At 30.7% G+C, this 144,179-nt stretch overlaps 14 protein-coding genes, 1 long non-coding RNA gene and 3 other non-coding genes across 37 annotated transcripts; 5 read left to right on the top strand and 13 right to left on the bottom strand.

Moving 5' to 3' along the window:
* Positions 1-11,034: 11,034 nt before the first annotated feature.
* Positions 11,035-14,279, top strand: LOC103483905 (alkaline/neutral invertase A, mitochondrial). Its single transcript, XM_008440750.3, has 6 exons — positions 11,035-12,071; positions 12,388-12,553; positions 12,697-12,908; positions 13,034-13,527; positions 13,613-13,661; positions 13,756-14,279. The coding sequence occupies exons 1-6, from the start codon at positions 11,358-11,360 to the stop codon at positions 14,089-14,091; spliced, it is 1,971 nt and encodes a 656-aa protein (XP_008438972.1). The 5' UTR covers positions 11,035-11,357; the 3' UTR covers positions 14,092-14,279.
* Positions 14,280-18,849: 4,570 nt separating this feature from the next.
* Positions 18,850-24,739, bottom strand: LOC103483903 (galactokinase). The gene is given in 13 exon segments (NM_001297546.1): positions 18,850-19,233; positions 19,325-19,466; positions 19,716-19,793; positions 20,120-20,190; positions 20,475-20,609; positions 21,034-21,168; positions 21,356-21,541; positions 22,108-22,176; positions 22,981-23,063; positions 23,270-23,364; positions 23,652-23,698; positions 24,169-24,353; positions 24,503-24,739. Coding segments are annotated over 13 exon segments (1,503 nt in total). The 5' UTR covers positions 24,666-24,739; the 3' UTR covers positions 18,850-19,119.
* A 5,846-nt stretch (positions 24,740-30,585) lies between these two features.
* Positions 30,586-33,350, bottom strand: LOC127150008 (uncharacterized). The gene is made up of 3 exons (XR_007821915.1): positions 31,629-33,350; positions 31,226-31,303; positions 30,586-30,695 (listed from the first exon to the last, which is right to left on the bottom strand). It is a non-coding gene; the product is annotated as an uncharacterized LOC127150008 (long non-coding RNA).
* Positions 33,351-37,743: 4,393 nt separating this feature from the next.
* Positions 37,744-40,308, bottom strand: LOC107990312 (probable WRKY transcription factor 48). 2 transcript variants are annotated; one of them, XM_051086309.1, is made up of 4 exons: positions 39,739-40,281; positions 39,207-39,350; positions 38,634-39,097; positions 37,744-37,869 (listed from the first exon to the last, which is right to left on the bottom strand). In XM_051086309.1, exons 1-3 carry the CDS (start codon positions 40,143-40,145, stop codon positions 38,662-38,664), a joined length of 987 nt encoding a protein of 328 aa, XP_050942266.1. In that variant the 5' UTR covers positions 40,146-40,281; the 3' UTR covers positions 37,744-37,869; positions 38,634-38,661. The 2 variants fall into 2 exon arrangements, with proteins under 2 accessions (XP_050942266.1, XP_016898926.2); XM_017043437.2 differs by lacking the exon at positions 37,744-37,869 and having other exon boundaries at positions 38,207-39,097; positions 39,739-40,308.
* Positions 40,309-52,088: 11,780 nt separating this feature from the next.
* Positions 52,089-58,874, bottom strand: LOC103483902 (prefoldin subunit 3). Its single transcript, XM_008440746.3, has 6 exons — positions 58,663-58,874; positions 57,926-57,983; positions 54,961-55,038; positions 53,674-53,793; positions 53,464-53,565; positions 52,089-52,702 (listed from the first exon to the last, which is right to left on the bottom strand). The coding sequence occupies exons 1-6, from the start codon at positions 58,806-58,808 to the stop codon at positions 52,622-52,624; spliced, it is 585 nt and encodes a 194-aa protein (XP_008438968.1). The 5' UTR covers positions 58,809-58,874; the 3' UTR covers positions 52,089-52,621.
* Positions 58,875-69,870: 10,996 nt separating this feature from the next.
* Positions 69,871-83,398, bottom strand: LOC103483900 (transcription factor bHLH147-like). Of its 17 annotated transcripts, none has more exons than XM_051086196.1 (10): positions 83,291-83,360; positions 83,073-83,129; positions 82,729-82,833; positions 82,213-82,455; positions 80,788-80,895; positions 78,542-78,644; positions 77,453-77,518; positions 77,171-77,243; positions 71,261-71,369; positions 69,871-70,948 (listed from the first exon to the last, which is right to left on the bottom strand). In XM_051086196.1, the coding sequence occupies exon 10, from the start codon at positions 70,803-70,805 to the stop codon at positions 70,167-70,169; it is 639 nt and encodes a 212-aa protein (XP_050942153.1). In that variant the 5' UTR covers positions 70,806-70,948; positions 71,261-71,369; positions 77,171-77,243; positions 77,453-77,518; positions 78,542-78,644; positions 80,788-80,895; positions 82,213-82,455; positions 82,729-82,833; positions 83,073-83,129; positions 83,291-83,360; the 3' UTR covers positions 69,871-70,166. The 17 variants fall into 17 exon arrangements, 16 of the variants coding, with proteins under 16 accessions (XP_050942153.1, XP_050942155.1, XP_050942157.1 ...); XM_051086198.1 differs by having other exon boundaries at positions 82,773-82,833; XM_051086200.1 differs by having other exon boundaries at positions 82,213-82,431; positions 82,773-82,833.
* Positions 83,399-90,519: 7,121 nt separating this feature from the next.
* On the bottom strand, positions 90,520-91,324 carry LOC103483899 (calcium-binding protein CP1). Its single transcript, XM_008440742.3, has one exon. It carries the CDS (start codon positions 91,184-91,186, stop codon positions 90,722-90,724), a length of 465 nt encoding a protein of 154 aa, XP_008438964.1. The 5' UTR covers positions 91,187-91,324; the 3' UTR covers positions 90,520-90,721.
* A 2,474-nt stretch (positions 91,325-93,798) lies between these two features.
* TRNAR-UCU (transfer RNA arginine (anticodon UCU)) lies at positions 93,799-93,871 on the bottom strand. Its single transcript has one exon. It is a non-coding gene; the product is annotated as a tRNA-Arg (tRNA).
* A 560-nt stretch (positions 93,872-94,431) lies between these two features.
* LOC127150109 (small nucleolar RNA R66) lies at positions 94,432-94,505 on the top strand. The gene has a single exon (XR_007822126.1). It is a non-coding gene; the product is annotated as a small nucleolar RNA R66 (small nucleolar RNA).
* Positions 94,506-94,591: 86 nt separating this feature from the next.
* Positions 94,592-94,680, top strand: LOC127150122 (small nucleolar RNA snoR118). Its single transcript, XR_007822139.1, has one exon. It is a non-coding gene; the product is annotated as a small nucleolar RNA snoR118 (small nucleolar RNA).
* A 2,908-nt stretch (positions 94,681-97,588) lies between these two features.
* On the bottom strand, positions 97,589-105,750 carry LOC103483898 (uncharacterized). Its single transcript, XM_008440741.3, has 16 exons — positions 105,284-105,750; positions 104,513-104,707; positions 104,035-104,109; positions 103,755-103,919; positions 102,982-103,145; positions 102,039-102,257; positions 101,753-101,879; positions 101,379-101,567; positions 101,095-101,181; positions 100,842-100,996; positions 100,337-100,456; positions 98,900-99,125; positions 98,482-98,541; positions 98,236-98,409; positions 98,046-98,155; positions 97,589-97,937 (listed from the first exon to the last, which is right to left on the bottom strand). The coding sequence occupies exons 1-16, from the start codon at positions 105,482-105,484 to the stop codon at positions 97,772-97,774; spliced, it is 2,433 nt and encodes an 810-aa protein (XP_008438963.2). The 5' UTR covers positions 105,485-105,750; the 3' UTR covers positions 97,589-97,771.
* Positions 105,751-106,595: 845 nt separating this feature from the next.
* On the bottom strand, positions 106,596-108,240 carry LOC103483897 (GDSL esterase/lipase At4g16230-like). Its single transcript, XM_008440740.3, has 5 exons — positions 107,994-108,240; positions 107,769-107,899; positions 107,384-107,629; positions 107,031-107,286; positions 106,596-106,947 (listed from the first exon to the last, which is right to left on the bottom strand). Exons 1-5 carry the CDS (start codon positions 108,238-108,240, stop codon positions 106,721-106,723), a joined length of 1,107 nt encoding a protein of 368 aa, XP_008438962.2. The 3' UTR covers positions 106,596-106,720.
* Positions 108,241-111,627: 3,387 nt separating this feature from the next.
* LOC103483896 (probable pectinesterase 67) lies at positions 111,628-114,499 on the top strand. Its single transcript, XM_008440739.3, has 5 exons — positions 111,628-112,055; positions 112,184-112,346; positions 112,481-112,687; positions 113,486-113,733; positions 113,841-114,499. Exons 1-5 carry the CDS (start codon positions 111,775-111,777, stop codon positions 113,992-113,994), a joined length of 1,053 nt encoding a protein of 350 aa, XP_008438961.1. The 5' UTR covers positions 111,628-111,774; the 3' UTR covers positions 113,995-114,499.
* On the bottom strand, positions 114,464-115,324 carry LOC127149989 (glycine-rich cell wall structural protein-like). Its single transcript, XM_051086586.1, has one exon. The coding sequence runs from the start codon at positions 115,322-115,324 to the stop codon at positions 114,464-114,466; it is 861 nt and encodes a 286-aa protein (XP_050942543.1).
* A 2,950-nt stretch (positions 115,325-118,274) lies between these two features.
* LOC103483895 (phytochrome B) lies at positions 118,275-124,297 on the bottom strand. The gene is made up of 4 exons (XM_008440738.3): positions 121,779-124,297; positions 120,298-121,108; positions 119,282-119,575; positions 118,275-118,927 (listed from the first exon to the last, which is right to left on the bottom strand). Exons 1-4 carry the CDS (start codon positions 123,850-123,852, stop codon positions 118,708-118,710), a joined length of 3,399 nt encoding a protein of 1,132 aa, XP_008438960.1. The 5' UTR covers positions 123,853-124,297; the 3' UTR covers positions 118,275-118,707.
* A 4,441-nt stretch (positions 124,298-128,738) lies between these two features.
* On the bottom strand, positions 128,739-129,342 carry LOC103483893 (dirigent protein 11-like). Its single transcript, XM_008440730.3, has one exon. The coding sequence runs from the start codon at positions 129,340-129,342 to the stop codon at positions 128,794-128,796; it is 549 nt and encodes a 182-aa protein (XP_008438952.2). The 3' UTR covers positions 128,739-128,793.
* Positions 129,224-138,850, top strand: LOC103483894 (protein high chlorophyll fluorescent 107). 3 transcript variants are annotated; one of them, XM_008440732.3, is made up of 11 exons: positions 129,224-129,372; positions 130,074-130,236; positions 131,620-131,764; positions 131,862-132,402; positions 134,549-134,692; positions 135,811-136,116; positions 136,229-136,288; positions 136,771-137,016; positions 137,187-137,297; positions 137,756-137,932; positions 138,137-138,850. In XM_008440732.3, the coding sequence occupies exons 4-11, from the start codon at positions 131,920-131,922 to the stop codon at positions 138,518-138,520; spliced, it is 1,911 nt and encodes a 636-aa protein (XP_008438954.2). In that variant the 5' UTR covers positions 129,224-129,372; positions 130,074-130,236; positions 131,620-131,764; positions 131,862-131,919; the 3' UTR covers positions 138,521-138,850. The 3 variants fall into 3 exon arrangements, with proteins under 3 accessions (XP_008438954.2, XP_008438959.2, XP_008438955.2); XM_008440737.3 differs by lacking the exon at positions 131,620-131,764; XM_008440733.3 differs by having other exon boundaries at positions 131,685-132,402.
* Positions 138,851-139,916: 1,066 nt separating this feature from the next.
* LOC103483892 (probable N-acetyltransferase HLS1-like) lies at positions 139,917-143,105 on the bottom strand. The gene is made up of 3 exons (XM_008440729.3): positions 142,764-143,105; positions 142,526-142,683; positions 139,917-140,839 (listed from the first exon to the last, which is right to left on the bottom strand). Exons 1-3 carry the CDS (start codon positions 142,947-142,949, stop codon positions 139,927-139,929), a joined length of 1,257 nt encoding a protein of 418 aa, XP_008438951.2. The 5' UTR covers positions 142,950-143,105; the 3' UTR covers positions 139,917-139,926.
* Between the last annotated feature and the right edge of the window lie 1,074 nt (positions 143,106-144,179).

Raw genomic sequence — 144,179 nt, 5'->3', positions numbered from 1 at the left:
ATTTGACTCAAAGTCAATAGAAATACAAACAATTAGTCAATCAAATTATATATTTTCAAATTATTCACCCCTATTAAAAAAATTACTTCACTTGCTTAACTAAAGTACCAAAATAAATTAAACAATTTAAACAGACCTAAATTAAGAGATGAAATACAAACAAAACTTTATATTTAAAAATTATTAAATTAACTTCGAAGAATAAATTATCCTAAATTTATTTTTAATTTAACGCAGTAGAAACTTAAATACATAATTATCGAATTGAACATAACTAAATTAACATATAATTGTATTAATACACACGAGCATGCAGTTCAAGATCTTCATACCTTCGATTATACTAAAAAATAATAATAATATATTTTGCAAAACAAAAGAACAAAACACATAAAACAATGAAGTAGTTAAAAAAGAAAGGAAAAGAAAAAAAAAAAAAAAGAAAGAAAAAGGTGTGGGCACGTGCGAAAGGAATGGTCGAAACGTGATGAAATGGAAGAACTAAAGAAAGGGGAGCGGGGGGGTGATTGGTTATGGCGGCGGGGTATGTTCCGTGAGCCACGTGCATCCAAACCAACCCATTTTCACAGTGGTCCTAAAATTCTAATATGTTCATCAACTGCCACGTGTAAGCAAAGACACACTGACGAATTAAAATGTAATTTAAAATTGGGCTTCCTCAATAGAAGCACTGACAGCCGCAACCCTTGAAACACCCCCCGTATTCTTCTCCACCTATGACGTGTAAATTTTTTAAATATATATTACAAAAATAGAACACATTAATCATTTTTCTATAAAAAATTAAAAATAGTACTCTACTTTACTTTTTTTTTTTTTTTTTGAAACTTGTTCTAAACTTTATACTTTAAAAAGAAAACATTCCTATTCCATCCATGTACGAATTCGTGTTCAGATATGATTTATTTTCCAGGTAAGTTCCTTTAATCCATCTAAAATCACATTTTAATAAGGAGTTTTTAAAAACAATAAAAATCTATTTTTTAATAATTTGTTCATTTTACTATTATAATAAATAGTTGAAAATATTTATGCATGCAAATAACTAAAGATTTCAAGTGTTTTTCTTTAGTTTTTTTTTTCTATTTTTAAAAAGGACAAAAAATTATATTAAAGAAATGAGGATTTTAAGAAATAGAAAGATATAAAAATTATTCATCAAATGTTGCAAAATCTTAAAAAAAAATTGAAAAATTTACCAAAAATTCGACGATGTTTTTTTTTTTTTTTTTTTTTTTTTTACTTTCAGAAATTAGAATAAAGGGGGACAAAAATAATACTTAAATAAGATTTTTTTTTTTGGAAGAAAGAAAAAAATAAATAGTGAGGAAATATGACAACTGGAGTCCAACGCTTTTACACGTGGCAAATGGGGTGAGCACACGTGGGGTCGGTTTCATTTCTTTTGAATGTCGTACGGGACCGTCTTAAAAAAAAAAAGAAAAGAAAAGAAAAGACTGACTTGTCAGTCAAGTAGATGGTGGGCCCCGCCCAGAAGGATCCCCAAACCCCTTTGTGCTGTCCCCATCCATCCCATCCACTATCTCACGTGTCTTATCTTAAACTCTCTCGTTCTCCATTTTTTCATTTTCTTTCGTCTCTCCGCCCTTACATTCCTTCTTATTTACCATTTAGCCACTCTCCATTTGAGATGCAATGTCCTTTTCCAATCCCCCTCTCCCAACATACAAACTTCTTCCCCACAATTTTAAGCTTTTCATTAAAAGTAAATTTCATTTAAATCATTGAATTTCTTTCTTTTATATAATTTAAATCATTAAAATATAAATTTTCTAATTAACTCTGTTGCTTAATTGTTTATTATGGTTAATTTTATATATCAATCACCTAGAAAAGTAATCAACTTTTTAGTAGAAAAAGTAAACAAAAATAAAATTATTCACCTATATAATTCAACAATCAAACTTGAAATTTAAATGTACGTCGTATTTATATCATAATAATAACATAATTACATTATTGTATCTAACGAGGAGGGAGTAGGGGTAGGGCCAAAGCTGAGGAATGCATTCTCTGTCTCCATTCTCGTTAGTTGATAACGTGAAACTCTTATTACTAACTCGTTGTCTAATTAAGAATACTCACCCGTTTGGATGGGTCTCCGTGGGAAAATTGAACATCTCTACTCCTACCATTATCTATTTAGTTTATTTATTTTTACAAATCGTGGATGAAAAATTAAACCTTTTAATTACGAGTTTGATAATACAATCCTCGTATCCCATAAGAAATATGCACAATAGACTACATGACCTTTCCACAAACAAGTATATTTCAACTTAAATAATATTATTAAGCTCGTATTTCAAAATTTACTCATCAACCACCGATTTAATTTTTATAATTTACTTTATAGGTAGGTAAGTAACTTTCGTTTTGAACTTAATTAATATAAAAATTCAAAACTTAGGGATATTTTATACAATTGAATTAATTTTCATTTCAATCTTAGTTATTTCTCTTCTTGGGTACCTTTTTGTAAAGCCTTCACATAGGTAATAGACTTTTCCTCTTGAAGTAAATTTCATGTAAACAATAAATTCTTCGGCACATTAATAATCTAACTTAATTTCCTCATTTTTACATCATTCCTTCTCTCCTTTTTGGTAGTTTAATTATGCATATAGGAAAACCCAATTTCTTAAACTATATGTTAAACTCTTTCATCCCTTTGGTAAGTATAAGAATTATTCTCTTAACATATTTTTTAGGCTAATTTTATTTTAACTCAACCAAAACAAATCAAACCCAAAAATAAAATTAGAATCATGAATATAAATGTATAATGAGTGTGGAATTAGATGGTCACATCACTTAGGACCATTATTACTATATATAAGTCTATATGTGGTTTTGTCTTTTTTTTTTTTTTTTAAAAAAAAAAACTTCATCCAGCAGAGATCATGTCAAGTCAACCCATGTTATTTCTTTTATTAAGCCAATAGAAAACTTTGGTCATATTTTCAACGTTAGGCTCTTGATCATTCTTTTTTGTTCTTCGGAATATATTCATCTAATTTATGTGAATCCACTCATCTCAATCGTTACACTACCAATTATAAAAAGACGTGTATCAAACTTAAAAAAATAGAGGTGGAAACCTCATTATAGGGTTTAGACATTAAAGAGGGACATGTTAAAGATTCCACTTTGAAAAAAATATAGATTTCAGGAGTACTATTTATAATATACATTGACTATTTTTTTCAATCCAAAAAGCGATAATAACGAATCGAACATGTACACACGCTAAGAATGTTTTTATTGTTGAATAGTTTTAAGATAAAACGTAACGTGTATTAATTAGTCAAAGGATTAAAACGACACGTGTTAAAGACTCAAAAGAGAGTTGACATCCACAAGGTGGTAAAATGAAAAGATTTGGAAAATATAAGGAGAAGTTAGAGAGATTTGAAAAAGAGAGAGATATGTGTAAAGAAGTAAAGGAAAGGAAAATTGGGAAGAAAGTAGATGAAGAGACGGCATATTTGTGGGCTTTGGACTTCCGTGGAAGGCTTTCCATTGAAAACGATATGTGTGTGTGTGTATATATATATAAAAGTTAGAAATAATTAAAAGAAAAAGGATGAAAATTAATTATAAAAAGAAGAAGAAGAAGAAGAAGAAGGAAAGAAATGAAAGAAAATGGTAAATTAATGGGAGTTTGTGAGCCATCAGTTTCAGAAAGGTGTGCATCAATGGCGGCCACACACAACCAAAGTTGAATATTTCATTTATGGCCAATGGCTGCAAAAAAATACAACAACAAAAAGTTGACGCTTGTTTTTCCCTTATTTGTTCCTTTCTTTTTTCTTCTTCATCACTACTATAGTATATATATAGGTAATATATTGTTTTTTCTCTCTAATGAATTTAAATCATACACATTACGTTTTCTTGTACTTTTGAAAAGTATACATCTTTCTCGACCTCTAAATTTCATTTGGTTCATAGGTTTTAAAACGTTGCGTTTAAAGGTGGATTGGATTAAATGTTAGTAGGAGAATCGAATCTCTAACCTCGAAGTTAATAATACAAACATTATATATGCATGTTGAACTATCATCTTTTTTGTTTAGTATTGAACTTTTGAATTTTGTTTAAATTTAATCTATATGTTTCGAGATTTATATCTTGAGCCTCGATTTTGCATTTGACACACTCATTTTCAATTATTGGTGGTAGTTAGTTAATGTCTATTAATTAATTAAAATTGGTTATGAAGTAAAATTTAAAATGTAATTTGGTTGTGAAAAAATGGTAAAACTTAAACTAATTACAATATAGGGCTAGAGTTGCGGCGGTATTTTTCTTCCATTTATACCCATGGTATACCCGATTATCTAGAGTCAGGTTATCTCAAGAAAATCACTGTTTTGATCTAGTTGCTGAATTTTTCGATTGTTTTTATCAACTACAACCACGGACTTTAAACAAATGCTTGCTAGTTTAAGGAATTAAAAAAGAGCCGTAAAATTAAAAATTAGATTAAAATATGTAATAGACACTTCTAAAATGATTTCATTAGCCTATTTTTTTAGGGTTTATAATTAAATAGATATATACAAATTGAAATGGTCGAAAACCGTAAGTATATGCAAATCAACTTCGTATATACATATACATGTATGAACTTTATTCGAAACTTCTCACCTTAAAGTCTATAGTACATAGGATTTATAGCAATGGAGGTAGGCTAATGTTGACTTTTATAACTTATAAACACATACATGGTAACTAATTAATATTAGGGTTGTTATATTGTATATACATATTATTAGTGCTCTTCCTATCATGTGTTGCCTTACTATCCTTTCTATACAGTGAGTCAACCGTCAATGCTTATCCTTTTCTTTTCTTTTTTGTTCATTGTGACTAAGGCGATTCCGTCATTCATATTGAATAATAATATTTAACATTTGTGTTAATAAAAAACAAATCCATCCAATGAGGTATGCACACTACATCTTCCATATTATATCCTCCTACCTCTAAAAATGACACCAAAAAGTTGTTCACTTTTACTCCATTCATTCATCTTGTTGATGTTTACAATTTTAAATTTATATTAGTTGAAAGACAAATACTACATCAATCTAAATATAATTATATCTTTTGTTAGAGTGTGTGAGTAAAACAACAGAAGAAAAACTCTTTTTTTAACTCATATAGTACGAATAGAAAATATTTGGTTTTCTCGACCGATCGTTAATGATAATGCTATATTTCTACTATTAACTTTTTATTGTCCCAAAAGTATAAGTTGATTAGTTATTAATTGAGGTAGATTTAAATATATTTGTTAGTTTTTCTTATTTGTAGTTATCTCACGTGACTATGGTTTTAATAATTATTAATTAGTTTGACTTTGGGTATGGTAAAGTTAGTTATAATAAAAGATATAAACTTATTTGGAAAAAGTCTAATTCGATAAACATGAAAAGCCTTGAACACGATACGGGTATAATGCAATAGAAATGAAAAAGAAGAACAATTGAGATTCGTTAAGATAAGTCGAAAGCAATAATAAACGAACAATCCCTTTTTGTTACGTAAATAAATTAAAAGAAAGAAAAAAGGAGTTGTAGAAAACAAAATTTGTTAAGTATTTGGAAGTTCCTTGTTTGGTTGCATTGATTTCGGGTGTCTGATTTACTTGATGTTAGGCGTTGGGTGGATTGTGATGGCCACAACCATTATTATTATTATTAGGTTATTGAGTTTGTTTGACAAACAATCCCTCCAATATTTGCTGTCCAAAAAAGAAAAAGAAATAAATAAACATATGACCATATCATCTATCAACACCAAACACTTCTTTCCTCCCTTCTTCCTTCCTTTCCCTCTCGTCTCCTCTTGTTTGATAACATTTTGTCATTGCTATTTTATGTTAGTTCTCAACATTCCAAGAAATAAGGGAAGTGTTTGGCATGTTGGGTTGAGTTAATAAGATTAGAATTAATGTATTGGAGTTACTAAGTTTATGTTTGGAGAGTAGCTAGAGTTATAATTAAGATGAATTTTTTTCATAATTTTGAAAAGTAGATTAAAAAGGAAAGGTAAAATTGTTCGATATATATGTGATGAGTAGAGGTAAAGAGTAAAATGTCGGAATTTTAGATAAATGTGAAAAGTAGAAAAAGAAACAATAAATAAACTTTAATAGAGTTTATATATTATCGAAGGTTTGAATTGTGTTTCCATCAACTTTTAATTAAGTTGATGTGTCAAACGATCCCTAAATTTGGTCCACCAAGTTTATGTCAACTCTATTTTTTTTATTTTTTTTGTCAACAAAATCAATAAGAAAAAAAGTTAGATCTTTTAAGCTCTAATCGGTAACCTTTAATTTTTTTCTTTTTAATATTAAGTCGATAAATACTATTTTCATCTCTAACTTTCTTCCTTTTTTATTTACTATCTTACCGATGGTTCAAAAAAACCAAATCAAAATTTGTAAACTAAAAGAAATGCATATTTGGCAATTCATTTGTTTTCCGTTTTTTGTTTTTTAAAATTAATTTTTAAAAAATAGGTTTGTTTGCAGTAACTAATTTACCTTTTCTTTTTTTTTTTTTTTTACCAAAAGCTTGTTTTTAAAATTATAAAGAAAAATTGAGAATGAAAACAGATGCTTTAAAAGAAAATACATTTTGTTTTCAAAAAACATTAAAAAAATCAATTACATGTATAGTTTTTGTTTTTAATAAACAAAAATTTAAAAAAACAAAAACAAAAGAAACTGAAAACAAAAACAAAAGAAACTGAAATAGTTATCCAAGGATGTCGTAATTTTTTTAAAAATTACCTTTTGTTTTTTGAATTTTACTAAAAAGTCAACCATATTATAGTAAAAAAAAAAAAGATGTAAATGGTAGAAAAGAGAAAATTTTAATTTTGAAAAACAAAAAAAAATTACCCAATAGTAGTTTGTTTCTTAAAATTGAAAAAAAAAGGTTTATATAACTATTTTTATTTGCTACCAGTATTTAAGTATTAAAAAATTAAAAATATAGAAACAAAAATAGTATTTCAACGTTAAAAAATCAAAATTCGACGACTAAAATTGAGCATTAACGATTAAATTCTTACTCAAACTATTAAAATCAACGAAATGAATATAAGAATGATAAACTATCCAAAACATTCATAAATATAAAAAAAGAAATTGATAGTGTACAATACAATTAATAGTCGATACAAATTTTGATATATTTATAAATGTTTTGGTTTATTTTAATAATATATATATATATATTTGAATATAATTAAAAAGGGAAAAGAAAAGGAGGCGCGTTGTTGGTTGGGTGAGGAGAGCACCCGTTTACTTGTTGTTGGATCATCAAACACGAAACACGGGTCAACCCGCTTTTTCCTTAATATATTCTTCTTCTCCCTCTTATTATTATTATTTTAGTTTAAACTTTAATTATTGGATTCTAAAAATATAGAGAGAAAATGATTTGATTTTGGAATAAGTGGTGGAGTGGGATTTTCTTTTTTAAATATATATTTTCTTATTCCTACTACCAAAGCCGAAAAATACACAGCACACAAAAACCTAAACCCATTCCACATTTTATTTCTCTTTTTTTGAACTTTAATTATAATACTTTTTTCCTTTTTCCCCTTTTTCTTTTCTTTTTTTCTTTTTAAAAAAATGTTTAATTTGTTTTAAATATTACTTCTTTTTTCTTTATGGTTATTCATATTTTATGTGATTCAAGCACCAACATTTCCGGCTATGATAACTCCTTAGTGTATGATAGTTTCATGTTTATGATCTACTTGAGTCACATTGATATATAAAAGAATACACTACTATCTTGTGTAACTACTATATTTGTAATGGATCAAAAGGGATATCGTGATGATCGAATTCATCAATTGTAATGTGTCAGACCCAAGATTTGCATTAGGTTTTGGAATTTGGATTTAACATACCAAATGAAACCCCTACATTCTCTAGAAGTTGAATATGTCGTCCTAGTTGCCTATTTTGAATTGCTTTTAAAAGTGAAAGTTCTTTTCCCACAAAATGACACATCTCCATAAGCTAACAGGGGTTCTTTAACATATTTTGTTCTCGCCCTCATGCAAATGAAAACTTTAATTGAATGTTGCTCCATGCTAAGCATGTTTAATTTTGAAGTTCTTATGATTGAGCCATTGAAAAAAAAATACACCTTGTTAGTATATATAAAAATTCTTTTAAGTCTTTTTTAATTAACCATATACTTTCATATCATCAAGAATCAAGAATTCCTCTCGTTCAAAAGTGATCTAGATTAATCATTCATGTATTTCTTCTAAACTCAAGATGTTACATCCATGAAAGAATACATCACTTGCATGTAACCTCTCCAACTCAAATACATGTACAGTATGACAAAAATTAAAATTTAAAACTACTTAAAGATGTAAGGGTAAAATGAGATGGAAAAATTCTTGTCTTATACCCTTATATATATATAGTATCGAATCATTCGTAGGCAAGGAGTACATACTTTTGTAGGTTAATTTCTTTTAATTGTATTATAAAGGGATGAATGCAAATATACCGACAAAACAAAAAATACTAGTAAATATAATACAATTTAAAATAATTTGCATATATGACAAAATTTAAATTCAACTCTTAAAGTCTATCAATAGTAAACTATATCAACAATATGAGTATCTGCATGACAGATAGTAAAGTCTATCAATAATAAAGATAGTAAAGTCTATCAATAATAAATGATATCACTTGCATGATTCTATCTTTGCTATACACTTAAAAAAATGTTGCTTATAAACTCATTGTTATACCTAGAACTTGCTACTAAGTGCACTTACCCAATTGTAAATCTAAAGCCTACAATTGAACGGCCCAGTAGTTTGTTGGGCCGAAAGGTATACGTAATTGGGCCTAAACATTCCATGATTAAAGATGACAAGTAAATCTAGTTTAGCCCAACCAATTAAAAAAAACCAAAGCCCCAATTCAAGCACGTGCCTGACGTGTGGACTTTGAATTTAATATCCTGCACCCAACTCACGAAACACGCTCCAGTTTCTGATTGGTCTCGTCAATATGATAGATAGTGACCAATTAATCAGAATCCGCCACGTTACGTGCAAACACAGAGCAATGCTGTGCCGAACTGTAGGTGGCTTTGGACGAACTTTGAACAAAAAGAGAGACAATAATTTAGAAAAAGAAATGTGGGGCCCAGTTTAGTATTCTCGATTTTCCCACATTTTTTTTTCTTTTACTAATTTCCACGTCACTGACAGACCCACCGACGAATCTTATCCAGTTCCATAATGTGATATGACTGTTATACCCTCCACTTCGCACGCCATTTTTTACCTGAAAAACCTGCCCGATCGGCCAATACATAATATCATATATTTTTTGTTTTTTTTTAAATAATGTTACATATTTTTTTATTTATATATATGTGATTGAATGATAACTAAAATGATACAATATTATATTGGTCATTAAGTTATTTAAAAAAGATTAGTATTTAGAAATTACTCAAAATAATTTTTTTTAATGTAATTTAAACAATTTTCACAAAAAATTGAGTTTAAACAAAAATGAGTTTCTTGAAAAATATTTTTTCTTAAATCAATTCAAACGAATTCTAGTTTGTTAAAATAAAATTTTTTAAATTAATCAAATAATAAATTTTCAGAAAACAAATTGCTATGTGATAACCTTTTTCAGCAAAAGAAAATAAAAACCTGTAAAGAACAAAGTAGTAAATTTAAAGTAAATGATATTTTATCGTATTCCTACAAGTGTATCTTTACAAGAACTGTGAGCTTGGTTTGCAGATTGAAAAACCAAACAATAGGTGATGACTTTATTAGTATATCCATTAGATGATCATTTGAAGGTACAGAGTGAACAATCAATTGATTTCGGGCAACATGTTCTTTGACGAAGCTGTGATGCATGTGATAGTTGTGAGGTATGAAATTGGTAGTAAAAATGTTGATGGACAATGAATTGAATTTTGAGAAAATCAACAATCATCCAATTATGTAAATTAAAATTATGATTTATTAAAACTTCAAAAAAAGTAAAATTGGATATTTGAGAATGTAGAGATTAAAATTCAACGAAAATGAAATTTCAAAACAGAAATACAAAATTGACGTAAGATTTTCAAATAATAGTTTTTCTTATTGACGGGATTCGATTTAAAAAATGGATAGAAAAAAAAAGATATTAGATAAATAAGAAAGAATTTGCTAATTTATGTGATGGAAAATAGTTTTGATATTATCTATTAAAGAAGTCCCTATCATCACATTACAAATGTCTCATTTTCTACCATCACCTTTTACCCTTTTTATAAATTATCTTGCTTCTCTCTCTCTCTCTCTCTCTCTGTATATATATATATATATATATATATATATTATGGCTATTTTATTTGGATGTATAAAATTTCCAACATTATTTTCCAAGCCATTAGTTTAACATAAATTCAATTTAAAAAAATTAATTGAATATATAAATAGTTCTTTAAAAGTGTTTTTTTTTCTCTCGAGTATTCAAACATAACATTATATTAACTATTTTTAATATTTTCAACTAGAGAAGTTCAAATTAGTCTTAAGCCTCTGTCGATTGCATTCACGATCTTTACCTTTAGGGTCATATCAAAAACTACTTTTTGGTGTCGAATGTAATAGTAATCTTGCCATACACTTAGATTTCGATTTCCATGATCGAGTTACGCCTTACAAGTACTAAAAAAATAGTTTTTTTTTTAATAAAAGAGTAATATAAATGAGAAAAAAAAAAAAAGAAAAAAATATTGTAGAGTACTCCTTCCCTTTTCCACATATATTTTTGTGACCAAAATTGAATTTGAAGGTAACATGAAAGGGGTACTATTGTAATTTCAGGATTAATTCAGATTTAAGGCTTTTACAAAGGCGCGTTAAATAGAAGGGTGTTAATGTAATTTCAGTTCCCCTCTTCCCTCCCCCAGCATCTATAAAAAGCGCTCCTATTCCCTATGGTTTCTTCCGTGTTTATTGGGATTTCTCGAAATTCAAAAACGGTCTATCTTTCGTTCAGACAATTTCAATCCGATCGTTCATCAATTTGTAAGTAAAAGCTCTGATTCATTTTTCAGTTCTTTAAATTCAATCTTTTCATCTGTATATCGTCTAAGAATAGGTTGGCTACTCTGTTTTTTTCGATTTTTGAGAACTAACAGAGTTGTATATAAGTACTCTAAACCCTAAATTTCTTCTCATTTTTAGCTGATTATTATTAGCTGAATCTAAAGAAGTTTGTTGTAAGCATGCATACTTGTAGTTCTCTGGGAATTTCTACCATCAAACCTTGTAGGATTCTTATTGGCTTCAAATCATCTTCGATGTTTGGAACAATCGCATCTCCCAAGCTAAAGTACAAGAGGATCGGTAGATTTTCGAAATTAGAGCCAAATGGGTGTAAAGTTATAGGGTCTGTACAGGTTGTCGATAAGTTAAGTAGGAGATGTTTTTGTTTTTCTAATGGTTATCGGTTGTATAAAGGTAGCAGTGATAGAAATAGGCATTTGATTGCAAATGTAGCTTCGGATTTTAGAAATCAGTCGACGTCGGCCGAGTCTTATGTCAAACAGAAGAGTTTTGACGCAATCTATATTAATGGAGGGTTTAAGGTTAAGCCATTGGAGATTGAGAGTATTGAGACGGGTCATGATATTGTTAAAGAAGATAAAAAGGTGTCTGAGGTTGAGGGATTGGGTAGTTTGAAGGGTTCTAATTACTCTAGAGTTGAGAGAGAGTTGTCCAAGATTGAAAAGGAGGCATGGGACTTGCTTCGAAACTCTGTTGTGTTCTATTGTGGACATCCTGTTGGAACTGTTGCTGCTAATGACCCAGCTGATGCTCAGCCACTGAATTACGACCAGGTCTTTGTTCGTGATTTTGTACCATCGGCCTTGGCCTTCTTGTTAAATGGAGAAGAGGAGATTGTCAAGAATTTCCTCCTTCACACCTTGCAATTACAGGTATATTCTGACACGTCGAGCTTTCTGTTTATGTCAATGGTGGTCCCTATCTTTTATATGGATACCTGATCTCCTTAATTTGATGTGATTAATAAGTAAATTTAGCTAATTATTAGATGCATCTTCTTTAGCATGACATGATCTGATCTACTGTACCTCAACTTCTAAATATCCTGAAGTGGAAGCACATTAAAATTTTGAGAGAACTTTTATTTAGAAGTCCTAATGATCCTGTTTCATTTCTAATTATGACGTATGAGTACTACAATTCCTCTTGTCCTTTGAATTGAAATCAACTGTTTCTGTTGTTGATTAGAGTTGGGAGAAAACTGTCGACTGTTACAGCCCTGGACAAGGGTTGATGCCAGCAAGTTTCAAAGTCAGAAGCCAACCTCTTGATGGAAGCGATGGAGCTTTCGAGGAAGTTCTTGATCCTGATTTTGGTGAATCTGCCATTGGTCGTGTTGCACCAGTCGACTCTGGTAACATATTTTTTGTTTTGTTTTGTTTTGTTTTTTCCTATTTCATTTCTGCAATAGATTCACTTGAAAGTTTTCTTCCACAAATATCCAACTTTATGCATGTCATAGTGTTTTAAACTTTGTTACTGTGTTTGTACTTCCAGGGTTGTGGTGGATTATTTTGTTAAGAGCTTATGGAAAGATCACAGGAGATTACACATTGCAGGAACGAGTTGACGTACAGACAGGCATAAGACTGATCCTTAATCTTTGCTTGACGAATGGGTTTGACATGTTTCCTACCCTGTTGGTCAGTGATGGTTCCTGCATGATTGATAGACGAATGGGCATTCATGGACACCCACTTGAAATTCAAGTATGAGCAATAACTGATTATCCTTTGTAGTTTTGCATCTTTAGTTCAGTAGCATTTACAAGCAATGCTTTATGGTTAAAGAGCATTTGGAGGCAATTACCTGATGTAGTTAATTCATTTTGCAGGCATTGTTCTATTCTGCCTTACGCTGCTCCAGAGAGATGCTGATTGTTAATGATTCAACCAAGAATTTGGTGGTTGAACTCAACAATAGACTTAGTGCACTCTCCTTCCATATCCGAGAATATTACTGGGTCGATAAGAACAAAATCAACGAAATTTATCGTTACAAAACAGAGGAATATTCTACTGATGCTGTAAATAAGTTCAATATATATCCTGAACAAATTCCTAGTTGGCTGGTTGACTGGATTCCTGAGGAGGGCGGTTATTTTATTGGCAATCTACAGCCTGCGCACATGGACTTCAGGTTTTTTACGCTCGGGAATCTTTGGTCTGTTGTGTCATCACTTGGGACTCCAAAACAAAATGAGGGCATTCTGAACTTGATCGAAGCCAAATGGGATGATCTTGTGGCTAACATGCCTCTCAAGATATGCTTCCCAGCTATGGAGTACGAGGAATGGCGCATAATAACTGGCAGTGACCCTAAGAACACGTGAATCTCTTTCTATTCTAAAAGTAGAAACATAAATGTTTGCAACCATATACTTAGCATTTCCTTTGTTTTTTCCTATTGGCAGTCCTTGGTCGTATCATAATGGAGGTTCTTGGCCAACACTCTTGTGGCAGGTGAGAGACTTCTTATTTAAATTTCCAACCTTTTACCTCAAAACTCTTCACAAAAGCTTTGATTGCTAACCAATTTTTGTGGGGATATTTACAGTTCACACTGGCTTGCATCAAGATGGGGAGGCCAGAGCTTGCAAGGAATGCCATTGCAGTCGCTGAGAAAAAGCTTTCAGTTGATCGTTGGCCCGAGTACTACGATATGCGCAGTGCAAGATTAATTGGGAAGCAATCACGACTCTTCCAAACATGGACCATCGCCGGTTTCTTGACATCCAAGTTGCTTTTGGAGAATCCAGAGAAGGCGTCTCTGTTGTTCTGGGAGGAGGATTACGAGATTCTTCAGAACTGCGTTTGTGCACTCGGCAAAGGCAATGGAAACAAGTGCTCTCGCCATCGCCAGCATCCGAAACCAAGTAATCCTAACCATTAAACCAATATATGTTTCTTGCTTCTAACGAATGATTCTTTGGAGGGGCTTTTTTTCCTTCTTCCTCTGATTCTGTGTGTATAGAAAAATACAATTCTTGAGGCTCAAAGTTTTTTGAAGAGTCTCTAATATTCCTTGTGGGAATTAATAATGTATGATTATTACCACTTCATTTATATGTAATCCAAAACGTAGTTTTAATCTTCTATTTCAATACATTTATATGTTCTTTCTTATATAAAAAATTCATATTTTATCGATGATATCAAGGATATAGATAAACTTCGATGACATTAATAAAAATAAATAGATCTCTATCCTCTTTGGTCGACTTTTCCTTGTCCCTTCGTTCGGGGGAGAGCTACCCGTTGGAAAGATAGCTACCCCTCCGGGGACGGCCTGAAACTACTTGCTATTTATTCGGAACTACAGGATATCCATAGCGTAGCCTTCTTCACTTGCGCTCGTTGTGTCATTGTATTTTATTGATAGAATCTAAAATTTTGATATATTTTGCTAGTATCTTTATCAGTTTTGTCATTTATAATAATTTTCTTGACTCCAACCAAATTGATATTCTATTTAATGATAAAAACACTTATAATCAACTACACCAATTGTCTAAAAATTTTATGTTATATAATCCTAAAAAAAATCTTAATACAAATGCCAAGACAAAGGTGACCGATGAACCAACAACGACGCGTTGAGGAATGTCGAAGCGATGGATGGGACGATCGTCGAGGAATTGAACACGCCTTAACGATACAGACTACATATTATTATTCTTTTGAAAAAGGAAGTGTTTGGTTTCCCATATTAGTAAGAAAAATGTACACAAAACATAAGAAAATATTTAAAATTTTGAGAATATTTAATTTAATATGTACAGAGGTGGGTCGATTCCGGGCTGGCGGAATATCTTTTCTAATTTTTTTTTTTTAATATTTAGCTGTTTAAAGTAAATATTAGAAAGTAAATCAAAACATAAAATTATAAAAGTAAGTCGATTCCGCCCGCCAACCTTAGATGGAAGGGAAAACGGCTCGGGCGGAAGGGGATCACGGCCCAGGGCTTGGGTGGAAGAGGCTCCGCTCAAGGCTCGGAAGAAGGCGCGACATACGGCTCCGCGGAAGGGCTCGGCTCACGGCTCGGAAAAGGGCGCGGTTTACGGCTCCGGGGAGGGGCGCGGCTTACGGCTTAAAAGGTTGGCGCACGGCGCGCGGCTCAAATGGAATGTGGCGGCTTACGGCTTGGCGGAATGGGCGCGGCGTGCGGCTCAAGAGGATTGCTCGCGGCGCGCGGCTCAAATGGAAGGTGGCGGCTCATGGCTTGGAAGAAGGGCGCGGCTTACGGCTCGCGGAAGGGGTGCGGCTCACGGCTCGGTGGAAGGGGCGCGGCTCACAGCTCGGCGGAAGGCGCGGCTTACGGCTCGGCGGAAAGCGCGGCTTATCCTAAATCCGAGCCATGAGCGATCCCCTTCTGTCGAGCCGTGAGCCGCCACCTAACGACTGAGCCGTGCGCCTTCTTTTGAGCCGTAAGCCGCCACCTTTCAGTTGAGCCGCGCGCCATCCTTTTGAGCCGTAAGCCGCCCCTTCCACCGAGCCGTGAGCCGCGCCCCTTCCGGCAGAGCCGTTAGCCGCACCCCTTCCTCCGAGCCGTAAGCCGCGAGCCGTGCGCCATCCTTTTGAGCCGTAAGCCGCGCCCCTCCAACTGAGCCGTAAGCCGAGCTCTTCTTCGAAGCCGTGAGCCGCCACCTTCCAGTTGAGCCGCGCGTCGCGTGCAATCCTATTGAGCCGTGAGCCGCGCCTCTTCCGCCGAGCCGTGAGCGGAGCCCCTTTCTCCGAGCCATGAGCCGCGCCCCTTCCGCCGAGCCGTAAGCTGCGCCCCTTCTGTCGGAGCCGTGAACCGCGCGCCCCTTCCGCCCGGGCCGTTTTTCCGTTGCCCAGCTCAGCTGCGTCTTTTTCCTCTTCGTGCAGCCGGGCCCAGCCGATCCTCCAGCAGCGCGGAGCCGTTTTCCTTTTCTTTCTTATTTTTAATAAATAAAACGACTATTTATTATAATTTATTTAAAATCATAAAGGGTAATAGATAGGGACAAAAATATGAAATTCAACCAATCTTTTGTGTCATTTTTATAATTTAGATCCCAAAATACCTAAAAGGTCATAATTGTAATTTAACTCAACGAATTATATATAAAATGGAACAAAAATCCGATTTCGTCCCGAAGATATCTTTGTTGTCAATTTCATGGTCTGAAGACGGAGAGATGAGCCAGAGATGGTACGCCCCAAGTTTCCGGTGGCCGGAATTCGGTTTGTGGCTGCGGTCGGCGTCGTTCAGTTGGCCGGATTTCAGTTTCTCGAACTTCAGCATCGAGTGGAACTCTCCGAACATCAGGTGGTTTAATTTTTCAATTCTCGATGATCTCTTATGGACCTTCATCGCTCTTCTCGAATCCCTAGTTCTTCTTACAATGTTGTGCTGTTTCTTCTTGTGCTGTGGATTCACGCTCTGATTTTCTCAATTACCGATTCAGTATGTTGTATATATATATAAATTTTCCTCTTCATCGATTTCAAAATCATCGCAATTAGTTACATATCCTCTGTAGTTTTACTGTTTTGCGTCAAGTATTTGATGGTTTCGTGCTTCATCTTCATCGATTTATGGCCGGAATCCCTAACTAGAATTAGAAGGATAATTGAATCTATGTGAACAGCTGTGAAAGATTATATATAGGAGAATTCTTCAGTGTTATTGTTGTGAATGATTTCGTTGTGTTCTTAATTCAATCAAAGATGTTTTTTCCCTTTTTGATTTGCTGTTCATCAAAGTGTTGTGCCCAAAGAATGTTAAGAGAATTTGCGAAGGAAATATATTGGAAAGTTTTGTCTGTATAAGAAAATATCTCAAATGGAATCTCTCTTTTCAAAATGATTCAAAAGTCTTTTAGAAAAAGAAAAAAAAAAAAAACTTTAAATCCTATTTTGATGAACTTTAAATATTGTTCTATTTTAGTCTTTTATGGATAAAATGTTAGTTAACTCTTTAACATAAATATGTAGTTTGTATTTTTTGGGTTTTAGATGTGCTTGAGCAAAATGGAGGTTGAAATAAAATGTTAACGCCCAATGTGTCGATGACAAAAATTCTTGGATTTTAGATGTGCTTTGCCACCTTTTTCAAAAGTGAAATTGTAAATTTTTCACCGAAGTTGATTTATTTAGTTACGTAATCCACCAAAAGTGTAAGTCACTTGATCATTTTGTTTGATATTAATAGCAAGGATTCAACAAGTACTTTTGGAACATTTTGGAAGTTCAAATGAATATCTTTCAAAGTTTGGAGACAGAAATAGAACAATATAGGGTCAATGGCTAAAATGGGATTTGGATTTGAATTTTGAAAGAACTAAGACTAAGAAAAAGGAGGAGGCAAATCCTTCCAATAAGTCGTGGAGATTTTTTATTATCCTATAATTTGTTTTCAACCTAATTCTTATCAATTTTTATGTCCTTTGGATAGGGAAATCTTGAGATGTGGTTTATAATTATGACGACTTCCCCTTCATCTCTCTCACTATTTTCCTAATCGAGATATTAATTAGATTACGACATGTCATATAATTCACATTAATGATTTCACTACTCGAGCACACGTTTCATAATATCTTTATGCATATTTAATTTTGATTTCCCTCTTGGAGGTAAATGACCTGATGAAAAAGAATGTAATTGAATGACAGAATGACTAATAAATGTAACCAAATTTTCATTGTTAAAAAAAAAAAAAGAGGTACTGAAAACCAAACAATCTTTAAAAATGCCTTTTTAGATTTTGAGAGACTCTTGGGTTTCATCAACTTCTCTTTTAATTAATGAAAGATAGATTAGTTTAATTTTAGCTAATGAAAGACAGACTTTTAATTTAGTGTTCTATTTTGTTAGTTTTAATGTTTTAGTTGAATGATTTATTCCATTTAAGTTATCTTTTTTTAAAAAAAAAAAAATTGTGATGGTTTAGTTTTAATCTTGTAACAATTTACTTTATATATTTACAATATTAGTTTATATATTTATAAACATATAATGATTTAGTCTTTATCGTAGAAAAACATAGTTAGGATTTAATAAAATATATTAAACTACTATAAATTTGAAATTAAATGAACTAAATTATTTCTTCTTATTTTTAATTCAAATTTTTAGTAATTAATTTGTAAAATTTTGGCTGGGTTCATTTTGATTCAACTTCTTGAACAAAAACTGACCCACTTGAGCTCTAACTATAAAATACATTTGGAGTTTGGAGTTGCATCGTAATTAATATTGTAATTATTGAGTTTTAAATGATTTTTATTTGTTATTATTATCACTATAATTTTCAACTTCAGATAAATATATAACAATCCTATTATGAAGGTTTCAATGACAACAAACTTTCGGGCTACTGATTTGTGCAATTTACACGTGTAGTTAATTGTGCTATCAAATATGAGTTTGAATTGCAACAATTTTTAAATTTTGGAGAGTGATTGATTAAATAGAAAAAGTTGTGATGATTATTATACCAACCCTTTCATATGTCAAACTTACGTCATTTTTCAACCTACACTATATAAATTTTTCAATGCCTAAACCCTCTAATAACTACACTATATAAATTCGAGGTCCTGAAAAAAACCTAAAAGAGAGTAAAAATGACAGCACAATAATTAAAATAAAAACATTGAACAAAGAATTGAACTAAAGGTCGTTTGATTCCACGATAAAGGCACAAATAATGATAAAAGAAACATTAAGCTAAAAATTAAAATTATTGGTCGTTTTCATTCCACAATAATAAGGCTGCTCATTTTTCCCAAGTTACACATTCCTTTATTCATTGGCAAAGAATAGGAGAACCAATTGGGTGTTATGAGCTGAATAATTGGGGTATGAAATGTCCACACAATTCTAAAACCAAATTTTGCAAAAATAATTATTATTACCTCCCCCTGGCCTTGAACCTCCCGAAGGATTTTGATTACTGAAACTGGAAGATGGCAGCTCCGCTCGATGGCTTGGAAGCAAACACGTAGAGACCGATATCATCCTTCTTGATGACCCCTCGTTCGATCCTCGATTTGTAGAAGCTTTCCTGGTGTGAGGAATCAAAATGGGCGGAAGTTGTAAACTAGCACTCAACACGACAAAGAAAGACATTCACTTTCCAGAGTCGGAAAACTAACCTTCAGATTATGAATGAACTGGGGAACAATGGCTTCTTTTACAAGAGCGACTGCACAGCCACCCCATCCTGCTCCAGTTAACCTGGCTCCGAGAGCGTCGTTGTCCCGGCATATCTTTACAAGTTCCTCCAACTCGGGACAGCTGGGAAAACAAATAAGAAGATGGTAGTCACTGGTCTGATTACCTATCAAACAATGTTAAGCAACACAATGCAGGCCGCACGGATGTCATTGATTGGAATTTTGAAGAAAATATACACTCAGAGGAATTTATGGAAGGATTTATAAACATGCATGAACCAAAATAAATTGTGCTCTTATCAATCAAGTTCAAAAATAGAAGAGAGTCCAAATTGCTCGAATTCATTAAAATTGTGAAAATGGTACGTACCTGCATTCATAAAGAACGCTACAGCTGTAGTGGCTATCATTCATAAGATCACCGAGCTTCTTAAGCTTGTCTTCCTCACTGCCAAAAGAAAATGCCTTCAACATTAAATGTGGAAAAAGAAGAATAATTTTCCTCTACCCCAACGTACCATGTTTATCCATAACTGATTTTTTTGTAAATTCACATTGGTGGAAAACAAGGACGATACATCTAAAATTCCCCCATTGAGAATCTCACATAGGAAGAGTCAAAAGATCTCATACTCTTTATAAGACAAATAGGCTACTCTTCTCAATGTCAATTAATTGTTAGATAATACCCATATCATCTAGTAACTCGAATGAAAATCACGTAAAGGTACTGTGAACAATAAAAAGCTGTTGGATAATTCTACAAACCATCACCTTAAACTTGATGAAACAGCATCCTTGAAAGCATACACTCGTCTGGCTTCAGAGTACACGTGGGATGCCCGCTGAAAACAACCACCAATTACGTTATAGAGAGAGATAGAGAGCATCAAGACATGGGACCATAGAGATCAACTGGCATGCCTACACTAACTAGAGAGAGAGAGTTAAAAAGACGGGACCATTGAGAGTAGTAAGCTTGCCTACACTAGCTTGAGAGAGTTAAAAAGAAGAGATCAATAAATATCCCTACCCTAACTTGAAATGGCAGGCTAGATTTAGGACCAGAAATAAAGTTAGAGAAACACGTAAAGAGATGAAAAATGGTAGCAATCCAAATATAATATACCTGATACAACTTGAAATGCTTGGCAGCTTTCAAAACGTCCAATGAAGTAGGAGAGTTGCCTAAAACGGATGGCAGATTGTCCACAGTGATTTGTTCGATTTCTTCAGCTGTATAGGGTTCCTCCTTCAACAGTTCCTTTAGTAGATAGAGACAGAGCAATAAGAAAATACTGATAACTTAATAAAGGTAAAAAAGAAGGTTCATAAGCCCAGAACGCCTGCCCCTGGGAATAGGAACGGATACCTCATTCCCATGCTGGAAAGACAATAGGCACCTGATGCCTATGGGGCCACGGGCATTCACAAAACCCCATCTTTTCATGGGTATCCAATACCCCAAAAATGGGAGATTTTGTGAAATCTTATCCCATGGTCGTCGAAAAAGACTTAAAAGAGCATGCACAAACCTCAAAAGGGAAACATCCAAAGATAAGAGCATGCACATAACATCACCCGTGTAACTATAGTCTCCACTACAACAATATATATTTGTGTTTTCCCCCTTTTTAACAAAGACTGATGATAACCTTTGTTGGTGTGAAAAATCAACAAAAGAATACCTTGACAGCAAGCACAGGATCTGAAGAGTTACGCTCCTTAGCAAATGAAAGACACAGCCCTTCCACATCAGATAAAGTCTTCACATTTTTTATCGCTTCTTCTGGTTTCATCCCAAGCTTTATGCCTAGAATAATCTGAAAAAGGAAAATGGATATAAAGAATTACTCATTTCCTTAGATGTTGGAATAATTTAAAGATAAATGTTAATTGGTCACACTGTAAAGAACCAAAAAAATCATACAACTCGTAATAAAAAGGCAGCTAGTGTCGTATTTAACAATAGATGAAAATACATCATGTTGAGAAAAAAGTAGAACTTACAGAAGCAAGTCGGCATTCAACAACTCTGTTATTATAATTTGTGGCAGCAGTAACTGCTTTCTGTGATTCAGCTAGAGAATGGGCTATAACAAAAGTCCCCCCATCAGGAAGCTGCACATCAGTAGCACGAATCGGGTTGAAGTCAATCAGCTCTGCAAACCCAGATTTGGCCATGACAGAGATCGCCTGCAAGGATAATAGGACAATGTTTACAATCACAAGAACACATTTGAAGCTAGAAAGATACTCATATTGACATAGAATTGAAATGTAGCAATAAATCACTATCTAAATAATTGAAAAAAATAGATCTATTCACACCACTGGTTTTTCAATTAAGTGATTTTAGTTAGAATCCATCTTAAGCGCTTGCAATAAAAATAACATAAAACAAAACCCACCAGTACCACAAGCCATTTAATGGGGAAAACGTTGGGCACTTCAGTTTGTATAATTGTTCCCAGTGACCATGATTAGGTGGCTAGCAAAATTAAGGTTATTATAATATTTATTAAGAAACACAAGATTTCGAAAAGAAAACTTCAATTATTCTCCTTTAAAAATTACTAATGGATGGCGAGAGTGCAATTAAAGAAAAGGAAATTTTAGACTAGAGTTCCCAAACATGTTCCTCCCTCTTTTTCAAAAGAATAGAATAGATGGTAGTGTTTAAGAACAACTTTTACACGACCTCTTTATTGCTCTGTTTCTTCATGTTAAGTCTATTGAAAGGGAAGTAAAGTTTAACTTACCTGATCCATTCCACCAGATTGCGTACCAATGTGTCGTTCACAATCACAGGTAAGTTGGGCAATCTCTTTCTGCAACCACAAGGAAATTTTTGTTAGATTACTTGAATTAAGCTAACTAAAATATGAAATAATTGAGCTTCATTGTTTGATGTGGCAACAACCAACATCACCAAATCAAATCAAGTTGAATCACACTAGTAGTAAGATGGCCAAGTTGTTCTTCATTTAACCAAAAAAGACAATGAACATGCAGTGATGTTCAGACAGTGGGCCTCAAAAGTCCTTAATGATGCTCACAACAGCACCTAGATTTATTTCAATGGCCCCAACAATTCACTTTATAAGTTCAAGTATTAAGCCATCAAGTCAGTCCACTGGAATTGAATCCAGATTTTGAACTAAAACAAAAGGGATCCAGAATCTACCACCATATATTGCCTCCTACTTTAAGTTCATGTATTAATAACAAATGAATTTGTGCAAGAATACATCTACCACATTTAAAGTCAAAACTTTGACTTTCCTTCAAGATGAAATAACCTGTTAGTAACCAGTTACACAATGCAAGTTTCTGTAGGTTTCAAAGTCCAATGACTTATAAAAACCAAACAAGTTACCTCCCTTGATCTGTGGACCAAATCTGAGATACTAATTAACAGCCAATCGTTGGGGAAGATCAAATCTCACCACAAAAATAAATATACAATTACAATAGTCGGGGATTTTCAATGCCTACCAGAATATATGGGCTGGGATTTGCGATACCATTGAACAATTACAATCTCAATATACGTAAATCATCAAGTCAAAATCCAAGACAGTCTTAGACCCAGTAATGCACAGTAATCAGAGCATGGGGGTAAGGTGTTACACCTTGGGAAAGTTGGCACCAAGAGCAGCCATGATAGCAATGGTAGAAGAGCAAACAAATGCAGCAGAGCTCGATAATCCAGATCCTGAATGAAAATAAAAATTATAGTGTTACTTTATCATGTGACAAATATTTGCTGCAACAAAATATCGAGCTACTGACTTTAGTTGTTTTTACAATTCTACTAAAAAATTCTAACCTCCAAAGATAAAATAGCAAGAAAACTTCTATACTGTAGTAACTAACAGCCCATCATTGCCATTTTGTATGAAAAGGTATACAAAACAAAACCTGTAGGCACTGTTCCATCAACAAGAACGTCAAGTCCAACTGGCACGCCTACATCCTGTCCTTTTGATTTAGCAAACTCGTAATAACCTTTGTACCTGAAAGGAGAAGAACTTTAGAATCTGAGGGGATTGATGTTGATATTGATTAAGAAAATTGTATAGGAAATAGATAATTGAAAAAGAAAAAGGAAGATTATACACCTCTCATGCTAAGATCATTACATTTTAAACATTATATTTGATCGTGCTAATATTAGCACTGTCTTGAAAATATTGATTAGGATAAAAATGAAACCTAAAACATAAATACCTTGCATTTGTATTATCTAGAAACAAGGTGCCTATATAGTGATAAAATCAGAAAAGAAATAATGTTTACTCACCCGCAGAGGAAATAATGTCCCCATTTGTGATTCTTCAAGTCAACTTCCTACAATACAAAATGCACAAGAGCGATTATTCACAGCTGAAGTTGGGAATATTTTGTGGTTCCAACTGGCAAGAACTCTCATTATAATTTTTCTTTTTCAGATAGTCATTTATGCAAAGAGTATAACATAAATATGTATCTTTACAAATTTAGCAAGAAGTTTAGAATTGTTCAAGACATTGTATAATCTAATACTAACATGATTTCAAATATAATATAAAATAAAGCACCGATGGGAATCCTTAACAATTTCTAAAATACAGTTTATACTAAGCAAGACCTTCGGGGGAAAAAGGGAGAAAGAAGCCAACACATCCACAGATCAACGATAGCAATGTCGAAGCATAAATTTTCTATATGAAAATAAGCTGTACAAATCCAAGATGGCCGAGGAAACTTAGGAAGAAGAGCGACTAGCAGATTAAAACGATGGCGCGTGAATTTTACCAAGCAATTAGGCTGATTCATACCTGATCAGGATCAGCAGGATAAGTACACATCGAGTATTTATCATTAACATTAGCAATTTTGAGAAGATGATTCCCCTCTCCCGCGTCATGCTTCCTAATTGCCACGATTGTATCCTGCCGAATAGCCATCGGCAACACCGAATATCCTTCATAATCAATATGCTCTCCAATCAAGTTCACTCTCCCTACACTCAGCCGTTTCATCCAAAACAAATTTCAAATTAAAACGAGATTATAATATCATAAATCAAACAAAACGAAGAACAAGCACAGAGAAACCGAACAAAGACAGAAAATACAAAAAAATAAAAATAAAAATAAAAATAAAAAAAACCTGGTGAACGAGCAAATACATCAGGAGGATGACCGAAAACTTGGAGAAACTTAGCCTTGAGATGATCAAATCGAAGGCGAGCTTCTTCAAGTTGAGATCCATCGCCGTAAACAGGGTCGAGTGAAGAGAAAACAGGGATCGGAAGGTCCTCGTGCTTCGCCATTACTTCTTAGTACAGAAATTAAGGAAGAAGAGGTACAAATTGAGAAGAAACGGGAAAGTAAGATGGATATAGAATCCAAATTTAAGAAGAAATGAAGAATCAAAAACTCATACAAAAACTTTTCCGATCTTCAATCCTGCCTAAAATTTCGGCTAACCCTTAAACAAATCCACAACAAAGAGAGAGTTTATATTATTATTAGTATTAGGATTGGTTCTATTGATGCCTTTATTATATGTATTCATATATATTCTTTTTTAATTTTTAGGAGTGAGAGAGTGTTAGGTGAGAACGAAATATTCAGTAAATATTCACAGAGGGAGAGCCTAAGATTAAAGCATCAGTCACAGTGTGATTTCATGGTTTGTTTAAAAAGGTTTTTCTTTTCTTTTCTTTTCTTTTCTTTTTAATTTTCTTTCATGTTTTTATCGACACGAACCACGAGAGTTGCACGTGCGTATGAGGACAAAAATGCCACGTCAGCTGACAAACAAAAAAAGTACGAAAATTAAATAAGGATAATTTCTTGGGAAATTGTCAGATGTATAGAAAATAATAATAATAATAATAATAATAATAATAATAATAATGATAATGATAACGATAGTAAAACTATTTATAAAATAAAGCAAAATGAAAAAATTTCAATAAATTTTAGGAGGTCGGATAAATTTTGCTATATTTAATATATAGTTTGTTATTTCTTAAAATGATTATAAAAAAAAATGTTAATCACTTAGAAATATATTTTTAACTTACCCTAAATATTGAAAGAATATATTTTGTAGGAGAATTGTTAAAGATTAAAATATTTGACAATATATTCTACACTCTACTCTTTGTGTTGATCATTTTTTTTCCTATTTTTGAAAAAATATTAATTTTATATGATTGAATTTTATTTTTAATTATCAAAATTTTAACTTAAATAACTTTTAAAAGGTGGAAAGTGATTTAATCATTTCAAATATCTTATAAAAGGTTGTAGTTAATTATAAAAGTAGGATAACAATTATGATTACATTTTTAAACTTCTAATAGTAATAATTGTATTCCTAAATTTTGAAGAATATTAAAATTGAACCGTAAAAATCGAAAACTAAAAACCTAAGGTTGATTTCACTTTTTGTAGAAAAAAGATGGTTGGATTTTTAAAAATTTTTGTTTGATCTATTTCTTTGTTTTCTGTTTATTTGTTGTGTGAGAGAGAAATGAGGAATCGAATTTATATTATTGTAAAGAGGCGTTGGGTTGGGTCCAAAAGTGTAAAAGGCAATTTGGCAAAAGAATCCAATTTTATTTTTTCTTTTTCCTTTTGACATTTAACACTTTTTAGTATAAAAATGGGATAGGTCGAAAAATAAATATTTGCAAAAGAAAAAGCAAGTTGTTATCGAAACCATTTGTATAATAAACACATGTATTTTCTGTCTCTCGTGAATGCTCAACTTTAAAGAAAAACAAGAGAAAGGTGGAGGGTTAATTTGTTTTTTTATTTGAGAAAGACTAATTGTTTTATTTTTCTTTTAAATTAAGCTTATTTCTAAAAACGAAATGAATTTTTAAAAGTTTAGTTTTTAAATTTTGGACTTAGTTTTATAAATCAAAAAATTTAAATGCTACTGTTTATATACTTAAAATTTAAAAAAAAAAAAAAAAAAAGAAGGAATAATTAGAAGGCATAAATATTTCGTCACAGCCTTAGTTTAGGAATATATTTTAATAACAGTTTAATATAGCTTTTAAAATTGAGATTCTATTTCTTTGGTAGTAATTTTAAGTTTGATTGAAATGGTATCAACTTCTCTGTATCGTTTGGAATCTTTTGGTCATTTTGAATTACAATTTTTTCCTCCGCACATTTCTAAGAAACATATTTCCTTTCATCAATTCAATTTTCTTTTTTTTTTCTATTATTATTTTGTTTTGAATGTGAAATTAAATGGGTCAATCTATTGATTCGTTAATAAGTATGTCAATGTTTGCTCGACAATTTAGAGAATCGTGTTTCATCGTATTGAACTTATGTATATGTTATGTTTGTGTTAATTTGACGTAGTTCGATCTCTAATACTTAATCCTATGATTCTTTAGTAAATGGATGCGTACGTTTGATTTGAGGATGCAAAGAACTTAGAGCTTCCGTCTTTCGATAGAACTTAGAGCTTCAATAGCTATTGAGTCTTCTTGTTATTGGAAAAATTCTTTATAGGCTTTCTAGAGTAAACGTTTCTAAACCCCACAAACCAAGAAAACTCCTCTGTTTATAGTTTTGATGAGCTTTGTGGGTCCGATGTTGGTTGATCCTCGTACCTTTTGCCTTCTAGACCAACCATATGGATTTGGGTCTTATTTAGTATTTAAGTCTTTTTTTTTTTACTCAATTTAACTTTAACCTAAATAAATAATATTTAATTATACTAAAATAATTAACTTATCCAACGGTCATGACGAAAACAATAGCAAATTAACCAATTTATGGTTTGACTTTCAATTTGTGACACATGTAACTTTTAATTAGTGATCTCGAATTTTGATTAATCCAAAATTTTTCGTTACCAAATTGATAAACAAAAAATATAGAAAAATGTAAAATATAGAGAATCAATACATAAATTTATATGATCAACTAACAATTTGTTTGTTCACATGATAGATGGAGAACAATTTTATTAGAGAAAATGTTACAAAATACAACGAACAAAGTATTTAAGATCAGAGAGTTCATAGAGTGCACCTATCTAAAACTCCAAAGTTACATTCGGCAATTATAACCATAAAATAAATAAATATGCTAAATATGAATTCAATTACAAAATTCTTGTACTTAATCGTTTGAAGTGATACACATAGTAGATTCAAGTCATTCCAACAAAGTAACGTCAAAATATTTATATACATAACTCACCGGCATGAAACATAAAAGCAAACTTCGAGTCAACTCATATAATAACTCTATTTAAATTTTAATCGTTGCAATTTAGGATATAATTATAATTTTTACTCTATTAGTTGAAATATAATTTTGATTTCAGTATTTTGAAATTTGTTTAATTTTAATTTTTGTATTTTTAAATATTCAATTTTAGTTTTTGTATTTTTAAGAAATTTTAAATTTAGTCTAACGAATTAATTTTTTTGTTGAAGTTGATTAAATAATTATAATAATTTTCATTAAAAAAAACACCATATGTGAATATATTTAAAAAAATTTATAGTGAAAATACTAATAAAGAAATAAAAAGTAAAGAAAAAACTAGTAATAGAGACTCAATTTAAAATTTATTGAAAGTACATACCCTAAAACGTTTTTAAAAGTAGGAATACCGAAATCGAAAAAGCTCTAAAATACAGAGTCTAAAATGATATTTTAATCTAAAAAGAAGTAAATTAATATTAATGTTTAATTCAATATATTTGGATTAAAAGTGTAATACTAAACTCATTTCATTTTGATAGTTTTCAAATAAATTCTATTTTCCATCGTTTTCACTTTTTACAATTTTACTTTTGTTCGGCTCTCAATTCGACACGCATTATATCTTATACTTTATATAATGGAATATATAAGGTAGACTAAATTACTAAAATTTGTTCTAACACTAGATAATTAATTAAAATTAGTTTATAATAATATAGTACTAAAAGCATATGCTTTTTGTTAAAACATAAGGGATATTGTTTGAAATTACATGTATGGTTATTGTACTTTGTTCTCATACACCAATATTGCAAGACAAAAGCAATTGCTCGCAATATAAATTTAGGTATCTCCATGAAAGTCATCCTCGAGCATCTAAATGTCGAGCATCAAAGATATTTCAAAATTATTTAGATTTTATCATCAAAACAAATGGATCCAAGAGTAGTGTGTGTTATTGATTGTGACTCCTCCACTTTCTTTCTCTCTTATCTTAATTATTTTGTGATCATATCATCTGATAACCTAACAAATCAATCCATACATGTAATATTACAACTAAAGGTATCAATTAATTTAAAGGTAATTCTCACATTTTCAATCCCATTAAATTAATTTTCATATGATGAACATGGGATATGAATGGAGACCATGATCTTAATTTATTCTTCATTTTACTATATTAACCTTATCTTCTTCTCTTTTTTACCTTTAATCTTTAGCCTATATATATATATATATATATATATATATATATATATATATATATTATAACAAAAGGGGATAGATCAAGTTGGCAAAAATGACAAAATTAACATCATAGAGGAGAGAGAACAGATGAGATAGGGAAAGAAAATATAAAATTATGAATCTTTTTTACTGTTTATATATATATATATATATATATATATATATATATATATATATATATATATATATATATATATATATATATATATATAGTGTTATTTTCCATGCAAGAACTTGTCTTACCTAATGAATTTAAAATAATTGTACTAAAAAAAATTCAACCATAATGAACCAAAATTCTCCACTATATTGAAAATTTTTCAAATATAAATTAATATTTACAAAATATTGCAAAATTTCATATTCTATCGATGTTTAGAATTGATTGTTATAAATCTATATTGCCATATGTTAATTTTGTGATTGGCTCGATGTTAGATTGTACAAGCATGGAGAATAGTCTAGGATTCTCTCGAATATATTTTTTTTTTATTGAATGCAAAAATGATGGTGTAACATCCATGTAACCGCACAAAGTTGTTAGAAAGGACTTTTTTCTCACGCTTTTTCTGTACAATCGGAAGATTTATTAGTTGACTTGACACAATTTCTTAGATAATCAATAATAAATGGATGAGGATGAGAACGAGAGAGAGAGAGAGAATGGAAAAGAAGAAAAAGATGATATAAAATGTTATTAAATTAATTAATTTTTCAAATCGATTAGAATTATTTTTCAAAACTCTAAACTAAAAGTATCTCTTTAAGACTTTAGAAATTAAATAGATATCATCTCCAAATTTCACACACAAAAAATATATTTTATTCTAGTACAAATTATCTTGTTGATTCGTAAAGGTAAAAGTAATTTAAAGAATTTATAATACATAGATATATATATGTGGTGGGGATGCCTAATATTTGACAACGGAATTTTGGTGTGGCTCCATGCTGTAATATGAGGTTCATTTGTGGGAGAATATGCATCATATACCCTAAATCAGATAAACTCATATGACCGTCACTACTACAGAAACTGACTCTCTTGACGGTTTTAAACTGTCAAGAATGATTATTCTTGACGGTTTTAAAACCGTCGTTGAATCCAGTGTCAAGAAAGGCAATTTTCTTGACAGTTGTAAAAAACGTCAAGAATTGTTAACGTTGACAGTTTATAACCGTCAAGTATTCAATTATTCATGACAGTTTAGAACCGTCAAGATTATAAGTTTTAATGTCAGTTTAGAACCGTCAAGAATGTCACTATGAATGACAAAAACCGTCAACAATACGAATATTCACGACATTTTAAAACCGTCAAGAATGATTTTTCATGACATTTAATAACCGTCAAGAAAGTGATTGTTTATGATATTTTGTAACCGTCAAAAGTATTATTTTTCATGACATTTGGGAACCGTCAAGAGTATGCTTTTTAATGACATTTTGGAACCGTCAAGAATTTCGTTGTTTATGATATTTGCAAACCGTCAAGAAATTTTCCATTTTTTTAATTGTAATTTATTTATATTATTGTTCCTATATTATGCTCCCATTGGTCCAAGAATTCAACTACATATAAACGATAAATATACATCAAATATAGTTTTAAAACTCAAACATAAATATGCACTAGAACAATTCCAAAACTTTAACATATATTAACATTTTACCATATATGTATTAACATTTTGAAAACTTTACATATTTGTTCAATATTGTCATATACAAAACATTACTTCTATCAAACCAACTCAATGACCTTGAATGAAACTTGGCTTCAAATAAACTTGCATTTTGCATCCTCTACTACCTCCAATTCATGAGCTAAAATAAGTACCACCAACAGTAGAGCCAATCTACAAGAAGTAGATAACATCACAACAACAAAGTATGTTCAAAACTTATTCAGTCAAAGAAATCAACTAACAACTATTAAGAGTAAGCTGATCATACTACACAAATAAAATCACAGTTTCTATTCTCCAACAACCATAATGAATGAACTTTGTAGAGTAATCTAGAGATTTTCAATGGTATTCAGAATCGAAGGTTGTAGAGTAATCTAGAGATTTTCAATGATAATTAAGAATCGAAGGTTGAAATTCATTATAATCAAAAGATTAAAAGGAAAAATAATGCCTTTAAATCACATCAATGGCTATACTCTCTGTGAATGAACTTTGTAGAGTAATCTAGAGATTTTCAATGGTATTTAGATGGAATCTAACTAATATCAACATTGCTTGTTTTTCAATTATTCATTTTCAACATAATCTCAAGTGGACACAACAAAAAAGTGATTCCAATTTTCAACATGCCTTATAGAGGTTTACTATACTACAACATGCCTTATATTGAACTAAAAAGGGTTGAATCACATTAGTACCTTGAAAAGTTGGCGGCAAGGACCCTAGTGTGAGTGTTTCAAATTCAACAGAATCGATCTTAAATCTGGGAATTTGCTCTGCATTTATAGGTTAGGTAATATTTCTTGTTGTTTTGCATATTGTCTGTGTCAAGAAAAAACAAAAAAAAAATTATAAACAAATGCATAAGAAATGGAGAAGCTACAAAAAGAGGGGGGAAATAAAAAAGGAAAGGGCAAATAAAATATGTGGCAGCATGACCGGTGGAATTAACATAGTTAACCAACAAAAAAGTTGATAGAATGACTTAAGAATGGATACTGCTGATGAAACAGATAAACCTTATCAAGATAGGGCCGCATATATTCAATAATCATAAGAAAGTCTAACACAAAAAAATTAAACAATATGGAAAGTACTTACATTATCAACGACCTATTTTTATGTTAGACACGTCCATCACTATCGATTCAAGCAGAAAAGAAGTTAGTTAAACTTTGAAACTACTCAAAGAAAACAAGTATTAAACAAAGAAGAGTCCTGGTAATATATGAAAGAGCAACAACGAACAAGGACGTCAAGTACAAACATGTGTCCATCTGATACTATTCAATATAATTCCCTGTGAAGAAGTAAATTGTACCATTTGATACTATTGAAGAGTGTGGAGCACAACGACAATAACCAAGTCTTGTTCTTCACTATTTTTCACCTTTTTCTCTATTCACACATTTTATCAAACACCTTCTAGGCCCTCTATCTCCATAAAATTAAATAAAAAATTTAAAAATAAATCTTTTATGACTAGTATTTCATCCTTTATTTGCCATGAAAAATAAAGTAAAAGATGGATAAAACATGGGCAGAGTAGTAATCAAACTCCATCACAATATATACTTTACAAAATGTAATACTATCAAAATAATCCAATTGTTCCAACTTCTTCACATCTATGTCAAAACCCTTCTAGTTCTGCTTCCAATTCCAAGTTAAAATAAAATGAAGTTGATATTAAACTTACACAGAACATAACTATGCATTTACCCCTGTACATTCTTTTAAATCAATATGAAACTTTATATTCCACTTATGACCATTAATAACTTAAGTAAATATTACCACATAGCAATAGAACGTGGTATTCTTGACTAATAGAATGTGGCAATGATGAGAAAATAAAATCTACCTAATTTGCAATGAACATTATTGTGTGAATTTGAAGAAAAATTCATACCACAAAAGTGGAAAAGAAGAACATAAGACAAGATGAAAAAAGAACATTTTCAATAATCATGTTTTCTACCTTCACTTTTATACACAAGAAAAAGTACATAACTTGAACTATGGAAATATCACCAACAAGTGAAAGTTGTTCTCTTGTAACATTACAATTTGAAATTTTGTAAAAGGAGAACATGTAAAAGAAAAATACCAACATTGCAGTGGCGGACTCTCTCAAATTGCCATGAATCTGGATATAGAAACTCGTTTGTGCAAACAAACTTGCAATTTCATTGAAGTCCAATAAGGATGGATCAAAAGTAGAAATAAACTCATTATAACCCAAACAATGGGTATAAAAAGAAAATCAACCATCAGTAGTGTAAAAAGATTTATGTCCAATCATACATACCCCTACCTCTCCTTGAATAGGCTCAAACAAAAACCCAGCTATTCAGTCACGGTGCTCTACATTCCATAAGAATGGCAAGTAATAAGTTAAACCAGATGCCAAGTATATAAATCCCTATTGCGAAGCAATAAACAAATATATAGGGCTATTTTATAGTGGAAATACACAAACAAGATGATTTTTTTTATGATTCTTTTAGTAACAGATTTCTTAACACATAAATTGCAAACACAAGAGTGACGATGTCTTTGAATAATATATTCTCCTAACCTTTAAAGATTTTCTAAAGGGCAACTGCATCACCAAAATCAACTTTAAGATGTCCAGGCAACAAGGGACCAAATTAGTCAAATGTAGATCTGTATCATTTCTACCATAGAAGTTTGAAACAAGCATCACCCATAAGCCAAAGAAACCGTAAATTAAAACAAATAGTAAATTTCCTAAGGCTTAAGTTGAGCTATTAGGTATTTAATACAAAAACTAAACCAGTCCATCAATGTAACAAACTTGAAGTTCATAGAGGAGAAGAGACATACCAGCAAAATGGTTGTGAGTTTGGGTTTTTTAGTGTTTGTGTGGTCGGCGTTTGGAGTGGCTATGCGTTTGAGTGGACCAAGAAGTTCTGTAGTTATCCTCAGCTGTGCGTGGTGGAGCGAAGTTGGGGCGGCCTAGATGTTTGAAAACCACCCGTGTGCGAACGTTTATGGTGGAACATTTGCTATCCGTGGTGCGAGAACGTTCGGTAACCGATCGTAGGGGAACGTTTGCGGTGCTCGAATGACTTTTGTCTGGAGCTTGGTGGAGCGAGGACTCGCATAGTGGTGGAGAATGGTGAGTGCGTGTGATTGGAAAAAATTGGGGAAGAGGAAGAAGATAGGGTTTGAGAGAAAAAATTGAGGAAGAGGAAGAAGGTATTTTTGTCTATTATGAGAGAAGAAAGGAAATTTAGGGGGAAAAAAAAGAGGGAAAAGATTTGTTTAGAAAAGGGGGAAAAGAAAAATATTTAGATAGGGAGAAAGTAGGAGATAATGATTTTTTTTTATTAATTATTTAATGAAAAGTCGTTGGAGGGAAATTAGGAATAAATGAGGAAATTTTGGATGTTTGGTTGTCGTCGGGAGGGAATATGAAATTTGGGTTGTGTGTGGAGGGAAAGGGAAAAAGTAAAAAGAGAAAGGGAAATGTAGGTTTATTTTTTAAAAAAAATAGGTTTTTTTTATAAAACATTCTTGACGTTTTTAAAACGTCAAGAAACGTCAATAAATTTGAAAATGAATCCCCTCCGCTTTTCATAAAAATTCTTGACGTTTTAAAACGTCAAGAGTTTATCGATATTTCTTGACAGTTTTAAAACGTCAAGGATAAATATATACATTTGACGTTTTAAAAAACGTCAAGAATATCGAACTCATAAAAATTCTTGACGTTTTAAAAATGTCAAGAATGTAGAATAAACAACTTGACGGTTTCAAAACGTCAAGAAAGAATTGTATATTACTTGACGTTTCAAAACCGTCAAGAATTCTGTAAATTGCCTCCCCTCCGCCTTTTAATCAAAATTCTTGATGGTTTTCCCATTAAACCACCCCTTTCTTGACGGTTTTTCAAGAAACCGTCAAGAAAAGAAAAAATCAACCGTCAAGAAAGGGTCTTTTTCTAGTAGTGCGTGTTTAACTCACCGATCCCTTATTCTTTTTGGCTTTTTTTTTTATGTTCATACTACCATTAGTTAATTCATGGTAATTGTACTTTGACATTATTAGGAACACTTTTAGTATATAACAAACTTATGTATAAATTCACTTTAAAAAAAAAAAAGAGAATTATATATAAAAAAGAAAAGGTAAAATGGATAAACTATCTACATTTTATGAAAAAAACAAATACAATGAATTTTTGTCTTTTAATGATTTTTTTACCGTAAATAGTTTGAATTTCTTTTATTATTCTTGAAAAAAAATCCCTTTAAAAAAATTGATGTTTGATAAACACTTTGTTTTTCTTATATGGTCAATCCAATCCTTACAATCTTTCTTCCCAAGTGTTTATTGAAACAAAAAGTAGCTAGTCTTAATTATAAAGAATGATATTGATATTGTAGTGCTCCACAAAGTTAAAATAGTTTCATAATTTAGAATACATTTTAAATGTCTATCAAAATCATGTATTTGTATAAATTTAAGGTTAAATTATTTAAATTTTTTAACTTTTTTTTTTTTTAAATTAAAATATAATTCATACATATTATTTAAAATCTTACGATTTTAATCTAAATCATAAAATTTATCAAAATGAGATAATTCAACTGATATAGTATTTACATATTAACTTGGATATCAAAAATTCGATCTTTCATTCTATGTATTATCAAAGCAAACATATAAAATTCATATCTATATCAAATCATCTCTAGAAAATTTTAATTTGGAATATTCACGCAAATAAAAACTACTTATAATTTAACTATGATATCAATTTTTGTGGTTATGTTTACAAGCCCATCAATATTGTACAACAAATGGGCTTTATCCCTCCAAAATAGACAAGATGTAAACTATACAAATCCCTCTTTATGGGCCTTGACAAGCTCCCATAGGCCCATGTTCTTCAATAATGTTTTTATTCAACTTTCCTTTTCTTTTAACTCTTAATTACTCAATTCTTTACTCTATGTATTTATTTATTTATTGTCTAAATATATATAATGATATTCTTATCAATCATGGTTTCAATTCTAAATAACCATCTTTACATTTATATTCACTTTTTTTTAGCCGATGGTAAAAGTTCTAAGTATAAAAATTGAATAATCTCTTTCGAGTACAGGCATGATCACTTAATTTTATTTATATTTTATTTATAGTGAATTAATATAAGAGAGTCGATAAACCTAAATAACGATACGAAATAATAAATAAATAATATATGGAGAAAAAAAAAAGTCATAAATTGAAGGGCTTGGATTTCACCGACTAAAATTGTAAATTAAATAACCAAATTATTATTCAAGATTGAATGAACTATTCCAAAATTCTCAACAATCTCTCTCAATGGGAAAGTTAAAATTAATATTTGTCATTTATAGGAGTATCAGTTTCAATAATAATTTAGAATATATTATAACTCTTTAATTTCCAATCTTAAAATGCATTCAAATCATGAGCATAAATTTGATATAATTAGTTAACACAAAACTTAGCTTATAAAAAACCAAACCAAGTTGTATATAATCCCCATAAAAGATTAAACATCGATCTAATCTTCCCCATGAGGTGGTCTTTAGTTCTATTGTTCACCTTAAGAAGACTTTATATGATTGGAGATAGTTCTCTTCACTGGTTTATTCGAGATCTTTTCATTATCTAATCATTTTCGGACTTTGATCGTATTTTCAACTATTCTCTCTCTTTAAACAAAATACTATCCGTAGTTATGGATCAAGTTGGATCAAATCTCCAACCATTGACTAAATATTCCAAAGCTTGCCAATCTTCTTTGTTAAGCACTTGAGGATATACTACCGACATGTTTAGTAAAAAAATATAATGCATGATACTCTAATATTACTTGATAGGGATAGATAATGAGACTCCACATATCTTCACAATTATATTACATGATATTGTCCACATTTTGGACATATATAACGTTCATATGATTTTGTTGTTAGTTTCACACCCAAAATGCCTCGTGTTTCATACGATCTTCCCTTAATATATATTTCCCAATCAAATATTTAACTTTGGTCGCATTTTCCTGCATATATAAAAATACCTTAAAAGGGTTTTTTTCTTCATGCTTAACCCAAACACAATCTTCATGGTGTATTAAAAATTTTACAAAAAAAAAAAAAAAAAAAAAAAAAAAAACAAAGAAAGGCTTATGCAATATTTTTATCACTATATGCTTTTTGTGTTTCATATTGGGTAGCATTATCCCAAAGTTTCAAGAGTCAACAAATCTGTGGCCTCAAAGTGTGAGTACACATCTTTAAATTTGCTGCACACAAAATCAACTTTCACATATGGCTAAGCTAACCCTTTTTCTTGTCAAAGGACATGCCCAAAAGTTCAATATTCTTCTTCTTATGCTTACACACATCAAAGCAGCAAAACCATAATTTTGTCAGTGAAAACATCTTTACTCGGTCAACCTTTTCACATTCTCGATCGAGTCTATACTTTGCCAACTTGATCGTATCGTATATATATTCTCTCAAGAAAATCTCTCTTCTTGCTTGATTTTTGCATTTTTTGAAAAAGAAAACAAAAAAAAACTAAAGAGAGTAAGTTTAGAGAATTAGTAAGCAAATTAAACCAACAACTCATCAAAATAATCATTAAATATTGGTTGGTTTTTTGTAATTTACACCTCAGTTTTGTTTAAATCACAACAGGTTGCCTTATTAAGCCTTGTCCCATGCAAATATAATATTACATTTTACACTATTATAAGGAAATCATTATAATTAGACATAATTATATTAACAATTATTAAAAAAAAATACACAAATTGCAATATTAAACCCTCTATAAAAATAATATAATAATAATAAAAAATAAACTTTAAATAACCCTTCGTTAAAATGTTTAAAAGAAAACCTTAGGTGAAATAACAAAATCATCAACTCAACTCATCGATCATTGACATGTACTTGAACGTTTGATCTTCATCTTAGTAATTGTTAAATAATTATAATAATAAACTAAGAACTATAATATTATTTGTTGACTTGACTATCCCTTTTATATATATACATCACCTAAAAGTACTATTAATATATAATAATCTATATTAAAATAATCATTAATATTATATATTATAATAAAATTGAAGCCCACAAATAGAAAAAACAAACGATATGGAATTTCATGAAAAATGTGAAACTTTTGTTGTAAAATCCTTTATTTATTTGTTTACACTACTATCATTATTTCTTCCTTTTGATTTCGTTAATCAAGTTCCCAAGTCGCAATCGATGAAGATTCGTATGAAGAAGTTGGCATCCATCACCATGAAAACTCCTGCCTTTTATTTTTTTCAGAAAAAAAAAAGTATAACTTATTTGAAATGGCTCAATCTATAAGCAAGAGCCATATTATATATATATATATATACACACACACATAAGCTTGCTTGCAATGGTAAACATGCTATAAAATACCCTCCAACTCTATCGAGTTGGATATTTCGATACTACGAATTACTTAGTAAAAATATGGGTAAGAGATCAAATGTAGACAAATATGAGAAAAAAGTTATATACTCTCCTTTTTCATATCTATACATTGTTGTTGGGTTATTTCCTTCAAGTATTTTCATACATAATTAAGTTTGATTTTTTGTTTTGGGGGAATATAGGAGAGAATAAAAAATAGAATCTTTTGACCCCTAAGAAGGAGGTACATGTCATATACGGTTAAGCTACAACTTATAATTCGAAATACGATTTATTAATATTACAATGAAAAAGAAAAACCCTAACCCTAAAGTTAAAAGAGAGAGATGGGATGATACGAAGAGAGGGATTGTGAAGGAGTATTGAGCTAAAACGATATGATCATATTGGTTTTCATGCTAATTAAGATTAGTTTATACAAAGAATAGAATATAATATAATAACTCATTAATATAAAACAGCTAATATACTAATGTAATCCATCTTAAAAACGCTTAAAGAGAGAAAAAAAAAAGCGTTTCATAATCATGAGAGGATGAGAAAGAAAATCTACTAAAGAAAAAAAAAAGATGGAGAATGGCTGATTTTTGAATTCCTTGCTTAAAAAACTTACCAAAAAGAGAGAATTTAATTCGAATACTTCATCCATTTTGCTCATCTTTTGGTTCATTTCTCATTTGCAATGGCACTAAGTCCTGTAAAAGCCCGTGGTCTCGAACGGAAGCTTGCGGCAACGACGGTGGCTGAAACGAAATAGGAGGAGGAGGATGGGGAGTACTCGTGGCCGCCACCGATGACGAGTTGATTGTTAGAAATGGTGGGGGTGGAGAGCTATACATGAAAGGTTGGGAACTAGTGTTGTGTTGGAATAAAAGTCCGGTGGTGGTGGTGTCGTGATCGACGGTGAGGCTGTTGTTGGTGGATTCTGGTAATACTCTGAGACTCCCTCGCGGCATTATCGGACTTTGGTGAGTGTGTTGGCCTTCGTACGTCGTAACGACTATCGTATGGTCGCCGGACGATCGCTCTACTCTCTTCTTCACACCACACCCTGCCGTTGTACAACGATAATAGCTTCTGTTTTACAAATATATAACATTTTCATTACTAGGGTATTCTCAGGATAAGAGCAGTTCAATGGGAAAAATATATATCATATCATTATAACTTGTAGGAATATACGAACCTGGGGTAAGGGCTATTCTTCACAGCTTTTTGACCGTACTTTCGCCACCGGTAACCGTCGTCGAGATGATCAATATCACTCTTTGTCATGAAAGCAAATCTGGGTTCTCTTTGCTTCTTTTGGTTCTTCTTTTTTGGTTTCAACCTAAACCCAAAACAACAACGATAATATTTAATTTTATTTATTCTTTTTTTATAAAAAAACCCACTTTTTCATTTTCATTTCTTTTTTGTCCAAAAAGAGAGAAAGAAGAAGAAGAAAAAAAAGGACAGAATCATGGAAGCTCAAATTTAAACCAATAATTCCAAATTAAACAAACAAAACCCATTAAAATCATATGCCTTTTTTCCCCATAATTTCCCCATCATCGACCAAACAAAGATCTATACTAAATAGAACAATAAGTACACTACACAGCCAATATCTATTAATCATTCCTCAAATCACGAACCAGATCCAAAACAGACTAATATCATACCATTGTAGAGCAAGACGAAAACACACCTCAATATATGAAAATTAAAAAACTTACACTTTAGAAGAAGAAGGCTTGTCATGAGTAGTAGTACTGTTGTTGACTTCTTCAATGGCGGCAGCTTCATTGGATGAAGAAGAAACAGAGGAAGAATTAGGAGTGGTTGGAGCATTAACAACCTCGGAAGATTCCGGCACGGTGGAGGCCGGTGAAGAAAGTGGGGGAGCCGCCGTAGAAAGCAAATCGAAGAAAGAAGAAGGATTATCACTGTTATTATTACTACTATTATTGTAATAATAAAAATCAAAATTAGAAGCTTTATGGGCATCACATGGCATGTCGAAAATACTGGAAAAAGAATCAAAATTAGAAGACGGAAAGTCATCGGAAAACACCGCCGGAGAGTAAAGCCCGGCGGAATCATCAAACCCCATCATTGATTCCTCTTCAAATTTCTTTTCCATTGGGATCGATCGATCGATCGGAAGATTTCTTTTCTGTTTTTTTTTTTTTTTTTTTTTTTTTTAAGACATGAGAAAATATATTCTTTGGTGTTGTTGAGAGTTGAGAGAGAGTGTAAGAGAAAAAGAAAAAAGAAAAAGAAAAAGAAAAAGAGAGGGTGATATTGAGGGATTTTGGAGAACAGCTTGGGGTGTAAGTTTTCCCACCTAGGAAGGATGAAGGACAGATGCCGGTAAACAATGGGCATAGAAACAAGAGTGACTGGATTGGTGTTCGCAATTAATGAAAGAGGACTGGCCAAAAGGGAGACTGATAAAACGCGGAGTTTTGACCGGTTAACCGGTTCCAGTGTAAACTAGATTCTTAATGGCCGTGTACACGTAGGCATAACAAATACATTTCATTTATATATTTATATATAATTTGTAATCATGTTATTTGTGTGGGTTTAATTTCTTAAATAATTATATGTATTTATCGATCCATGTATATTCTTTCTTTTCTTTTCTTCTAATTTTAGGAAAGTTTTGCTTCCATTAACTATTAAACTATTCTTATTATATATATATATGTTTATAAACTATATATTATTCAAGCAAGCAAAACCTATTAAAATATGTTTATAATGTTATATACAAAATCTATTAGAATTTTCTTTTTTATTAGTTAGCATCTTAATTGCAAGTTTTGAAAGAAAGTAAAAATTAATATCAATTTTTATATTTTAATATTAATTTTGAAGCATCAAATCATAATATATATTAAATAATATTTTATTTTAAATAAATTATGGTTGCCTCCCATTCTCATCACTGTCAGCTTCGAGTCTTGCTTAATGTGTTTATTATATAGTACATTCCATATAAAATTTATGGATCCACCATATTTATATATATATATTCTTGTATTTATTAATATTATATTTGTTGAAAATAAATTTTTTTATTATTTTAAAATATTTCGTGGGTCAATCTAACCCCAATTGAAAATAGTAATTTTTCCCTTGGTACTCTCATAAAATTTTGTTTTTGTTTAAAATTGATTTTGTTTTTCAAGCAAACCTTATTTAATGTAACGCAATAATGAAAAACGTGCATATTCACATAAATCTAATAAAAACATAATTTAATTGGGTTAAAAAAAATCATTTAAAAACATAATTTAATATTAATCAAGGTGGCTGATAGTATCACACTACCAAAAAAATAGGTTTAGGGTTTAGACTAAAGGGGTTTTTTATAGTTAAATTATGGGTATATTCTTTGTACAATATAATTATCGAGGAAGATGCATGTTGATCGAATTTTCGATTGTAAGATGGAATACTTTTTAATTATCACATAAAAAAACTAAATTAACCGTTACACTATATTTATGCTAATCTAATAATTTAGGGTTTTAAAATAATATGTCTAAACGATAAATAAATTATATAACGAGAGGTGATGTAAATGCTTCAATCAATTCTTTCTAACCTAATCATGTATTAGAAAGAGTACAAAATATACAAATGAAAGACACAATTAATTTGGTAATTAATAAACCAATAATGGGAAAAAAAATAGCATAATTAATAAAGTGTGATAATATTTTATTTATTTATCTTGGTTATAGGCTAAAATAATTGTAATAACCTAACAATATAGGATGATTATTTAAGTACTTTATTTTGAATAGTATTGTAGATTCTACCTAATCTATTTCAATCATTTTTATTCTTTACTCAACTTAAAAATGCTTTCCCATAGAATAAGCTTTTCTAAATGATGTATTTATTCTTTAATTAAAAGAATTAAATACACTCTCCAAGTTAAATAAGCAAACAATTACATGATATCAAAATTTTGATTCGTATTCTTAATTTATGTGAACCATACATATACTTAATGATTTAAGAATATAATAAGTTTATTTCTTAATAAATAAATAAAACAACTATTTACAAAAAAAAATGACAACATTTCATATTCTAATTAACATATAAACATTTACAAAATTTAATTTTTCTTTTTTATATTATTAATTTTATAGTTAATTATTAAAAAAAGATAATAATAATAATAATAAAAAAAAAAAAGAACTTTGGAGGGTCCTGATTGTATGGGGGGGGGGGGGGGAGTTTGGCACGTGCGGCTTAACGTAGGTGTTTGTTTCAGTGCCAATTGAGAAAGAAAATGTAAAAATAGGAAAAAGGAATTAATATATTTGGTAATTAATTAATTAAAGAGTGTTAAATTAGATGGTCCTGTTCCGAGGAAGTGGGCCTTTGCCTAAAAAATCCTGGCCCACTACTTTTCCACTAGGTATTACTGCTTCAAATTACATTTCTACCCCCCCATCAATTTGGTTTCTTTTTTCCTTTTTTTAGAAAATGAGTTTATTACATAATTGATAAATTGTGTTTTTTTTTTGAATTTTAGAGGTAGGAAAATATGATTAATATTCATTCTATTCAATAGAATTAATCAAATTGATGGAGTTTTTTGGTTTTAGATAAAATTTTGATTGTTCAACTTTTAATTCTATTTCATTTTGTTATTTGAACTTTCAAAGTGTATATATATGCATTTTTCCCATTTTTGGTTCCAAACTTAAAAAATAATAATAATAATCACATCACTTTCCTATACTACTTTTCTTGCATGACCCTTGCCTATAATAGCTTGAAACCATACGGATCATATTAACTTGTAAATGCATATTATAAGATGTGTTCGGAATATATTTTAAAACGTTTGATTTAAAAAATAATTTATTTAAAAGAAATTGTAGTATTGGACGACCACTCAATATGACTTTTGAATGATATTTATTATTAATTTTTTTGTCAAAAAAAAGTTTGAATAGAAATATTTTTTAAGTCGATCTAATTAGACCCTTAATATTATATTATTAATTTGTTAAAAAATAAAATAAAGATAAATGACTTAAAATTTATATTTTTTTCCTAAAAAATAGTTTGACTTAAAGTTAAATAACTTTGAAATCAACCTTTATTATCTAAAGAATTTAAAAGAAAGAACAATGATAATGTAAACTTTGTTTTGGTAACTACTTGGTCGATTTTAATTTTTAAAAATCGAGTTTTTTTTTTCTTTATATTCATCGTTATTAAGTAGTATTGAAATCAAAGTTAAATTCTAAAAACAAAATATAAGTTTTTTTAAATGTAAATGAAAAAATTATTGAAAATATTAACAAAATATAGTAAAAATTTAAATTCTTCAATGATATATACTTAATAGATTTATATCATATTATTGTTTATCAATTTATCGATATCTATTAGTGATAGATTTGAACATTTTACTATATTTTGTAAATGTTTTGATTACTTTTGTTATATTTGAAAATAACTTTTTTAAAGACTACATTTCTTTTAATTTTTTATTAACATAATTAAATAGTAGACGGTGAAAAAAAGTATTTATAGGTTCAATTTTTGAAAAATAAAAGTGATCATCAAACAAAACAAAAACAAAACAGTGGTTATTTGAAAACATTTTTGTAGCACATAGCAAGTGTAATGAACACTCCAACTTTTTTTGCTTAAAACACAACTTTGGCCAACCCAAGAAAAAAACAAACAAACAAAGTATAAAAGAACACAACTTTCCGCTCAAAACCAAAACACAAAAACAAAATTAAAAAAACTGGGAATTGTTTATCTCGTAAATTTTAATAAATTAAATAAAAGTTTGAAAAGAAATTTGGAGTCATATGGAAGATTTGAGTGAAAGATAGATTATCTAAAATGTTTTAATTTTTAGTGACAACTTCACATCATCCTTCTTTATCAAATCACTCCATTTCCAGAGTCAATGCCTTTTTCTTTTTTTAAAAAAATACTTATTATTATTATTATTATTATTATTATTATTATTACTATTTATTTATTTTGGTCCAATCTTAACCTCTTTATCTATTTTATGTGTTTCTAAAGAAAACCAAAGATGAACCAAACTTCTTTCACTTTATTATTTACAAAATTGTTAATTGGTTGACATTCTTAAAAGAAAAAGAAAAACATTCATTTGACAGAAAAATTATGGTCATTAGGTCATACTCAAATGACAAAAAAATAATGATCACTTTCTAATTTTTTTTTTTAAAGGACAAATTATATTTTGTAATTAAAATTATTGTTCATGTACAAAAAAAACGAATTAAAAATAAGATTTATAACTAAATAATCTAGAATTATATTATGACTTTAGGTCGTTGACATAATAGGGTAATTAAATAAGAAAAGTTATGCAATTACTTTTGTAAGAAACATCATCGCCTTAACTACATAATTTTTCTTTTATAAATAACATTAAAATTTGGAGAAAGTCCACAAAGTTATACCTTGAACGTTGATGTTTGTATCGGTTAAAGTTTTAAACTAATAGTTGTGTGGTTTAAACTCAATATCTTTGTAATTATGTATTGATTGGACTAAAAGTTAGTGATTTATTACTATATACTTGATTTCAATTGTTTTGTAAAATCGAAGTATGAAGAAGTTTATTGATTTTCAAAAGTTAACGTAACGATTAACTAGCTTATGAAAATCATGGAGTGCAATTGACTCAAATGATAAGTTTCACGCGATATTTATAAAATAGAATTTAAAGAATGATGTAAATTGATACATTTATGAAAGTTTAAAGTTTAAATCGATACAACAATTGTAGATAAAACTTGTACATTTAACGATTTCAAACACAAAATCTTTTTATAAATTCTAAGTTAATTCACTCGTGGAAAGGTTTAGAATTAGTTTGGTATTTATAAACGAAACAATTTCTAAAATTTAAGAGTATAAATTACTTTTCTTTTATAACATTTGGAACAAAATACAAAAACTACCCTTAAAACACGATTATGATTACGAACTTACAATTACACATCTAAAACGTATGGATTGTTATTATTGAAAGTTACTCTAAAATGATTTTTAGGGTTTGTCCTAATTTTTTTTTTTTATACATAAGATTGGTTTTGGATTAATAAGAGAATTTTGGTGTGAGGTTTGATATTATTGTTATTATTATTATTATTTGAAAAGAAAAAATGAGAAGGGGTTTATTTAAAACTCTTAGTTATGGAACTCTATATAATGGGTTAGTTGAGTAGTTATTTCATTTCAAATATTAATTAATATTTTTGTGGGAACCTAACCCGTTGACCCTAAACTCAATTTTCAGAAACCATATGTTCATTTATTAATTAAACAAATATTATATATATATATATATATGTGAAAAAAAACAGCGATAATTGCGGCATTTTGAAGCTATCCAAAATTATATTTATTTATTTATTTATCAATTTCAAGACCCCAACTTTCAATATTCATTTCAACACAAAAATTCTTTTTATTTCAAGAAAGTCAAAGTCAACAAAATTTAAATTTCTTTCTTTTTTCTTTATAAAAATTAGAAGGGTGAGTGGGCAGTGCTTAAAAAGTTAAAAACAAAAAACGCGTAATGAGGAGTTATGGAAACGACACCGTCTAATAATAACAAAAACGACAAGTAGGAATAGAGAGAAAGAGAGAGAGAGAGAGAAAGATTCGGCGAATGTGAAAGAGTGAAGACGACATCTCGTTTTCCTTTCGGGTTTTCCGACATCCCTAAATAATATTTTGTCCTTCTCATCAATCGCTTTTTTTTTTTCTTTTTTTTTTCTTTTTTTTTTTTTTTTATCTTTTTTGGTTTAAGCGTAATGTTTATGTTACTTTCCGATGAAAGTTTGTTTAGAGAAAAAAATAATATATTTACTGTTTTAGTTTTGGGGTTGATTTGATGTATTTAGTTTCTAAATCTAAAAATGTTATCGTTAAATTTTTTAAATTTGAGTTTTGTTTTAATTTGGTTCGAGTTTGATATTTTACGTTTTTAATTTCGATTTTTACCAAGTTGTTACTTTTGACCTAGTGTTAATGTTTATTACCTAATTTTAAACATTTTTTCGAAGTTCTATTGTTTTTTTATCACTATTAAATTAATTAGTGGATGCCAACACTAAAGATCGAAAGTAGATATTTACAACGAACTAAAATTGAAAGTGTAAAGTAATTTATAATTTAATTGGTGACTAAACTAAAATTTACTAAACATTTATAAAACGTTAAAATTAAATTTGGAAACAAATTCAAAATTTGAGTACGATTAGGTATAACATTCTAAAATATACGAACTAAATGAGAAATTAAGTTTAAAATCGAAGTACAAAAAATGTACTTGTCCTCAAGGTTTGACTTCGACTTTGATATTTTTCTAACCAAAATATTATAATAATAACTCAACTTTAACATTAATCCAACCTAACGTTCACTCATTTATTGTTAATACAAGTAGGTATTAGGTATATTTGTTAGGGGGAACTTCAATACATTCTAAAACACGTATATATATCTCTTATATCTATACCTTATATTGTATAATGATATTACTTTTTATTTTCGACCAAAATTGAATCCATCCATTGAACGATCGATTGAATTAACACGAAATGTCGTTTTTATATTGTATAGATTTTAAAGGTTGACACAATTCATTAGATTGTGTATAATCACAGTAATACGTGTACATGCTATTCAATTAAATTTAAATGATTAGAAGACTAAATAAGTTATTGTTGTATAGTGGTACAGAGATGTTGTAGTGAGTTTGAATTTTGACTCAAACATTGGTATTAAATAAAATTAATTTGTAAAACAAAATCCTTATTAATAAATTGAGAAGAGACTTGGTCAACTTAGAATTTAAAATCAATTGCAAATAAATTAATACAAATGAATTTTTTATTGTGCAACTTTGATAATTAAAATAATTGATATATTGAAAGGGAAGAATGAGTCAAAACTAAGCCTAATAGATATTTGAAGAATCCAAAAACATTAAGAAGAATCATACAGTCCAATTTTATATATAATTAAAATATGGCATTGAAAGATACAAATAACCCGTGACCTTAATATATATATAACTTAAATTGGATTCCAACCATTGAACCTAAGTCAATTGTAAACTATGTACTAAAAAAGTTATAAACTATATAATGTCTTTTATTTCTTCATATATATATATATATATATATATATATATATATATATATATATATTGATTGAGATTAGAGAGTGTCAACGTGGAGCAGGTAGCTTAAGGGCAACTAATGTTGTTTATTGTGTTTGGATGAGAGAGAGAGAAAAATTATTTCTAAAAATTATGGAAAAAATATGTCTAACTTGGAAGTTTTTCTAAGATTGTTGTCAACAAAAATTAGAATTGTTCACAAATTTATGTAACAACAAATAAAAATAAAAATAGAGAACCTCTTTGCATTATTGTAATGTAGTGTCTCAAATTTTAATATTTTTTTTGAAGACTAAATATACAATTGTATTGACACAAAAATACACGTATAAATGCATGCGATAATACCCTAATAATAATAAATAAATAAATAAAAAAGAGGTGTGTGAAAGACATGTGACAAAGAAAGAAGAAAAGGGTTGAAAGTGAAACTTTTCATTTACTTCAGAAACATAATGTCTTCTTCACAATGTCAATGAGAGAGAAGTCGGTTCCTATCTTCGGACTCAAAATTACTAATTAAGTTTGCCTCTTTTTCTATTTATTAGCACAGCAAAATTTCTCCACCTCATTCTAATATTCAAAATCAATTTTCTTTTCTATCCCCCACAGTCATTGTAATATTATCAGTTTCTTTTTTTCTTTTTATATAGCAAATCTATCTAAATCATGATACACCATTATCTACATCTATTTTGATCTATTGCTATATTTTGTTAGTATTCTTTTTTATATAGATTTTGTCATTTAAAATAATTTTTTGTATTAATATCAAAGAAAAAGAGTATTGAATTTTCATTCATTCACTTTGAAGTTTATTTAATTTTAGCTATAGTCTCGTTAATACTCCATTTTACAATTTTTTTTTGGTTATATTTGAGCATTATTTGGTTTAGACAAAAATTAAATTTATAGGTATAAATTTAAGATTTATTGTAAATAAAGAGATCAAAATTAGATATTTAAAAGTATACAGACAAAAATAGAACTAACAATAAAATATATAAGAATTAAAACGACACTTTAACATTTTTTAGGTGAAAATTTTCATTCAAATTAGAAAGCTCAACTGATAAAACACTAATTACCATATGAAAAACTAACCACCTTTCACTTTCACAATGGTTGCCCTAAATAAAAATAGTGAAATTACACTCTCAAGTAAATAATTGAGACTCTTACTTTGATCCTTTCATTTTTGTTGGTCCTTAATGCTTTTAATTGTTTTATAGTTATAATTGTCTTATGATTGTTGATTGAAAGTTCATATCAATTTTTCATTTCATAATTAGTGAGCCTACTAATAACTTTTTATTTATTTCTTTATGGAAAAGGAAACATAGAAATCAAATGGTACATTAAAAAAAAAAAATAGTATTAGGGTTATCTTTCTTCTATTTTCTTTCTTTTTCTTTTTTATGATAAATCATTACACCCTATGTGTTAATGAAATAAAATGTCCCATTGGTAGAGTTTATATTAAAAGTTTAATTAATAACTTAGTCGCATTGAATTTCAATTACTTTTTATTAACATACACCTTTAGTTAAAGAAAAGGGATTATGCTTAATTAAAACTTTTAAAAGTATAGGATTGAAATTTAATTTAATTATGTTAAAGTATAAGTATAAGGATGTATATATATATATATATATATATATATATATATATATATATATATATATATATATATATATATATATATATATATATAACTCCTCTTTTTGGTCTATTTAAAAAGAAATAGTGGGTAAAGTTTTTATAAATGTTGGACTTTGATAAAGGAAAAATTAATTATTTAAGTTAGACTATAAACAAAGAGTTCCTTTTCTATGCAAAAGTGTGAAATTTTTAATGTTCAATGGTCTAAGAAAAGGAAAATAATTATATATAATAATTATTTAGTATAAGAATCAACCATTAATAATACAAATTAGAATATCTCCAATTAACACTTTTGTAAGTTTCTTTCATCTTTTTTTCACTTTCTTTTTCCTTTTCTTTCTTTCTTGTCTTTTTTAAAAAAGAAATAAAGAAATAAAGATGTATGAATTCATAAGCTTTTTCTTTTTCTTACATAATCCAACAAGTAATCTTTCAAGAAAAAAAAAACTATATGTAAAAATAGGGAATCATGGAAGAAGATTAATACTGATCAATAAAACTTTACTAAGATACAAAACGTTTATTCAAATTTAATTTGAAACTAGTTTTTCAAATAGATTAATTTGATGTTATTCGAGTATAGTTTAATTGATTATTATATATACTACGATCAAAAGGTTCAAAGTTTAAATCTTAATTTGAGTTAATTAATTTTTTATAGCATCTAAATATGATGTACGTGTACTTAGTACTTAACATGAATGATTTTGCAAGCCACATAGTTTAGTCACAAGCATAAAATCGCTGTTGCTAAGAAAGTTCAAGGATGTAACGTAAATCTAACGTGACATAAAATCGCTGTTGCTAAGAAAGTTCAAGGATGTAACGTAAATCTAACGTGAAAATTTAAGGATATAAATAAATATTTTAAAATTTACGTACTAAAATGGAACAAAAGATAGAAGTTTAGATTAGTATGGAACAAAGTAAAAATCCTTGAGATCAAAAGTAAGGGTTTAAACCTAATTTTAATTTTATGTCCACATTAATAAAAAGAAATTACCGACACACGCTATCATATTTTTCATTTGATTCATATTACAATAGATCCATTGATCCCGATTTCAAATTCAAGAGTGCATAAAAGAATAATTAATACCACGACTAGTTCTAGAATTTTTTCTAAATCAACAATGAACATATGAAGATGATTCATGACGCCAACCTCTTATTGAAAAGTACGTGTATTAATTAGTTGAACTATGGTTAATTCGGTGTACCTAAAATTTTCCAATTTCATCTCTTTGAATTTAAGAATTGCATATCTCTTTGTGATCAATACACAATTTTCTAAAAACAAACTGTACCAAGAATACTCTCTTTTGTTGACTCTCACATAAGAGAACACTTTCCATATCTTTTAGAAGAAAAGATGAACTTAAAATTACTCTATTTCCCAAAAGGAGAAAGAAAAGAAAAACCTCTCTCTCTCTACCTGAAAAGAAAAAGTCCATTGGTTTATTTACAATTTGGGTCTCCACAGACCAAACACACAAGTAAAAGTAAATTTCAATGGTTTCAAAAAGTAACGTAATGTATTGAATAATCCCAAAAATCGATCTCAGTACAAGTCAAAAGCATTAAGGGAACATTATTGGAGATCCAAGCCTAGAATTGTGAAATCACCCACAAGATAGAGAAATAATAAGATATGAAATTGATATTCTTTTAGTTACGGTCAACCACTAACTTTCAAACCAAATAAGCAATAAAGTTAACCTTAGCTCTACTTATCACTATAAATTTTTTGACATATATCCCTTATGGATATTTTTAGTCCATAAGTAGTACGTGAAATGGTTAGCATCATTTCATTAGTGCATCACTTAAAATTACTCAAAAACAAACTTTACATCACTCGAAATCAATTTGATGATTAAATTTACACGTTTAAATATGTTTTTTTTTTATAATACTAAGACTGAATTTGAATGAATAAAAACGCTTTTCAAATAACAAAGGTAATTTCGACTATTTCAAGACTAAACAGTATTTCTTGCCCCAAACGTCGTCTTGGAAAAAGTAAGGCTAAGTTCCTTTTTATTAAGCTGCTTTGGATAATTCCAATCAAAATCCACTTTTAGTTCATCGTCTGAAAACAAACTCAGCCGAATTGCATATTCAATTTCACTGTTCAAACACGAAAATCATAATTACCCAAAAAGAAAAAAAAGGAAAAGAAAAAGAAACAACTAAAGACAGAATATAAATGTCAGCTTTGGATTTCAAAAGTGAAATGATTCTTCTTCTCCTTATTATTATTATTATTATTATTTGGTGTTGATGATTTTAAGATGATCTTAGAATTGTAAGGAGTCAAAAAGTAGAATAATTTTCACACTGCCCATCAACCATCATAATAATACATAGAAACACATAAACATTTTCATAAGCTTCCAGATCTTACAACCCTTTTTAGGAACTTCTAAATTAACTTTATATGACTTTGACATCATCAGACCACTTTTTGTTTTTCTTTTTATTACTTCTTTTTCTTCTCTACTTCAATTTCAATTTCAAATTTCAAAATTTCAAATTCCAATTCTTCGCTTACATCTTTTCACCACGTTAAAGGGTTATTTTACACCTTTTTTTTGTATTTAATAACTAATTAAATAGTGGATCATATGCAAAAGTCAACTAATTAAGATATGTTTTTTAAATCAACGAATCAAAAGTTCAAATCTCCCATTAAAAAAAGGATAAATGATAGCATATTTTGTAAGTAAAAATTTGGCTAATTTGGCAATTGGTAAAAGAAGAATAGCCGAAAGGAAAAACACAAATAGAGAAAGTGGGAAAAGGGGCCAGACAATTAGACAATGAAAGATCCACGAAAAGGAACTTCATTGCTTCTAAAACCGAGTACATATTACCGTTGATATATATATATACCAACTGTTTTAAGCCACATCAAAAGTTAAAAATACCTCAAATCACAATTTTAACATGAAAGGGAATATAAACATGAATAGAGCATTGTAAGATTTTAAAAACAAACACACAAATATCATAATTTCTCAAATAAAATTGCGTTTTAACCAAATAGAGGACTTTTCTTCATTTTAGAACAAAAATCAACCAAATAAAAACTTATTCAAAGGTCATTCTACCTCCTTTAACCCATTTCTCTAATGAACTTTTCTTCGAAAGAAAAAAAAAATGTTAGGTAATTTTCGATGAACAATCCAAGTCTTCTTAAAAGAAACAATGACATAGTTAAAATCACTTCTAAACATATCTTTTCTCAAGCCCAATCGCTTGAATATTCAATTTTACATTCTCGAAAATTTAGAACACAAAGGCAGAGAGTTATAAAACCCCTTAAATAACACAACCAAGACGCCCATCACCTTGAAAATTACAACAGAATCTAACAAATGTAAGAACAGGCAAGGCACAAAATGCTATCTAATATATATATATAAAAGGGGGGAAAACTCATCCTAGAAATAGGCATCAGTGCGCATCACTTCTCTTCTACAAATGATATTGCCTTTTTTTTTTTCTTTTTTTCTTTTTTTTTTTTTTGTGTTATGGGGAGTATTATGTGAAAGTGTAGGTGCGCTTAGAACCCACGAATGAAAAGGTTCATTTTCCATTGACAATGACAAGAAAGGGAAATTTTGAACGGCCTAAATTCAAAAGGTATGGATCAGGACGGAACTGCCAATCAGGAAATGGATTCTCTGCCAACAATGGAACTTTTTAGGGCTGCCCATGAAAACTTACGAGTCTTCTACACTGGCGCCAGCTAGCTGAACTCGACGCTGATGAACGTCCCAGTTGTAAACACGAGCTATTGTCACCTGCTTACAGAATTGTCACAATTAGTGATTCACTAAAAGTGGCACTTTGAAAGTTGTGTATTTATTATGGTTTGTATCCTGACGAGTCAGCAAAACATCACGCATAACAAATTAAACTAGACATAAAATTGAACTACGATCTAAAAGGATGGTGAATTTCACGTATATGTGTGTGCACACGCTGCAGTGGCCTATGAGATACAAGGTTGAAAATTTAGAGACTATAACACACATTTTAAAGCTTGTAAACCACAAAAATGAGCTTAGGTCGATAGTATTGACATGACATCTATCCCTGAAGGTTGGACATTCAATCCCTCACCTCGTAATTGTACTATAAACAAAACCCTTGAAAACCTTCCGACACAACATCAACACCTTGAAGATTAAACTAGTGGTTTAACCTTTTCACTTGATATGAATATAGTATATCTTAAAACTATTTAGTATCATTGGCTACCTACAACGAAACGCTAGGATTTGAGAGGCAACATTGAGTTTTGGATGATATGGCATCCAAATTAGAAAAAAACTTCTGAATTTGAATGTCTTCCTAATCCACATTCATTTCATGCAAATTCCAACAATTTTAGCGGCAGAGTTGTAACTTGTAAGTTAATGACTTTAAATCCTGTCGAGTTAAGAGTTTCTAAACAATGGTTTATAATGCCTATCTTTCAAAAGGAAGCTTTCACATTGTTATGATTTTTCGAGCAGAAAATTTTCACCAAGACTAGTTTGCAACCGAAAGAGTTGCTTACCTGAGTTATTGTCACCTGGTCCCTCAAAAACTGTAGATCGGCAACAAGAACTTCTAAACTCGCTTTAGCATTATCCAGATTCTTTTGTAGAAGGGTTATGGCCTGCACCAGCAAACGTGAAAACAGCCATAACTAGTGTCCTTTATTCCAAAATTGGATAAGAAATGGAGAAAATAATTCAAGGGAATTTTCTTTAAAAATATCTGTAACCTCTTCATATGAATAATCCAGCATGACATTTGCACCAAGCCACAGACAAACTGAGTCAGTTTCCTCGATACGCGCCCGAGAATATATGCCTTCAGAGATCTCAAAATCTGCTACAAGTGGCTGTGCATGATTGCAAAAGATAAACAGATCTTAAGAAAATTCTAATTTAAGCTGGTAAAAGAAAGGAAATCTCATAACTCGATGCTGCTTAGAACTTTAAAAGTAGAAGCTTACTCTGAGAGCATAACAACAATCCACAAGCCACCTGGCTAGCTAAGGCTACTCAACAGTAAGCGATAGTCATTACTATTATTTTACCAAATTAATAATCATTCAGTAAGCCCTATCAGATTCCTATGTTACAGCCTTTGATCTTCGATTTTATCATCTTAGATTATGAGAACTGTATATAAACTACAATTTCATTGAAAGAGATGGATGCACATACAGCGTGAAAATTTACTAAAATTAAATAATGGGTTATTTAGAGTAATAGATTAATGAAACTTGTGCAGCTCGGTGTTTTTTCCCTCTCTCTCCCTTCATCTTTTTCAGCAGAAAATCATAGAGGAGCAGTACTAAAAAGAGTTGCCTTTTTCAATAAAACAATAAGACTTTCATTTGCAAATCAAGATTCTCATCTAGAATTTCCTTTGAAACTGAAATCCTCCCGGGATCAATTCTAATTGTCTATTTTGTTAATCAGATATTTAAAAAAGTTCACAAGCACGAAAGAATTAATGCATTGATGATTTTCAATCATGATTTGATAATAGTCCGAATTGGTTTACTTATGACAATTTAGAGGTTTAATTAATATAATTATAAGTCCCACACAATGTTTTTCAAGGCAAATCTGATGGAGAGTGCAAACACTTACAAAAGTTCAATGCTGCAATTGGTACAACCCCAAAAGTTCAGGGGTTAAAATTGATTTTTTCCCAATATGTATAGGTTTTCAGCAATCATATTTATTTCTTTTAAAAATTAAGTTAAAAGGGAAAAAATTGACACATGCATCTCACTTCTGGAAAGCAAGCACCCATAGGAAATTATTTAAAATTGCTGCTTCAAAAATAAATTTCAATATGAGATAATGTTTTACTTTTTTTTTTTTGGAGACCACTATTCATTGAGGAAATGAAAAGAGACTAATGTTCAAGGGAGACAAAAAAGAAAAAGAAAAAAAAGAGATAATATTATAGTGCAATTCATTAACTCAATTTGACAGCCACAAATCTGTAACATGGTATAAATAACCAAAACTATGGAAGACAAAAAACGAACCTCACCAGTGGCTGCCTCCTTCTTTGCTTGTAAAGTAGCAACTATATCCAAACACTTCTTTATGTCTGGGATCTTTGCCTGACAAAAAAAGGAAGGAAGGATAACAACAATGGATATAGTTAGGCCACGAGAAATATTTACGATTACACAAGACTAAGTAGTTAGACATTAAATATTGCCTTCACCTATGAGAAAATGTTAACTATTGCATAGGCTATATAATAAAAAACAAGCTACACATTTTTTACGATTGTCAAAACCCAGTTTTTTTTATTGAAATAAACGGCTTTCATTGAGAAAAAAATGAAAGAGTACACAGGCGTACAAAAAACCAAGCCTACAAAAAACAGGGAACCCCACTCTAGGCAAAGGGCCCAAGCCCAACCATACAAAATCATGTCAAGAGGATAATTGCAAAGAGTCTTCAAAAACGAAGCCCAAAGAGAACCATGATACTGAATAACTGACCAAATCTCCCCGCTCCCCCTTCCAACTCACCTAAACACCCTCCTATTCCTCTCATCCCACAGAACCCACAAGATTGCACAAACACAACACAAGCACGCAAAAAATAACCGACCTCTTTCCCCACAAGGCGGATTGAGGAGGAACCCCTCGATCATCCCTCTAACATCTCTATGACAAGCATAGACAATCCAAAATGTTGAAAAACATCATCCCAAATGCGACTCGCCAACTCAAATGCCAAAGAAGGTGATCCAAGTTTTCCTCCGCCTTTCAGCACAAAATACAACAAAAAGGACCAACTAAAGAAGGCAAAATCCTAGATAGCCTATCCAACGTATTGAGGCGACCATGAAGAACCTGATCTTTCTAGAGACCTTAATCCTCCAAACCAAGGAAAAGACTGATTCATCCACGGGAGTAGGGTTAACAAGACAATGAAAGAAAGACTTACAGAAGAATCCCTCCAAAAGAGAAGGACTCCAAACCCTCACATCTCTCCTCCGAGACAGAAAGAATGACTCTCAAGAAGGGAAATGAGAACTGCCACGTCTGACGATTCCTTATCGAAAAGAGCATGACGGAACCCAAAGGAAAAAGAACAAGAGAACCCATTCGGAACCAAAAAGTCAACCACAAAATGATTTTCCAAAGAAGACAAGTGATATGAACGAGCAAATAACCCAAAAAGATGTCTTTCCCTACCCAAAGGTCTTCCTAGAAATACATCTCTCTTCCCTCCCCCACCACACACCGAACCCACAGAAGAAGATCAAGGAGCTCTTTCGAGATATCTTTCTACAGATTCCAGTAAGTGCCTTTAACGTCCTAATCCAGCCACTCAAAAGGGTGAGGACCATGTTTACTTCCAATAGTCCTACGCCATAAAGAACCGGGCTCACTGAAAAAACACCAAAGCAATTTGGCTAAAAGGGCTTTGTTACGATTTCTCAGGTTTCCAATTGCAAGACCCCCTAAAGACAAACCATTCTAATGAGATGAGAACCTTTGCCTTTTCCTTCATCCACACCCTTCCAAACCCTTACACGCCTCCCCCCAAGCTTTAAAAAGGGAAAAATACATAAACTAGAATGCCATTCAGCACATACTTAATCAAGGTGAGACAGCCCATCTTAGAAAATAACCCCTTTTTCCACGACGCCGGCATCTTGCAGACTTTATCCACCACCGGATCCCAAAATGCACTCTCCAGATTATTCCCAATGGGGAGGCCCAAATAAGAGAATGGGAGTTATTCTAAGGAATCTGCCTAACTATAATGCTAAAAGCCAAAGACATGTAACTTCTTCGTTGTATAAAACACATAACTGCTACACACACAAGACATGTACCTGACTTTTATCCTTGTATGATAGGGTTCTACTAATCTAACTTAAGGGCTCACAAATGTAAACATGTTCTCAGCCAATGATCAGAAGAGAAATTGTAATTTCTCAAAGTCCATCCTCCCTTTGTTTAGAACTTTAGAATAATCTTGATGCCTAATATCATCAATTGTTTAACTTATACCCTGATTAGATATAATATTGGGCTATGTTATAGAAAATGCCCATGAACTTTGAACTTCATTTCAAAAATACCCTTGAATTTTAGCATCAATACCTTTGACCTTCAAAAAAAAAATGATTAAAAAAATCTTACCATTAGTAGATGAACAAAAAACTTCTGTTCTTCCCCACCTGCGAATTCCTCTTTCATGTAACAAATGAAACTCCCGTCCTAGAACTAGAAGGGTTGGACACTTTAGTAGTATAGAAGTCAAAACAAACTGGAAATGCAGGGTATCAAACCCCTTGGACGTGTTAGTTGTTAAGCCCAATCGATAGACAATATGATACAAAAGGAACTCCTTAACCTATCCCACTCCCATCAACTTCATGGTTTGCTTCAAACTCTAGGGTTCTATTCATTTGGCTCCCTAACTCTCTTCCCTTCTGACAAAAATTTTCACACTTTTGACCTCCCTCATCCAAATTCCCAACTTTCACTAAAACTTCAGTCCAGATTTCCATTTCAATTACCATTAAAATATAATTAAGGAGACAAAAAAAAAAAGAAAAAGAAAGGAAACCTCCCCAGCACTAAAATCCATGTTGTCCTCAACCACTTCAAATCTCAACTCAGATTCTCAATAGTCAATCCTTCATCGTCTTCAATGGAGGTCCCCACCATTCAATTTCCCTCCAATAAGGAAAATCATCCATTGTTTTCCCAGAAACACTTCCCCTCAAATCCAACGAAAACTACCATTAGGATCCCGATTGAAATCAACAGATAACCAATTCTTTATGGGTATCATTGAAATGGTACAAAGTTCGAGGATATTTTTCATAATTTCAATTTTAGTAATATGATGAGCAGAAATAGCAGGAACAATAATTTAAAACTACAAAAAAGATGAACATACACAAGAAAATTCTATTAATACAGAAAGCAGATCTTTAAAAGTTAAAATATTAAAAAGAAATAAAATGAAAACCTGCAGGTCCCTTTGTTGAGCAAGGAGTTTCATCTCAACTAATTTGTATTGCTGAAGTCTGCATGAGACATTTGTAGAGGATCATAAAATGAAAAACTGTACCAAAAGGGGGGTTATAAGACAAACATGAATATCTTCCCCCACGCACCCTATTATTTAAAAGAATAAGAAATAGTTGAATAAACCAGCATTTATTCGGTAATAAAATACTAATAATTTTTCATCGTCAAGATTAAATCCCACTTTAAGCGCAGAGAGTGTTCCAAGATTCACATAAATCGCACAAAAACAAAAACAACTTGATACTAAATTGAGCAGCTCAAAAGGAGGGCTCTTAATTACGTAGCCTGAATCCAGAGGATAGCAACAAATATAAACTTCGAGAAAACAACAAATGAAGAGATTCTATAAAGTCCAATACAATCTCAGCCACTAGAAAATCGTAAAGCTCCATAGAAGTAAAGCTGCAATACTACGACTAGTATCGATAATCAAAAAGTTCGAGTTCACTAACACATATATCAACTCCTCAATACACCTTAGTTCCAATTTGCAACCTACAACTTAGAAAATGACTTCAAAGTACCAGAGAGCAATAATAAAAATCACATCAATAAATGCCAGCAAATCACTGCAAGTTATAGAAAGCGAAACACAGATTCAAAAGCCTCGAGCAGACGCCAACTACACCGCCATTTCGAGATTTGAATCAAGTAGAAAGAAAAAGAGGAGAGTACCGCTCTTGAAGAAAGGCAAGGGCGGATTGAACATCGAGTTGTAACTGAGAGAGATAGGTACGAACATCCTCCACGAACTGAGCCGCCGGAATTCCTCTTCTGTCAGTGACGACGGCGCCGGAAGAAGAAGACGATTCGGAGGCCATTGCCGATTGGGGGAAAAAACCCAAAACCTCCACAAAATTAAAAGTAATAATAATAACAAAAACCAATCGGTAAATTGCTCTTTTAATTTATTTTCAGGAAAATGAGATTCAACGCCACAGTTGAGCGAGCGAGACTTACGATGATAAAACGACGCCGTAGAGATATGTAGTTGCCCAGCCCAATATTTAAATATGGGCTAAAGTTCTTTGGGCTTGGGCTGCCAGTACAAGAAATAATATCTTTTGGGCTAAAGGCTGGATGAATAAAGGAATACATTACATTAATGTGTGAACTTTTTAGCTTTTGTTAAAAAGACCTATTGGAGTTTGTTTTTCAACTAATGTGGTTGTCTATTTACAATTTAAGACTTGGCCCTAAGTGCAAATATATATTGAAATATATTGTGTTTTATATTGTATTGTCATGTGGATATAATTATTTGTTACAATATACTTAAGTTTTGTGTAATGGTTGTTATATGAAATGTTCTAAGGTGTATTTAAATAAGGAAAATAAATTTAAATAAATAAAAAATATGGTATTCTTTTCAACAAAATAAATGTATTTATCTCGGTAAGGAGTGTATAGCATTGTATACTGTGACTATGAAACTACTAGAAAAAAAAAAAAAATTGTCTATCTGTAATATTAATTGCATTAGAGTACGTATCAAATAACGAAATTGTTATGTATAGTAAAATAATGAAATTATTTACAAGATATAGCAAAAATATATGAGATAGAAGATATGCAAATTTTGAGATTAATAGTACAAGTTATACCGCTGGATTTCATGTTTTTCTACTTAAAAAGATCGTTGTATATTTTCTTTAAATGTTAACCTAATTGTAAATACCATAAAAGCTAAAGGCTCAATATTAAATATATGAAATAGTTGAAGGAGAAGAAGAAGGGTGTCGAAAAGAGAGGAAAGACACCCGTGTTTTTGTCGAATTTGGGAGAGGGGAAGGGATCGATGGAGTGAAGAGGAGAGAAATAGATTTGTTATTACTATACTTTAAATTAAAAATACACATCTTCTCAATAAAACTTTATCAATAATTAGACGAAGACATCAATCTCAAGATTTTGAAACCTAAAAGCTGAATTTTCGTATTATTCTCACTCCGTCAATTAGTTTGTTAAATAAGTTCAAAAAATGAAGAGGAATGTAATGACGTAAGGATGAAAGGCAATTTAATTCAATAATTCCCAGTGTGGACTAACCAACCAACCAAAACCTAAAAATTGACTAGCACTAAATATTCAAAATATTTTTCGAAATTTAAACATGCTATTGGTCGACTTTAACTAATCAAATTGAATAAACCTACTTGGTTTTATTCCTTTTTACTTTCCCTTTTAATTATAATATTAGAATTTTCAACTTACTCGATATCTTTAAGATTTTTTTATTCATCCTATAAAAAAGTTTAGAGTTATATTAGTACATCGATTAATTTTAAAAAATATAAAACATAGAACTAAAAGTTTATTAGATATCTATTTAGTATTTTTAATTAATATTTAAATTTTAGTAGATACATAACTTAAAGTTTAATGACACATCCAGCTATACACTAAAAATTCGAAAAATTAAGTTTGTAAATTGTAATTCAGACAAAAAAAAAATTTAAAGCTCCCATCCTATGTATCGTAGTTTTGAAAATATTTTAATTAAATGATAAATTTGTTAAAAATATTTACAAATATTAATGTAACTAAATGTTACATGCAAATGAGGTACATATGTGTGTGTATAAATGGTCATTTTCAAAATCCACTCAAAATTTCAAAGGACAAAGAAAAGAGAGACCAAGATTCATTGCATTTATTGAAGTTTGGAAGTTGGGGAGTCATAATCACCATAGGTTAATGGCAAATTGGAAAAACAAGATAAGAAAGAAGCCCTCACAATTTTCAAAAACTAACCCTTTTTTCTTTTTCTTTTTTTAATTGTTATGGATAGCAACGGACAAAATATAGTTAAAGGATGGAAGTTAAGCTAATTTTTATTAAATAATTTTAATGTATTACTATTTATTTATTTTTTTCATCGTAAAAAAACATAAAATTTTATGATAATAGAGTTCGTATCACTATATTTTCTAAATTGCAAAAGTAGCAAATTTAAAAGCAGATATCCATATGACAGCCCTCTAATTACTTGTCATATTTGCTAAATAAAAAAAAGGTGTACTGTTTTTTCTAAACTTTTTTGTCATCGAGTGCAATTTTTTTTAATCAAATAAAAAATATATTGAAATAATTTATGCAAAACCACCTAACAACAATTTTTCCAAAAAGAAAGGAACAAAAGTCCCACCACAACCGCTTCGACAAATGTTCATTTTTTCTACAAACATAGGCATTGAAAAATATAACAAAGTTTCTTACTTAGACGAAAAACAAAAGAGAGTGAAAAAACAACTCTAAATGCTACATGGGGGACGAGAATAGAAAATGCATTTTTTGTTTTCATCCATGCCTCATTTGTTAGCGTTACGTTGTTGTTATTATTATTGTTATATAAATACAATTCTCCATGGTAATCTCCACCTCAATTCCTATGAAAAAGTTGTAAGGATGGAACTAAATGAGAAGAAAAAGACAAATATAGAAGTCATTTTTGGCCTTGCCTATGCCCCTATGGACATCTCTATCCACAACCCATTGATTTTTTTTTTTCTTTTGTTTTCTTAATTATAATCTTATTTTGAAGATAATAAGGAAAAGAAGTGAAGTGACAAAATAATTACTTAATCAACAAAAGAAAAATAAATAAATAAAGAGAGAGAGAGAGGATGCTTAAACCAAATCCCACTTCAAACTAGCCTAGATTAGGTAAGATGAAGATGTCTTGATTCAACATTTAATAATACTTTATTATAAAAGAAAGAAGAAAAATTAAGCTAATCACAATGTAGTTTTATTCATTAATGATGCCTAGTCTATTTTAATTAAGTAGGTGGCTCCTCCTACCCTTCATCACTCACATATATTATTTAATAATATCTCTATGATATATGGAACCACTAATTTAAATAATTAATTAAAGTAACTCTATTTTACTTTTAATTAAGATTGTGATTTATATTATCTAATCCCTAAACTCACTACTAGTGCATTTCTTTTTTCTTTTAATTTCTTTCTAAGATTTTTGGCTATTTGGCTCTATATGTTTTTTTAGTTGGATTTGATGTATTTTGAAAAAAAAATTATGTAATCAATCCAAATATTCACATGATTAGATTTTGATATTGTTTTGTCGTTAAGATAGACGATATCAACCATTGCCAACTTGTTTGACTAAAATGTTAAATTATAAAATTAATTTTGGATATTATATTCGCTTCTTAAAATTTTATAGAAAATAACGTCGTTTTAAAATTGACAAATAAATTATCATTTTCTTTTTTATTTTAAGCTTACTCCAAGCACTTTTGAATTTAGTTAGCATTCATTTGATATAATATTTATGTCTCACGTTATCTATTTCTTATTTCTTAATTATCAAACAAGAGAACAAAAATATTATCAACGGTCTCTTCCTACTTATTTGATTGGAAATGTAAGATATAAACTACATTACATGTTAATGTCATATATGAAACATTTTTGCATGAGTTAGGGGATACACAACGAAGAAGTTTAGTCGCATCTAAATAAAAAATTGGTGAACCAATGAACAATCGATTTACTTAAATATCAATAGCATCGGTTATGAAAAACCTAAAATTTATAACCTTTTTTATGTTAAAAACATTTAAAAGTCAATTCCAAAACCTACCGTTCTATAATGATATTTTCAAATAATTATAAATATAGCAAAATTTATCAATAATAGGCTCTATACTCCTATTAGTGGTGTGGTATTGTTTGATTCCTACTAATAATATGGTATTATTAGTAATAGACTTTCCAAATTCAATCCAAATTTGGATATATCTACAAATTCTTATACAATTTATTATTTCGGTCTAATCGCTATATTTGCAACTTCCAATCTTATAAACAATAATATTATTTTAGTTTTTTTATTTCTTTTCGTTTCTAGTCAATTGTAAATAAAAAAAAAAACAAAAACAAAAACAAAACAAGATTTTAAAACTTTCTCAAATTGGTTGAAGATTTTTGAGTTTACTCTCAATTGATTTGCTTTTTTTTTTTTTCTTTTTTTTTGACAAATTTGGTTACATAATCTTTCTTTATAAGACTTTATCACATGATTAAAAAGCAATATTGCTCCTAAAGGGACATTAAAGATAGGGCAACTAAAGAATGAGGTTTCTTAAACTTTATACCTAACTTAGCATACAAGCATATTTATTATTTAAAATGTTTTTTTTTTAAATGGAAAATTGAATGGTTTTTCTCTAAATAAAACAAAAGGTGTTAAACTATTTGGAGTTTGAATTTGTACTTTGTTCCAATTTTATTTCTATTTTTTATATGTACTTTTTAAATATGGAAAATTTGTCAACTAACATGATTAGTGTTAAGAAAATGTTTAGAGATTGAATTTGATATTATAATCATTGGTTATTAGATTGTGAGTTATGATAATTTGTATTGAAGGTGCAAACTATTTCAATATAAATATAAATATAAAATATTAAACACGATATAATAAAAAGAGAAAATGTTGATAATAAATAGTAAATATTATAACAAAAGAGCATTTAAATATTTGATATTGTAGATTATAATAATTGGACAATTATTATAACCAAATATCCAAAACATAAACGGTGAGCTATAATAGTCCACTATACTAACTTGAACTTGAAATGGCCCAAATAGCTATTTACATATATTTTTCGTTTTATTTTAATCAATATATTTTTAATAAATTAAGATTAATAGTTTAAAGTTGTTTTTCAAAATCAAAGTTGGTTCAATAAAAATAAAAACAAAAATGAAACCTGTACTAAAAAAATATATTTTACACACACATATATATAGAAAATCGTAATATATTTTTATTATTATTCTTTTGAAAATTAATAATATCTGTAAATACTACTTTCAATATCTACTCTAATTATTGTAATGACTAAAATTTACCATTTCAAAGTATAAATATCAACGTCTACTAATAAAATATTAAAAATATTTATAAAATATAACAAGATTTTAATTTCTGTTAACGATAGAAATTAATAAATACCAACATACTTCTGTCGATGTTGTCTTCGATAAAACTTTATCATTGTATATCTTTAATAGAATCTAAAATCATGCTATATTTTAAAAGAATATAAAATTGTGCTATATTTTGTAAACATTTTTATTTATTTTATTATTTTAAAAATATATAATCAAAATACTATTTTCATTTCTTTATTTCGAGAGTTATGAATAACATTAAAAAATATGGCAAATTTTTCAAATAGGATATATAGAATTTGATGAATTTTTCTATATTTTGTAAATAGTTTCAATATTTTATTATTTTTTCAAAAGTCCCTTTGAAATATGTATATAATTTCAATCATTCTTAGTTTAGGTTTATTTGGGTAATTATTTAATTTAATTTACAAACAATTTTTTCACCCTCGAATTTCTTGATTTGTTAATCATTTTTAGATCAATATTTTCAAAAACTAAGCTAAAATTTAAAAACTAACAAAAAAAAAAAAAGCTTTTATAATATTATTTTTATTTTTAGAATTTAACTCTTATATCTAAGAAAGATACCATTGAGGATGAATATCTAAAAGTAAATAGATTTAAATTTCTAAAATATAAAAACGAAAGACTTAATTATTAAAAACAATTTAATTTAAATTGATTGAGAAAAAACAATAGCAACAGATTTAATAGTATTATAATGTAAAAAATATTTACAAAAAAATTATAGTTAAAAAGGGTAATAGGTAAATAAAAAATAAATAAAACCCTAAAAAAGTAAAGAATAATTAATGAATAGTATAAGAAAAATTTTTTGTTTTACTTTTATTGGTTGGGTGGCCTCACATGGTGGCAAGCCAAGGGCAGCTCACCTCAGCTCTCACATGGACAAAAACAAAAACAAAACAAAACACAATTTTCAAGTTTCCAAATTAAATTACAAAAAATTAGAAAGGTGGGGATTTGCTTACGTGGCCAAAAAGGTGGAAACTATGGGTCCCACGTGTTTCCTTGTGCGATGACATGTCACATGGCCCTTCATCATTTCCCCTAATTACCATTTCTACAAAACCTTATTTCATTATTTGTATTATAAGAAAAAAGAAAAAAAAGTAAAAATATATGTTTATTTGAAAGCTTGAAAATATATATATATATATTATTTGAGGTAACACTAAGGTGGGGAAAAATATATTAAATTTATTTAATTTTTAGGCTGACTAGGCAAAAAGTGATATTCTTGGCAAAGAGGAGAGATAGGAAGAAGATGTGAGAGAGAAGGAGAAGATGATATAACCAATATTATGAATATTTAGGGTTTGTTTGGGGGAAGGAAAGGAATAAGGGGGAAAAAGAATAAGAAAAATGACGGACTATGAAAAGAAAAGATTATAATAATTCTTGTTTTGGGAAGGAATAAGTGGAAGAACTATTTATAATACTTGTTTGGGAAAAGAATAAGTGGGAAAGAATAGGGTCTCGGTATTTCATAATCCTTTCGTTCTATTTTTTTTAAGTTATGTTGTTTTATTATAACTTTTTTTATTTTTATCACGATTATTTTTCATCATTTTTAACTAAATATTTGAGTTTATGGTCAAAATTCAAAAGAAAAAAAATATAAGTTTTCAATTTTGTTTGTTAGTTCTAAGAAATTGGGACATGAATTTTTTAAATATAGATAACAAAATACATAGATGATCGTATGTTTACGATTGATTGATGAATTTAATTTTAAAAAATCAACAAACAATTTACAATCAGATAAAACTTAAAAAATAACTACAAATTGGACTGATATTAATTTACGTGTATTTTTTCTTAAAAAAATTAAGAATAATCACAAAACCCGTGTGTGTTTTTTTATACCATTTTTTATTGGAACGTTTTTAAACATGATAAAATAAACTAAATTATTAATAATATATAACAAATTTTTGGATTCTATCACTAATAGATACTGACAAACTTATCTTTCTATCTATCAATATGATTAATAGAAGCATATCAGTGTCTAATGTAATATTACTTTAACCCTTTTGATATAAATTGCAAATTAATCTAAACATAAATATAGTATAGGTTATTAATTAAAAGAAAAATCCCAATCTAAAAAATAAAAAGAAAAGAAAAGAAATAGAAAAGAAGTATATAATTACATAAAAGGCCAACATTTGAATGTACAAAGCTTCCAATCTCAAACAAACAAATTGAGAGTGACAACCATGGGCAACCGTCCGTGTGCTCTTTAATGCCCCTTCCCGCCCCCTCCCCCTTCCCTCACCCTTACGATTGCGATTGCGAGTTTATGGACTGTCACTTTTCATCACACATCGGTTTTGCTGTCTAGTTTAGACCATATGGTAAATTTTCTTTTTGAAATTTTGTTAATAAATTTGATACTGGAATGATGATGGTTCACAATCAAAAACAACCTCTTTTGAAAAATCATGTGACTATGATCACATGGTACATTGACATATATCTTTATCTAGTTGGGAGAAAATTGGTGTTTTACTTGGCTCCATTCTACCACCACATTTAGGCATGATTTTCTTTTGGTTTTACTATTCTTTCTTAGTCACTCTTCTCTCTTGTCATTTTCTAAGGTTGATAGAAAAAATGAGAATCCTACCATCATTCATTTCATATTTTATATCCACAACTTCCATAGTGTATATGTATATATACACATATATATATATATATGTAGATCTTATAATAATTAAACAAAACTCCAAAAGTAATTAAAGACTTATTTAATATGTAATCTAAAATAGATATGTGGAATTAAAGTTGCTTTTGGTAGTAGATTATAAAAAATGGATCGTAACTGACCATCATTAAACATGTATTCGATATAATACAATAGAATTTGTGTGTATATTATATATATATATATATATATACTATTTTAACAAAAGTTTACAACATAAAATACTATATTCTATGCCATTATTAATTTCATTTTCTAAGAGTGGTTTGACTGCTTCTGATTTTCGAACAAGCCATTAATGAACGACTTCATTGGTGCATGCAAAAACAAAACATATATCACTAAAAAAATACTAATGATGGAAAGCGTGCTAGATCCTTGATAGTTTCACGATACAGAGACCAAAAACTTTTAAAAGGTGGATAAACACCAAGTATAGAAATATTATGTTTAATGCGAGGGTGTGTTTTAGACGTTTTTCTTTTCTTAGGTTATATTTGGTTTTGGTAATGTGAACTTTTAGATTATTTGAAGTAAATTTCGATACGATATTGATTTAGAGAATAATATGAATTCAATAACTGTACATTATGGTTTGATATCAATAAGTTGTTGAAGATCCCAAAAGTATTATTTGGACAAAAGAAAATTATTACAAATCAAGAAATTAGAAAAAGGGAAGTAAAAATCAATAGCTTTAAAACTTTTGTTTTACTTGTGAAATGCCCACATTTATTCTCTATATTTGAAATTGGGGTTATCTTTTATATATATATATATATAGATAGATAGATATAGAGAGATATCACTTTAATTTTATTAAGCATGTGATGGGGTTTGAAAAATTAGAGAATCCCTTTGGATTTAACACCACCTTCAAGTAACAAAACAGTGATAAAGAAAGAGACTTTCATCATTCTCCACAACAACAACCCAACAACATTACAATTTACACACACATTTCTAATTATATATATATATATATATACACACATATGTTCACTCATTTTGTCTCATTGATTAAACTATGGTCCAATTGAATAGAAAATATCTAGAAATATTTTCCTAAATTTTTATAGAGCAAGATATTCAAACTTCTTGATTGAAAGAATTAGGTTCAAATTAGACTTAGATTCAAAGAAAAATATGTACTACGATATGTGATTTAAAAAAAAAAAAAAGAACTACAGAGGAATTTGAACTATGGGCTCTTTTAGTTATTTATAGTAAGTTTGCTTCTAGTTGAAAAGAAAACTAATATTACATTCTTAAATTCAATTTCTTTTTAATTTAATAATAGTATTACATTGAATTTAATAATGATGTTTTATCAACAATGTACTAGAGTGCTTGTTTAGAATACATTCTTAAATGTTTGATTAAAAAAAAAATCATTTTTTCTATATGGCTTGTATTTTAAACAATTTTATTTTATCAAAATAGGTTAAAGAAAAAATAGTTTTTTTAAAAAATATTTTTTTGTTTAAGTCAATCCAAAACAGAGGACTGAAAAATCACCAAATTGACATGTCCAATTAATGAGATAATGGGTGAAGATTTTTCTTCACGAAAAGTCGCAAAAAATTGTTTGATGCGTCGATGTATTGACAAAAATATCGTCAAAATATCGTGGATAGATTGGCCGAATATCATGTGGATTTTTGGTGAAAATTTTGAGAAATATAAAATTTCTTCCCTTTTTTGGAATATCATTTTTCACCTCAAAATCTTAATTAAAATTGTGTATTTATTTATTTTTTCAAACACCAACATATTCCAATTTATTAAATTGAAATTCTACCTTTACTAAAATTCCAAAATCCAGACAAAATATCAACATATTTAAAAATAAGCATTACCTTTAATTTCCAAAATCGATTGCCAATTTATTCCAAAATCTTCTCTCAATTTTAATCCAATGTTTGCCTTTATTAAATTGGATTAACATATATTAACCCTGATTTTTACTTTTCTCACTATCCAAATTCTCATTAAAAAAAAATAATAACAATTTGAAACAAAATAACATATATCAAGATATTCACCTCTTTCGAAATATTTCTATTGAATTTCGACGTAATTTTACTATCAAAGATTTCATTTCTAAGAAAAATAATTTAGAAATTTTTAAGAAAAACAATTTAAAATTAACATAGAGAACTTAATGACCACGTCTAGTTTGGACAATTATTATGAACATGATAATATATACCTATCACAATAGTAATTATGGTTACTCTTATGGTAGTTATATAGTTATTCAACCGATTAGGGTTTTTGCAATTATACTAGTGGATGATGTAGCACATAGTTTACACATGAAAACCACAAATTATTCATGAAATCGATAGAAAACTCATACTCATAACTTTTATATATTATCTACATTTCTTTGGACATCCTCATCAAGATGAAACATGAGTTAATCCAAGATATTCTTCTATATTGTAGCATTAGAGTTGATGTTGAGACTCACAGATTACACACCCTCCGATTATGTTAAAAACTTTAGCCATACTATTACTTAAGAAAAAATATTATCATTACCAAATAAATTATCTAATGTTGGACTAATAATTTGCTAAACCAAATCTTGTATTTTACTTTCATTTTGTATGACCTAAACTCTGCTAATTAACTAAGTTCATAATCATTTTAGGTCTTTACTATCATCTATAATCTCAATCTTTACTATTATCTACAATTTTATTATTGATCATATTTGTCTTCTAATTATCGATTCAAAAACTAAAAATAATTACTATTCTAAAAATATACATCTTTTATTTTAAGTTACAAATATTTATACCGATAATGATATTTCGATCCTTGGCATGTTTTAATAGTGCCTTTAAAAGCATCCGGTAAAATCGGAAGGATTCATAGACAAAGAATATTGCATTTCAATTAAAAACTAGCCGAAGTCTTCAATTACACACTCTATATTAGAAATAATAGTTAACATTTTATCTTCCAATGAGAAAAAATGGTATCTTTACTAAACTTAATCAATCTAAAATTCCATATAATTTTCATCCAAACTTTCACATAATAAAAAACAAAATAACCATTTGAATTAAAAACTTTTATTATAATATATATAGAGAGAGAGAGGGAGAATCATATGCAACAAAATAATATATTGTGCTTTTAAGGCAGATTAATAATGTAAACGAGAAAAGGGATTTTATGAGAATAAAAAATAGCCATAGTTTGATCAATAAAAAACTTTCTTCATCGGTAAGGAATCTAAAACATAAACAGACCTCAATTTCACCGGAGACTCATCTCTTTTTCTTGAACTTCATCTGAATTTACATTTTATCCAGATTCCCATACTAAAATTGTAATTGCATGCAGCAAATACAAGAAATCGATATAATATATATAGATCATATATATATATATATATATTTGACAAGAAATTACTGGCAGAAGAGAAGCAGAGAGGGGGAAGAAAATGGATTTCTTCTTGGGAAGAAATTGATCAGAAAAAGTGTGTGTTTAATCAGGTAGAAGATGGAGAGATAGAAGAATCGATACCAGAAGAAGATGAAGAGGAGCTTGAAACCAAGTTGACTATGGCACTCATGACTCGGATCTGCATCTCCAGAGCTGGAATATAATCGGTTACTTCATCTAGAATCACCGGCAGCGGTTGTTTCCGGCAGCCGGGAACTAGCCGGCCGAGAAGCCGGACTTTTCTCTGTACAGTTGGTAATCCTTTTCCTCTCAACCGTAAAACGCTAACGCTCGGCTTCTTCGTACGGCTGTTTCCCATCACACGCGCTTTCTGTTTATTGTGTTTTCGAAACTTGAGCTTGAGACGGTTCGTTAAGATTGCTCTGCTCCACCTACTTCTTCCTTTCGCCGTCATGGCTAAAACCGTATCGGAAGCCTCCCGCACCGCTCGGCCACGCCGAGGCGTTTCGTTTGGTGTTGGCTCGGGAGAACTGATCCTGACCTGACTCAAGGCGCGTAACAGCTTCGAAGAGTAAACTTGATGTTGAGCTTGTGATTTCCACTTGATTTGATCCTGATCTTGACGATCATCTTCTCTTGTCGCTTTCTTCTTCTTCTTCTTTCTTGAAGAATCACGCGATCGTTCAGAACTCGTCACAGGATTCAGAATCAGAGACGACGCCATTAAAAAATCACCACACACGACACACCCAATTCCAATTCAAGATATTCTCACTGCCGTAACTACCAAAACCTTTTTACTAAATTATTCCACAACGAATCCCGTACGGACTGCCTTCTTCACCTCACAGATCAAATCCAATCCTCCTAAAAAAAGAAGCAAAAAGAAAAAAGACACAAAAAACGTAAATTCATCGATTCAACAAAACAAACGAAGAACAACAGAAAGCAATTCCGTTTCATTGAAAACAACAATTAATCAAACACAAACTTCATACAAAGAATCAACGGAAACAAGAGCAAACAAACAGAGGAGAAGAAGCAATGGAATCAACATCGTGAGAGTAAAACCAAAGAGAGAAAGCAGTAGATGAACCAAAAATCAATCACAATGAAGCGCAAAAGGAACAAAACAGTAATAGAAAAAGGGAATTAAAATCCGATGAGAATTAAAGATACCTGTGACGGCGAGAGAAGAGAGAAATGAAACGGAGTATTAGAGAAGAACGGTGGCAGAGAGGGAGAGAGAGAGAGAGAGAACGGAACGGAGTTTGTTGAGAGGAGCCGACTGTGAAATGGGGAGAGAAAGCGGGAAGGGAGAGAAGAGAGGTTATAAAGGGAATTAAAAAGATAAGAGAACGGTTTTGATTTTTCCTTACAATAATAATAATAATAACAAATAATTATTAATGTACAAATGAAAATGAATTAAATTAAGAATGCATTAATAATCAATCTAATTTATTTAACTTCAAAACTTTGAATTGACTTATAGGGGTTTGGCTAATTGTGGGTGCCCAAGGTGAGCGGGCAGTTAGTAGTTACGGTGGAAAACTTTTTAGGGAGTACGCCCGGGGTTGGGTTGCATGTGGCCTCATGCCCCACTCCCACTCCCACTCCCACTCCCACTCCCCTGCCACACCCCCCGCCCCCCATCAAACTTCCACTTTACATACAATCTCTCTTTATTTTCTTCTTCTCTCTTTTTTACAACCAAATTACTTTCCTATTAATTTTCCAAACCACAATTCTGCTTATTCATTCACTCTATCATCATATAATTCTTAAAAAAATTTCTGTATATTTTGATTGGTAGTGTTATTTTTTAAAATATCTCAATTATAAATTTAGTTTCTAATCATATATTTACTTCTATTAAATATTTAGTTTTTAAATTTGTGTCGGTTTAATTTTGCATTTTCTTGAAATGTTATTTTCAAACATAGCAAAACGAACCAAAATAATTACAAAATATTGTAAAATCTCACTGTTTATGTACAATAGATAAAATAATAGTATATCACATTCTAGATGAATTGTGATTTTTTTCTATATTTGTAAATATTTTCAAATGTTTGACCATTTAAAATAAATTTTTTATCTAGAAAATGATTTATTCTAATAGAACATTGAAATTTCAATTAGATTTCTAAGTATGGGAATTTAAAAAAAAAAGGATAACTAATCTATTAAATCTATCAAATAGATAGGCCAAATTTAAAAGTGAAAATTTAGAAAAAAAAAAAAAGCTAATAATTTAAAATTTATTGGATACGAAATTAAAAATGATAAAAAGACATAAGTTTTTTTTTTGTCAAATTAAATATAAATTTGAAAATTCAAATACTGAAATAGATTCCATATTAAGACACCATAGAACGTGTAATCTAAACAGAGTTTAAGAGGCTCTATAATCCTATTTCATTCTTTCTTCATATTTGTTATTTTAATGGATTCCGATATATTTTAATCTTCTAAATTCAAGTTTTGTTTTGATTTATCAATCTACAAACCTAATTTAACAAGAATTTTGTTTTTTTAGAATTGACCAAAAAAATCACTAAACTAATTAGTAAGTTAATTAGGAGATTGAAAGCAAAAATTTTTAATACAAGTTCAAAAACTATACAAGTTCGAACAAACAAAATTTTGCGACTTCACAATCTATTAAGAACTTAAATGCAAAATAAAATATCTCACAAAAGTTAAAGAATAGAATATTAACTTCAAATCTTATTTGATCTCGAAAGAGATGTGAAAGAAGAAGGGAAAAAAAAAAGATCAAGCACAATTTATAAAACTTGGTTATTAAAATCCTAAATTAGCACCATTTTAACTAACGTATTAATGGTCTTGAGAATTCCTATTCATTAGTTCAAAAACCTAGGTAGAAACATACTATACAATTGCAAAAATTGACATTATACTCAATAAATAAGACATTAATTATTATTCAATTCAATACTTCAACTCAACAATCCTCTAACTAAAAGAAAGACTATCATCAAATATATCCAAATTAAGTACTTTTTCATTCAAGACTAGCGTAGAACACTTGTTAATCAATTCAAAAATTGTTCTACACCTGAAACAAACTCCTAGAGTATCTCATTTATATCTTCTGTACAACTACGAACTTTCAAGAAAAGAAAAAACAACAGAAATTCGTAAAGCATTGTATACCCTTTAAAAAAGAAAAGAGATTAAAAGGGAAAAAAAAAGGCCCAAAAGAATGAGAATAATGTGAAGAGAAAAAAAAAAAAAGGTGAGTATTACATACCCTCATATCTTTAAATACATGTTTAGAAAAAAAAATAAAGTCAATGAAAATTGAATGTTGGGTAATGTAACACTCAATAATTTGTCACAGATTAAACATTGATTTCAATCACAATATATATTTCACCCATGTGTAATAGAGGTTTAATCATTGAAGAAAATCATCTCTCTAGGCAACAATAAAGCCATGAAAAGTGGGATCTTTTTAATTAATTATTTAGAATTAATATCAAGGTACTTTTCAACTACATTATTGTAAAAAAAAATAATGTGGGACAATTTTATGCATTTAATTTCAAACATTAAAATCCGTTTAAAAACAAGTGATATCATGTCAAATGGGTTAAATTAACGATACTAAAGACTTGTCGATTTACTATCTTTTGAATCAATATATATTTTATATTTGCCAAAATAAAATTGTCGTTAAAAATGAAACAACGAAATACTTCGATTGAGTGAAATTTTTAAGCGCTTAAAAAGTATTTTTAAAATCTTAAAAAATCATTTCAAACCCCTCCTAAAACTAAACTCAATCAATCAAATGTAAGAATCTAAATCAATAATTATTCGATTAAAGATAAGTATAACACGTAGTTAATCTCGAATCTAGATGCATTTTCAATACGAATTATTACATTTTTGTTTAATTTAGGCTACTTTACTCATTTCCAACAATCTACTTTCTCCTAGCATGTGCTAAATCAACCAATATTTGTTAATGTCATGGCATAGCATTGTTGAACTATACATGATCACTATTCAAAGTTCAAACATTGCAACTAAAACTTTTAAAATTGAAAATATTCCGATTTTGACTTTTTTAAGCGCTTAAAAAAGTGTATTTCAAACTCTTAAAAATTCAGATGTCATACTCTAGATCAGTAATTTAACCAAAGATAAATCTACCACACAATTAATCTCAAACAGTGAGTCATTCTCAAACCTATGTTGTTCCTAAATTTTTGTTTAATCTAAACTACTTGACTCTCTTCAATCTACTTTCTCTATCATGTGCTTAAATCAACCAACATTTGTCAAACAATCATATCAGACCATCGTTAAGCATCATGAACTACACAAAATCACACTTCAAAATTCAAACACAAAACTAAAACTCTTTAAAACGAGATAAATTAAATACATGATTGAATAACTTTTTAATAGTGTAAAAAAACATTAAAACCCTTGAAAAACTATTTCAAATGCACCCTAAACAAATCTACCACATTTCCTTGATCTATCGGTTGTTCCTAAATTTGCATTTAATCTAAACTACTTTACTCGATCCAACAATTTCCTTTCTCCTAGCATGTGCCAAATCAACCAATACTTATCAAATGATCATGTTAGGTCATTAGATAAACACCATTAACTAAACAAAACCATTCTCCAAAATTCATACAAAAGTAAAATAAGTAAATACTTAAACCAATGGATTTTAAGGTTTAGAAATGTAGAAGTAAAAGTCATTTCAAACACATCTGGAAGTAAACTCAAAGAATCAAAAGTGAAAATCTAAATCAATAATTGAACAAAAAAGAAAAGGCAAATGGTACACATAGTTAATCTAAAATCTAGAGTCATTTCCAAAATCTAGCTATTCCTAATATAATATATATATGTATATATATTTTCCCTAAAAAGGACCTATGGGAGAGGCGTAGAGGGTAGGAGAGTGGGCGTGCCGGCAAGAGATAGGGGAAAAGGAATCACCACTGGGGGAATTTGGGTACCACTAATTGAACAAAACAATGCAAAGCAAAGCAACCAAAAAGATAAGAAAAGAAATTTATTTTTCTAAATATTTTAATTCCGTGCAATGATTATTGGTAGTGGAGGTGTTCATAAATATATATATATATATATATATATATATATATATATATATATATATATCAAAATAAAATAATAATAATAATAACAATAAAGTAAAAGGAGGATGCATGTGCAATGTGGGTCGGTTTTTATTTATTTATTTAAAGAGGGCTTGGTTTCGTATTTGTTGGTGTTTTGGAGTTTTGCTACTTTAAGAGATGGAGACAGGTATGCTCCACATTTCCTGCCACTACCACCTTTGTCCTTTTCCTCTTAACATATTTCTTTATAGGGAAAAATATTTCATGTTCACTAACTGCCTTTTGCTTTGTTTACCCCAATATAATGGTTCTAATTTTTTAAAGGAGGGAGGTCCAAGTCCAAGGCTTAGAAGAATGAATACAAACAGCTTGGCTTCCCACTATATTTCTCCAATTTGAGATTTCATTTGTATTATGGTCAACTCACTAAATAATGAGAATTTGGATTGCCTCCAACATTGGTTATTGTTGGGATCAAGAAACTTAGAAACAAAAAGTCTGAGCATAATAATGTTGGTTGCGTTGGGAATATATTAGTTGCTGCCTTCTTGTACTGTGCATATATTGGAATGAGTTTTTCAATTGTTTGGATATAAAAGGGGGTGGTTGTTTGATAATGTAGAAAGAAGAGAAGTATTTATGTAATTTTGAATTATTTCTAAGGGTAAACTTGGTAGTGAGAAGTGTTTTTAAGAGGATAATTTAATATTATTTTCTTTTTTCTTTTTAGTTTTTAAAATTAAACTTGTAATCACTACTTAATCTTATTAATCCTATTACTCCTATGCATTATTTTGTTTTGTTATTCACTTTTTAGCAAGTTTTTTAAAAAGCTAAGTTAAGTTGTGAAGACTAGAAAAAAAAAACGATACTTAAAATCTTTTGCTTTTTGGTTATAAAATTTTTTTGAGTTCAAATGTTTTCATAAAAAAAATATGAAAACTATCACAATGTTCAAAAAAAGAAAAAGAAAGAATCATTTGATTTTTAAAAATTTAAACTTATAAACTTCTATGTTTTATAATCTTTGTATTTTATTTAAAATGTCAAATTAAGGTTTGAGAATTAAAGAAATAGTTTTAAAAAAAATTAAAATTAAATTTGTGTATTTTTTAAACAAAAATGAAAACCATAATTAAGAAAGGTAAATTTTTTTAAATATAACAAACTACTCAAATATTTACGATCCGTGTAACTCTGTCGTTATTTTTTTTCTATTGTCTTTCTTTTTTTTTCTTTTACCAAAAATCTTAAAAAATAGTACCAAAAGAATTTTTAAAAATTTCTTTTAGCCCCAATCTAAATTTTGAAAAGAAAGTAGTCAAAGATTAACATGTAGCCAAATCTAAATCATACCAAACAATAACTAAATCTAAACGATCGTGTATATTGTTGATGGTTAATATTGTTGGCATGTGACCTTTTTTCGTTTTCAGAAATATCCTATACATCGTAAAAATTTTACTATTATATTTTCGAAAAGACAAAAAAAAAAGGGAGAAACAACCAAAAGTTTGAATAAGAAAATCAATACAAATTTTTGTGATGTATGGTCAGATTTTGAAGTTTTTAAAAATACTTTTCTTTAGCCTCATTTGAAAAAAATACTTGAAAACGAAATTAGAAGTGCTAATTTGTGTGGACTAAAAATTTTATGCCAAAATGCCTCCTAAGTGAGAAAAGAAGAGAACTTTTCAAATAATAATAAATAAAGGTGAAAAAGAAGAGAGTGAAAGTTGTGGGGAATGGCAACCAGAAGCTAGAGAGAGGGCTAAAAGGTGTGTATATGTGTTCATATCATTATGTTTTAGGCCACTTCTCAATTCCTAGAGTCTCCACAAAAATCATTTTTGCCATGTGTAATCGCTTCACCTTTTTTATTCTTCTTCAAGGATAGCCATATGAGAAACCCATTAGATATAAAGCTGATACGTAATATAAATTAAATTACCTTAAAAGACGAAGATCATCATGGTGTGCCAGAGAGACTGCCTCCCTTGGTTGAAACACTACAAAAGCCGCAGCTGAAAGACAAAATGAAATTCATTAATCAATCAGGACCATTCTATTTTTAGAATAATCAAATGTGAATCTAGCTAAAGGCCTCTTTGGGGTGGTAATTCGCTAATGTCTTCAAACAATGATTCAATAGTCGTAAAGAAAAGAAACATTGGACTATCAATTCTATATCAGATACCAGTTGAGAGCATCATAGACCTAAGAACTCAATTACCTCCTTCTGAGAATGGCATTGGGGTGAAAAACTCCGGTCATCAAAGATAAGTTAAAAACTTCAATCCTGGAAACTTTATGTCATTAATATCCTTCTCCATAAGAAAATTTAAAGAAATCTCAGGAATTGGCATGAAGTAATATCAGAAAGATACTTCAAAAACAAACTCCATAAAATTTGACTCCCACGGTCTCATGTATAGTGGCTTTGTGCTATGAATGACCATAAATTTCTCATGTTCAAAAAAGACTGTACAACTTGATGACAAGGTCATTAAGTAACTTTTTTCAATCAGTTCAAGCAAAATCTAAGAAGTGGAAAAAAATTATTGAAGATTCTTCAACCAACTACCTAAAATCCTGTCAAGGAAGAAAACAAATTCGATGGATAGAATGAAAATCTTGTCTATTCCAGATCGGTCATGCTCATGAGATGTACTTCCAACTGAAGGAAAGACTAAAGCAAGTAGTAAGAAAACTTTTTGCTAATTCTTACTTCAATCAATTATTCAAAATGCCATAAGGTAGTGATAGGAAGAGGATATAGTTTCATACTATTGAAGGACTAATTTTTTAACAACAACCATACTTCTTAATTGATAACTATTGAAATAAGCTCAGCTACAGATACAGCCAACTTAAATTATCACAATAACAAGCGTAGAAAACTCAATGACCCAATAAATCCAATCAACTCTGTACAAACCATTTGCCTTGAGTTGGGTAAATTTTGTTTTTGAATCAAATAATCGATCGAACCTCTTCAGATATAGTGTCTGTGGATTCTTCTAAAATTAATTAAAAGTAGAAAAAGAACCAACCCGAATTTACTAATTAACCAATATCTCCTTTTACTTGCCATTACTTGGTTATGTCTCCCTTAAATCATCTCATCCAATCAACTCTTTTGGATGCTCTTTCATTCTCCAATAATTGCTAAGATCTAGTTTGTCCAAATCTTTTGAGTATTATTGTTCATACATAATATATGATATAAAACTACTTCTACTTCAAATTATAGAGACATGCCAGTTCATTCAGAAGATACTATCTTTTTTCCTTGCAAAATTTTAAACTAAATCATACTAACCAAAAAGTAAATGATTCTGTTGGTTGAAAGCTCATGTCATTTACTTAATTCGAGGTCATTTTGAGCTAAATCCACAATGTCTCTAAATCTGGCCCAAGCAAAGCTACAAACACACCAAACCACAGTAAACAAAGTTAGTAAGTTTTCAATCAAGTTTATGAACATTATTTTTGGATCAATGAGAATTTAAAAAAGCTTTGCAATTTTGTTTAATGATTGGAACCACGAGCACTTCTGAGATAAGAAAACTACGGATTATCCGTATATAAATTTTCACAACTAATAACTATTTAAATGTATCCTATTCAATCTGGACCCTTGTTTTAATGCAAAGTGAAACAAAGTAGTTCACTAGTTCCTAAAAGTCTGCTTCTTCTGCACGCATTTCAGTACCACCTAGTCGGTGGATATACCTGATCAATTCGTTCATACAAAGTACGATAGACATCTAGCTTTCAAGGTGTTTACTTTACCATTCGTAACTTTTGTGGATTACACCAAATCATCTATCTTTAATGATAAAGAAAAACACTTCCCAACCTTTCCCAATTATCATAATCCCATGGCCAGTCAACTTGCTTAACGTCATCTAATTCATTACAGTGATTGAACAATCAAATATCAAGTTAATCAACCTAAGTATTTCAATCTAAGAAACATGGATGGGGCATAGCATATATATATATATCCAAATACTTGCCTCAGATTTGGACACTCCAATACTTACTCAACATGTATCGGATACTCGATACTCGTTAGCACAATAACTACGCGTTAGATACTAGTGGTATGAAACTCAAATAGGTTTCAACATTGAACATTTGTTATGTACTAGACAAACACAATGATATAATATAGGACCAAAATAATAAATTTTGAGAGCAAAACAAATCAAATTGATTATTTAGATATAAAGCATAGACTTATTGACTTTGATTTTCTTTCTAGTATAAAAATGATACAAATATTTTTAGAAATGTGCATTTTAATAAAGGTGACCTTGTCATGTTCATCACTACTTGAGGTTGAATTTGTCTTATGTATCGGATTCATGTTTTTCTAAATTATTTGATGGTTTAATAATACAAATTCAAAATCAAATCAGTGTATACTGTTTCAAGAGCCATCTTAAAGGAACACAAGCAAATTATCAAGTTTAGAAGGTTCAACAAATATAATCTTCATGAATTTATTGTATTTTGAATTTTCTTAAAATTTGTTTAGTTCAAAAAAGCCAGTTTAAAATTATTAATTAACAGATACTTTTCTCTTGTGATAAAATCACACATGCTTTTATCTTAATTTCAATTCATGTCCTACGATATTTTAATCTTCAACGATTCTTTTTTATTGTAACTATTCCTTTTTTGTTGTATATGTTTTTATGGAAAATATTTTTACATTAGTTAGTTGATCTCAATTTAGACTTTTAAAGATCTGTAAATAGATTACCGAAGTCATTAATAGTTTCATTACTTTTTTACGCATTGCTCTAACAAATGGTTCGAACACCATAGCCGATTCTACCCAAATAATCTAAGTTAGATTAAATCACGTTCATCACCTAAGACCATTTGAATTTGACAAGTTTCTACCCTAGTTAGACTAGATCTAAAAAGACTTTTTACTTTTTTTATTAATAAGATTTGAACTATAACTTCTTTTTTTTTATGGATGATAAATATCTTAGCTAGTTAAACTGGTAAAAGAAACCCTTTCAACCTATCTAAACCTATAAATGCCCTGTACATAAGCATCAATTAATAAGTTAGAACCAAATGCAATGTCTGGACTCCCCACCAATAAAACTGATGAACGTCACTCAGTAATCTTCTTGCAATTTCAGATGCCTTAATTAAAAAATAAGACGCCAGCGCACTGCACTTTTCTATCCTGATTCTTGCCCGTAAAGGTTTCCAGTTTCTACTTTCCTTTTTTGTGCCAGAAGGCATCATTTTCATTGGTTAATTACAATGTATTCAAATTTACCCGACTTGGAAAGAATAATGTGCAAGTTGACTCCTGCTATGCTATCAATTAATTTGATACATGGCATCAGTTTGGAGACGGAAAAAAAAAGGGAGAGAGAGATCCGCGAAAGGATTCCATCTGCCAATATTCAGATTCTTTTCATTACGCATCAGCATGTGATGCGCAACTATACATCTTGATGGGAAACATCTTATCAATATTTTTGTTACAGAAATAACATGCTATAAGAAAAATTATAGTTGTACCGTACTCACAGTGCAGAAGTTCAAGCTCTCCATGGTGCCTGCATTCTACCATAACGTTTTCGTTGTCTTCCCCTCAAACAGGAAAACTGCCGACTGCCGACTGCCGAGCCTCGTTACCTTTGGCAAAGTCACCAAATACAAAACTCAATTTTCCATTCAAATCCCAACAAAAATAAAATAAATTTCTTGTAAAATGAAAACTAAAGGACTAATTTAAAAACTATATCACTGGAACTAGAAATTAATTTAAAAACTATATCTTTGGAACTAGAAATTACTGATAGCTAGAAAACAACCATAGTTTATTAGGAAACTCAATCAAAGATATTTGAGACAAATTCATCCGATTCTTTAATATGTAAAACTTTAAATACATATTTTCTTCTTCCATTACAATCTTACCTTCCCAAAAAGTACAATCATTTCACAACATTCTAACAAAATTTATTATTATTACTTTTATAAATTGATGCATCCTTTGACTAACTCAATAAATCTATTCATTGATAAATATCCTACAATTAGAATTAGGAAATTTATTGGATAGGACACAAATGTCTTGAATAGTTACTAGTTAGTCATCAAATCAAGATAAGGAAATTTTCATCAGAGAGATCAATTTCATGAGCTTTCGAGTTTTATGATGCTCCAATTAGTCTCCCACTTCACCAACTTTCCAAGACGTAACTAGCATTACAGTATAAAGATAAGCATGAAATTCTGAAATAACAGAAGTCAAGTGGCAATATAAATTCAGAGTTGCTTGCTAATTTTCCAAGAAGCATCATAATCTTGTGCATCATAAGCTATAAAACAGATAAGGGAGAAAAACAAATGATGGAAGTAACATTCTTAAACAAAGAAACTTCAGTTGGTGGGAGATAAATGCTCTTGAAACATGTTATATAGTAAAAGCCAAGTCCATACAATATACAAAAACTCAATATATGGTGCATTGACATGTCCTTTATGGAGCTATGCGATCAAATCTATGAAGCTATACGATATACCAAAAATCAATATATGGTGCATTGACATGTCTCTTACGGAGCTATGCGATCAAATTCATAAAGCTAGCATAGACGCTACTATGGACATCAGTACATTAGAATCAAACTTGTATGGACTAATTCACAAATTTTGTATCCATCGGTTCACTAGTATATAATTCACAATAATACGATTCAGATCACCACAACAACTCAGGAACTTGCGGATGCAGGAAAGTAAAGACACGTGGAAACAAAACAAGAGAAATCAGCAATTTGGCTGATTTGGACTCTAAAGAATAACAAGCACATCTTTGCATAACAGTTGGGAATCGGAAGAGGGTTCAAAGCTAAGCCTTCTGAACCCAATTTAAAAGGAAAATGATTTACTTAGTAAAGATCCAATAAACATCAAATGACTTCATGCAATAAAAGTACGACAAACCTGAATTTACCATCGACACTTCTAGAAGCTTCATAGATTGAAAATCCATATCAAACGGATTCATGACCTGAGAACGACTTTGCCTGAGAAAATCTACCACTACCGGAGCCCATGTTGGGTCCATTCACATCAAATAAACTACAGTTCGTTGGAATACGAACAGCAACTCCGTTGATCACCAGAGGTAGAGACAAAACAAAGGGAGAGCAAAGCTGGAAACTATAAATTTCAAAGTATCAAGTCCTGGAACAGAATAATTTATGACGTCACTGGCAATTTCAATATCTATCCAATCAAACAGTACACTCCAATAGCTTTTATCGATTTCACACTGATTCAACGTTGGCTTTAAAATAAATTCATGAAGCTCAAGGATCAATAGACTCCTCCCTAGGTAACCATGAAATCCATGGTTTATTGAGATGAATTTGACAAACTAGACTAATCCTAACCAACAATCTTTCATAACTATTCGAGACAGAATAAATAACTAACTACAACGATTTACTCACGTACCAGATAGAGACGCCAAGAAGATTCGACCAAGATGGAGAACGTACCAATTTATTCAGCTTCCAGTCGAAATATCATCCAACTTCCTCAGCTTGATTGGCATCAAATCTATGACAGTAACAGAGAAAATTGTGAAATACCACTGATTCTTGTAAAACATAAACAACTTGTCATCAGAAACTGAATAAAATGCAGCAGTTTATTCATGAAACGGAAGGATCAATCAACTCTTTCCTACCAGCCATGAAATTGAAGGTTTATTGAGATAAATTTGACAAACTAGACTAATCCTAACCAAAAATCTCTTATAGCTACTCGAGACAAAACGAATAACTACAACGATTTACTCGTTCAGCTTATAGTCGAAATATCATCCAACTTCCTCAGCTTGATTGGCATCAAATCTATGAAAATAACAGGAAATTACCACGGATTCTTGTAAAACATCAATCAACTTGAAATCAGAAACTGAATAAAATGCATTAGTTTCTCTAATTAAACATATTCGATCGGCAGTAAATGAGAGATTCGATAAGAATGCGAAATCGAGAGCGAAGCCGATTACCGAGGAAATGTATTGTAACGAATGCAATTGCCGTCGAAAAGCTTTGGAGATAGTGACTCGTTGGCCCATTGGCGGGAGGATATCAGTTTTTTCCCCCTCACATTAAATATATATTTTCGCATTCAAACGTAACCAAATGAAACAAAATATAATATTTATAAGACAGAAACAAAATTTGTGATTGCTATTCATAATTATAAAATTTATCTACATATTTTATAAATATTTTCATCAAAAAAAATTTTTATTACAATCATTTTCCTTTATTTTAATTTTAAAAAATACTTGCAAAGATAATTGTATTGCTTGGATGAAAAAATATAATAACCAAATTTTAATTAACACTCGTACTAGTAATAGTATTATTTTTGTTGTTTTATTTGGTATCTTTAATGAATTTTTTACCATACAATTGAAATGTCAGTTATGAAAATAGATCTTCCAATATCCTATTTAATGTAGTAAACGGCTAGACTCAAATAATTACTCATATACATAATAAGGCGAAATCTCAACAATTATTTGTTAAAATATCATATATAATTGAACCAAAAGTAATTAGATTAACTATTTAGAATATAGTCTACAACCTTCTTCAAATCTCAACTATGGGATGAGGATGACAAATTTCTTTTATACTAATTACAATCTTTTACCTAAGCTAATATTTGCAATATTTAGTGATAGATTTATACTTAATTATTATTACTATCTATTATAATTATCCTCACTTATCACTTTCGCAAACGAACGTACTCCACGTATATATATGTCTTATGTCTTGGGCCACAAGCCCATTAATGTAAGTAAAGTCCTTTTTTCTCCGTGTTTATATTTTTGGTAATTATAATTTGTAACAATTTTTAGAATAATTATTAAGTATGTAGCAACATTTTAAAAAAATTGTAAATATAACAAAATCTATCAATGATATACTTTTATCGTTGATTGACTCTTATGATTTATCGGTGATAGACCAACATTTGCTACATGGTCTATCAGTAATAGACTCCTATCATCGATAAATTTTGACAGATTTTGCTATATTTGCAATTTTTTTAAAATATTGCTATGTACTTAATTATTTTGAATACAATTGCTACATTTGCAATTATCCCTTATATTTTTCATTACTTAGTTGTACTTTTTTTTCATAATTTGACACGTCATAGAATGAATTTTTTTTTTTTGAACTTTTATGTTATCCTCAAATACTATTATATCAAGGTAATATGAAAAAATGATCATAGGAGAGTAGCATTATTAGAATTTTTCTCACTTGGTCATCACGTGGCATGTGTCACTTTACATAAAAATTTAGGCTTGAAAAGTAAACTTTTTGGTCCCAACTTCTTGGAGACTTGACAAAATAAATTTTCAAAATGTTCGAATACATTTAATATACACTTAATGCATTATTGATATATATTTAATATACTCGATGTACTTCATACACCAAAAGATGTCATATCTAAAAAAAATTAAAAAATTGTATGTCACGTTTTAAATGTCTCATTCTCAATTTGCCACTCACTGCAATTTTTCTTTAAATTGTTTGGATTTCAAATTTAATTAACCAAAAACTATATTTGATAGAGAATGAACTCTATTAGCCTAATCATCAAGTATTTTCTAAAGATGTTAATTAGGCTATTAGAGACGCATTTGTTGTGTGAAAGAACAAAAGACAAAGATTTCAATGAGTAACACATTTGATTATTATTTTAACTTAGTTTATATTTGGTGTATGAGGTTTTAGAACTAATACTTTTGATGCTAGCATTGGATATTTACCGGGGAAGAAAGTGAAACTTTGGTAAATTCGAATATATATATATATATATATATATATATATATATATATATATTAATTTATTTGTTAGAAACTTTAAATTGGATTAAAAACCGTCAAGTTGATGTTTTATGTACAAATTTAACACATATGAAAGTAAAATTTGTTGTTTCTTCGATTTGAATGAGTTATGTTTGACGTTTGGTCAAATAACAACTAAATTGAGTTAAATTTGACTAATGTTTCAATATCTTGTATGTTGGAGAGTTACTAAGTTGCCAACCTCTAAATAGCTAATTTGTTCCTTCATTTGTAGTACCCATTTCAAAATTGAATGGTCCTCTCCATTCATTATTTTCTTTGTTATTGAGTTGAGTTGAGAGCAAGTATTCAAGAGTTATGCAAGTTCCAAATAATTCAAGATTGCAGTTCCACCGAAGTTAGTCGTTGTATTCTATTGAGACGATCGATGTACGTAGTTTGCTATGCAAGCTTATAAAAACCGAATAATTGTCTTTAGAATAATGATTATTAGAAGCGTGCCTCGACTATAGTTTGATTATACAAATGTTTGAGGTTCTTTCAAGTATTTGATTATTGTCACATATAAGTCTTATTATATCATTTGACTAAAGTGTATTTAGTTCCAATTGAGTTGTAAGCAATTTGCTAGTATATTCAGTTTATATTATATTCAAAGTTTCCTACGATAATTAATGTTTGGATTTAGTTTTCTGTTTGGTTTTAGAGGTTAACAAGATATATTGACACTCTTAGGGTTTAGTCGATTAGAATTTGATTTGATTAACGGATCCTTTTAATCACCTCAATTGAAAAAAAAAAACTCCATATATACGTAAAGTTAATTTAAATAACAAAATTCATGAAAATATCTACAAATTTAGCAAAATACCACAATATATCTATACCGATCAGACTAAATCAAGAAAAATTACTATCTAAATGTCTGTCATAATACATATAACACATATAATAATCTATCTTAATATATCGTAGTTAGACTACGTAATATTTATTTATAGTTTATAAATATTTTAATTCATTTTACTAAATTTAAAAATAGTAAGTACATTTTTCATGGATAACTTAGATAGATAAGTACTACTTAGATGGTCAATGAGAATGGAATGTTCTAACAACTACAAAGCATATCCAATATTGTCAAAAGGGGAAGTAAGAAAAGGAAAAAGAAAAAAAGTTTACCTTCCAACCAACCACACATCTCTTGAAACAATGCCAGCCTTAAAACAAAAAACAATAAGATGTATATAAATCGCTTTCAATAACACAACAAAAGTAAACTTACACTAAAAAAGAAAACACAAAAAGTATGCAAACGAAAAGTTTAAATGCTTTTTTTAACCTAATTTAGCTCCATCACGAAACATTTCGGTTCAATCGTTTTGGGTTATTTGAATCATTTATTTAAATTTTTATTGATTCTAAAAAAAAAAGAAAAAGGTTAATATAAGAAAATTTTGATTTAATTATTTTCATCTTAAATTACGATTTAAAACTCGATTTTAATTTCTATAATTATTTTTTGTCTGTTAAAGTGCTAAAAAAACATATGTTTAGGAGTTGTTCAAGAATAAATTATTAAGAAAACAAAATTAAATAAAAACTAAAAAAAATATATTTGTATATAATTATATCATTTGTAAAAAGATATATTCATTCTCAAATTACTAATAAGTTGGAATTGTAATCTAAAACTCATGAAACAAATCAATTCAATCCAAACCGTTTGATAACTTTACTAATGTGCCTAGATTGGGTTGGGTTGATCAAATTTTCATTTTAGTTTCCCAACAATCGTAATAAAAAGTAATTAATGCATGAGAATCTAGGTACGTTCAATATTCCGTAATAAATATTAAAGGACGAGAATAGGATATGTGAGACTGGCTTGATAAAAGTTAGGAATATGAAAGAAAATGCGAGGTCGACCTTAAATTTGGCAAACTCATTTTGATTCCTTGATATTTTTATTGATATTATTCTCACTCTCTTCTAACCTTAAACTTTCTTAAAATAATAATAAGGAAAAATTATAATTTTAGTCATTAAATTTTAAAGAATATGTGTGGTTCCTAAATTTTAAAAATGTAATTTTTTTAGTCTCTAAGTTTATAAAAATAAATATATTTAGTTTAAGTGATTTTAAAATGTACTTTTTTAGCCTTTGAATTTTAAAAAATATGCTTAGGTTGGCATTTTACCTTGATATAACTTTTTTTTTTGAAAAAAATATGATATAGGCTTGTCTTGATATAACTAGATGAATAAAATGTGAATATTGACTTTAAAATAGTTATATTCTCATGAAGGTGAGTCTAAAACTATACATTTTCAAAACTTAGAGACAAAATGTACATATTCATCAAAATTAATCGACTAAAAAAGTAACTTTTTCTAATAATAATCCTAATATGAAGGTTAGAAATCACTTTTGATATTTTAAGTCTTTATATGAATAACAATTTTAGTTTATGAATTGTGATTTTAAATATTTAATCTAATTTTGTTACAATTTAGTCAATAGACATTTAACAATATGCTATCTATAGTTTAAAACATGCAACATTTTGTCCTTGATGTAAAATTATTGTTAATATTTAATGATATTTATTATATATATATGTGTGTATTTATAAAATACCAATTTTGATGTAACGAAAAGAATATGACACTAATAGATTTTAAGAGAATTATCAAAAATTGCAAAATTGACAAAATATAGCAAAATTTCATATTCTATCGATGATGGATATTCATAAACACTAATATGAAGTAACATTGATAGACAGTAATAAAAGTTTATCGGTGTTTTTTTATTAATAAAATCTAATTTTTTTTTACTATATTTTATAAATATATTATATTATATTATATTATATTCGAAAATATTTCTAAATTTTATTGTATTTGTAATTTTTTAAAAATATTGTGATGGACATAATTGTCTTTAATTCTCTTTTTCGTCCAAAGAAAAAGAAGAAGAACAAAAACAAGATGTGTTAGGCCTACGAATGTAGAAAATAATAAAAATAAAAAAGAAGGAAGCACAAACAAAACGTTTTGGGAGAGTAATAAGATAGCGACAATTCCCTTCACGTTTAGAGGTGGAGAATTGTATGATTCCATATCCCTCAAAGCGTAAACTTGAAGGAAAACAACAATCGAACAAACTGAAAAGGCAAAACAACTTTTTCTCTCTCTCTCTCTCTCTTTTTTTTTTAATGTTATAATTTGTTAAATAGACGTCAATTTAAGTTTGTTCAAACAAGTATTTGGAACAGATTCCATTTCATCCTCTAAATATTTCGTGTAGTTGTGATTGATTTTAAAAGATTATGCTATGAGATATATTTTGTAATAGATTAAAAGCAATTTACCTACAATGAATTAAAGTATTTGATCATTATTTAAAATAGCTTTAAACAATTATTAAGGTTTTATTTTAAACAATATTTTATGTAGCAAAGTAAGGATTTGAGTTAAAATGATATTTAGAAGAAAAAAACACAAAATTCTTCTCTAATTTAATCAAAGCACGTTGTTAATCACTTAAATTCAATTGAACTTTTTTGTTACATTTTTTTAAAAATATTGATATTATTAAAGTTGGTTTTTAATAATCAAATATATATTTGGAGTAATTTTGTAAACAACAAATGTGATTTTATCCATTTAGGATTACATCCAAAAATGTTTTTAAACTCGTTTGGTAAATATTGAATAAGAAATTTTGGCTAGTCACAAAATGTCAAGTTATCACAACCGAACCAAGTTCATTATGGAAATTATAAATTGGATTAGGTCGAATAATTCATAATACTCAAGTCCAAAATCAACGCAATTCAAACCTATTTGAAAATCTATTTCAAACCCATGTAAGGTTCATGGAAAACCTCTACAAATAGATGTCTTACCCATTATATTCGGTTGGGAAGAACCAAAGAGGCCAAAGATGGAAGCTCACAAGCACTAAAATCTATACTTCTAAATCTCCAAAAATTTAAAGATCTTAGGATCGAACCAATATCTATCAATAACACTAATAGATACAGATAAAAATTTATTAACATCTATCGTTAATAGATTTTAAAGTTTTATTATATTTATATATATTTTTTTAGCAGTTTTGTAATTTAAAATAATATTTTTAAATTTATTTAAAGATCTTAAGGAAACCAAAATATATAAAACGTGGTTGCATATACTGATGCCACGTGGATGCTGCCACCACCAAAAATATAGTTACTGTTTTAATCCCATAGGTACAAAATTTTCCCACGCTTTGTATAAAATTAGAATATTCTCTTCCAAGAATCAAATCTCACCCTTCAAAACAAACTCGAAAAGACAAAAAGCCAGCTAAGAGATTTTTCATACTATTTGGAATTTGATTTTAACCTTTAAATTTTGTAGACGAAAAACATATTCAATAATTTGTTTTAAATATTAGGATTAGAGAATAAATAAATAAATAATAAATTGAAAACAAAATATTGAATAAAATCTTACAAAAAGGTCGTTTTGAAATTACCAATCCCTACACTTTCAATTATTTTAACCTCTTTACGTTATTATTGTTTAAGAAGAAAATTACGTTTTTGTTAAATTTGGTTAAGTGTTGTTTTAATTTAGTCTATTTAAGCTTTTTTTTTCCCTTTGTCTTTTGATGGATTTAAATTTTAAAATATGTATGAAGTTAAATTTTGAAATTACTTTTACAAAAACAGTAAGGAAGAATGGTAAAAAAAAGGATAAAATGGACGAACTCGAGTTTGTTTTTTTTTTTTCATCTATAAAATGTAAATAATTTATATATTTTTATTATTCTCGAAAAGAACCTTTTTAAAACTCAATTAATTATGTATTTTGTTTGTCATAAAGTGTATTTTTTTTTATTATTCTTAAATTTTAAAACCCAATTAATTATAATTTATTTTAAAATCCCCTAACCAAATACAAACGGAAAGAAATATGTAGTATGTATTTCTTTTCCTTTTTTAATTTTATTATCGAGGGTGCATGCACTTACCTTTGTAGAAATTTATGGACTCAACCCTAAAAAAATAACTACAACCATGATTGGATTTTCTAATATAGCTAAACCATAAAACATTTAATATTATATAAAAATATTTATTATTATACTCTTTAATTTATGTTTATTTAGTTAAAAAATTGTCAGAAATAGAAAATTTGATAAAATATTTACCATCTATAAAAATATAAATAATTTTGCTTCTAGAGAGTTTAAATAGTTTTTTTTTTTTTTTTTTTTTTAGAGAAAACCCTTTCCTGAAGTCTAATGGCTTATTTTTAAATATTTAATTCAAACATGCTTTTATTCCCCCTTGAATTATCGAAATTAACGCATTTCCTATTTCTTTGTCACTCTCTATTTTCTACTCTCAAAACACAAAAATTTATTGAGTAAACTTCAAATACATACAAGAGGTTCAGGATTAGTAACCAAACCACAACAAAACGACTCAATTAGAAAAGCACTTTTTACAATAAGAATATCAACATTTTCCAGAAATGCTTTTCTTGAAAACCTCCGACGATCTCAACCACCCAAAAAATAAATAAATATGTACCAATCAATACATATTATCAATGGCCAAAATTTTGAGCAATCCTTCATAACAAACGCCGTCCGATTCATCTCCACCGCCAAACCTAATCATCGCCGTAACCTCTTCATCAGATATCGAAAATCCAGCCAAATGCATATAGCTCTTCAAGTCGGCGTGGCTCAATCGTCCATCTCCATCTTTATCCATCGTCTTAAACACCTCCTCCATAATCCCCGTCGATCTCCTCCGTCCGCCGGACAACACGCGCTCGAACTCCTCATACTCAACAACTCCGTTCCGGTTCAAGTCCGCAGCGGCTATCATTGACCCAATTGCATCTTCGTCGGCATCGCCTCCACCGCTGTAGAATTTGCGAAGATCGTCGCGACTAATCTTTCCGTCGTGGTCGGCATCCAGTACCTCGAATGCCTGACGGAAACCGACGGAGGCGACGTCAGAACGATCGGAAGCGGTACCGGAGGGGCACATGGGTGAAAAACAGAGACGATATCAAACAAATAAATTGGGGAATTTTGGGAGAAAAGTTGTGGAAATGAAGAGAGGGCGGAGGGCTTTATAGGGAGAGGAGAATTTCGGGGTTACCCAGTCTGTTGGGGCCCGCGTTGTTTGAAACTTAATGGCTTGGGAAACACGCCGGAACCCCTGACTTTATAAAGCCTTTTTTTCCTCTCTTTTTTAATTATTATTATTATTTTTTTTTTTAATTTTACGTTAAAACATTTTTTTTTGGTTCTTATTCCCTCAAATTTAGTTTAAAATATTTTCTATAGATTTTAAAAGTTAGCTTAAAATATTGTTTTAGATTCTATATTCTTTAAAGTTTGTTTAATTTTAGACTTGGTATTTTATTTTTTTAATTTTAGTCCATGTGTTTTTAATATTAAATTAAACCTCTAATGTTAGTTTATTTTTAAAATTTGTTTCTTATATACCATTTAACTTTTTTAAATAGAAAAAAAAGATAAATTATTTACGCTCTATAAAGAAATTAAATTTACTATACTTTATTTTTCTATAAAATAAAAATATTTTTGTTAATTTTTGATAATTTTTCTACAAATTATCATTATTTTTATAATAAAATTTGTAAAATATTTTAACATATTTTATTTCCTTGATTTAGAATTATTTGTAAATAAATTGAAGATAGTGACCACCTACATAAAAATTATCTTTTTCCGAATTTTCTTAATACCTAAACATGACAGGATAAACAAGTTGGTAAAATGGCACATAAAAATTTGAAAATTTTGAAAGAATAAAAAATTAAAAATAAACAAAGACGTAAATGTCTTTTTTATATTATTAGTTTATAGTTTACTTTTTCTTTAAATAAAAATAGTGTACTAAAATTGAAAGGACAGAAAGGTCTCATTAATTTTAACATTATGCTAATTTTTAAGTCGACATGGACTTTGGTCTTTTTTTCTATTTTTATTATTTAGTTTCATTTAAATTAATGGGAGGAGGAGGTGAGTTTAGTTAGGTGTTATTGTTACGTATGTGGTGACGACATTTGGAGACATCAAATTTGAATCATTAATCATAGTGTTTAAAATGACTATCTACATTATTTCTTTCCTAAATTCCTGGATTGTTCATTATTATTATTATAAAAATTGACCCACTATCTTGGACCCTTTCACTATTAGTCAATCCCAACTACCAATTTATCTTTAGACTCATTTTGTTTTGTCTTGTCTTCTCTATTTATCTTAATTTCCCTTTCTTGGTTTGTTTGGGTTGCTATGCTTGTTTTTCTAAATGAGTTTTCAAAAAAGAAAAAAGATATTTGAAATTAAGGGTAATTATCGATCGAGTAAGGGTGATTCTGTACAAAGATTGGAGTCAAAAACCAATATCGGTTTATACTAAGGGAAACCGACAACCAATGTTCAGCGAGTCAGTTTTGAAATTGTTCGGTTTAAGTCGATTTCAGTTCGAAACCTTTTAATTAAATCGACTATTGTTTGTTTTTTTTTTAAATAAAATCGACCATTTGGGTGTTGGTTCAGTCGTTGGTTCAATCGATTTCGGTTGTTTGGATTTGTTTTTCGGATGTCGATGCTCACCCCTATTTGAAATAGTCTGTTTTCAAATATAATAAATTGTTATTTTCTTTGTTTTTAGAAATTATGAATACGAGACTCTTAATTGTATCTTCAGACTACATAATACACATTTTAATTTTTGAATTCAAATTTTAAAATATGTAATTTTTTTTAAATACATAAAAACAAAACAAGAAACCATTCTTGTTTTCTAAAAACAATTTTTTGATCAGGAATAAAACATGGTTACTTGTTAAAAGTTATGTACGTTGAAATTAGAGTTATAACGTAATTGATTTTTATGAATTCGAAACATTTTGTTGAATTTTTTTGTTTTTGTCGATTTATCTTTTAATTAATTTAGTAATATTTCAAACAAGTGATTAATTTACTACTTTTTCAACCGTGTTCGGTAAAAGATAAATATTATAGCGTAGATGAATGTTGGTTGTTCTTAACATCCTGCACAGAGGGATTGGGGGAGGAGATGAGATCATTTGGAGCCTTGACCCTTAAAGGCCGTTTCACTTTCAATAGTGCTTATGGTTTAGCTGTTTTTAGTAAAAGTATGATTTCACCCATTGCATGGGAATCATGTAATGCCAAATAGCATATAAATTAGTATTTGATAAATATTCCATTTTGAAATCTAAAACAACATAAAACATAACAATTTAAAAGAGTAAAAACTTCTCACTTCTTCATCCTTCAAATTTCAGTGAATTCAAAACTTAAAGTTTGTTAATTATACTATGCAACTATTTTAGACATTTTAGTCATACTTCTCAACTTTCATTGTAAAAATCATTCTTAAAAACTAATGAAATTTTCTTACCAACATAAATTAATAAACTAATTAGATATCGAACTTATCTACATCTTGAAAAGAATTGAGTTAGTATACAGTGAAAGTTGATAATTAAATTTTGTGAGATCTTTTCATAATATCAAATAAATTATTACAAACTAAAAAGAGGTGACTAAATACTATTACTATAGAATTAAACAAAGCAAAAAAGGAAAAAAGAACACGCCCAGTGGGACTCGAACCCACAATCGCCTGATTAGAAGTCAGACGCCTTATCCATTAGGCCATGGGCGCTTCTTGTTAACGAGTTGACATATAATTATTATATTCAATACTCATCGCAAAATTGAAACCCTAATTCCTTGCCAACGCACTTATAAATAGCAACAGCGCTCCCCCAAGCTCCCACCGTCTTCACTCTCCTCCCAATTTCTTCACAGCAGAAGTGCTAAGTTTCCTCATCTTCCTCGTTTTTCTTTTAATTCATTTTGTTGTTTTACATTCTTGATCTTCCATTGCAATGCCTCCGACGATATAGCCATTAATTCCGTCATGAATTAGCGGCGATTTCGTATCCTATGGATCGAGGAAGCACAAATTTATTGCAGGAATGTTGAGTTACTTCGCCTTCGTTCTTCTCAGGCGTAGTTAATTAAAGCCTGCTATATTTCTTGTCGATCTCGATTCCTATTCGTTATCTCTTGCTTTGTTGTGTTCTTCTTTTTTCATTACTTGAAACTGTTTCTTTTCCCTAATTGTGTAGATCTGTGTTTTTGTGTTTTGATTTTTTTGCTCTTGTATTTTACTTGAACAATCTTTTGTTTGCGTCTTTGAATGTGTCATTTCTTTGCGGCTCCTGTGATGGCATGAAATCTTTGAGACCTGATAGTCTAATTTTGATGACAATCACAAGCATAACTCTGAGGAGTCCTTAAGAATACGTATTTTATTTGATTTGTTGTTGATTTTTTTATATATATTTTTTTGGAATTTTGGCTTTTGATTAATATTAATTGAAGTGATGAACATGCACTGGGCTCTGAGTAGATATAATTTCTGCTTAATTTGATGGACAATGCGGCCTAGAAAACCATGTCTGATCTTTATTTTCTGTTTGAATTTCATATCTCTGATTACGTATGATTCACTGCTCTTGTATTTTCTTATGTCAAATTATTTTGAGGTTACATTAACATATGGGAAAAGCTATTGATATTACAAAGGAGGTTTTTATCTTTCCAATTCATTAATTTGATTTCACAGTAAAATGATCATAGTTCTTGATAGCTTGTACAGTTTGATTATTGGTGGTCAGTTTAAAAGATTACATCGAGAATGAATATTGAAACTAGAGGTCAAAATTATGAACTAACAGAAAAATTCTGTTTGGTTGCTTAACGAAGAGGTTTTCTTTCAGAAGATGAAAACAGAACACAAATAGAAATGTAGTTTAGAGATTAAAATATTGGATTTCTTGAATCAGAATTTTGAAATTAGAGTTTAATAATGTAGTGTTTAGCCTCAAAACTACATTCTTTTCCAAATGTATTAATAACCTCAATCGAACTTAGTCAAATTAGAGGCTAGTAATACAGATTTAAACCAAAAAATACACTTCATATATATAATTTTGTGTTGTATTCAAATATAGCCAAGGAGCCAAAGTTAGTTTTGACTATTGAACAGTGACCCGTTGATAGCTTTAAGATCATTTTATCAAACGTACTTTAACCATCTTTTTCTATGGGACTGTGAGAGCTTTGGTGTAGAAAATGTTTTGTTGTTGGATTGAGGAGAAAGGTAATATGGATGTAAAGAAATTGTAATGCAATATGTTAAAAAAATTTGTAGTGAAACTAAAACTACGAAGATATGGGTAATTTCTAGGCTAATTGGAAATATAATGCATTTTCAGAAAAGAATCTGTAAACTTCTGTTTTTCCTAATTCTTGTTCAAAAGTGCGTTATATTTTCAATTAACTTGGAATTTTTTCAACTTCTCCAAAATTCTTTGAATTGTATGTACATAATTCTGAAATGATCATTTATATATAGAAATTTTGGGCAGCAGAATATGACGTGACCCATAGGGGCACTGCATAAGCATACGCATTGTATGACAGGTGTAACACAAGCGGTAATGGATAAATGATCGTCAACCTTAGACACTAAGCTTCAGTAATAAAGTAGCATTGAAGGATTAAATTGAACGAAGTACATATTAAAGTTGAAAAGTCATTAAAATGGTCCATCTTTATATTTTCATGACAGGTTTTAAAAATTAAAAAATTATAAGTTTAGAATTTTACTAAACAAGTATCGAAAGAAGAAAAGAAGAAAAGAAAAACGGATAGTTATCAAATCATGACACATTTTTGAATACTGTCTTATTTTGAAATATATTCTTAAAATGTAGACAATAAAACAAACATGTGTACAAGTGAAATTAATGTCTATAGTCTTAATTCTAGAAAAGCAAAAGCGAGATATTGATAGTTTGATAATAGAAGCTTATAACTCCACAGTTTAAATTATAAATTATGAAACCCAATTGCTTTTATTCTAATCATTTCTAAATTGTATTAGTTCCACTTTAAAATAATTAAATTTTTAGCCTAATTGTAGTGGGTAGCAATTTTTACTATTTTTAAAAAATTAACTCTTATGATTTATTCAATAGACCAACATTTGTTAACTGATCTATTAGTGACAGATTTTGTTGTATTTTAATTTTTTAAAATGTTATGTATTTATTTTGAATATAATTGCTACATTTGCAATTATATTTGGGATAATTGCAAATGTAACAATTATCCCAAATATCAAAATATTCAAAACTAGTAAATTTTATTGGTCTGGAATTAGTTGCCAAAATATCAAAAACTAAAAGATAAGATGGTTCCATTCGGTACATTTGAGATAATAACCTAATTATTTCCGACGCGAGATTTTTGTAGGAAAAGGAAAAGTCTTACCATCAAACTAAATAGAAGAAATACGCCAAACTTTTGAAATTGTACCAACTGAAGTCTTAAATTAATAATTATATCAACTAAACACTTAAATTTTAATAAATGAATAATAAATTGGGCTCATAGTTGGAATTAGTTTTTAAGATCATCATTACATCAATTCTCATGTGGATAAATCTTTTATCTTCAATATCTAGTCTGATCAAACAGATGTTAATGCATGAACAGTCTTTAGAAGACAAACCCTTTAAGAGTCCCAATTGATTCGACAAGGGCTTGATTGTTATAAATTATAAATTCTATGAAAAAATCATAATTTAAATCGTAACAATTACTGGTTTGAAGTTTCAATAAATACAAAAACTCAAAGTCTACAACTGGGAAATTTTCCAAGTTCACGTTTATGTAAAAAATTTTATTTCTAAAAGTAAAGGATAGAACCTCAAAATTTTTTATATGCATAAAGACAAGTATCTTGCTCCACTTCACCCATGTATTAAGGGATATGCATGGTCTTTAAATTTAGAAACGTCATAAAAACTCAGCATCAACAAAAGTTCGAGTGGACTTATTTTTTTTGGAGTGTTCAACGGTTCATCAAATCAAGTTTTTCGACCAACTCACCACCATATCGATTATGGTCGATTTAATAAATGTTCGAGTCGACCTTGATCGTCAAAGAGCAGGAGTCAGTCTCACAATTTAACCCTTTAAAATATTTTTGAAATTTTCTGATCTTGAAGTTTCCCAAACCAAAGTCATTCGGTTTGGTCGACCTTTTATGTCTATCATGCTTAGACCTAATTTTTATCAATATATATATATATATATATATATATTTACCCCTGATTTTTATCAAAAAAAAAATTATTTTTTTGTTTCTCTACTGCTTTCTTTCTTTGGACACGTGTTTAGATTAAGTTTCCAAGTCCTAAAAAAAAAAAATAGTCAATTAAGACATATTCTAGGGTGAAACAGAACATAGATATAAAAGGTAATAATTCACAAATAAGAACAAGTCAGAATAAATTCAAAAAAGAGAAGAAAAAAAATCTTTCTGATTGATCGTGTGAAGTGAAAATGTGCTCTCTAATTGTACTCTCAAAGTTATGTGCCAATATGATAAAAAAATTTCTAAATTCCTATTGGCATGAGAAACCAAAATATAATTTTTGTTTTTGTGTTAACATAATAAAATATGATTACTCTATGTTTCTTATTGTTAGCGCACAGGTGATGAAAAGAAGATAACAAGAAAGTAAACAACAAACCCAGCTAGAAGAATTCCTCCATAGATGTAATTTTGAGAAGATTGTACCGGATATTTGTACTCAATGCTGCAGCATCGCATCTTCTCCCTCTCTTCGCTCAATACGAAATCCACGTACCTAAGATCGATTAACATGATACGAATGTTTTGCTTCAATGCTACAGATTTTTTCAATTAAGAAAAACTAAAAGCTATGTTAAACGGTCTTGACAATGGAGTAACTTACTGCTGGGTGAAAATGGAGCTTTGGAAAATTTCTGAACTATTCAGATGTGCATCTTGTAAGCGATGGTCATACAATAGCGATGAGAGATCCACGAGCTGTTCCTCAAGGTTCTGTTTTCGGTGGTAAAGAATCAGTTACAATTTGTAGATGTTTAGTACTGACAGTAGTGTCGATATATTGAAAGACTTACATCCAAGTATTTCTCGAGCCGCTCGACCAATTCGTGAGGGAAAGGTTCGGGCAAGTTGGTGGTTTTTTTATAGAACTTCTCCAACCACAACTCGGTAGTTGTCTTGTTCTTCTTGCCTTTCACTGGTTCACCGAGTGGAGTTTTTAGATGTTCTGCTGCAAAGGTTTGGACAGTCTGACACCAAATAATCAATATGATCAAACTAAACTAAGCAAAGATTAAAAGATTAGATATGAATGGAATTACCTCTGATGTATCTCGGATTCGGTGAAGAGCTGAGTCTACACGTGCATATATAATGTTCCTCTGTTGGGGAAAAAGGAAAAAGAAGTGAATATGTTTCTGCAGTGTAAACCGATAACACAACAAGTTGAAGAATGAAATGTCAAACAACAACGTGCTCTCATACATATAATCATGGTGCCATGGCTGTAAAGGCCTGGAAATTTGGAAATATGTTAGTTCAATCCCTCGATTAGAAAATTTAGTAATCGAACAAGAAATTCTTGTTAACTTTCGATGTTCTTTGGGGTGGGTGAAGCCTCTTCAAAAATTAGTGGGATAAGTTTGATCCAACCAGTGGAGACTCTTGATATCCCAATAATAATAATAATAACAACAATAAAAGATGGGTTTCACCAAAATTCATCAAAAATATCCTCACCAATGCAACATCTTGAAGCATTCGACTGACTTGAGACGTGTTCGAGAACGGGCCAAATGGATGACAACCAGCTGCCCAGAGCCAATTTACAATTGCCCTCTCATGAACATGAGAAGCCCTTTCATAAGGTGCAGTCAAACCACCGACAGCTGAAGCAAGTCCAGCCAATATATGACGTTGTGCCTGCGATGGATCCGCATGTCTTCTATGTGTTTCAGAAACATAACTGCAGAAAAAAAACACACTTTCAGCTATAATGAAAGCGAGTCAATTGCCGCAAAAAGGAAAGAAAAGTCACCATATTCCATTATTCCCTACTGCAAAGAAGGCATGCTGAAACTACACCAGTATAGAAGTTTGTAGAGGACCCATAAAGCACTTGGCTAATGTTGATAGAATTGACATGAAATACTGAGAACAATCTATCTATGTTACTTATCAGAAAAATGAGAATAACAGTAGAACTAGATCAGTTCTTTCCCTCTTACTATGGTTAAAAACAAAGTGGCTGAAACCTACAGAAATTAGGTAGATATGTAAAAGGACGGGAAATGAACAGAGTCCAACCTTCACAGCAAACATCGATAGCAGATAACCATGACCTCATTTGATAACAATTTTAATTTCAGTTTTCTTTTCTTGACATTTATGCAATTTCGCTCTCAATTTCTCTATTATGGTTTCACCAATCATGAAGAAACACTTGAATTCTAAGTAAAGTTCTAAAAACAAAACAAGCTTTTAAAACTATTTATTTTAGTTTTTAAAACTTCGTTTAGTTTTTGAAAGCATGGGTATGATGGCAAAACATACAAACTTGTGAGTGGAGGTAATGTTTATAAACTTAATTCTCACAAACTAAAAACAAAAAATCAAATGGTTAGTATAGGTGGTCTAAGGAACAAGAAGTTTAAACCTACTGAGTTGTGAAGAAACCAAAATGTACACATTGGAGAAACTCTAATCCATCATATCAGAGGAAGAAGAAAAACACTCTGTGAGAGCCCTAGTTAACGATATAATAGGATCAATAGTAGAAGGAACCAAAATGTACACAATGGGGAAAGTCTAAACCAGCATAACAGAGGAAGAAAAACACTCCGTGAGAGCCCTAGTTAAAGATATAATAGGATTATTAGTAGAATATTCGTCTAGTTATACTATATCTCTATTATGGCTCTCACACACCCATCTACGCATTCTAGGGTAATTTTTAATGTAAACATTGTCAAGAGAAAGATGGTCATAATGCCCCTTAATCTATCCCAAATCGTACCCTTCATGGTGAGAAACATTTGTGGTTGCATCTCAATTTTCAATACACCAGCAGTTCAAACAGGAATTCAAGGTTTGCATATATTGTTTTATTCAGTAAAGTGTAAACTAATGTAGCGATGACGGATTTACTTGCATTCAATCATGTAAATTTCCACTCACCTAAGAGGAATCTTCTCATTTTGATGCTCGAGTACGATTACAACATCTTTGCTTGCATAAACCAGGCTTTCATCCTCCATCGTGAGTTTTGAATCAACATCAGCCAAAGATAGGACAAAACTGAATAAAAGGAGCCGATGGCATTAACTTGGATCTTAGTGACTATTAAAAGACAAAATAACAATTGTAAATTATTCACGTCATAGACCAAAAAGTAGAAAATTGCACCAATACGATGCTTCAAGTCTTAACACTAATTTAAACCCGATAATGTATGTTTCTCCTCTCTACTTATTTCTATTTAAAGCATGAGAACTGACACATTAGGCTAAATGTTAAACCCTGGAAAAAATGGCCACAACAAGAGTGCCTTTAAATAGGAAAAATTTGTACTTGGGGTAATAAATATAAGTAAAATCAAACATTATACCGCTCTCTAAAAAGGTGATTTAATCGTCCACTCCCTCCCAACCCCTCTTTTATAAGTTGAGTTTGAGTTGCTTACACTGGAAGCACCCTAGTTCCATAAGTTCGGTGCAAATCCCCCTGCTTTTTTTCAGTTTTCTTCACCTTCTTGCCAACTTTTGATTGATATGTAGCCCAAAGAGGCTTATGTTTCAGTACTGAATCATCTGAAACTTCAGTTTCATCCATCCAGTGCTGGCAAATGCCAAAATATAGATCATTAAGAATTAAGTTCACTGGTGAAATATTTTGATCCAGTACGCTAAACCGAAAACCTTTATGCTATTGCTAACCTGGCGAAGGAAAAATTTATCAGATAAAGATGGGTCAGCCACCTCAAGCAAACCTGCAGCAAGCACATCGGCGGACCTTTCCATTTCCTGAAATAAATTAAGCAATTAATTATTCACTGAATGGCATCAATGAGGTTGCTAAAAATGTCAAATGGTCATATGCTGTTACATGGAAGCCACTTAACTAGTCCATGTAAACCACATAGTAGCTTGATTCCTGGACCAATATATATACCACACAAACAAAACGATAAAGTTCTGTACTGAGAAAAGACAGCACTTACTTCTCTAAGGATAGCACCATCCAAATACACCTTGGTATGAACATGAAAACGACCATCATTCTTTGTTTCCTGTAGGGAATGGCTTCGCATTGCTTTTGAAACAGCTACGGCCAACTTTTCGTGCCGATGTAATAAATGTGAACCACCAATAATTACTGCTTCTTGCCCAACATGAATCATCTTCTTAACCTGAAATAATGTGAAACACTTATATGAAGAGGTTTGTGTTCTATATCAAAACATAAACCCAAAAGTACAGGATGCTCACATTCCATAACAGTTCAATGAATTATGTAGCCATTTAACTCAGAGAAATAAAATTTCTAGGTCAAAATTTGTGGAACTTTATACCATATTCAATGCAAGGGTCTTACCTCTGCTTCGATTGCTTCGACATTTATACTGTAATTATGGCCTTTCTCCATAATATTGTATCGATTGTGATTTTGTAAGACGATTATGGGTATGAGCAGTCTTGTTGTCATATCAACAGTTTCAAACCTAAACATAAGGAAGAAACAGTGAGAAGACATAATACATCAAGTTCACAAGGTGAGTCCTATTTCGCCAGTTCTTCTCCATGGTATAACCTTGTGGGGGTATGTAACCAACAAAACAAATATAGAAAAAGTAACATAAAATGAAATGAAATGCAAAAACCTGACATCCGGGGCTATGACATGTTCAATGGTGGTTGATATAAGGGCAGCAAGTTCCCCCATAAAATTATCAAGGGTCGAATGATCAGTAGCTGCACCAAATCCTCTTGGAAATAGCACGTTCCTAAGTCGTGGTAGAGTTCTAGTACTGACGCTTCCCTCTTCAGTTTCAATTTTACCATATGTGCATGGGCCCGCTGAGAGGTCAATCACAACATATCTGAATAATGAAGAAAGTTGGACCTTAGAAAGAATGAGATTTATTGAAAGTAGAGACGTAGAACAAACACCAATTTACATGGAAACCCTGGTACAAGGAGAAAAACTATTGTATTGCTATTTTTTATTATTTTCTTATGAAAATAAAGGTACAAAGGGGGAAGTATTTGTAGACAACACGAGCCCTATTAAAATAATAAAAAATTAGTGCAAAGTAAATCTTAACTACCCTTGGGCTGTCAACATGACCTAAGCCCGTTTCTAACAAAATCACATACCAGAACTTTATTTACAATGTTGCAAAACAAAGAACAGAATTAACACACATTCCATCAAAGAAACAAACAAACTATTACACCAGTTGGGCTCAAAGATAAACTGAACCAACGACCACTTTGATTAACCTTCATTGAGACATGATACCAGTGACAGATATTGCAATATCACAATATGGTCTAATGATATACATTCAACCAAGTGAGACATGAAATTGGGTATTAAATTACCACATAATCTAGCTTAACTGTTGCATCAATTACTGAAATGATATGGATACCAACAACAACCACAAATAAACAACAACCATAATTTCCACCTAGCTTCTGACTGTATTGAAGGTTAGTTCCTAAGAGCTGGAAAAACAAAACTAAAATCATATTGGATCACTAAAACTTGCAAGAGAAACATATAGCAATAGCAAGATTACCCAAATATCAAAATGATACCTGCCAGAGCCCAGCCAAACTTGAGTTGCTCCTCCTCCTTCATATCGATAGCGATAAATGTAATCACCTTCTTGTTTTTTCATATCTTCATCACTTAGCTGGTCAAGTTTACCATACATTAAACTATCAAGATCGATCTCCTTATTTCTGGGGTCCATTCTGACCTGTTAAAGAAGTAGAATGAAAATGTGTTAGATTAGATTAGTATAAGGTTAGGGGTATAAGGGTAATTAGATATTTAGACAGTTACATATGCTAGTGGTTATAAATAGGAGAAGGGGGGGGGGGGGGGAATCAGTTTGTGGGTAGTTCTCTGTACTCTTCCTTGAGAGAGAGGATAGGCAGAGAAGGTAGTTTTTACTTTTGGTTCATAGTTTTCTGTACTTTTCAACTCAGAATTGATTAATTCATCAATTCTTCTTTGTAATCTTTGAAGTATTTTCAATCAAATTAGAACACACATACTTGGTGTTCTATCAAAATGCAGAGGATGGTGAAACAGAAAATGAAATAAAAGCAACAAAGCATGATAATACAAAGAAAAAATTTAAGGGTCATCACAAAAGATTAAAGAAATTATAAAGAAGAAAGAAAGAAAGAAAGAAAGAAAAGAGCACTCCATCTGACAGAGAAAGAATAATAAATCATAAATGTCAACTTTAAAGAAGAATAAATACTTTTGCAAGGAAAAGTAAGAAAAATGCATCAGTGATCCTAGAAGGAAGCATCAAAACTTTGTATTCAAAATTTGGATGCAGACAAAGTTACCAAACCTTATCGAAGTTGACAATAAATATGGCAATTGGCATAACTCTAGCGCTCTCAGCAGAGTATCCCTCATTATCAATGTCAAATATATAGGAATATAACTTCTGAAACACCGGTTCAACTGTTGTTGCTTCAACCTCGAACAAAGGTACCTCTCTTCCAAAATCAGTCTGGAAATGTAGAGAACTTTTAGAAATAAATATATACAAAAAGAACAGTGTGCACAAACTACCCCAAAAACTTCAAAGAACATAAGCAAATGGCAGCACAAAGCTTAAGTTCCACCTCTCTTGCAGTTCCAGCGGGAATCATGGTCTCCTTCAATGCCTTCTCAAGAGCTATCAATTCAGCCTGACCTACCTGTAGTGGTGCAAAATATTGTAGCCAGACTAAGGAGCTTTTTGTTAAAAAATGCAATATTCATTCCAAAAAAGAGATCATTTAAAAAAAGTATACAAGTGCAAGCAGAATATTTTATGCATTATAGATATCAAAATTCTATGTTTCCGATGATCTTGTAGCCTCACTAGTGGGTTTATTATGTTACCACCGACTTAGAAGTAGAACTTATGAAGCATGCTGTTACTTAATAGATAAAAAATTAAAGTTATAAATTTCAGGACACATTCGGTTTAAAAACATGAACTCAAGTCCGCAAGAGTGAAAAATTTCAATATGTAGTCTCCGAAATAGAAAACTTTTAATTGAATTCTTTTAAGGACATGAGTTAGGCATTACGCGACAAAATCATAGTGGAACTTACAGCAAAAGCATTATATACAAGATGATGCTCGATATCAATGGGCTCGCCAGTCTCAAGGCAGGATGGCCTGTGAGACGGGAAGCTGGCTCTCAGAAACTCTTCTAGCTTGTGTACATCTACTAAGTACCGGTAGGCTCCATCATTATTGAAACCAATAAGGACAATGTTCACTTCAAGTGGAACCTGAAAGGGAACCTGTGCAATACTTTTATTAGATTATGCATGTGTATAGACTGTAGAGGACCGTCTATATGACATTTTCAATCATTAACCAAAACATGATATAATTGTTATAATTCGTTTCTGTAAAAGTGTAATATGTATCGTGATCATTCATAGTTCACAAGTTACAAAGTAGCAAAGCACTAAAGTTACAAGTTCAAAGAAGGAAAAAGCAAAATACAATTCTGCGAAGTACCGAATTATAAATGTCAGTCCATAGTCTACTTAATTCCAGGAACGGCATTCCTCCGAGATAGCCAAGATTGTAACAACTCCAGGCTCGAATTTGAAAGACAGCAAATTATACCATCAATAAAAAAACATTGAGGGAAAAAAAGAGCACGTAACAAACGCAAATCTAAAACTATCCATTCTTCCTAATTGTTTTAGCCTCGTCTAAATCCCAAGCAAGAGGTTTAACAAGCGGGAAAACAATATACTAATTGGAGCCGCTGCATTTTACTCGGTAAACGATCACACAATCAAAGGATTGGAACCACATGACATGGAAGAAATACAAACAAAAAAAAAAAAAAAAAAAAAAACTACCTCAGCTCGTGAATGAAGCATCCGACGAACATCGTTTCGGACACTATCTCGGACAGTATGGAAGGCTCCGTGATGCCAATGAGGATGTCCTGGATCTCTCCTGAAAGCCTGAGGTGCCGAATCCAATGGAACTACAAGCAAAACGAAAACCAAAACACAAACGTATAATAATAAGAAGCTTGACTTCAATTCTGCAGCCATGGAACTGAAAACTGGCTGCAATTCCTTAAGCCTCCGTCTTCTTCTTCGTCGTCTGCCCGGTTTGCGATTGAAAATGGAAGAAATTCTACATGTATGAGAAAGAATCAAGTAATTGACGATCAATCGATGAAATTGAAGGAAAGATAATCGATCAACAGCAGATACAGCGAAGAATTGGAAGTGTCTGCTAGTGTTGAAGTCGCTATAAATTTTCGTGCCGCGAGATGAACTGTGCGAACGACGGCAAAATGTAATTCTCTCGTATTTTCTTACATTTTCTTATTCCCCAAACATGGTTGGTTTTTAATCAGACCGGTCGAACACTGAACCAGATCGACCGTGTAGATACTGAACCAAATTAATGAGATAAGATGACAGACACAAAAGGCTAATTCTCGTTAGCATATTGTTTCAACTATAGTTGATGTTTATAAATATAGAAAAATATCTCAGTTTATCGTAATTATTATTGATAGATAGGGATATTTTGATTTATTTTTTTATATTTATAACTATTATTCTAAAATATGACTACGAGAGATTAGAATTTTATGAATATATTTCTAAGAGATCTTGGTGGATCGACCGTAAGGTCAATAACTTTTAAAATTTTGTTTTCTACCTTAAAAAAATATTTCCAAAAAATCTAGTACTTAACTAGCTTGGTTAAGTTAAAATTAGTTTTAGATTTATAAAATCTCACAAATGATTTAATGAAATTTCTTATATCATTTATATCCGGAATTAATTAAGAGAATTTTATCAAATTTGAAACATAGCAACAAAAAATTCTTTAGGAGTGATTTTAATTATAAGTAATATGTCCTAAAGTTTACTCTTTTTTTTCATTATAAAACCAAATTTGCAATTTAGGTGGCCTTTGGTATTATTTATATGTGTTCTACACATGACACTTACAAATTAGTAATAGAAAATGTAAATTAATTAATAGAAGATGGGGATTTCTTGTCTACATGTACATGTCAGCTAAATTCTATGTTAGACAACAAATTTTATGATATTGATATTTACTATTATTGTTTGACCTCCCAAAATAACGATAAAGCTATAAAAAGGTAGAGGCAGACGTGACAATGTAACAAAGGCAATAAAAAGACATTCCATGGGACTTCCATCAATAAAATTTTGGTTAGGATTGCACCAATTTTCGCTAGGATGGGGTAAAAGTTGAATAAAACTAGAAGTGCCTATCTCAATCTAATTAGCAATCATTGATTAATTAAGACGTTCAAGTTCTCGAATATTGATAGGCCAAATATCATCGGCGTCGCCGTTCAAGAGCCGCCCGGCGATGATGGAGTTCGCAGCTTCAGAAGGATGAAATGAATCCCAAAACACGTACTTCGACCTGTCCACACACACGCTCGACGGCGGCCCACAGGGAAAAAGACCGCCGTACCGTCCGGCGATATGGCAGCACGCCGAGTCAGCATTCTCAAACCCTGTTAAAGTGCAGTGAACGAAGTTTTCAATGTGAAAACCAATATCCTCTATGAAAATGTTCGATTCCACATTCTTTTCTTACCGTATGATGCGTGATTCTGGACAATATCTTGAACGATGTGAAATGCATCTGCGTAAAGGAAATTCGAATCTTGAAATCGTGCTCCGAGTTCTGTGAGTAGACCTCTTAATTGGCTGTTGAATAACTGAGCCATTAGGTTAGGGGAATTTGCGCAGTTGTTTCCTAACGAAGGATTTGAATCTCTCTGATAAGGAATGCATCCGATTGGTCCGACGTTTACCACTACGATCCTTCTAGCTCCTAGATTGTAGAGTCTCTGCAAATGATTCGAATACTTTTTTCAGAACTGTTTCCAGATGAAGCAATGGAAAAGAGTTGATGTCAGTGAAGTAAAAAAGAAATAGTGTTGTTACTGTAAGTTGGAGTCTGTATCTCGAAATCATGGAGCCAACAAACAACTCTGGAGGAATCAACCGGTGTCCTGAATCAGAGAGGACTGGTGTAAAGTAGTTATTAATGAAGTCATTTGAACCAATGGTTATGGAGAAAATGGAGGTTCTAAGCAAATCAATGGCAGAAGGAAGGCCAATCATGGTGATGATATCTTGTCTGGTATTTGCAAAGTTATCAATTTGTGCATCCATGTTGATTCGAGCAATCTTTTTCCAACACAAATGCAACGTACTTCAGTTACACAAATAACAAGAACACATCATATGAGAAAGAATGTATGAAAATGTACTTCATTCATAGCTTTCCATACAAAAACATGCTTCATTCGTTGCTTTAAAAACTTACAAAGATTTTTCCTGTGTTGTTTAAGATTCCAGCTGAACCCGAAGCATAGTTGATGCCTCGAAGAATCACCGGTCCAGTTGTGGATGGTGCCAAGTATGGGGGAGTGAATGTCTTGAACCCAAGCTCCTGACCTGGTAAGATGAAAACAGAAACAGAATATACATTAAGATTTTGTTTTCCCCGTCATTTGTTGGTCTTATTACTACAATGTAGATCACAACTCGCCTATTATGTCAACAATGGTTCGCCCGTTTGTGAATCGGCCAGTTGGCCTTCCAAAATCGATACCGTTTGGGACGTAGTTGGCCCGGGAGAGTGATGGAATGTAGTTATTGTTTCCAACCTCAACCAATGAATCCCCAAACACAAAATTAGCTGTAAAAGCTCTAGAGAAACAAGTTCCAAACAAGGTAAATAGAGTAAAACATAGGATACCCAAAACAGTGTTTTTGTTAACAAACGTCATATCCATCTCAAAAAGAAGAGAATAATGAAAACCAAGTTATTTCTTGAGTCTTCCCTTTTAACTTTCTTCTGGCTCTGTAATGGTTCAGCTCAGAATTAGAAGGAAAAGGCAAGTCTAAGGAGGAAAACCATTAAATGCTCTGTTCACACCATCACCAACCTTGAGAAAATGAGGGGTTGCTTATTTTTATGAGTTTTTAACTTTAAAAAGGAGGCAGGAAGCAGGATTTTTGCAGAAGCAAAGTTAAAGCTTCCTGTTGGTGAAGGACATGGAGATGAATTCGGCATTCTGTTCATAGCTTAATAGCCTTTATATTTTCTTTCCTGAATTCTTCCGTACTTTGCTCATAATAGCATTTACATTTTTTAATTGAGTTGGTCTACCAATATTGCATTTTATAAACCAGTGAACCCACCTTAGATCTTTTATCCACTGAACAAATGAAGGCATAATTAGATCCAATATTATATTGACTTTTCATAAACATTTCAAAACTGCACTAAAGGTAAAAGAATCGTTAGAATTTTGACAGAAATTTGATGTGTTATTAAGATTGTTATTTTAAACTTAATTCTACATCACTGTCATTTTTCAAAGTTTAAGGGAATAATGTGGATAATGATTCCATTAAACAATATTTTCTCTTCGAAAAAATAATATAAAAAGAATAACTAAATAAGATATTTGAAATTTGGAATACTGGAATGATTGATGGCCAAATTGTGTACTATATATTCCAAATTTAATGGGGCTAGACTCATTTATTGATCTTGTAAAAAGCTAAAACAGGAGTATTCTTAATATGGAGATTAACTACCAAAATGAGATTAGTAGAATGTTATTACTTTTGAAGTTAGATCTGTGAAAACAAAATTTTTAATATTAAAATTAGGGTTAATGGCTATTTTAGGGTCACTAAAAAAAAATTAGAACAAAAATTGGGACATTCAAAATTTATATCTAAAATAAGATTGAGTTATTGTTTTATTCAATATAACTATATATTATTATTTTTATCTGAAAATTGCTAGGTTTTTCTTTGAAAAACACAATCAACTTTCTGTTCATTGTTATTAAAAAAAATAAGGAATCAATCCTATTATTGCAAATAGTTTTTACTTTTTAGACCTTCTAACTTTTGTTGCAATTTATTTTTGTAACGACTCCAAATATTTATTGATCCAATGTATTTCTAACTTATTTTTTTAGTTAACATCACGTGAATAGAAGATTTAAACTTTTTATCTTTTAATCAAGGTAATATGGAAGAGATGGCTAAAGATTATTTATAAAATAAAGTTTACCGTATCATGACTTATGAACTTTCAAGCTACGTATAAATTTTTTTTGAAGTTTTTTCTTGTATTAGAGCTATTTGAGTTTGAATATTAAAATGGAATGATCGCGAAAGTTATAAGATATTACTGTTAAATTTTTAAAAGTTTACAAATCAAACATGTTTTAAAAGAAGCCAAGATTTTTGTTCATGTTCTTTAGTTTGGGCATTTGGTGATGGTTTAGTTTTTTTACTTTCATTTTATTTATTAAAATTGTGCTCATTTGCTTCCAAGTTTATTACCATATTTTCATATTTTTAAGTAGAATTTGAATTCTTTGTCAAATTTTTGAAGAGAGAAAGATTTTTTAAAAAAAAAAATCTTTTTTTTCTCTCTTCAAAATATTACTTTAGATCTTGAAAACACTTTGAAAGATGAGTTAACAAAATCAATTTATACCTAAATAATATCACTCTTCTTTTCAACATCCTATCAAAATAGCGTAAAAGAACTATCACGTGATTCTTGCGTTTCCAACATTTTTCTTTAATATTTTGTTTGACAACTACTTAAATAATTTTTGAAGTACATTTTAAACAATAATTTTTTAAAAATATGTTTAGATAAAAGCAACTTTTTTAAAAATATATTTTTTCTTCCGTCTACATGTACTTGGTCTATACTCAACTAAAGCGTTACCTTAAAACAAAAAATGAAGTTTTATGTTTCATGCATGAAACAACTATATATGTGAATCCTCTGCTTTACTTAGAATTTCTCGAAAAGTGCTTCACTCATGCAACGATTACAAACAATTATATATGTGAACCTATACATACCCTTAGTCTAAAATAAATTAAAAGTGCTTTGCTTATGCAATAATTCTAAATAATTATTGATGGATGACTTTTCTTTTGATTTCTTGAAACCTATCTGATTTGTAAAGGAACGTTAGTTCGTTCAAGATCACACCTAAACATTATTTCTTTAATTACAAAAAATAAATTTAATATTATAATCTTAAAAGTCAATTTTGAAACATAAAAATTGATTTTCAAATCATTAAAAACGTGTCGAAATGATTTTAATTAAAAGTGAATGGAGAATCACTCTAAACATGTTTTAAGTTTAGATTTCGTACTTTCTATAAATCTTAAATCTCATTTTATAAAATTATACTTTTTAATTATATAGTCATATGAAATTAATTTTTTTAATCGGTTAAATGATGCATAATAATTTTTATGCAACATAATAACACCCTACATACAAATGTTACCAAAATTTCGAGTGTAAAGACTATTATTATTATTATGAAAAAAATAACAAACTAATAAGGATGACTAAAATAAAATTTATTTAAAGTACATATATTAAAATTATATATTTGAATGATAAGACTAAAGAACTTTTATTAGTCCATATACTTTCATTTATCCAATTTTAATCCTCGTATTTTTACTAAATCTTAAATTTAAGAGAAATTATAAAAAATGACAAATTTGACAAAATATAGCAAAAGTTAAAATTCTATTAACGATACACTGATATATTTCAAACAATCATATTGGTAGATAGTAATAGAAGTTTATCGGTGTATATCATTAATAGAATCTAAAATTTTGTTATATGTTGTAAATATTAAAGTTTATTTTATTTAAAAATGTTCCAAAATTTAATCCGTGAAGTTTAACATTACCAAAAATTAATTAAATAAAAAGGTAAATTCCAGGTAAAGAGTTACAACATGTAAATATATTTTTAAAAATAATGATAAAAATGCTATAGATGACACAATTTTTTTTAAAAAAAAATGAACAATAATTAACTAACTAGTGTCTAAATTAAAGATTTATTAAAAGTATAAAGATTAAGATTGGAAAAAGATTAAAATTAAACCAACTTCGAAATGATATTTGAAATACAATATTATATTATAATATTTCAAATGAATCGAGGTGTAGATAAACTAACGAGTAGGTAAATATATAACAACGGGCTTTTGAACCACTAAAACAAACCGTTAGAAAGCCCTCCAAAGTAGAGAATGGTACCGACCAACAATTTCCCGCTTTCTTTCTCTAACCTTCCATTTCTCAAAACGAACCTTTTTCCCACAAATTCTATTTTCGACCAAATTCGTTCTCAAAAAAGAAAATTTCAACCAATTGTCTCTTCCCTTAAATCTCATCAATCTCTCCTTCCAAATTCCATTTCATTTCGTTTCATTCACCAGTAATCCATCTCTTCCGTCTCTAAATTCATGGCTGATTCATCCTCGAATTCCCTATTCATCAAACCGATTTACATCGCATTTGTGATCGCTTTTGCTTTCTTAATTTCATCTCCCATCGGTTCTTATGCCTTTACTGCACAAAATGTGATTGATTCGCCGTTGTTGACGAAGAAGATCGGTACAAATCGAACTATTAAGGTCGATATCAATGGAAATGGCGAATTCAAGTCCATTCAAGCTGCAGTCGATTCTGTTCCGGAAGGGAATTCGCAGTGGATGATCATCCATGTTAGGAAAGGAATTTATAGGTGATTTCTACGGTTTTCTTTTGCAGTTTTATTTTAGGATGTTGTTGATTTGATGAAATTGTTCATTTTTGTGGTCTGAATTTACGAAAACGAGAGCGTACGTCCTTATTTTTAATTTGGCTCTGTAGAGAGAAGGTTCATATTCCGTCGAGTAAGCCGTACATCTTCTTGAGAGGGAATGGAAAAGGAAGGACGTCAATCGTTTGGTCACAGAGCTCTAGTGATAACGTTGAATCTGCTACTTTTAAAGTTGAAGCTCAACATTTCATTGCTTTTGGCATTAGCTTCAAGGTCCGAATATTTCTCAGTTCTTTACAGTGATTCTCTCTCTCTCTCTCTCTCTCTCCCCTTGCTTGAATTAGCTTCAAAACGTATTCTGTTAATGCATTGATTGCTTTTTCTGTTGGAAAATTTTGCTATTACAGAATGAGGCTCCGACTGGTGTGGCTTACACATCGCAAAATCAATCGGTAGCGGCATTCGTTGCGGCAGATAAAGCTGCATTTTACCACTGTGGATTCTATAGCACTCACAATACTCTGTTCGATTATAAAGGCAGACATTACTACGACAGTTGCTACATTCAAGGCTCCATTGATTTCATCTTTGGCCGAGGCAAATCCGTATTCCATGTAAAACTATTTTCCTCCCCTTTCTCCACCGTTGCTTGCTTACTGAAAAAAATTACAATGCGTTCTATTACATGCCTAGAATATTTATGACAAGCTCGTCTACCTCCATTCCATAACTATTTAGTTTTCATTTTTTAAATTAAAATTTTAAATATAGATTCCATGGATTTGATTTCTTAGTTTTAAACTTGAGTATCAGAAAATCATCCATATAAATGCTACTTTTATTAGTTTCTTAATCTTCTTAATGATGAAAATTCTAAGCCAAATTTGTAAAAGTAGCAGTACATTATGAGGAAACGGTGAGAAAACAAGATTTTAGAAAATGAAACTGTTATCAAACTTTCACTACATAATTATATGATCTTGTTATTGTCTATTGATTGATTTGTTATCTTATGAATCAAACTTCAATTTATTTGCTACCCAAAGTCAATAGGTTCAGTTATACATTTTGCTTTAGTTAAAAAGATTAGCAATGAAACATGAATGCATCATCATGGGATTTAAAAGAAGCTAGGCATTTGGAGAAGAGTTAAAAGAAATCTTCTATTTACTTTACATATATTACATTGAATGGAAAGAAATTAACAAAAAAAAAAAAAAAAAGATCTAGTGAGTTAAGAAGAGGTCAAAAAAAGAATCGAAAGATTGAGTACATGTTATACCAGCTAATTTCATTATATATATAATTGAGTAGATTTAATTTTTTTTTCATGATATGTTCCATAAACAAGACAAGCATTAAAATCATACGTTGTCATTATTATAATTGGGTGTGTTACTGTATGGATGCAGAATTGTGAGATGTTTGTGATTGATGACAAAAGATTGACGATCCGTGGTTCAATCACAGCTCAAAACAGAAAGAGTGCAAATGAGAACAGTGGATTTGTTTTCATCAAAGGAAAGGTTTACGGAGTTGGCAGTACGTATTTGGGCAGAGCAAAAGGTGCACATTCTAGAGTCGTTTTTGCTAAAACTTACCTCTCCATCACCGTTGTTCCTGCTGGTTGGACCAATTGGAGCTACGTTGGCAGCACTGAGTAAGTGAAATGCACCTGAATATACTTTTTTCTTAAATATTTGAGGGACGTTGGATGGAGTTAGTAGTGTAGAACTTAAGAAATCCTAATTTTGTTATATATTACAGGAATCTGTACCATGCAGAATATGATTGTCGTGGACCAGGATCAGAATCAAAAAGTCGTGCACCATGGGCTAAACAGTTAACTAAAGAGGAAGTTGCCCCATTAATGGACGTTAGTTTTATTGATGGCACCGATTGGCTTCCTGCCTGGCTATGAAAACAACAACAATTAAATAGCTAAGCTAATATTACACACACTCTCCTTCATGCTAGCCCTCCTTCCCTTTTAAATTTCCATTACTCTACGGTCCTTTTTGGTATAATTATATTGTTTTTGTTTTTGTTTTTGCTTTTTTTGTTCTTTTTTTGTTTGTGACAATATCTTCATGCAAACTGCATTGTAAAGATATTCTTATTTAAAAATATACTTGATCGATGAGATGAAATACTAAAGAATTCCCTTTCATTTTTGTTTTCTCTCTTTCTCTTATTATGTAGAATCGAAGTACAAATAGTAGTGATGATAATAATAATAATCATGGGGTCGTCATAAAAACTTGTAGTCTTTGCATGAGCATTTTCTCTGTTGGCCACATGCATTAGTTATGTAATTTATAACTTAGGAGTGTACTATTTACTACTCCCTCGGTTCATATCATATGAAATATATTATGTAATCTCTGATTTTAGACTCTGCCACCACCAAAGCCTCCTCCTCCACCTGCTCCACCTCCAAAACCACCACCAGCTCCGACTCCGAATCCACCTCCTTTGCCTCCTCCAAAACCGCCTCCTGCTCCGCCTCCATGGCCACCTCCAAATCCACCTCCTGCTCCACCACCACCTCCTACTCCTCCTCCAAACCCACCTCCCTTACCACCTCCAAATCCACCACCAGATCCACCACCACCACCAGCTCCGCCTCCAAATCCACCTCCTGCTCCTCCACCGGCTCCACCTCCAAATCCACCTCCCTTACCACCTCCAAATCCACCTCCTGCTCCCCCACCAGCTCCACCGCCAGCTCCGCCTCCAAATCCACCTCCTTTACCACCACCAAATCCACCTCCTGCTCCTCCACCAGCTCCACCTCCAGCTCCGCCTCCAAATCCACCTCCCTTACCACCTCCAAATCCACCTCCGGCTCCACCACCACCACCAGCTCCACCTCCTACTCCGCCTCCAAATCCACCTCCCTTACCACCTCCAAATCCTCCGCCAGTTCCGCCTCCTAATCCACCTCCACCTCCGCCTCCTAACCCACCTCCTCCTCCAGCTCCGCCTCCTAAACCACCTCCTCCTCCCGCTCCGCCTCCTAAACCACCTCCGCCTCCTAATCCACCACCCCCACCTAAACCACCTCCTCCTCCCGCTCCGCCTCCTAATCCACCACCCCCACCTAAACCACCTCCACCTCCAAACCCACCTCCGCCTCCTAAACCTCCACCAAGCGTCTCCTTCTCCAACTTTCGGCTTTCAGCTAATCCCACAACCAACAATGCCACAACAAGAGCCAATGCTCCATTCCTAAATGTAAGTTTGGCCATACTCTTATCCTAACTCAGAAAAGAGTAATAACCCTGAGTTTTTGGAGTACACAATAATAATGCATATTGAGATCTTCTTCGTATACATTTATAGTGGAAACTGCAAGGGGACAACATTAATGCATTACAGTTGAGTCCCCTCTTCTTTGACTGTTTTTTAGTTGGTTGGAACACTCTTTAAACTTAAATGAGATCCCTAAATTTTCAAACTTAGGGGCTGATGTGTTACTTAATTTTGCTTGGCCCCATCCCCCCTTCAGCTGCTAACTGATTTTACAGCACATATCCACTCATTTCCCTCTAATATTTGCTTTGCAATGTAAAGTCTTCCTTTATTGGCCCCACCTTTTATGGCCCTGATGTGAGATATTTCTAAATACTATCAATCAACCAATTATCTTTAGAATTGTTCTTATGGTATGAGTTAGATTTTGTGGCAAGTGATCACTTTAATTAGTATTCTTTCATGCATGGTTGTCTGATCTTCCATCCTCGGTGACCCAACTTGGTTGTCTTCTCCCTCCTTTTCCTACGTAGAGTCATTTTTAAATGAGTAATACTTGAATGTGATCGAGCAACGACGTACATTTATTGTTTTATCTATATATAATAATCATCATACGGTAGAGAAAAATTAAAATATATTTAAGAAAAGAAAAAAAAGATAGAATACCCACGTGATAACATGTTGATATATTGAACTATTACTTACACTAAAAAAGATAAATGTAGTCCATGATTTATTAAGTATTTTGTGTTTCTAAATGAAAATAGGTGGTTTAAATCGGTAATTGGAGGATCACACTCTTAATCTTTTTCTTATGAGTTGTTCTACTTTTGATTTTAAAATGTTAATCAATGTCTTATCTATTATGATCGAGTCATAATTTAAACTCTTGATATTTTAGTGATGTGTGTGAAAACAAAGATAGTGACTTTTCGGTTCCCTAATCTTTAATTAACAAATAAGATCATTCAAAAATAAATAAGTGGGTGGATAAGTTACCCTTTGTTTAGGTTGGTCTTGAATAAGTTTGTAAGACTACTTTTAATTTATAATTAATATTTAAATTTTTAATTCTTTTAGTCCTATGATTCACTATTTAAATTGGGTTTTAATTTTTTTCAAACTTCAATTTGATTTGGAGATGTTATCTGTCCATTTAATTTCTCTGTAATCCCACAAAATTCCGTGTTCAAATTTAGGAAATCCGCACAAGTTTTCTATAGGATCGATTTCTCAACTAAAATTATCTCATTTATGATTTAAAAAAATTGTAAATATAATAAAATTTATTCAAATTGATTATAATAGTCTATCATATATATCATATTTTAAATATTGGTCTATTACTCATAAACTATAAAAGTATTATTGATAGACTCTGTTTTTTAAATATTATTATATATTTAATTATTATTCCTAAAATTTCTATATGTTACATTTACCCATTTTAATAATAATAACAAAATCATTTATCATAGAAATATCCCATTCAAAAACATCCTCGAATTTCATTAAAAAGATTTAGGGCAAAATATATACACACACATACAAAATGGACAGGGAAGAAACATGGTCGGAAGATGTATTCTCATCCTCTTTTGGTTGATAATTGAGAAAATTTTAGGACAATGATTAGGTATAACCTTAACTACGTATATCTTCTTATACCATTCATTTATCACGTAAAAAATATCAAATTTATAACCATATAACAATTTTTAATGGGGTCTTTTTACGTATAGAACAAAGCTGCAAAATATTTAGTTTAGTTTAAAAAACGGAAAAAGCTCATATATTTGGTACATGATTATTTAATTTGGTTACACTTAGATTTGGGTTGGTATAAGATCGTTTAGATTTGGTCGTTTAATTTGACAGTTATTTTTTTAATTCTATCGTTTAATTTAGTTACACGATGGTTTACATTTAGCTACGCTAATCTAAATGATTCTTTCCAAGATTTTTTATACATGATGTTTTAGATTCTACTACACATAGTTTAGATTTGGTTACCCAAGGAAAGAAAAGAAAGGAAGGAAGAAAGATGACGGAAAGATTAAACAACTTATAAAAGAGGAAAAGAAGAAAGATGATGAAAATAAATCACAACGAAAAAAAGGAAAAGGACATGGAAAGAAATCACAACAAAAAGAAAAAGAAAAAGAAGGAAGACGACAAAAGAAATTAGAGTAAAGAGAAAGACGATGGAAGAAACCGCAAAGACCGGAGGGTAAACCTGAAATATTTAAAAAATAGATAATTTCCATTGAAATTTTCTATTTTTAATTAGGCAACTGGGTGTATTTTTTCAAAATATTATTATCAATTTTCCATATTAAAACATGGTACCCTATTTTCATTGAGTGCACCGTAATAATCCCCATAAAGGAAGTTTATTTTCACAACAAATTAAATGTTTTTGACAATGATGACGGTGATACTAAATACATTTTATTAGTCAAGTTGAAAGTGTCCAATACTGTATAAATATATAACTACACCACAAAATAAAATAATATATATAAACATTACTGTCTTTATAATACCTAACCCAGAGAGGCATATACCTACTAATGTTTAATGGCATTAAAGGGTATAAGAAAAAAGAAAAAAAAAATCAATACAAAAAATATTATATTTATTTATTTTTCTTTTAAAAAAAGTACAAATATTAGAAAATAAATCATATATTTAACCTAGCTTTTAAAGAATCTTTTCAGACAACAATCCCAATCCGTTCCTAATACTAGTGATCAGCCATCATCATCATCATCATCATCATCATCATAATAATACTATATAAAAATACACCCCATTAGCTCATTTCATAACTCATTTGCCAATGGCATTTTACTACAAACCCTTCAAAGACACCACCATACTAGACATCAGACAACTTAAAATTGTTCACCGCATAAACCATAAATATCAAATATTCATCCATGCCACAAAATTTTTTTCTTCTCCCTTTCCTCTAAGCCAGCAGCTCAATAGTATTTAACATTACATAAATTATGAAGAAGAAATGGTATGAATAGTATACATCTCTAAGTACATACACCAGATTGAAGATGCAACTCAAATTAACAAGGACCTAAAATTCCTCCAATAGAGGAATCTCTAACACCAACATTGTTATTATTGCCCCCCCAAACTTGAAGAAAGAGAAGAAGATAATTCTGTAGTACCTCATACATTAGCATCTAGAATAAGTAGATCAGTGGAAGTGATGTACATAAACGGTCTTTATTCACCTAATAATTATATCACATGGCCTCGACGACATGTAAGCTCAGAGCTTGGCTTATAAACAATGGCTGGGAAATTACACAGGTATCTTATGTTAATGGGAAAAGTCTGCAAGTAATCAAGAAAACTAACCAATGTCGTTTAGGCCTCTCTCTGTCAAGGGGAGTTCGAGAGTAATCAAGAAATAGCATCTTTCGGACTCTCTGATGTATTGTACTTCACCATTCATGAGCTTCAGAATCTTTCTGCACATGCTCAAGCCTAATCCTTCTTGAGTCACCCATCTGCCACTATGAAACATGTCCTGAACTAACTCAGGAGGTAGACCTTCCCCAGGGCATACAATCCTTCATAACAATAATATATGTTAGCCATTTGCTTTTGGCACTAATAATATTGTTCTTTTTCTTTTGAACTCTTGTTGAGCAAGATGAAAAAATGTACAAGGGCAGACAAGAGAAAAAAGCAAAAAAGACTCAAAAGCTACAGGAAGAGACTCCAATCCAACAAAACCAAACTAAGACATGGAGGCATTAAACACCATCGCCTGATCTTTCCACCTCTCTACGAATTAGATTGGAATAAATAATATTGTTAAAACAAGGAGACAGAACAACTATGCATTTACATAATATTCTTTATTTCAGTTTTCAACTTCATCGGCTCAAACATATGTGAAGAATGATTTAAGGTTAAAATACCTGAATTCAGTGTGTGCAAGAGTAATTCCTTCTGAGTTTTGCTTCAGTAATGGACAGACACGTATTTCTACCCAGCCTTCCGGAGAGGGAGCATAACGGACCATATTCAACAAGAAATCGGCTAAGACCTGTTGAATCCTCACTTGATCACCATAGACAGCCATGGTCTTTACTTCTTCTGGTATATCACGAATCAGTTGTAAGTTTCTTTCTCTGAGTAATATCATCACTTGACTAACAACAGCATTGATAACACTTCCCAATAAGAACTCCCCCTTCTCAAGCTCCATCGTACTGATTTCAAAAACAATAAGAAAATTAGCTATAGCTTGTCAAGACATTATTATTTACTAAGAATAATGATTTACATGAATCCAAAAGAGAAAAGGAGAAGGTGTAGCAAACAAAAGGAGAAGCTAAACAATTTCCGATACAGATTACTTGTAATTGTTTCAAGATTTTCATCTTGTTGATAGCTGGATCAAATGCCATAGACACAAGTAGACTAAGAAGAAAATTTCACGATAGTACACGAAGCAAATGGATTTCTTTGTACCCTCTTCAATATTAGGTGTACATTGCTCTTATAAACAGATTGACCAATCAAGATGAAACACAGGAACGTTACTAGATCAGTTGCAGCCATGGAATTTCTCCCATCACCGGTTTAAACAAAATAAGGATATTTTTTATGATCAATGATATCTAATTGCAGAATGATGCAGCCAGGTCCTTATAGAGTGTAGAAATAATTTCCAAATAATAAAGTGTCCCAAAACTAAAAGCCCAAACCAAATAGTTATCAAACAAATAAAATATTGTAAAAGAAGATAACTAATGTTGCCCACATCATTTCCAGACTCTCTGGTAACCTTCCCAAAGATGATTAAGATAGGTTTCCCCTTCATTGAGAATATAAATTCAACTGAATGAAACCAAAGATGCAATTAAAAGTTGGAGTGATACATTGTATATCTTTCCTATGATAGACTGATAATGATTAAAGAACAACTCACCCATCATCAATACATTCCAAGTCCATATCCTCAATAATCTTTAGCATTTGTTTTTCACAAGCAACACTGGTCTCAAGGAACTGCTTTTGATCTTCACTCAAATCTGTAGCCTCCAAAAGTGAGTTAGTAAAGCGTATACCACTCAAAGGACTCTTCACTTCCTGGCAAATGTAAGCCAGCTCTTTCATCCTTGCAAACCGGTTCTTCTCCTGTTGCCTCTGCATTCTAAGAGTTTGTTGCAATTCAGGACTTGCTATCTGTAAGAAGCAGAAAGCTCCAACAATCTGACCCTCCATATTCATCCTCTTATTTGCTGTTAAGAGAGCTTGCACATATTTCCCCTTTTTGTCATAAAAAGAAAAGGGGTATTTTTCATTGTCCTGCCCTCCAATTGCACTGTGCAGGACAATCATAAATTTGGTCAATGCATCTGGACCCTTCAGTCGACAACAACTTCCGAAAACCTCTCCTACCAGCATTTTTCCAATTATGTCCTCTCTGGACCATCCAGTGAGCTTTTCCATGGCAGTATTCCATTCCGAGCAACATGTATTGTCGTCTGAAGCAAATATTGGAGGGATAAGAGGATTTGGGCTATGAATAATTGCTTTATAATCACCTTGTATGCTTACAAATTTGTCCATGAACACTTTTTGGCAGGTAACATCTTGACCAACAAAACAAACGCCAACTATATTATCAGTGTAGTCCCTGCTAGAGCAAGCATTTACAACAACAAAAAATGGCGTCCTTTGATCTTCTTCTGGCCCAAATGTCCTCAATTTTAACTCTACATTTTTATCTTCTTCACCTGCATTTTATCAACAAGTGCGATTTCCATATTTACCTTCTCAAGAAACCATAAATGCACCCACACATGTGATAATACATAAAAAAACTAAAAGATAAACCATATTATTTAAGGAAATTGAACGCTTTCTCTCTTAAGAGCACTTGATCCCTAATCTAACTAAGCAATTGCCCTGTCCCCTTCCTTTCCCAATCCCTCTATTTATAAACAAACACCATACAGTGTCTCTAGCAAATTACAAATATATCCTTGATACTATAACTCTATCGTAATACATTCCTATCAACATGCACACATCTCTTTTATATGATTATGCATCAAAAAATTTCAACTCAAGTAGACAAGTCCTCTAGTGAGATTGCTAAAACACTGGGATAACCAATCATAGCTATAGCAGAGTTTTTAGTTTTGAGAGGAAAAAGCAGTTAGAATACAGAGTCCGTTCTTTCACTTACAAAAGAACATCAAGTGAAGTGATACCAATTATTTCAGATGGAAGGTAAAAAGGATAGATGAAGGGTTTTGTAATTTGAATCTTCTGTTGACTTGAGCTTCAATTTGACAATTATTAGGATTCGTATTTTAATTTTAAATGCTTCAACTCTTATGTTGTTTGGACTACTCGAATCAACATATACCCAAAAAATTCCACAACTGAACTACCAACTACCTTTTAAAGCCCGGGAAACAAGTTTGTCAACTGTTTCTTCAGACTCTTTGTACACAAGATCACGAACTAAGGATTTCCCCATAGCCTCCTCAACCGCAAGCCCAGTCAACTCTGCTATCTTAGCATTCCATCCATTGATACGACCATCAGCATCTACAGCAAAGATAGGTGCAGTTGCAGTTTCAATCAACCTGACCATTTCTCTTGCAACCGAGCTGAGCTCATCAATCCCCTGCAAGTCAAGATCCCCTAGATGAGGGTGCACAACTGCCTTTGAATTGATTGCCACATCATCCTTAAATGAGTCTCGTAGAATAAGCTGCAATGAGTGAATTGCATCCATTTCTGCATTCTCCCATGGTAAACTACGGGATTTTACCACTTCCAAGAATGCCTTGAATGAAGAACGTGGATGCATTCTTTGACCATCATCCTTATCCTCCGGATGATGCTTTGCACCACCCCATTTGATCTCTTTTGCTGTATGAGATCGGAACCAAAATAGAAAATCCTTTTTTGTGATGTAAGCAACAGCCATTCCACAAACTGCATCACCCAGCAAGGCTGCTCCTGGATATCCAGCATCAGCCAAGCTATCTGTACTTAAACCAGTTGAATCTCCATGGAAAGCCAACAACCATTCCACAATATCCTTTATTTGGGCCTCAGTTGGCGTCACACCCAGAGGGTAATATTTCCCTTGATAGTAAAGAGCTGCCCCATCACACTTTACTAGGTCCATGATGCTTGGACTCTGAGTAACAATGCCAGCTGGGGAATCACGAAGAAGCATGTCACACAAGAGAGTTTGAGTCCTCAAAACATGTTTTTCAGACATCTGTGAGGCCAACTGCAATTCCATATTCAGTTGAAGCCCAAAGGCTTGCATTAGAAACTCACACGCATACCGGAGCGGGAACGGAATGCACCGAGCAGAAGTATGGTGGCACACAACCAAACCCCAAAGCCTTGTTGAGTTTCGTCCACCAATAGCTTCATCATCATTACCATTGATTACAACTGCCATTGCTAACGAAGCAATAGAGCCCATATTGGCCATATACTGGGCATGGCAGCCATGGGGAGCACGAAGAGTTGAACCCACCAAGCAGAGATGTTGCATAAGCCCTGCATCCTGAATTACACGAACTGGAGAGGCATGGCAATCAACAATCATCCTAACGCGGTTCTGCTTAAACAAAAACCTTGATGCCTGAGGAATATCAGTAGAAGGATAATGCAATCCAATGTATGGCTCTAAGTCAGGCCTCTTACTTTCAGCTACAACCTCACCATGCTCATCCTCATGAAACTTATACACCATAACTCTATCATATCCAGTAAGCTCCCTAACACTCTCAACCACAGTATCACACAACAGTTTAATATCTCCACCAGGGAGTGCTTGTAACTGAGAAATTGCACGTACCGCAAGCTTCTGCGATTGTACTGCTCCAGCAATAGAAAGGGCAGGATCCTCCGTTCTTGCAGGCTCCAAATCAATCACAATTCCCACATCAATCCTATGCAAAATTGCATAAAAGGGCTTCCCAGAATTCTTGGAATGAATCCAAACTGGGTTCAACAAAGTGATTTCTCGAGCCCCAAACGCCTTCTCTAGTAGAATTGCACTATTGGAAGTGAACAAGTTGCGTACATCAGTCCCAATTGTAAGGATCTCAGGCTTTTCAAGACTTGGCACTGATTGAGGCGTCAGACCAAGCAATTCCCTAGCGTTTTCACTGTATGCAATAACTCGAAAACTAGCCTCTTCTATAGCTATCATACATCCAAAGGGCTGGATATGACCACCCCTTTGAATCTTCGACAAATAAGCAGTAATTTGCTGCTCCGGCACAGATTGAGTCGAAGTTCTTATAGATTGTGAGTAGTCAAAAGATTTTCCAGACTCACCTGACTGCTCGAACACCGCGTGGAGACGAGCATCGACTGTGTACTGCGCTATAGCTTTGCTGATGGAATCTGTACGATGAGATCGCAAATTGCTCGTATTCGTGTTCGAAGACTGTGCTTGTTGTTGATGAGAATGAGTTGCTCGATTACTAGAAACCATTTTCTTGATTCCAATTTTGTCTCCACTTACTTCCACAAATTCTTCAAATCCCCACCACGGATTCTCATTTCAGTACCTCCCCGCCGCGCCGGAGCTAAGAAATCAGGATTCTCCGACGAAGAAGAAAGCATCAAAAATCAAAGTTCAGAATAAAAAAGTAATTAAAGAACAACAAAATTCTCATCACTATCAACAACAAAAGCCTTTGTTGAGTAGAGAGATTTCAGTAGTACGTAAAAATCTCAGCTGCTGTAATATTGGTGAAAACCTCAGCCCGTTGTTCTTTCTATTTTTGAAAAATAATAAAAAAAAAATATATATATACATATATATAGATATAGATATAGAAAAGAAGAGAGTTTTTTTTGTCACTAATTTCGTTGCGGCTTCTCGGGATTTTCTTTGTCCATCGAACTGAGCCAATGGAAATTGGAAAATTATTGGAAATATCAAAGAGAAATGAGTTTGATTGGTAAAGCTTTTTCTTTTTATTTCTATTTCTTATCAGTTTTTGATATTTTGTTTGTTTGTTTATTTATTTTAATTTTTACACAAAAAGAAAGAGAAAAGTTGTTCATAATTAACAGCTTTTTTAAAAAATCTACTTTCAAAGCATTTCCAATCTAATCTTTATTTATTTAAACTTTAAAGATTGGGTTTAGAGTTTTTAACAAAGTCTTCAAATTCTAAATTTTCTAATTATTTAGTATTTGAGTATTTTTTTCAAAGAAATGTACAATTCTATTATTCATATGACATTTTTAACCTACAAAATACATTCAGAAAAAGTTCAAACTCAAATCACACATAATTGATTTTAATTCTTATAGATTAATATCTTATTTTTTTCAAAAAATTAATATTTCATAGACCCCTTATATACAACATTAAAAATTCATGAATTTATTAGATATTTCTAAAGTTATATACTACTTATTTGAATTTTGAAACAAGTTCAAGAAGTTATTATTAGATAAAAAAAAAACTTTTTAATCTAAGAAGAAAATATAAATTCCAAAGCCAAACTCTTAAATAAAACAATATTCAAATTACAAAGATTTGGCCGTAGTCAAACTTTCAAGAAAAATATAAGAATTGTGCGACAATTGTATATAGTCTAAATGTAAAAGATTTTATTTTTAGACCTTAAAGTATAGATCAATGGATTTTGGCGCCAGAATTAATATAAAGATTAACGAAGTTTATGACAACGTGGCACTTTCTTATCCAATTTAAAGAAATAATGAAAAAGTTAATAATATTTTATTGAGTTAAAGAATAATAAAATAATTGAAGAGAAGCTTTGGCGGTATGGGACTTTAACATTGATTCTTGTCATTGAACCAAAACCGAAGCTTCTGGCCCAATTGTTTTATGCCAAAACAAAAACAAATACGAGATTTTACATTTTTATCTTTAAAAAATAATCCAAATTTTGTTAACCATTTCAGGAGGGTTTCTAATTTTGAATCCAAATCAAAATATTTTAAATGCAACACATTTTTATTTCGGTTATATTTATATCTTTTTAGAAAATCGTCTAAATAGACAAATTATTTAAATTTTTTCTTTTAGTTATTTTTGTTATTCTTAAAAACTCTCTTTTTATACCAAACAACTTCTTATCTAAGATCTATTAAAAGTGAAATAATCCAGCTTAAATATTTGTCTTTATAGTGAATTTAAGAGAATTTGTGAAATAATATCGTTAAAGATTCGTAATATTATTAATGTTTAAAAATACTACTTTTTGTTTATCTCTTTTTTTTTTATATAAATATATATATTTTAATGTTGATGTACTTTCTCTCAGTGTTCATTTTGATTTATAGATTTTAAATTTTATATTTTCAAGATATGGTAATTGTAATTTTATAATAGAACATTTCTATCATTAGAATTTTTACGTAAATTTTATATTTGATAAAAAGTAAATGATAAAATTATTGAAAATATTTATAAAATATAACAAAAATTTAAATTCTATCGATAACAAACATTAATAAGTTTTTATTAATATTTAACTATGCGTTGATAGTTGATAGATTTTTGTGCATCGATAGATATTGATAGAATCTAAAATTTTGTTATATATATTTTATAAACCTTTTGATTTGGTAGGCTATATTTGAAAAAAGTGTACCTTGAAATAATTATTTCGACGTGAAATAAAGTACGTTCGTTTTATGTGGATCCTATTTATTGAAATCTCGTAAATTGGTAAGCATAATAGAGACTGTTTTTCCAAATTACAGGAGGCATTAATTTGTGCATTCTTTCTAAAGACATCCTAAAATTGCAATTAAAGTGACTTGAAAGACTTTTGAGAGTAACATTTTAATTTATTTCCTTAAGCAACTTTTGAAGCTAAAAAAAAACTATATTAGAGAAAAATCATTATCGGTCGAAATGAAATTACATTTTTCTAATTTTAAATCACGTGTCAAATTTATTTTTTAATCATAATGATGGTTAGAAGTCGATTTGAGCACAATTCAATAATCAATTAAAATATGTGTTTTCGATGAAGAGATCAAATATTTTAGATTCCTCTAGTGTGTGTGTGTATATATATATATATGTGCAAAACATGACCACGTGAATTGTTGTTATCTATCAATATAATTTCATTTTTTGGAGGCCAACTTTATTAAAAAGACAAAGAAAAGAACTTCCTAAAAAGACAACATGATAGTCAAACAAAATTCTATATATTCCAAAACACTGGAAACCTTGTAGTTTAAATGGAGCCACTCTTATTTGAGGAGAGAATGATAACTAAGTATATATGAAAGTAAAACATTGGAAAATTATTGTAAATTATATGGTAAAGTTATTAACATCGGAAATATTTACAGAATATAGCAAAAAAATTTATTCTACGATTAATGATTGATAGACATCAATATTTGCTATATACTGATAAATCTAAAATTTTTTATAACTTTTAATAATATTTTGGTTCATTTTATAAAATATTTTCTTCTTTTATCTCTAAACATAACACGTTAAGTTTTGTATATATAAGAATATTATATATATTAGAAGCTTTATAGCTTCTAAAAGTTGTATGAAACATATGAACTTCGACAAGAATGAGGTAAAGGTTTCATTTACAAGCTTTTCTTTCACTTGGAAAAAATTTATCTATACTTTCTTCTAACAAAATATCATGCAAGTAAAACAACAACAACAACAACAACGTAGGTAATTTTAACTACTCGGAAAATAATATATAAATTTCATTTGATCAATAAGTGTATATATATAATTTTTATAGACCTAATATTTTGATTTACACTAAAAACTAATCAAAGCTATCTTTTGATCGATCTCGTAAAAGTTACTTCATATAGTCATTTTCATTGCCATAGCTTGTAAAAAACGCGTTGTTAATAAGATAACCATAGTACACAAGATGAAGGAGACTTAATAGATAAAGTTTGTGGTCAATAAATTTTGAGTATTGATGTGGACCATGTATATGTGTTTGAGTTTGACCTATAAGCTATATAATAGTTTTGAGATAAAAAGTTGGGGGAGGAGGGTGAAGAAGAATCATAAAAGGGCTTTTGGTAATTGACAGATACAATGGAAAAACCCTAAAATAAAAGATAAGAAGATTTGGAAAGGCAATCCAACTCACCCAATCAAATTGATCAAAATGCCCCATGCCCTTTGCACAAACATCACACTCAAATTTCCACTTCCCACAACCATATCTCAATAATCCAAGTGAAGGGGGGGCTTTGGTAATATTAATTGGTTACCTTAGTATATCTGACAGTGACATTATATAAAATTAAAGTGTGGTAGAGATTCGAACTTCTTTATCGATATCGATATTGGTTAAAGGTGTATATGTTTTTATCTAATTGTGGAAATGTATTCAAATTGCTTTACTGTTCTATTTGAATATTAATTCATAATTATTTCTTTTACTTTTCAATTCCGACGTAGAAACTTAAGTTTCAATATTAGTTCTTTAATTAACAAAATCTTTGATGTGTTTAACTACTATTGAAATGAAAATAAGTATGTAAATTTCAAACAATATCTATCTTTGTATCATCTGTCCAAATGTTCAATTTAGTTGCTATATGGTAATTATTTTTGAACAAAAATATATTTTTTTCTCTATGATTGAAAGAGTTACAATGTAGAGTTACAATGTAAACTAATGAAAATCTGTATTAGTCGAAGAAGTTTAATAGAGGGGAAGAGAACTTCTTCGAATTCAAATTTGGAGCACCTTAAAAGGATTTAGGCTAAATTGCAAGAATATTAGCAAAAATATCCACTAAGCTTTTGCTCTTTACTATTTAAAATGTTCTTCTTAATCTAAACTGGAAGTATTAGTTTTTGATATTTCTTGAACATTTTTTTATGAAAATTGAGGCATTGGGATGGTGACCGTCAAACCAATTTCAATTTCAATTTCAATCTTAATTTTGACTTTGACGTAACACACCTTTAACTATCAACAATAAATTACCTTTCCATTTTATATTTTCCTTCTTTCTTCACTCTCTCATCTTTCTCCTTCAATCCATCAATAACTTGTTGCGACACTTCTTATTTTTTTTGTTCCTCTTCCTCTCTCAATCACAGAAGTGCACTTATTAAAGTAGCGTTATCGATTAAATAACGGTCTAATGGTTAAAAAAATCATCGATACCTTCTCTTTTAACATTTCTATCAATATATAGACATAATCAAAAAAATAATTTTCTATTCAAATTAAAAACTCAAATCTCAACATCTTCATTTAGCCTCTTATAAAGGGAAAGAAAAGAAAAAATTATAAATTACGTGAAAATTGATTCGTTAATCAAATGATCATTACAGTTTCTATTCGTTATTATGATTTTATCGAATCAAAAGAATTTAATTCAAACTCTTCGGAATTAAATTTGCAATTTAATTGAAAATAATAATAAATCAGTAGTGCTTAACTGTAATATTAAGCTTAATGACAGCTCTCAAATTAACCAAATCCATACTTTCGGTTTGCATAATTCCAAACCCCTTAACGAACCGGAAAAAACCGGTTCCCGAAACCACCCCAAATTCCCTCTCCTTCATAGTGAACAAATCGGAGCCTTGAATCTCCAAGCTACTCCCTCCGAACTCGCCGCCGCTAAAAATCAACGAGAACACCATATACAGCCCTTTCCCGTCCGATTGGGAGTTTATATACATACCCTGTGCCCTCCCGATCTCTCGAGACTCGATCTTCGGCCCTTCCGTCACCGGATCGTCGACCACAATTACGGTTCCGAACTCCAGAACGCTCGATTCCGGTCCTTTTCTCCCGCCGACAGTGATCGCGGATGCGTCTTCTCCGGTGAAATAGTCGTGCACGTAGACTACGAGGTTTGTCTGGTTCGGCTGGGGATTGAAGAGGTTTGGGAAGCCATTGGAGAAGTAGAGAGCGAGGATGGAGAGGAGGAGGAAGTTTGTGAAGGTGAGGAGACCGGAGACTGCCATGGATTTTGTTGATCAAGATGGAGATCAAAGGTTTGTTTGATTGATTAATTGATTAGTAGTCGGTTTTGATTAGGTTGAAATTAGATGCGACTGATTTGGCTGTTCTTGAGATTTTCGAGTTTGTGATTCGTCGATCTTCTGGCTTGATTGTCGATTCCTTTTGTTTAATTTTTTTTTGTTGGTGCATATTCCTTTGGTTTAATCATTGATGCTTTCGAATTTTTGATTTGTTTAATGCTTCGTTTCCAATTGTTTGATAGAATTACTTGGCGTTTTATGTCTTGGCATCTTTTTATCATCTTTGATAAAGCATGGAGGGAAAAGTTTCAAATATATAAATTTGATGAGGTTGAGATGACCAAGTCCCAATTTGAGCAAAAGAAAATGAGATTTTGAAAAATAAAGAGTCTTTGTTTTAAGTCAAATCTCGTATGAATTTACCAGAAATCCATTTTGGTCACATGGAAGGGGCTTTATCACCATTTAAGATAGGGGTATTCGTCAGTAGATGTCAGTAGATCGGAGTTGAATTTTTCTCTTTAGTAAAATTTTAAACTGATCTGGACACTTAAAAATAATTTTTGAAAATTTTCAATTTCAAACTTTTCAAAACCGATTCTGATCGATCGACTTCGATTTAGTTGGTCAAGTTCGATTTTTCGATATATCATGTTCATCCCTAATTTGAAGCTTGGTCTCACATATCTATCTCATCACACCCTTTCTCTTAGATTCTTGTCTCGTTCTAGAATGCAAATTGAATAGAGAGGGAGAAGAAGAAGAAGATGGTTGAAGCCACTTTTGTGGACTCACGGTGTTGGAACATGATCTTGTTGAAGTTGACCCACTACAGAAGTTGACACTCAAAGAAGAGAAAGATAAAAGGAAACGAAGGTACTTTTGTAAAATTGTTATGATGACGAAGTAACAAAAAAAAAGTCAAAATTCTTGGTTCTAAAAAGTAAAAGTCAAAATTCTTGGTTTCAAGAAGTAGAGCAAAAATCAATGAGGACATTGAAAATGGTTTATTGGTTTCTTTAATCAATTTTTCGAATTTTCATGGGGCAAGAAAACGAGGGTTATAAGAGAATTTGATAACCATCTCCATTTTAATATCATTTCTTTTAGAATTTTAAAATTATTTTTAAATATAATAAAATAAATTAAAATATTTACCATATATAGTAAAATTTTAGATTTGGTTAATAATAGATATTGATATACTTATATTAATGTCTATCAATATGATTGATATAAGTATATCAGTATTTATCAATGTCTATCATTGATAGAATTAGAAATTTTCCTATATTTTATAAATATTTTGTCAAATTTGTTATTTTTTACAATTCTCCTTTTCTTTATTATTATGATTATCATTTTTCTAATCAATGCACTAAGAATTTTTTTTAGTTAAATTTCAATAACAATTTTATATGAACTATTCTATTAACAACATTTTACTTAGATAGAAACCCTTTAGAAGAAGGGATGTTTTGGTAGACATTTTTTTTTCTATATCCTTGTATTCCTTATTTTTTGTTTCAATGAAAGTTGTTTATTTACTAAAAAATTTTTGACAAAGAGACCAAAGATAATACTGTGATCAAAACTAGGAGTACAAGTGTTTGGGTTCGAAAATTTACGTACAAATATGTCAAATTTAAGGTGACATCCACTATCTCAAATTTGCTTCGTTTTTTACCTGACATATTAGATAAGTTAATAAAATTAAACTTTGTAACTATGAGAGTGTGAAAATTAATAAGAGTTCACTCCTGTAGTGACAATTTTCAAATATTACTTTTATCTAAAATTAATATTTTAATTTTAAATATCATAAAATAATTTTCTTTTAAAAAAAGCTCCAAGGACCTTATAAAGATATTCTTGAAAACTCGGAGATTAAAAATGTACACTTTAAAAGCTTATGGATGAAATACACTTACTTTTACTTTGCAATAAGAAAAATAATCCATCTACCATATAAAAAGTTCAAGTTGTCAACAATAAGAAAAAAAAACTCGTTTATTTGTTTTGGTTTTTTAAACTTAAGATTCTCGATATAAGAATTTAAGGACTAAAAAAATGACATTTTGGAAGTTTAAAGACCAAACACTTTCGAATTTCAGAACTAAAAGTGTACTTTTTTCTTTAATTTTCATAAACAATTAGGATATTAATTTCGATTGGATTAAAATAATATATCCATATAAGCATAAAATAAATAGCTTAGGATAAAATAAAATTCTCTCAGTATTGGATATTTATCGACAGAATATCAAAAATCCACTAAACTGACCAACAAAAACTCTCCACGTGGTGCAAAATGTACTCTCAAGGATTAAAGTGCAGAGCCACTCCAACGATGGCCACGTGGACAAATACGTGCCAGTCACATTTCAGCCCCAACATCCCGAAAGTACCCTTTCCTTTCTTCCGCGGAACAAAACCGCATTAGCCGTACATCTTGAAGGTCAAAATCGTAATTTAGTCTATGTTCTTCTTCTTCTCCACAGCTCCTTCGAAAGCAAATTCAGACAGTGTAAACCGTTACCCAAACAAAACCGGAGAAAAATGCAAGTCTTCTCTTCTCCTCCTTCAACCGCAAGCTTCAATCTCTTCTCTTCCTCTCAGAGTTCAACTAACCTGTCGAAGTACAGATGCAAAATCTTCAATACACATCTACATTCGGCCCACAATTCCCTCTCCCTTCCGCCGTGCTGTTCTTCGAGAGATTCTTCGACGGCGGTTCTCGTCGCCGATCGATCATCGGAAGGGGCGAACGGAGAGGCGTCTGAGGAGGTAATTACGATTCGAAGGCCGGTTATGGAGTTTCCTAGCGAGGATGAGGAGACGGAGGTTGAGAGTAGCACTCCGATGATAGATGTAAGGCTAACGGAGATTGCAAAGAAGATGCCGATTTTTGAACCGGAGAATCGAGTTGATTCGAGTGCCCTAGAAAGGCCGCTGATTATCAATTTGGATTTGGCGTTGTACAGGGCGAAGATGTTGGCGAGGAATTTTCAGTATGATGAAGCACAACAAGTCCTTCAGAAGGTATTTCTTTTCACTAAAATATTGGGGGCCTTTTTCTTTTTCTTACTAATTTTGATGTTTAGGATCAAGACCCTAAACTTGAATAAAAGATCAAATTAATTCATATTCAAAATCAAATGTGTTTAGGTTAGCGGTTTTAGGTTCCATCTTCCATTTCGTAATTATATATAAAAAAAAGTATAAGAATAATAAATAACAAATAGCCTAAGGACTAAGAAGTCTTTTGTTGGAATTCCCAACCTATTGAATTATATGTAATGTTCAGGTTATGGGAAAATTTTAGTCATTAAACTTTAGAGGCATTTTAAAAAATAATAAAATATTGAAACTATTTACAAAATAGAGCAAAATTCATCGAATTTATTTGAAAATTTTACTATATTTTGTAAATAGTTTTATTTTCTATTTATTTGTAACAATTTAATGCCTTCCTTTTTAATAAGTAACTTTTAGACCTAATAGGCTTTGAAATTTGGTTGTAACAATTATTCTTGATTGTTTAATAAAAAAAACTAATTCCCAACCTTGATAATAAGGACTACACACACGTTTGATCCCACAACTGAGGTGTCAATAAAAACCTAGTTCGACTATTAGGATCATGAGGTTTATGATTCAATTCTCTTCACCCCTTTACTAAAAAACATCAATTTACATTTGATCTTTGTGCAGCTTCTATTTTGTCTTGTGAAAGATATGTTTTTAACTAGTAAATAGATTTTGGTATTAGTTTCTAAGAGTATGTAGGATAAAAAATCTGAAAACATAAATTTGAAAACAAGGGATTAAATGGGAACAGAGTTGGTGTTTCACGTTGTCAGATACGTGTTTGGTAGCAGAATTAAAAATTGAATTCTAATTTAAACAATCGTAGTTGTAGTTACCCACTAAATATTAATTGACAATATACCAGTAATAATTTATTTGTGAACATGGTTTTATGTTAAAACTTGTTTGTAGAATTATTATTTGCAATATCATATAATGTATAGAATAAATTGGAACTTTTGTCCCTATGATTTGGAAGAAGTTAAAATTTAGGTTTAAAGTTTATAATTATAATTTACTTCTATGGTTTGATAAGAACTTTTCATTTATAATTCTTATGGTAGATACTATTTAAGAAAATTTAACAAACCATAGAAACTATATATGAAGTTATATTAAACAATATGAACTAAATTCTAAATTTTAAATCCATACGAACTAACTTTTTACTTTTATCTAATGATAAAATTTGAAATTTAATATAACTTATAATAATTACATAATACATATGTAAATTAAAAAAAAATGAATTGAGTTTATAACATGACATGCTATATTTTTAGATATTTTCATCTTTATATAATATAATTATGCATTGTAAACTTTGAAACTGAAATTTTGGATACAATATAAACGTGAAAATGTTGTTTTCAAAATTTACACTAAATATCATAGTGCATCATAACAAAAAAAATTTATATTAAATTTTAGAGACCAAAAATGTATTTTATTTGTTAGTGAATAAAATACGCAAAATCTCTTTCATTTTGGTCTAGAAAACTATACAATTGTATAAGTTATCCTAAAAATTATTCAAATTTTGGTCATAAAACTTTTTTTTTTCTTTTTTTATGGCAACACTTGATTCTTAGTCCATACAGATGTCAGTTAAGCTCTAGTTATCATACTTTTTCATTTTTTCCTAATGAAAAGTTTGTTTTTTTCGTCAAGATAATTAAACAAATAAATGAAATCTAGAATTTAGGAGTTTTATCCGAAGAAATAGAAAGGCTAAACTAAGTTTTACTTTTAATAATTATTTTTATCTCATAAAAAATACATTTCAATTAATAATTTCAATTATCTCATAAAAAAATTTTATATGGGCAAGAGTTTAGTTCAATTGGAATTTAAGTGTACTAATAACAACTAAATCGCAATCTGAGCTTGGTTTAGCTAAACACAGACTTTGTTGTATAATTAGCAGCCCTTTAAAAGTGGATAGGTGTCCGGTTAAAATCAGTAAGAGTATGTTTAACTTTTTTCTTAATCTTTCGATGAAACAAGATAATTTCAGAAATTTAAAAAATAAATTGCTCTTAGATGAAACATTTAACTGATTTTCTTGCTACAATGAAAATATTGGGGGTGAATTTAGTGTATAAATAAATGGCCGGAGGATGGGCGGGCTTATGTAGCATTGGGGAAGATGTTGGGAAAGCAAATGAAAGCAGCTGAAGCAAAAGCAGTGTATGAGAGAGGCTGCCAAGCCACACAAGGAGAGAACTCCTACATTTGGCAGGTCAGTTTCTTTTTTCCTTTGTTTTTCGTTTTTTTTTTTTTTTCCTTCTTTCAGTCTAATTTTTAGAACATCCTATTATCAAGAATTTTAAAAATAGTTAGTAAAAATATGATAGCATTGTAGTAAGGTTTGGGATATTATATGTGGAGATACCCTCTAGATAAACTTGGTAACTTAAGAGTCCTGGTTGTCTCTTGAAATCTTGAGGATGGGAAAACTTTCTCAAAGCTGGGTGGAATGAGATATAGACTGTGATTACAAGGTTAGAAGTGAAACTTCCAACACTTCTGATTTCTAATTATAATAATAGACTATTCCATTTTGACTTGAGCTCAATCATAAAAATGGTTAGCCCTCTTGTAACTTAGTCAGTGTCCCTTTGTGAAATTTTCTTTTGTTTCTGTAATTTTGGGTAGATATATACACCTTACTCCCTCTTCCCTCCTGGATTCTTAGCCTTTCATGTTCTTTCCGGTCGCTAGCTGTTCCTTGAAAGGGCTGATACTTTTTACGGCTTATTTTTCAAATTCCTCTTTTGTCATTGTTATTAGTATTTGAGAGTGATTTTAAAATGGTTAAAATCCCATTTGTCACGTCGAAAATCACTTTCCAATCATGATTTTGATCTATCAATATGATCATTATACGATCACAATTAATTTATTTTGAATGATTGGAAGGTGATTTTAAAATTTTGAAAACTACCCCTTGAATCAAACAGATTAATAAAATAGACTGAATTGAGTTAAGTTCGATAAGTTTGAACTATCTGGGTCAAAAGTTAGTTTCTTTATCACCTTTCTATTTTTCTTAATCCAAAATGCCGTTGTAGAATACTTCTACTGACTTCCGGCATGGGACTTAAAAGGTGCAGGCTAAAACTTAAAAACTGAGAAAGCAGATATACAGTTCATTGGACCTAAACTCTCCTTATCCGTTGTTTAATTTTAGAAAGAAGAAAATTGTTTATTTTGGCCAAAAACTCACCTAAGCCGACTCACTTACCGGTCATACCCTGGTAAGAAAAACATGCTGTACTGGGATTTCATGTAATGTTTGGAAGCAGGTCTACATTTCATTTTCTCAATTTTTAGCTACTGATTGCACACTTGATATAGTGCTGGGCTGTTCTGGAGAGCAGGATGGGGAACATCAGGAAGGCAAGAGAGCTGTTCGATGCAGCCACAGTAGCAAACAAGAAACACATTGCAGCATGGCATGGCTGGGCTGTGCTAGAGCTAAAGCAAGGGAACATCAAGAAGGCCAGGAATTTACTCGCCAAAGGCCTCAAATACTGTGGTGGAAATGAGTATATTTACCAGACACTTGCACTGCTCGAAGCGAAATCGAATCGGTATGAGCAGGCTCGTTATTTGTTTAAGCAGGCTACCAAATGCAACCCCAAGAGCTGTGCTAGTTGGCTTGTGAGTACTTTTAGATCTCATTTTCCCCTTCGCCCATTCTGTTCTGAAATATTATCATTATTTTCAGTTGCCAATCCATCCTGTAATTTGGACATGATCATGGTATGTGCAGGCATGGGCGCAGCTGGAGATGCAGCTGGAGAACAACTTTCTTGCTAGAGAACTATTTGAGGTGATTTCCTTTAATTACTTTTAATGTGTGATTTCCTCAATTTAAATATTTTATTTTTGCTCCCAGACTTTACCAGTGGCTTTAAACACGCATCTATTGGTCAGGCAAATGAACAAAAAGTGTCTACATGAGATTTGCATCGAATAACTTATTAGAAAATTAATGAAAATCTTCAAGTAAGTTTTTGTGAAGCTTAGAAACTTGCTGTTTTATAATGAAAAACATTCCGAGTGTTCTTTTGAGTGTTTCTCTTTTGTAGACTATTTTCTGTATTCACTTGTATGCTCTTTCTTTTTTCTCATTGAAAGCTGGGTAACCGTACCCTCAAAAAAATTGGTACGAGTTTTTACCAAAATGGAGCGAACATAAATGCATTTAAGTTATATAAAAGATTTAATATACCCTAACCCATTACCTAAAATTCAATAAAGACTGACTTTTGTGGTAATTTAACAATGTCCGTTTGTTTCTTTGTTACCTAGAAAGCCATCCAGGCCAGCCCCAAGAACAGATTTGCGTGGCATATATGGGGACTCTTTGAAGCTAATTTGGGAAATATCGAAAAGGGAATGAAACTTTTAAAGATAGGCCATGTCCTCAATCCAAGAGACCCTGTTCTTCTTCAGTCTCTTGGTTTATTGGAGTATAAGAACTCTTCAGCAAGCCTTGCTCGAGTTTTGTTTAGACGTGCATCTGAACTGGATCCAAAGCATCAGCCTGTGTGGATTGTATGTGTTAATATGTTAGGTTCCATTTAGTAACATTCTTTTTTCTGGTTTATGTTTCTTTCTTGTTTCCATGTTTTAAGGAACAAAAGTGTTTGGTAGAAGATACTGGAAACTAAGATCAAGTTTTCTGTTGTGGTTCTATTAAAAAACTTAAACTATGGCTTATGCAGGCATGGGGATGGATGGAATGGAAAGAAGGAAACATAGTGAAGGCAAGGGAGCTTTATCAAAGAGCATTACTGATTGATTCAGCTAGTGAGAGTGCAGCTAGATGCCTTCAGGTATTAATTAAACATACTAATTGAATTGTCAATCTAGTTTTGAATTGTAAACCTCTTAAAGTTTTAGAAGAAAATTGAGCTTTCATGGAGAAAAATGTAAGAATACTCAAGATATAGAAAAAAATAAATCCAATAAAAAGAAAGCCCCAAACAAACCATCAAATCCAACGAAGTCAAACGAAGATCATAATAACAAAAATGTCTTGTGACAGACCCAAAGAAGCCTTATACGCTATTCTACTCTATATCGTCTAGGCAGCTTTCCACTTTCTTTCTTCCATAATTTGTCTATCATGTCGTGCTAAATCTTCTAAATTTTGTTCTATTAGGTCTACTACATCACCATTAAATTAACAGCATGAAAAATAGGGACTGTGTAGAAGCATGATTTAAAGTTCGAGAATCCTTGATTCAGGCTTGGTATCGAAATGTTAATTACTTGGATTGTTTTAATACAGGCTTGGGGTGTTCTGGAACAGAGAGTAGGCAATCTGTCTGCAGCAAGAAGATTATATAGATCCTCTCTAAACATAAATTCTCAGAGTTATGTAACATGGATGACGTGGGCAGCATTGGAAGAGGATCAAGGGAATGCAATCCGAGCTGAGGAAATCCGAAATCTCTATTTCCAGCAGGTCAGAAGCTCAGTTACACTACATCAACTCAAAGTGTACTTTTAACTAGTTCAAATCTGATATTGAAAAGCTGTCACATTCCCCTCAATTTTAAATTGGCTGCTGATCTTTTAAGCTTTTGAACAAGTAGGATAGAATTATAAGATTTTGAAATTTGTGTTTGTGTCATTAATGTCTAAGAGTGTGAAGTTTGTTTTGCAACAGCGAACTGAAGTTGTGGATGATGCTTCATGGGTTATGGGATTTTTAGACGTTATTGACCCAGCACTGGACAGCATAAAGAGACTGTTGAAGCTGGAGCAAGACCCATTCGCCGCATCTAGAACAGCAGATGGAGGTCCTCGAAACGCCTCCATGGATGACTCGGCTGCTTCCTCTTCTAGTAACAATGTGGTTGAAAGTGAAACTGGGTTTGATTTGGATGCGTTTATTATGAAAAAGTTGTCCATAGACACATCAAAACTTGAAATTCAGCTGGAAACAACTCGGCCCAAAAGGTTCAAGTATCAAAGGAGGCAATTGAAATCAGAAAACAGACAAGAAATGGCTGTTTCAAAAAGCCAAAGAACAGAATCATCATCAGGATAATTGCCATTTGGTACATTGTGAAGGCAATACAAGCCAGTTTTAATCAACTGGATTTCTTCAAAAAATATGATCAGAGGGAGTTCCACCAAGTTTCTGCCAGTGAACCAGATCTACTTGATGATCTTATAGTTCATTCCAGAGAAAAAATGGTAGGAATGTTTTGGAAGTCTTAGCTTTCCCTCAATATAGGGTTATTCAGAAAGTTGTTTATATCTACAAGGATGAAGGAAGAAACACTTCTTTCATTGTCAATGTGCCCTCAAGGTCTACATGTCTGAAAGAAGCCATAATGTAAATAACTTTATAAGTTTATTATTCTTGATTTTCTCACATGATTTCTCTCTCTCTCTCTCTCTCTCTCTCTCTCTCTCAAGTCTTTACTGAAGAAAATTCAAAACTGTTGCTGTGTTAAATAAGTAAGATCATAGTTACAAACCATTTTGCTATATATATATGTATACATATATTTCAAATAACTACAAGTGATTTGTGTTACTCAATGCTGCATACACAGTATTCTTAGATTTTGTGAAGAAAAACCTATGAGAAGATGGTGGGAGCAAATGCAAATTTCAATTTCTAAAGAGATAAGACACTCGCATTGCCCATTTCTTCTACCCTGTGTTTATCTGTATCACATGCTGCCTTCAATTTTGCATATAATGTTGTGTGTTTATAGAGAGCAAGTCCAAATTTTGAGTGGTGGAGATGGGATGAAAAGCTCATTTGTCGAAATAGATGGTTGCAAACGCAAAGAAGAAAAGCTATACTGTGAACATGGTTGAAACAAACTCAAACACCAAAAAGAGGAAAGTTAGGGCAATGTATTTGAATTCATGGAGATTAGTTTATGATTTGATTGTTGTTCAGGGAAAACATGTTTTCATGCTCAATGCTTGGGTTTTTCTTTTTGCTATTGGAGATGTAAGTCTATTCGTAGGACTGAGATTTTGGTTGTTTTTCTGCTCTAATGTATTGTCTTAATTTTTAATTTCATTATTCAATTTATAATATGTGAGGTAAAGCAAGAAAATCGAACGACTTTAAAGTTGATGGTTCAAGTTCATGTCAGTTGAATTATGTTCATGTTGTCAATTTGTAATAATTTTTAGTTTCAACTAAATATATATTTACATTTAAACGTTCTTCAACTGTGATCTTGTTTTTAATTTGTTTTCAATTATTTTTAAATTTTAGGGTTTAGATTGATTCAATTTAATTTCTTGACTTATCATTTATCTAATTAACTTTGGTCATCTATGTCATCAATACCTCCATCGTCATTCCAACAATTTAAAAGATGATGGAGACAATTGTTTACCGTTAATTTGTTGTCACCATCTTGAACAAAGTTTGACATGCAAAAAGGAGCAAAATGGGGTATGAATATATATATATATTGAAATCTAGAAGTCTCTTGGGTCAACAATCACATTTGCAGCTGTTTCCATATCTTTTGACAACAATGTTTCATCCTTTTCATCATCACTATGTACACTCAACCTTTTCAGGTACAAGTTATCATTGACGCGAGACATGGAAACGTTCCGTGGGACGTGGTTAATGATTGGATCAGAAACAGACAATTCAGTAACAATAGCCTTGCAATCCTTCTCGTCTTCAGCCAATCTCGACGCAAAAATCCATATCGACTCGACAAGCTCTCCCACTCTCTCCCCCTCCCCAAAGATCCCATACAGGAAGAAGAATCCAAATGACTTCCCAAAGGACACAGAATTTGGCATTTTGAAGCAAGAAACGAACTTTTTTCTTGCACTTTTCAAGAACCTTAGAGGTAATAATTGATCACTTTTTGATTCCCTTATCTGAAACTTATATGCTTTGCAGGTATTCCATATGCTAAACACAACCCAAGAACTTGGCATTCTTTGGTAAATCTGATCTGAATCTTTTTGTGAACAAATCAAATGATGAGTCCAATCTTCTTGATTGAAATAAGAAACCCAGGTGCCAAGACTTAGTTTTTCCTTCAAAATCATATCAAAATCCATTGGATATACTCCTCCTTTAGTTGTGAGAGTGTTTGTATAGAATGAAATGGCTTGTTCTATGTTGAGTTTCTCTGTTTTTATTATTTCTCCTTTAGAAATAATATTGTGATCTTTTGTTGTTGGGAACACAATAAGTGGTTGTCTGAAAATCACCAATGAGCTGAATTTTACATAGTTGCATTTTTTAGTGAAGAGATTCTTTGAGGCTTTGTTCTTCTTCTCTATTGCTAGAAATGCATAATTAGCTCCATTTCTTATAACCCATTCTTCAACTGAGTGTACAAGCTTTAGTCCAATTCCCATCCTCCTACATAACAATAATAAAATATATATTATATATAAGAAGTCATCTTAGAAATTTAGATTTATAATGGCTTTATAATGGATAGGTTTTGGCCATCACGAACATAGTTTCCTCCACTGGTTAAGGTATATGTGTAGTCTCAATCATTATCTTCTGTAATAGTATGTTCTAAATACCCTCTCATGAAAACAATGATAAGATTAGATATTGATTGAAATTATTATTTCAAAGGTCAATAAATCGATCTTCTTGTTTTTTAATTGTTGTATTAAACAAATTAAATATGTGTTGAATGAGATGGTATTTGAACTGTGCACAATTTTGATTGTGTGATCGGTCACACAAATTCTTCTAAATAAAAAAGATTGCTTAGATTAAGTTTTATTGCATGCATTCGAAGACATGAACCTATCGCAAAATTGCATACTCTATTCACATATAGTTGAAGTATTTGTTTGATACGAAAACATGAACATAGTGAATAGTAAATCTCTTCGCACCCAAATTAATTATTTTATAAACAAAAATATGTATTTTAATTAACCTTTTGAGATATATATATATATATATATATATCATACTCTAAATTTTTAACCAGACCGTCGGATTTTTTTAAAAATGATATTCATCACTTCAAAATGTGAGTTTACTTAGACTTTTAGAATAGTGAACAAATAATTTTGGTCAATCAAAAGTACTTTTGAAAATATAATTATTCATATAGAAATTTTTCATATAAAAAAAAATATCAAACTGTTTTACAGAAATAACAAAAAGAAAATTATGATAAACTCTAGTAGACTTTTATAACATTTATCAATGATATAGACTTCTATCAATTTCTAGTATCGATAGACTTCTATCATCATCTATATAAACGATAAGAAATATAGAAATTTTTTTCAAAAACTTGTAAATGGTTAAGTCAATTTTTCTATATTAAAAAGAAAAAAAAAACTCGCGTTTTTAATATGATCAACATAACACATAACTAAACAACAGTAACCTTTTCCAAAATTCGTCAAAACTTTAAAATCATCCGTCATCGTTCTACGAGTACAAAAAGTAACTTATCTAAAACTACACTAACAATATAGTTATTCTACAATTACAAAAGCTGCTAAACTATGTAATATTACCGTAAAAATATTTCTTATGAGATGTTTAAAATTTTCTTAAGAAAACACTTCAAGAGTGCTATTAAATGAGTACTAACTTCGAAAGAAGAAAAATTACAATGTGTCTTCCATTGAAATTACTTCTATATATTAAAAAAGTAATCCCCTACATTACTATGAATACATTATGATCTATATCAATATAAGTTTTTAAACTTTAGTAATAATTTGACACACGAAAATAAAATTAATATTTAAATCATAATAAAAGAAACATCACCAAAATCCATCGTTCTCCTATCGAGCTACTTAAAACAAAATGCTAGCCCTAATTTTGGATATCACAAATTTCAAAGTTTTATATCAAAATGAATAATATATTTCAATGTGTTGAAGTTCCATAGTTCACGTAAATCAAATTTATATATGAGTGATAATAAAAGAAAAATTACTAAAATTCATCACTCTCCTGCCTAATAAAATATTGCTAGCCATAATTTGGAGTATCTGATAAATTTTAAAGTTTTGTATATATGTAATGTACTATTGACTTTAAAGTCACATTTCATACCTATGTGCAGGCGAAACACGAAGTCCCAATATGCAACCAATCTTCATCGTATTAGCTTCTCCGACACCGACACCGACACCGGAACGGGCAATCCCCAAAGACTTGATACAGCCTCTAACCACTCCCACAATCTCTCCATTTTCTGGCAGCTCAGCCACCTGTTTTAGAGAAATTAAACAAATGAATTACAATGAAAACAATGGATTAAAAAAAGAAAAAGAATCATATATGAACTGACCAACATAATATGAAGAGGGAAGAATGTAATCCTACAAAGAGGATCACCCATCATATTTGTGAAAATGGAAGCTCCTTTTATTTTAGACCCAATTTCACAGCTTCTTTCTAGTTTTTCCACCATTTCTATGTCTCTATTTTCCTCATTGAATTCTCTTATTTCAACTTTTATTTTCTCTTCTCCCATTTTTCTTTCTTTTTATTTTCTTTTACCCCAAAAATAACCAAATGGGTAAGAACAAAAAAAAAAAAAAAAAAAAAAAAGTTAAGATTTTTTTTGGGGTGGGTTTGGAAAAGACAGTGAATTTTGAATCTTTCTGAAATGGGATAGCTGCCACTCACCAAATGGGTAAGTACCCTCATGTGTTATTGTTATTTGCCTTCTTATAGACCTTTCAAATAATCAATAAAATCTTTTTCTTTTTCTTTTTCTTTTTCTTTTTCCTTTTCTTTTTTAAATATTAATAATTCAATCCACTGTTCATTGTGATATTATGCTTTCTTTCTTTCAGACAGTTTGTTTTTGCTTTCTAAAATGATAAGGATTTTTCATTGAAGTTCAAGACAAATTTGACCAATTATCATCAATATATGGAGTCTCTTTTTCCTTTTTCTTTTTTCTTTAATTACATTTTCATTTTCTGTTTTTGACTTCTGAAATTAAATATTGGTTAAATTACACTTATAATGGTTCTTTTCTTGGTTATTGTCTTTTTTTAAAAGGCAACTAAAAGAAGATGTGTATGTGGGTCTTTTTTTTCAAGATCTAGAAAATTATTATTGAAATGTTTCATTAGAAAACTAAGAAGATGCTAGAAAAATTAAATTGTGAGGAAACGAACACAATTCAAACACAATTTTATATGTTTATTAAGTAAATTTTAAAGTATATTTAGTTTAGATATTATTTTGGTTCGTGCATTTATGGTTTTGGTTTGAAAATAATTTTTTTTGTTCACTTTTACTTTCAAAATCATTATTTTATAATAATTAGTCCTTCTGCTTTAAAGAATAGAATAAATCATTTCATTCCTTTCATTTTCACTCTTGAAACCCTAAGGGGTGTTTGAACAACCGTGATGAGATTAAAATGTACGCAGTACAAATTTCATGTTTTGATCGAGTGTTTTAAATTCGAATTATAATCTTAACTTCATTTAGTACTGGTAATTTTCAATTAAATTAAACTCTATTTTCGATCATTTTTACTTTTCACAATTTAATTTTTATTTTGTCTTAATTCGACATTCGTTTCAACACTGTTCTGATTTATAGTAATTTGATTAAATTTCAATTCTCCAAACATCTCTAAAGTTTAAAGAATATAAAGTTCATAAACTTTTTGAAAGGATTTGAATAACGCAAAACTAATGAATAAATTAATGTTCAAATAATGACATGCTTTTTATACTATCAA

Source organism: Cucumis melo, chromosome 6, assembly GCF_025177605.1.
Source record: "Cucumis melo cultivar AY chromosome 6, USDA_Cmelo_AY_1.0, whole genome shotgun sequence".
Taxonomy (NCBI): Eukaryota; Viridiplantae; Streptophyta; class Magnoliopsida; order Cucurbitales; family Cucurbitaceae; genus Cucumis; species Cucumis melo.
This window is presented reverse-complemented; position numbering and strand designations above follow the sequence as displayed.

Bases quoted from the DNA above. Each gene is read 5' to 3' on its own strand.
- LOC103483897 (XM_008440740.3), bottom strand. From the start codon at position 108,240: ATGGATATGACGTTTGTTAACAAAAACACTGTTTTGGGTATCCTATGT. The intron at 107,900-107,993 runs GCGAGTTGTGAT...TCATCTTACCAG, and splicing joins AACCATTGTTGACATAATAG to GTCAGGAGCTTGGGTTCAAG. The intron at 106,948-107,030 runs GTAAGAAAAGAA...GCACTTTAACAG, and splicing joins CCAGAATCACGCATCATACG to GGTTTGAGAATGCTGACTCG.
- LOC103483898 (XM_008440741.3), bottom strand. From the start codon at position 105,484: ATGGCTGCAGAATTGAAGTCAAGCTTCTTATTATTATACGTTTGTGTT. The intron at 104,708-105,283 runs GTAGTTTTTTTT...AGTATTGCACAG, and splicing joins TGCTTCATTCACGAGCTGAG to GTTCCCTTTCAGGTTCCACT. The intron at 98,410-98,481 runs GTAATTCCATTC...ATTTGGTGTCAG, and splicing joins GAATCCGAGATACATCAGAG to ACTGTCCAAACCTTTGCAGC.
- LOC103483892 (XM_008440729.3), bottom strand. From the start codon at position 142,949: ATGGGAGAAGAGAAAATAAAAGTTGAAATAAGAGAATTCAATGAGGAA. The intron at 142,684-142,763 runs GTCAGTTCATAT...TCTCTAAAACAG, and splicing joins TCCCTCTTCATATTATGTTG to GTGGCTGAGCTGCCAGAAAA. The intron at 140,840-142,525 runs GTATGAAATGTG...ATTGTTATGTAG, and splicing joins CGTGTTTCGCCTGCACATAG to GAGGATGGGAATTGGACTAA.
- LOC107990312 (XM_017043437.2), bottom strand. From the start codon at position 40,145: ATGGAAAAGAAATTTGAAGAGGAATCAATGATGGGGTTTGATGATTCC. The intron at 39,351-39,738 runs GTAAGTTTTTTA...TTTTGGGTTTAG, and splicing joins AAGCCTTCTTCTTCTAAAGT to GTTGAAACCAAAAAAGAAGA. The intron at 39,098-39,206 runs GTTCGTATATTC...TTTGTAAAACAG, and splicing joins AAGAATAGCCCTTACCCCAG to AAGCTATTATCGTTGTACAA.
- LOC103483899 (XM_008440742.3), bottom strand. From the start codon at position 91,186: ATGTGCCCCTCCGGTACCGCTTCCGATCGTTCTGACGTCGCCTCCGTC.
- LOC103483893 (XM_008440730.3), bottom strand. From the start codon at position 129,342: ATGGCAGTCTCCGGTCTCCTCACCTTCACAAACTTCCTCCTCCTCTCC.
- LOC127149989 (XM_051086586.1), bottom strand. From the start codon at position 115,324: ATGGCCAAACTTACATTTAGGAATGGAGCATTGGCTCTTGTTGTGGCA.
- LOC103483902 (XM_008440746.3), bottom strand. From the start codon at position 58,808: ATGGCCTCCGAATCGTCTTCTTCTTCCGGCGCCGTCGTCACTGACAGA. The intron at 53,566-53,673 runs GTTACAGATATT...TTGCTGGTGCAG, and splicing joins TGGATTATTCATATGAAGAG to GCCATAACCCTTCTACAAAA. The intron at 52,703-53,463 runs GTAAGCAACTCT...TTCTGTAAGCAG, and splicing joins ACCAGGTGACAATAACTCAG to GTGACAATAGCTCGTGTTTA.
- LOC103483905 (XM_008440750.3), top strand. From the start codon at position 11,358: ATGCATACTTGTAGTTCTCTGGGAATTTCTACCATCAAACCTTGTAGG. The intron at 12,072-12,387 runs GTATATTCTGAC...GTTGTTGATTAG, and splicing joins TTCACACCTTGCAATTACAG to AGTTGGGAGAAAACTGTCGA. The intron at 13,662-13,755 runs GTGAGAGACTTC...GGATATTTACAG, and splicing joins GGCCAACACTCTTGTGGCAG to TTCACACTGGCTTGCATCAA.
- LOC103483900 (XM_051086194.1), bottom strand. From the start codon at position 70,805: ATGGCGTCGTCTCTGATTCTGAATCCTGTGACGAGTTCTGAACGATCG.
- LOC103483895 (XM_008440738.3), bottom strand. From the start codon at position 123,852: ATGGTTTCTAGTAATCGAGCAACTCATTCTCATCAACAACAAGCACAG. The intron at 121,109-121,778 runs GTAGTTGGTAGT...GATAAAATGCAG, and splicing joins TGTTTCCCGGGCTTTAAAAG to GTGAAGAAGATAAAAATGTA. The intron at 119,576-120,297 runs GTGAGTTGTTCT...TTTTGAAATCAG, and splicing joins TTGGAATGTATTGATGATGG to TACGATGGAGCTTGAGAAGG.
- LOC103483896 (XM_008440739.3), top strand. From the start codon at position 111,775: ATGGCTGATTCATCCTCGAATTCCCTATTCATCAAACCGATTTACATC. The intron at 112,347-112,480 runs GTCCGAATATTT...TTGCTATTACAG, and splicing joins CTTTTGGCATTAGCTTCAAG to AATGAGGCTCCGACTGGTGT. The intron at 112,688-113,485 runs GTAAAACTATTT...GTATGGATGCAG, and splicing joins GAGGCAAATCCGTATTCCAT to AATTGTGAGATGTTTGTGAT.
- LOC103483894 (XM_008440737.3), top strand. From the start codon at position 131,920: ATGCAAGTCTTCTCTTCTCCTCCTTCAACCGCAAGCTTCAATCTCTTC. The intron at 134,693-135,810 runs GTCAGTTTCTTT...CACTTGATATAG, and splicing joins AGAACTCCTACATTTGGCAG to TGCTGGGCTGTTCTGGAGAG. The intron at 137,017-137,186 runs GTATGTGTTAAT...TGGCTTATGCAG, and splicing joins AGCATCAGCCTGTGTGGATT to GCATGGGGATGGATGGAATG.